The 144,179-nt window shown below is 44.5% G+C and overlaps 2 long non-coding RNA genes across 4 annotated transcripts; both read left to right on the top strand.

Moving 5' to 3' along the window:
• Window positions 1–36,478: 36,478 nt before the first annotated feature.
• Window positions 36,479–142,704, top strand: LOC135315982 (uncharacterized). 3 transcript variants are annotated; one of them, XR_010375466.1, is made up of 7 exons: window positions 97,475–97,717; window positions 121,094–121,165; window positions 121,802–122,060; window positions 122,712–122,862; window positions 136,620–136,732; window positions 137,256–138,296; window positions 142,592–142,704. It is a non-coding gene; the product is annotated as an uncharacterized LOC135315982 (long non-coding RNA). The 3 variants fall into 3 exon arrangements; XR_010375465.1 differs by lacking the exons at window positions 97,475–97,717; window positions 142,592–142,704 and adding an exon at window positions 36,479–36,805 and having other exon boundaries at window positions 137,256–138,072; XR_010375464.1 differs by lacking the exons at window positions 122,712–122,862; window positions 142,592–142,704 and having other exon boundaries at window positions 137,256–138,072.
• Window positions 37,872–63,220, top strand: LOC135315983 (uncharacterized). The gene is made up of 2 exons (XR_010375467.1): window positions 37,872–37,956; window positions 60,193–63,220. It is a non-coding gene; the product is annotated as an uncharacterized LOC135315983 (long non-coding RNA).
• Window positions 142,705–144,179: the final 1,475 nt, after the last annotated feature.

Here is a 144,179-nt window from a genome sequence, read left to right as displayed (position 1 = left end):
ATTTGAGATGCTGTACACTGTAAATTAGGCAGAACTGTTAATTTGATCACTTGAGTATATATAAAAATGTATGTAAGGCTTAGGTAATAAAACCAGTACTCTGTTATCTCCAAGGCATCCCTCTCAGGAACACTTTCTGTATTTTATTAAGTGCCTGTGTGAAGCTGGAGCTCAACCCCTTTCTAAATACGAGCCTTATGCCAAGTACCACCTTGGCACAGGGAACCCGAGTTTGGTTGCTGATCCTGTGGCACAACTCTGGCGTGGCTGTTGGCTTAATCTTTCTGTGCCTCACGTTCGTAACATGGGGTACAGGCATTTCATTTTTATAGCTGTGTGGTGAGAAGAAGCTGAGAAAACTGGAGAGCCACAGGTGCAGTGAAGAGTAATTTAAAGTGTTTCGGCAGAGTGGTGGGCTAGACCTTTTCTTGAGACTCATCCTGAAGGCGACTTTTACTCAACCAGTGCAGTGATGTGCTGGTGGAGGCTAATACATGTCCTGACTCAGCGTCCTGAGCCATGTGGAAAGGTTTGGGTTTTCGGGGTTGGATTTTGTGGGGGGTGGGTGTGTGTCAGTTCAGTGCTGAAACGAATTCCAGCAGCTTGCCTGCTTAACTCCCCTCTGTATTTTTTTTCTACTGAAACCAACACATCCCTAAAGTGCTTCATTTTAGCAAAGTCTGGTTTTTTTTTTAATGCCTGGAAAAACAAATAACTACATTTTTAAGCATGTAATTTCTAAGCAAAATGTTGGCAACTTTTAAGAATTCAGTGAAGCAAAACCTTTTTCCTTCTTACTGTTCATCAAGTATTGTGCAATTGTTGGGATTTTTTCTAACTTCTGATCTAGACTCTAGAAGCCAACAGTCACATGTGCCTCAGGGGAGGGAACAGACTCATCTTAGCAGGAAAGTGGAGGACATATTAAGCACACACATCAGGAAAGTTCTGTGCAAATCAAAGCCAGAAAGAGATTCTTCTGCAAATGATTGGATTGCACCTGAAGTGGGTAATTGGTGCACTCCCCATCCTAGTCCAGCCTAACTGGAAAATGGCAGGTTACAAAAAACAAAACCCTGAAAATTGACTCCTCTCATCTCCTCCTTTGCTCTATCCCTTCCTGCATGGTCTCTGCATTATTTTCTATGGTGGTTTCTTTTCTGTTTGCAGCTAAGTGTAATCTGCATAGTGGTGTGCTATATCAAGCTCTCCTTTCTCTTTATTATTGATTCAATTAAACCGTTACGTCAATTTCAAGAGAAACTGGATGGGGTGAAACCGTTTGAAATACTAGTCTTGCTACTTCTTTTTTTTTTTTTAATGAGGATGTTGCATGAAATCAGTATGTAAAGTCCGACAGTATCAGTGGGATGGTTCATACAAACTTACCATTTTTGAATGAGCCCACTAAATACTAGATTAATATGGAAAAGGGCTAGAAGTGTCCATTCGTAAGGAACAAATGAGTCTACAAGAAGGTTTGTTCCTCACCTGTCAGGTGCTCACAGGACCCTGAAAACCCAGAGGCCTGGCAGGAGACAGAGGTGATACTTAAAATTGACCCTGTTGAAGAGGACTGCATCTCTGACAAAACCCATCTCTCCCAGCACAGCAGCGCAGAGGTGCATGCTGTCCCTTGTGTTTGTCTCTGCTCTGCCTCCTTGGGCAGCCTTGGGGCAGTGCCAGGCCGGCACGAGATCACCTCACCCGCTTGCTCCAACCTCTTTGCGGAACCACACGTGCTGCACCTTGGTGGGAAGCCTGGAGGACGTTGGTGATTCTCCTTGGCGTGGCAGGGTGCTTTGAGGTATTCCAGAGTGACTCTGCTGCAGGCTGTCAGATGCTTTTCTTGATCTGTGTGGTAACGACAATGATGATGTATCTTCTATTCCGTTGCATCTCTTAGCGTAAATCTGGTGAATCACTATGATCTTATTTCCCTCAACCTTTTCGTTTGTTATGTTCAGGATGGAAACACAGACAACCAAGGCTGCTGAAGGGCAAAACTTGCCTAAGGCACTTTTGCTGGTACTTTTTCCTGTCAAGCCATTTTCTTGTTGTTCTGGAGGCTTTTCCTAGGTGCCTCCTTGGCCAAAGGGTTCAGCTGTGTCACTCATGCCAGGCTTTTGGCATTTAAACATCTAGTATTTAAATTAGGGGTCTTCTTACCTTCTCAGCTTCTCTCTCATTTTTCCACTGTTTTGTTTGCAATAGCAATGAACTATTCCAGCAGAAACGCTCTGCCAAATTCCTTGCTGATATAAAACAGAGTTGGAGAACTTTATAATGGCAAAGTTCTGCATCATTTGATCTTACCTGTCCGTGTAGAAACCAGAGACTTTAAAAAGTGAATTGGAAAATGAGGCCCAGGAGAGGATGATGAGTTGCTAAGCTCACACACGAAGTTGGTAGTATAGTGAGGAATAAAACTGATGCATATGTTTGTCCTCTCCAGCCTCCTGTGATGCTTACAAGATGATAATTGAACTCTGCAGTTTCTTTGGCTAAGGAAAGTCTCAAAGACTCTTCTAGGTAGAGAAGTGCCTCAGGGCTGCAGCAGAGATTGTTTTCCCCATTTTATGCAGACTCAGGAAGTGAAGGGCTTGATCTGTCCTTTCTCACTTTTGATCTTATTCTGAAACTTGGGTGGCTGATCAGTAGTGAGGCTAAAAGGAGAACCCAGGGACTCACTGACATGGCGCAGAGGAGCAGAGTGTATCCTTGCCATGCATTTCTCATTAGCCTAGCTGCAAATCTGCAGCGGGACAACAGTGTAGGAGGGTGGTTCCCTGTAAGTCTTTCAGTCCTGGCAATCCAGGATCTTGTTCCTGCCAGTGCCCTTCAATGGAGAAGCTCTCCAGAGCATCATAGGGAACTGATAGGATAAGGTTGCCAACTACCAGGGCTTGTATTCTCAAAACTTGCAGGTGCCATGTTTGCACATCTCCTCTGTATCCTTTCTGATTCAATTGTGGGCCGTTCAGGTGCTTCTCCTTTGTGTCTCCTTCTTCTAAGGTCAGTCCTTGTTTTCCAGAAAGCATTGCAGAATGTAGTCTACAAGTATGAATTACTTGCTTTTTGTATTTGCTGGGTTTTGTCCCTCCCCCCTTCCATCCATATTCAGCCATTTACAAAGTATTATTCATTAGAAACTTGAGCATCTCCATCCTGAGGAAAAAAAAAAACGCTTCTAGTGAGCCAGAATCTACTCATCCTATCCTGGTTTTCTGCCTTCTAAGAAAAATGTATATGGTCTAATCATAATTCCCAAGTGACCCATAAGCTGGGTCTAGCTGTGGTAATCAGAGCCTCGTACTGGAGGCTGGCTGTCAGAGGCAGTTGTTAGAACAATTGATGCAGCAGACATCTGTCTCAGCTGAACTCTGCTTGTACCTTTTGGAAGAAAGTGAGCATTCATTTGTATACATAACACGGGAACAGAAGAGAATCCACAATTCCGTTGCCATCTTTCTCTAACGAGCTATCATGATATTTCATTAAAATAACATGCACACTTTGAACTGTCACATCTCTGCAGAAGGCGCTGCTTTAGTAGCTGGAGGAAAAATTGCTTCATTGCACAGGATGCAATACTTCTGCAATTCATTGGTCTGTGGCTGAGTGGCATGTGGGGATAAATTCGTGAGGGACAAGATAATGTTTGCTTGTATAAGTAGGACTGTTTAAAATTTAAATATATAAAAAACCCATTTATCCCCTTGTCTTTCAGAGAGATAGTGATGCTTTTGGAAACAATTCATATTTCTAACTCTTCCACAAAGATTATGCTTCTGGCACTACAGAATTTCCAACAAATATCAAGCTCTTGAGTCAAGCATGCAGAGGCCATCATGAGGTTGAAAAGCACACAAACAAACTATTGTTAAACTTTGCTGATGCTGCTGGCATTGCCAAGGGGGCATCTTGTTGTTCTTTGCGCATATGATTTAAAGTAATGAGAAAATTCAGAAAGAGACAAATTAGGAGGCAGATCGTATGAAAGGACCAAGCCTTCCCCACCGCTGCTGAGCAGTATTCAGACATGCACACAATGGGGCCTGTCGCCGGGTGGGCAAATGAATTCTCAATACTTGATATCAGTAGTGAAGAAATATAAGGATGATGTTAGAGGAGCTGAGAGGAAAAAGAAAAAAAAGATAATTTTGAAAAAATTGAGGCCCACAGTTATATTTATGATTTAAATATTAGAGTCCCAATCGTATAAGCACAAATTATCTCTTTTTCTCAATAAATCATCATTACACTCAGCTCACGCATATGACAATGAATTGGAAAGTGCATCGTCCTGAGCAGCCGGGTAATTTTTTCTTCCTCCAAATATATTACACTTTTAAATGAGGTTACATTTTTATGAATGATGTGTGTATCAATAAAATGAATCACACTCACACATTTTTCTCAGGCCTTTATTAACACCTCCTTTATGGAGTGGCAGGGAGATGTGCCAGGGGAGGGTTAGGCTGGGCATTAGGAAAAGGTTCTTCCCGCAGAGGGTGGTGGAGCCCTGGAACAGGCTCCCCAGGGAGGCATCACGGCACCAGCCTGGGGATATTCCAGAAGCACTTGGACAAGGCCCTCAGAGACATGGTGTGAATTTGGGGTTGTCCTGTGCAGGGACAGGAGTTGGACTTGATGATCCTTGTGGGTCCCTTCCAACGCAGGCCATTCTATGATTCTGTGATTCTTTGCTCAGCTTGTGCAATATAAGGATATACCTTTGCCTATTCTTAGTGGAAAGTCTGGTATACAAAGAGTCTTTTGTACCCTATCAACAAAATAGTTCAGACATTGGTCCAAAGGCCTTCAGTATATCAGAAAATTAAGTGTATGAAGCATCAGATTTTTTTTGTAAGACAATTGAACTCGCTTCTGTAATAAAAACAGAAGGGTGAAAAAACTCTGGTAGAAACAAGTTATGCTGGTTCCACTTGTAAGTGGAGGTACACCAGATTAGCACTGCTCCCGTTGTGTGGGTGAATGACCTGTTATAAATATTAATGTATGAATACAGCAGCTGATGTGGAATCAAAGGTGACCAACTGAGATGCCGCCAAAGGTTTTGGGAACTGGAGCATGTTGGGTACCCCTTGGCCTTGTCATGATTGCTCGCAGTGGGTGGAGTTGGCAGGACCTTGCAGCAAGGTGGAGACGTGTAAGGTTGGAGTTCGGCTCCTCAGGCACTCGGAAGGGGCAGATGGCTGTGTGCTTCTTCCCAGGTGTTGGCATGAAAGTGTTAAATTGTTTTTTTTCAGTAGTAAAGTAATAGCGTTCTCTCCTTGGAGTTTGTTCCCATAATACAAATGTAACATTATTCTCTAGCCTTCAATTAATGCAGTGCATTGCTATTCAGCATCCTGCTGGCACAGCCTCAGTGAGCGGTGCTACTGTGTGCTCCCTCGTCTTAATTGCCAGGGCATCTGAGCACATCAAACCCAAGAACTTCCAGCATATGTCTGTAGCACTGGGAAGTGATTTTTATCTGTGTTTTTACTTGGGGGGGTGGGGGGAAGCAGGAATGGACATGATGAGAAATTTTCCGGGTCACCCACAACTGGCCTGTGGCATGGCCCAGGTCGCTGGGCCAGCATTTAACCTTTGTACCTGAGCCTTAAAATGGATATTCAAGCCCCGCAGACCAGGCTACCCTCTGTGTGCTGCCCATGGAGCTGAAGTTATCTCTTCATGAAGCAGTTGCCTTTGAATTTGTTTCAGCACCTTAACTGTGTTTTCTTTAAATCCAGGGCTCCTTAGGACCTACTGAGATGTTCTGTGTACTTGAAAATATATTGAATCTGAAGTTCCGTGCATGGCTCACATACCTTTTTGACTCCTTTTCCTTGTTTTTGTTTTCAGTGTTGTATTTTTCCAGTCTGACTGATCTCAGTCCCCTGTTCCAATCATAACATGCACGGTGTGAGTATTGGGCAGAGCAACCTGACTATTTCAAGCTTCAGTCTGGTTTCCTTTTTTTGTCTTTTTAAACCATGGTCCTGGAGACAGTTAGCCATGGTAACTCCCTTATCTGTGTTGAGAAATAAATACTAAGAATTTGTTATTTTTACTATTTATACACAAAAATGCAGAACAAATAAAACCTGCAGTATATGACTCACTTCATATTTTGAAGTCTCCACCACTTCTGTTGTGGAACCAAATCACCTGAGAAAATTAAAATCACCTGAGAAAATTAAAGCAAACTCTGCTCCTTTTCAAGTTCCACTGGCAACGTGCACAGGAGGGCTTTGGCTGTCTTCAGCTCGGGTTGGTTTATGTACCCTGAAGAGGCAAAAGTGAGTCCCCAGGGAGCCTGGGCTGGGGTGTAGGCTGGATGTGAGTGACAGAGGCACTGCAAAAGGAGCCTTAGACTGGACTTTGCTGTTTTGCATGTCTTGTTAATCAGACCCACAAAAGGGTGGTTTTGTTGTTGGTTTTTTTTTTTTTTTTTTTTTAAGAATAGGCTGAGAAATGCACCTGCTCTCAGTTAATTTAACAGAAACCTTTTCAAGATGGAATTCCTGGAGGTCTAAAAATCTTTGTTTAATTACTGCACCTTGATATCCTGAGACTAGTGCATAATTCAGTGATTCCTTGTAAAGCAAATCAATGTTTTAATTTCAATTTTCACATAAAAGAACCTACAAATTACTTCAGAAAAAGTTTTCTTTCCATTTACAGTTATATGTGATATATGGCTGCAAAAACGTTGCCAATTTTTACTGCTTGGGTGCCACTGATCTATTTTAAAGACGATATGCCATCAGTTCCTCATCTTGGTGCGTACTCTGAAGACCACTGGGATCAGCTACTGGGAAAGTGACTCAGTCTCAAGGAATATCTCATCTAAGATCTTCATTTATTTTCCAGTAACTGGGCTCCAGCTGTTGCTAAACTTGTCTGCCTTTTGTAAATGATTTTTCTAGCACGTCTTTGAGGCTGATTCATTCTGCCTTCCTCCACCTACCTAGCTAGGGTGATAGAAGGTTTTCTTGGGAAAGGTAATACCTTTTATTAGACCAACTGATATAATGGCTGAGAGAAGACACACAAGTTTTGGGCCACTACGCCATTTGTCTGTGCCTCACTATTTGATGAGTATGTTACTTCAGTTCATTAATATCAGCTTCTATGAGAAAAATGGAAAGCAGCACTTTTCATTGGTGACATTTGAATGGCTGGAGTTGGCAATACTGTATTTTAAATTTGGATAATATCCTGTTTCACTTTACTTGTGTGATTTTGTTTCTTTTCTTGGATTGGAGGAACGTAACTTGTAGGATTTAAATGAAAATGCTTTTTTATGTGGATTCTTTGAGTATATGCCAACATATGATTAAAATGCTCTTGTTTACAACATTCCTACTTACAACCTTATTTGCTAGAACAGTCATATAGAGCAAACACAAAAAGGAGCATGTGGACTCAGTACGAAAAAATTACTTTAAAATGTTTCTATTCACAGAAATATTTGTTTTTGAGTAGCTCTATTTCAGTCTCACTTCTTCTATTTTCTGTACATGATAATGTGTGCATTTATTTTCCAATAGGGCTCCTCCACGTGCTGTTCCATTGCTCACTGTCTCTCCTTCTATGTCTCTAGTTCACTAATAAGCTATTTTTGGTTGTTCTTTTCCTCTGCCTGAATTTCAAATCTTGCTAAGTTGTTGCAGCTTTGCCTTCTCCCTGCAGCGTGTGTTCGTGAGCAGAGATTTCTGGCTTGATTTTTTTTCTTTTTGAATAGTTCACGTTGTTTTGAATGGCAGAGCAGCTCTGAAGCTCACTCTGCGGCCATCCCTCTTCCGACAGGCAATGCTCCAAATTAGGGACTCTGGCATCTGGTTGTGACAATTTCTAGGCGTGATGTTGAAGGATAAATTAGGAGCATCTGTTACTCCAGAAATGGGCTGCACATATATATTCTGAACTGATTAGCCAAAGGGGGTTTAAGAAGTTGTGGAATTGCCTGGGATTTGAAAGGAAAGGCAGGCATCAGTGTCCACATACATATATGTGTGTGTGTATTTACAGACGTGCCCACCTTTGCAAATAGGTGACTTTAATAAAGAAGGTATTTTAAATTTTTTGTTGATCATGTGTATAAAGGGAGAAGTGAGCCCCAGAAGAGTAACTGTTGGCTTTTGTACTATTTTAGTAATTGTCTGCTGTTTAAAAAAGATTTCTGTATGGTAGTAGTAAGGACTTCACAGCGAACATGGATTTGATTCTCGGAGCAGTGCTGAAAGACCTGTTTCACAGGCTGAGGTGTGCAGTCCAGTTGAACGGGCTGCACCAGCCACTGCAGTTGCTGGTGGCAGAGCTCAGGAGCACAACCCAGGCACAGTCCAGAGCCCAGGCACTTGCTGTCGGTTTGCTCTGTCTGTATGTGACCTCAGCTTCTGAAAAGTTCCATTTCCGCTCGAGGCACTGCTATTTTATTTGAGCTTCTTCCTTCGGGAAAAGGATTGCATTTCTTTGCGGAGATTTCTGATGCGAATGAGAGCTCAGATGAGCTGCAGGAGGCTCAGCACTGCTCACAGCAGTTTTGTGTTAGAAACTCTGTGCAGAGAGAGGAAAATTTGCTGTCACTCTGTAGAAGCTTCTTTGGCAGTTCTGGAAAAATCTTTCCTCTTCCTGAGCATTCAAGTCCATTCTCCCAGGGCAGAAGTGCAAAGATGGAAATTCTTGTTTAAATCTCACACATTTCTTATGAGTACCTTGTCCCTGATATGTGCTATTTCATGCCCTTATGTGGAATCCGCTTGTCACTGATGCTGACAGATGCAGGATAAAGTGCACTTTCCTTTGGCTGTGCCAAGTGGATATGCAGCAGTGTGCTTAGCTGGAAAAGCTAACAGTGGATTCTGTGCAGAGCCAGGATTGTCTGAGGGAGAGCTTTTCTTTCTTAAAAGTACCTGTTTAAAGGGCGCGGGTGCAGTTGCCTTGATGTTCGGGCAGAGGTGTGATAGCGGCCAGCCGTATGGAGTGAGGTGGACGTGCTGCAGCCCACTCCTCCTGTCTACTTGGCACTTTCAAATCCAGAGTGATCGTTTAAATTATCTCTATTGTAAATTGAAGTACACATTTGTAGTTTCCCCATTCAATGGCCCTGAACTCAGGTCTGACATCAGGGCACACAGGTTTTAGCTGTAGCATCTAATCCTTGCTACTTTACATAGCAAGCATGTTACAAGATCTAAGATCAGTGGATGGAAATGAAGAGTCAGAAAAAAAGGTTTGTCACATCTCAATAAGGGCCATAACAAGCCAAGCAGCAAGAGCCAAATTTGAGCACCCGTTACAGATCATGTACCTTAGTATTCAGTTTGTTGTGAGAGTTACTGGTGTCGAAGTTCACAGCAATGGAAATTAGGTCAGTAGATGTTGCCTTTCCATTTCTAGATTTAAATAATTAGGAGATGTTAATTTAGTTCTGTAGTTTTCTAGTACTGGATGAAAACACAGGCACGGCACAGCAAATCACCACACTTGGGCTATTTCTTGCCTTTAAATAATAATTTTCTTGTTTGCCAGCAGCAGGGCTGTTTACAGCCTGAAGATTGCAGACAGATGGGTTCATTCAGTGTGAATTTCCAAGCAGTATTCAACCTTTACCTTATTTTGAAATGCCATGGGAAAAATAATCCCTGTTTCTGTGTGCTGCTTTTCATGTATGCAGTTGCAAATGCTGGGTGCCAAGAATGCGAAGGATCCAAACCTACAGTGACTAACTAGGTCACTCTTGAAATGTCGTCACGTATTTGTGCTTTTGCCTTTTTTTCCTTTGGTGAGGCTGCAGAAAGTAAGGGCTGAGCAAGAGGCAGCAAAACAACGGTTCACCTATATATTCTCTCTCCAGCTCTTCCTCATCCTCAGTAGTGTCTAGAAAATGGTAGACCCCAAAGAGGGATTTGTCAAGGATGAGCTAACGAGAAGCTCTCAGTTGCAAACCAGTCCTTTTTAATGAGCAGGTAATTGAACTGGGAAGCAGTAAGAAAGGCCAGATTCTAAATCCTAATTAATCATCGATAGTTTCTACATGAGAACTAGTCAGAGGCTTTTGGCTTGCATTTTGTAGTCGGAGTTTCTAGTTTCAGCTGCTAATGCTTCAACAAGCCTATGCAAAATTGCTAAGGTTTATGTTAGAGATATCTGCCTTTATGGTTCCTTGGTTGTAAGCTCTTAGTATACTTAGAAACATGTTACGAATATCTGCCTTCCTGCTTCCTTACACTGTCTTTTTAGTTGTACAAAACACTTGAGTACTTTCCTGGGCTGGAAGTTCCAGTGAGTTAACGGATGGCAGAATCCCTTGTACAGGACTCTGACAGATGAGAGCTGCCTACCTACTGCAGGGTATCACTCTTCCACCTGTTGGGAAACTAAGGCACATCCAGGCCCTGCTTTACATCCGTCACCCCGTTGCAAGGGCTTCTCTGGCAATGGTTTAGGCTAAAAGGCTCTGAAGGATGTGTGGTAGGAATTTAAAATGCAGTAAATGGACCTTATTGGCACAGAGTTGAGATCGGGGATGGTGTAGTAGGGAAGGTCTGTACTGCTTACTTACCATGTTCTGAAATTTTGAGAGTTTTGTTCCAACACGTATGGCAAAGAGATTCCAGGAGCCGAATCATCAGTATCTGAGGTCGCCTTGTCTTGGCAACAGCTGTCAGAGGTCAAAATTGGTGGTGAGAGGCATTGTTGTCATCTCTGCAGATGCTCTGCAACCGTATCTTCAGAGTTTGTGTCCGCAGTAATGACCTGCTGTTATACAGGCACAGCAGGTCTTACTGTGGCACTCCAACTGAGCCAAACAACCTTGAAATTCTGCAATGGATGATGAGATTTTGTGCTGGGGACTTGGTCACTGCTCTTGGCTATTGCTTTGGAGAAAAAACAGATTTTTGAAATTGATTTCAGCTTGGTCTATTCCACCCCCAATTAATCACATTTAATTATCTGCCCAGGGCACAGGGTATCCGTCAAACTCTGATAAATTCAATGAACATGCAGATTGTATCATCTTTTGTCATCAGTACCGTCTGTTCTTGGCATTCATGCTATGGGGCTAGACTGTAGATATGTTGATTAGCAGATACGCTGATCAGTCATGAAAATTCATTTCCAAAATGAATTTGGATTTGGAATGAATATGTTTTTTTTCCACCTCAGGCAAAAGGAGCCTGAATTCTTGATTACACATAATTATTTATACTCATATTTAGGCCATTTTATATACCCCCAAGGTGGTGTAAACTGGTATGAGTTTAAATATGAGGTTAGATCTGAAGCGTTTAGGCATTTCACTCACTTGTTGGGTATTTGGAGGAGAAGGCAGAATGGGAGTTGTCTTTCTTTGTATGTATAAGCTGATTTAGATGTCCTCTGCTATTTTATTTTCTCTTTGGAGGCCCAACTTCATCGTAGCCCAACTGGTTCTTCAAGCTTTTCCTGGAAAGTGCAATTTTCAGCAGTCGTGGTTAAGGAACATATTCTGAGGGGTGCCTGCTCTACCCATTTTCAAGTTAATGGGAACCCTGCCTGTTATTTCCTGAAAGACAGATGATGTCCTACACTTGAAATCCCAGTACGTGAGACTGCTTTGTGTCTCAGCTTGTGTTGCTGGGAATATCCCCCTTCCATATTTACTTCAGTGTCTAACAGGGAGGCACCTCTCTATTCTCCAGTTGTACTGTTATGTTGAAGGCAATAAGGGTCCTTGCGCTATGTACTTTCAAAAAATCCTTGCAACAGCAGGCACTTGGCATTCAAAGGAAATTTTTGCAATGTTTAGGAATGTCAGACTGCAGCATTTGCCAGTGTAGCTCCGCCAAAATTGTCGCCTGGTGTTTCCACAACAAAATGGCCTGCCCAGAGTTCAGTGTCTGCCATTGTAATAACTTGGGACTACTGATGGCGCAGTGTTCCTTCAGGTCTCAGTTTTTCCATGTAAACCCAGACAGCCCTTGGTTTCACTGTGCTAAAACCAGGCTGGTACTGTGACTTTCTCTCCATTAGTGGAACTTAAGCAAGAACAGTGTTTTTAAACTACATCTTGAAAAAAAAAAAACAACAAACAAAAATCCCCAAGCAGTCGGCTTTCCTATCTAGTCCAAATTTGTAAGATTTTACATACCATGCAAGAGATATTTTTCTAATGCTTGTCTGGGAACCTCTCTTCCAGAAAATCCTGTTGGAGTTTTCTTAAATCTGTCTCCAGCTGTCATTCACACTGAGTGGCAGCAGGGGCTGGATTTCCCTTCAGTCTCTAAGTGCATTTATTGTAAAGGCCAGTAAGTGGTTAAGGACATATTGGCAACCTGAAAACATGCTGAGGTCCCGGACTTGATAGTAAGCCCACTAGAGGTTGACCCAGCTGCTATCTCTGTCTTTTACTATTTTTTTAGGGTTACCCTACCTTAAGTCAGTCACTGCCTGTTCATGTACATGGTTCTCAAAGCACTCAAGCTCCAGTCCTGCGTTTAAGTCTGTGGGAGAGCGGTGAAACTTGTTTGGGCTCACTGGAGGCAGAAGGACCTGGCTGTGTGGTACACACTGGTGATAAGGACCTATTCTCCAATATTCTGTATTCTTCTTTCCTTTTTAACAGATTAGTGTTTATTTGACCTTCCCTTGGGTGTGTGTTGTCATCTTTTAATTGCAGTTTTTTGAGTATTCATACTCCTTTGCTTAGCTCCTAAGTTTTGCTAATAAGTTCCTGATGTATGCCAAGATAATGAAGATGATTAATGAAATTGTTACACTCCCAGATTCTTGTTCTAACTCGCTGTATTTAACTGGTTTCAAACTTGGATTCATCTGCACTGTTACCTGCAACACAGCCCTTGTGTTTTGGCCACAGAAGAAGAGAAATGGGAACATGCTTCGCTGTCTTCAGAGGCTGTCATGCAAGAATCCCACTGGAAAGTGAGCAGGCTAGCGGCAAGTAGCTGGTGAGTCAGTCCTGGGTTTTACTGAAGCCAACAGGGAGGTGACACAGGTACTAGGAGCTCACTTTCACATTTGGCTAAAGGCATGTTCCTTCTATGCCAGGCTGCAATTATCCCACATGCCATAAAACAGGACTGGCAAAGACGGTGAAAGAATACATACTAGTACAAAGTGGTTCCAGGGGAATTAATAGATCTCATAATCTCTGTTATACTGCTTGTTTTTCTAAGTACTTTTACTCTTCCTCCAAGACTAAAATACAACAGTTAAGCTCATTAAAAACACTTTAAGTTATAAACATCCACCATTTTTCATTTCCTTTGCAAACAGAACTGATCCGAAAAGCGAGTTTCCTTTCCCAGAGCCATAAATATTTCTCTGTGGAAGAAAGTTTGCTCTGATAAAAGCAGGTTTAGTAATGTGTGAGTGTGATTCTCTTCCCTCTGACAAGTATTTCACTTCTCTCTGATGTTTTCTTTTCCAAAGATCTGCCCTGTACAGGGAATTTCAGATGTGGAAAGAAAAGAGCTCCTCACAATGCCTTATGGAGGCGTTTGATATAATACCCACTACGTGCCTTGAAAAGCAATAAATAGTGCCGGGACATTGGTCAGCATTAGTATCACTGGATAATTCTTTTGAGAAATACTAGGGAGCACATCCAGTTTCCTTCAACTAGCTTTAATAAAAAAGTATGTCCGTGTAAAGCAGATTTATCTTTTTCTGGAAATTTACATGGATTGCAATGAGATTTTAAAATACTGCCTCTGTTAGTTGGCTGTATTTTCTCCTTGGGATCCTTATTCAGGAACGGTATGAAACAAAGCATGATGGTAGAGCTGGGAATCACCAGAGTTTCACTCCAGCGTTTCCTTTCTGAGCCTGTTACTTGCATTCTTTCATGCTTGTGTGGATCCTTCCTTGAGAAGAGCAAAAGACAGAACAAGGAGGAAAGGGGCACGCAGCAGCAAGTCCAGCCATGGGACTGGTAGTGTCCAACTGCTGACGGCTCTGGGAGATGCTTAGTGTAGGTGGCTGTAACACAGAATAACGTGTGTACCTCTGCCCACCCAGCCTTGTGGCTTTATGCAGCACGGAGGCAGTTGCTGAATCTCTTCCTTGCTCTCTCTGTCCCTTGGTTGATGCTTCTAGAAGAGTCCATATGCACTGGAAGTACAAATCTTGAAATCTCACTGTAAAGTTTGACATACTCCAGCCCATACAAACTCTTCTTCTGTACTATTCAATGACCCCACTTGTTACCTGCTTTGTAACAGACCTGGAGAAGAGTCCAGGCACTCACACTGAAGGAGATTTGTGTTTCATTCGAGCCTGCAGCTCCCAAATGCGCAGAGGTTCATTTGCCAGGGAGGATGTGTTGCGCCACTGCCTGATCCAGGGCTGTTCTGGGGCCAAACACACCCTTAGAAACACCTTGTGTATGAATGATAACAACAAAAACATGATTAGTTTCTTCAAACACGAGCAGAACTAACCTTTTCTGGAACAGAAAACATTCGCTGTAGAGCTAAAAGGTGCCTTTATTTTTAACTCTGGAATGTTTGGAGTTTGTGATTGAAAATGAAATAACCTCATTGTGGTTGACGGGCACATCTTGCACACACGCATCATCTTTCTACAAACAAATTGGTTGTTATGATAAGGAGAGAATTTAACAGCTACAGCCAAGACATCTTTCATGAAGTAGCTCTGAAGAGAAGTACGAACTCATGATGTTGATCTGAAGTGTGAAAAACCTGTGTCCAGTCCCCTGCTATTCCACAGGTTTCTTCTGTGACTTTTGGCAAATCAGTTATTCTCTTGATCTTGATCAAGGATTCTTGATGCCTCCCTTTAATATCTGTAAAATTGCTATGAAAGTGTTTTCCACCTTATTGCAATATTGTGGGGATCAATGCATCTAGAGTGCATTGCGTTGTGAAGTAGTGATTAGATGCTGTGGTAATTGGGGTCAGGCAAGACTGCAGGACCATGGAGGAGCTCCCCATGTGCGTGGTCTGAATTTTGCTCTTTTGTCTTGAGAGGGAGCAGGAATGTGGGCTCTCTCCCATCTGTATGCAGTAGGTTGAACCTCTGTTTCTAGGACGTACTATTTCTCAACGACTGAGTCTGCACACTAGGTCTACATGTAAGAGGGCATCCTCTTGCCTAATTGCAAAACTCTGCTTAAAAAACAATCAAGACAGCAGGCTGCTAAATCATCCTGCTGATTTTCTTGCAACATCCTTTTCTTCTCTGTTTCATCTGGGAAGTCACTGACACTCAGATCTAAGAATTAATGCCAGTGATTTGTGAATCATTTAGTTATGTAAAGGTTATCCATGTCTGTAAAACTAGCCTGCAATTCATTAGCTGGGCCAAATATATTTAATGATGCTTCATATCACTATGACATCACATCCTAGCCTAATCATGCTATTTTTAAAATTTTGATTATTTTTTTCCTAGCTAACATTGCTCTTTGTCCAAAATATGTTGTTGTTAGCTCACAGTGTTATCGGCTAGGATTCCCTAAAAATCTCCCATGTAGGTAGGGAGGACAAAAGGAGAAAGCTGTTTCTTGAAAAAGGTGGGGGGGGCGGCAGTTCAGTGGGTCTCCATACAGCTCATGTTTATGTTAAGTACTGCGGGCAGAACGAGATTCTGCTGAAAGCCTATAAATCCAGGCACTCACAGGTGTTCAGGTGCCTTATCTCCCCTTGAGGATTTAACCACAAACTGTTGATGGTCTCCTTAAATGCAAACTCTGATAGGTTAAATTTCAGCACTAACAGCAGGGGTTTCAACACATGAAGAAATATTCAATACCTATGGATTTCGCTTAAGAAATTAAAAAGCTGTTATGCTTCTTGGAGAAATGTAAAGCTTCTTGTTTCTTTGGCCAGAGTATGTTCAGACTGGGGAAAGGGTCCTTGATTTTGAGCTGACAGAGAGCTGTAAATGAAATTTGAATCCAAAAGATTTCTGGTAAAATCCATTGGCTAATCCTGTCCTTTAGGGCTGGATAGGATGGGTCCATCTGGTGAGGTTAGTGACTTTCCAAGTGCAGCTCCTGCCTCTATTAGATGGAATGTGTCTCCAGTTCTTCTAGGTTTCAGCTAGCAAAGAAGATCAGTTTGAAAGTCGAGCAGGAGCCTCAGTAAACCTTGTTTGGCAAATTCTGCTTAGAGCATGTGCTGAATCTCTCCAAATGCTCCTGCATAAAGCCATCGACTAATTCCCTTCTTCAGCCATATATAGTCTTTTTACCTCTGAATCTAATAATGTATTCACTTTCTTTCTCAGTAACAGCTTAAAGATTTAAGAGGCCAAGACCCACTTTCAGAAGATATTCTTCAGGCCAGATTCAGCCAGTACATACTCCCTGTGCCTACTGTTTGCTGTTGGCTGGATGTGACTTAGAGAGATGCCTAGTGATTCCTATCCGTAAGGCATCAATTTTTATTTTTTAAGTAAAAATTAGACTGTCTGGGCCTTAGGAACATAATTTTGATCGGCTTTCACTGAGATGTGTGCTTCTGAGAACTTAGGCCTCCTCTAGAAAAGGGACTTGAGTTATTTTCGGTGACGTGCCAGCATTGTGACTGTGTATGGTGTGTTTGAATGCATTTGAAATGCTCGGGTTGACCATGACCCTGGCTGATTGGCATGGGCAAATGCTAAATGTATTGTTGTTGGTTTTCAGCATGAGTAGTCTCCAGTGAGCGATCTGCCTCTCATTGCACTAGACACTGAATATGCAACCAAATGCAAAAATACGTCCTGGTGCAAAGGACAGGAGAGCTCAGGCATGCAGAGGAGAAAGGGTGGGGTGGCAGGGGTTGAAGTTAATGGCAAGACTCTTACAGTTATGAGGCAATCATGGCTAGGACTGATACATAATAGTGATACTGTTTAGGCCCACATTTGCTGTTTTCCAAATAGTAAGAAGGACTTCTTGCCATCCTTCCATGGTAATATTCTGAATCTTTAATAAAATCCTAAAAGGACTGAATTTATAGCTTTTGCCAGTTACATCCAGGAAATAATTGGTTCTGGTAAATAATAAATAATTTTACATTTGTAAGTTTGGTGGCCAGCCAGGTAGACACATACTTCCTCTTGCCTTACAGCCAATCCTGTGCTTGCCTTGTTCCTGAAAGGGCTTGGATCACAGACGCATTGCTGCATGCTTTCAGGAATAGCCTCATCTTTCAGGCTGTGGCAGGGTCTCTGAGGCAGAGCGCTCTGGCTGGCCCCTTTCTTTGCATCTAACTGCACGTAAGTGCAAAAGAGCTAATCCAAAGCATCTTGAAGCCAGCCTTTCCCCTGCTCTTGCAAATGTTTAAATTGTTCTGTTTGAATGCTGAAAATATTATCATACTGATTCAAGGGCGCCTAGGCTTTGCCTTCTGTCCCCTGTGGCAGCCAGCTCCAGCTCAGAAGTTTCCTTACTCCAGGGCATGATTCAACAGTCTTAGAGATTTGTGACCCTGTGTCCAAAGCCAGGAAACTGTACTTGAGCCAAAACCATTGGCATCACTGCTGAGAGTTAATAAATACATTCATTCCTGTAGTACATTTTTATTGGCATGAGTGAGGCTTAATACATACCACCTTGTTTTCTCTGTGCCTGAACAAGGAAAGTTGTGCAAGTTGGACTTACCAGTGATTAAGAGACCTAAGCAAGCTGGACTGATAAGATCGTAGATTTTATGACCACTGTGTCATTATATCATGTTATCTGAGCTCCTGTGTAGCACAGGCGATAGAGCTTCATCCTTTATCCTTCTTAAGCCAATACATGTTGTTAGAGTGAGACTTTTCTCTGGAGATTACCAGTCTTTACTCCCTGGATTTGAGGTCTTGTGGGCATGCTGCAGAATCACAAGCAGCTGGCCTTTATCAGGGCTTCTAGACAACTATTCCTGGTTCCAGAAGTGATGTTTCTGATACATCTGCAAAAAACATGCAGAAGTAAAAAAGGTAAAAATACCTTTGAATTGTCCTGAAGCCAGTCCCTTGGGGTGCACTCCTTGCACATGGAGTACCTCCTTCCAAGAGCACATCTCCAGCCCTGCAGCCGTGTCTCCCTCCATGTGTCTCCACTGCTTGCAGCTGCTGCTCTTTCTTAAATAAGTATGAGCTGGGGTGCCGGGGGCTCTTCTGATGGGCTGATGCTTTGGGGCATTTTGGGTGGTTCCATCAGTTTCATAGCTGGCTGGGCGCTGGCTGTGACCAGCACCGGGCAGAGGCACCACTGCAGCCCTAGCTATCGAACCTGCATGCATGCCCAGCGCAGCACTTGGGGTGAGTTAATGGTGTGCTCATGCATGGAGGATTTGGGTCCTCAAGCATAAATTCCTTGGTCATTCATGCATGAACTGATTGGGTGCTCATGCATAAAATACATCCCTCAAGTGTTATTTGCGTGCTCATGCATGAAGCATTTCAGTGCTCAAGCATGACCTAATATGGCATTCAAGTATATACGATTAGGCACTCATGTACAAACTAATTGGCTGCTCATGCATGTACCAGTTGGGCACCCATGGATAAACTAATCATGTCCTCATGCATGAATTAATTGTGCACTCATGAATAAATTAATTGGCTGCTCATGCACAAACAGATTAGGCACTTGTGTGTGTACTAATGGGCACTCATGCATTAATTTATTGGGTGCTCATCCATGAACTACTGCAGCATTCCTGCATAAACTAATTGGGTGCGCATGGGTGAACTAATCTGGCACTCATGTCTGACCTGATGGGGTGCTTGTGTGTATTATTTTGGCACTCATGCATGAGCTAATTGGGTGCTCTTGTGTAAATACCATAAACCCTGCAATTTATGCCCCATATTCCCATCCCTGTGCCTTCCAAAACCTTAAGCACTTTGGGTGGTTTGGAATTGAGTTTGAATTGCGCAATTTAAGCCTAGAGCTGAGTGGGGCAGTAATTACAAACAGATGGCACAAAAGAAGAGCTCCTTCTCTTGCAGAGATTAATGACCATCAGTTGTATATTCTGTACCATCCTAGAACATCTTCCCAGCTCACACAGTTGCTGTTCCTGTCCTTGCCCTTTGTAGATACCAAATTCCCTTTGTTGCAGATCACTCTGCTGTTTTCCTCAAGCCTCTTTATTTCCTTCATAGCCTATAGTTTTAGAGCTCATGTTCATCACTTTCTTTACAGAGAGTAACTTTAGTAAGTAAACTAAGCTATACCTGGTTTTTTCCTCTTGTGTCCTTGGGTCTTTCTCAGGTAGTGGGTGTGCCTCGGTGCTGGCTGAAAATGACTTCTTTTAATCATGAGACTGATGTTCAGCCGGTGAGGCCTCATCCCCCGAAGGAATGCTGATTTATAAAGGGAATTGGCACCTCTGAGAAAAGTCAGTCCAGTGCTCTTCTTTAGCGTGAAGCATCTGTCAACAATAAAAAAATAAAAAGTAGTAGAAATAGATGATGTCTTCACCAGTGCCCTACCTTAAGACCACTGCCACAGCTAGGAAGAAATTAAAATACTGGTTGCAATACAAGCTATCATGGTAAATACATACTGAATATGTCATGTAAGTACACATATGCAAAACACATGACTATGGCTCAGGCTGCCATCACCAGATGGCACTGTTACATACACACCCGTTCTTCCATCCTTTGTGGCATTGCTGTAGAGTGGGATGCTCTTGTGGGAGAGCTAGCAAGCAGCAAAAGAGTTGCTGTTCCCTTAATTCCCCTACGTAGAGTCAGTTCTTGTGATAGAGAGCTCCCTGGGGAACGGGCAGTCGTGCTTGAGGTTTTTTGCAGTCTCTTTGTGATAGTTTCTCTTCAAAGACTAAGAGTTGTCGTGTAACCAAAATCAAGTTATTCTAAAAAACCAACCAACCAACCCCCCTTCCCAGACCTGATGGCACCACTTTCTTTTCTGAAGAGAAACTAATCTGTGGATCAGCGGGTGTGAAGCAGAGCTGGTTTGTCCGCTTATTCATACAGGCATGTGTACACGCAGGTCGGTAACCTGCACAACCACAAAACTGTATTTCTGATGCTGGACACAAGTTTTTATTTCTGATTTCCAGAAACAAAAATTCAGATTTTGCTACCATATATGTATACAATTCCTGCTGACATCAGTAGGTAGGGTTTTGTGTAGAAAATGTTGTGGGTGGCATACATCCAATTTCATGTTTTATTGGTCTTAAACCAGCAGCACTGCCCTGTTGGTCACTATTGTGTATTTCCAAGTGGCAGATAGTGTGGTTTTGAGGCTTCAGGCAGGAGCCTGATTGGAAATAAGGCACACATAAGATACAACAGCTGTCTGTGGCCTCTTGTCCTGAGCTCGTGTGGGGCAATTTCAGCAGTCCAGACCTATAGAGTTTTTACAGCAACATAAAGGATGTAGTAGACTAGCTTCACCCAGGACATTTGACTCCAGAAACACGAGGGTCGAAAGTTTCAGACAGACTTATTGCTGCATTTCAGAAGTAGATGGGAAGATGGCAGCTGTGCTCTATGTGCAGCAACTGGGAGAGCCCTGACACAGGCCCTGGAGCCGGGTTTGGCTTCTTGGCGCTAGTGGGAGGCTTGATAAACTGCTGGCTGTGAGGGGCAAACTGCAAGGAGAGCCTGGCTGCCTTGGTTAGCACAGGGGATGGAGCCTCCACTGCCCTCTGTCTGAGATCTTCCCTTCCCTTTGGTTGCTCATGCTTGCCAGCTGCTTTAGGAAAGGCAGCATCCGTGTGTGCCTGGCGTCTTTTAGCAGCAGCACGTTCTTCTGCCAGTTTCAAGTGACATGTAATCATGGCCTCTTAGTCTGTGGGATTCTCCTTGTAAAAATAAAGAGCCTTGATTGTGTCCAAGGCAGAGCCTCATTATGGTTCATCTTTTGGATGGATCCTGCATCACAAGTGTCAGTACATGACTCGGGTGTGCAATGAAGCACATCGCTTTGCCCCAACACATTTTTACTCTTTTTTGGTTTGTTTTTTTTTTTTTTGGAAGGGAATTCTTGGGGTCCTTTCCAGGCTTTTGTAGTCACGCACTGTGAAACTTCAGGCAAGAAACAACACTGTTTCCCTTAGTTTATGCAGGTATAAAACAAACATGCAAGCAGGTTTATCCTATGAACTCCCACTGGAGCAGGACCCTGGCTTCTGTTTCCGACTCTGCTGTTGATCACTGCAACATCTTAACCTGCTGGACCTCGGTTTATATATTGGTAAAAGGGAGGTAAAAATATTTACTCCCGAGCAGGTGCATTTGGAATTAATAACTGGTTGTAAAGCACTTTTAGACTCATCAGTATGAGACAGGTTATCCTGGAAAGTGTTGCGATTCATTCTGGTCCTCTGATGCATTTCCCTAAACTCTGGTCTGGATTCTGCACTGGGGAAGGGGCTGTTGATGGAGCTACAGCAAGAAGGGGGGCGGATGGCTTCGCTTTGCCTCCTGTGTTAGAGGGTGCTACCTGCTTCTCCTGCAGCTGCATCACCCTCTGTGTCAGACCAGACCCTTCAAAGATTTATGGCATTGTATTGTGGGGCAAAGTCCAGCCCAGCCAGGTCTGAGCTCAACTGGGGCCCCCAGTTGCTACCCCAGTACAAATGCTAAAATGATCCACTGTGCTGCATCAGAGGGAATCTGTGTGCTCTGCAGGGCTGGAGCCTCAGTGTTCTACCAGACTGCTGCCAGCTAGCTGAAGAGGTAGTTGAGTGAGAAAATCAAGTGTTATTTTCATTTGGTAAATGGAAAACGTGGAGCAGCCCTTCCCACGTTTGTTGCTCCGCGTTCAGATTATTCATTTTCACACCATTAAAACGCGAATGTAATTCCTGCCCTTTAAACTAATTCATGTAAAAACTTTTCCTCCAACCACTGCGTAGTCTCTTAATGAAAGCTGGGACTGAGTAAGCCAACAAGGATGGAAATTAAAGCATTACCAAAGTGCTCTACTCAGTGCTGCATTCCTGAGGTGTCTTATCTGATCCTGTACAATTGCCACAGGCCTTTTGGGGCTGAATTCTGCTCCGCTCTCCGCCGAACTTAGGCAGCAGCTGCCTGAGCAGGGGTGGCAGCTTTCACCAGCGTAAGGCTGGTGCCAGTGAGGAGAGAATCAGACCTGCTGCCTCCTTCCTGGCAGGAATGAACTGCACCAGTTGAAGAGCAACCTTAATTGCTGCTGAATCAGTTAGGCCATCTTTAATCAAACCCACCCCTCCCCACCTTTGACATGTGATTTTTATCTTTTTCCCTGTCAAAAGTATTTAGTTATATTAATGGCTTTCCTGGTATGAGCCAACATGGTTTTTAATCTATTTGAATTTGGTAATTCTTTCTCTTACACTAGGAATAACCCCGTTGTATTTGCAAACCAGAACTACCCCGGTTTCACCCCAACTTTGCAGAGTAGAAAGAACGAGTTATCCACGCCAGCACCTGACTGTTCCTCCTGCTCTGCTGGCCTGCTGTCAGGGGCTGCCACTAAGTCTCCTCTGACTTACAGCAGCGTGACCCCTGAAAGCCTCGTCCTGGGGACCCGCTGGCTGTCCCCAAGATGATGTGTTGTGGCCAGAGGGAAATCAAAAGGCCAAGAACCAGCAGGAGGTCCCAGCTCCGTCTTCACTGCTGAGCAGTGGGACAGTGACTGTCCTTATTCGGAGTAAAGTATAAAGTTACAAGCTAGCCCAGGAAAAGTTATTACTCAGCACAAATAAACCTATAATAAAGTGTCCATCTGCACTTACAGATAGGAATTTAACATGAAGCTAAAGCAATTAAAATAACTGGAGCTGCCCTGGCTGGCTGAGGAGTGACGGCGATGCTGTGTGGGAGCAGACGCTCCCAGGACACTTGGGCACAAGTGAGAAGAGAAAACAGAACCCAGGAGTGAAAAAAGACACTGCATGCGGCTGGTCCTTGTGTGGATGCAGGGTTGTTTTGTGCTGCTTGCTTTTTCGCGCTTTATTGAGTTTCATTTTAAACATCTCTGTTGATGGGGCTTCTATGCTTTCCCTGGGGAACTCATTCTTTAGCCTACTCTAAATTTCCCTTCATCTTTATCTTAGATCTTCCCTTTTTAAAGCACACTAATGAAGTGAAATACTCCTTTCCCTTCTCTTTGTGTTTCTTATGATATTAAAATATATTCTTCCACACCTGGGTTGGCAAGGAGGGATTTAAATCCATTCTGCAGCACTGAAGAAACGCATAACTCGATGGAAAAGGGTTTGTAATAAACCCCCTGCAACTGCAGCCAGTTGTACACTCAGATACGGGCCTGCCTTTATAGGTCTCATCTTTGCTGTTTTGTTTCCTCTCATCCTTCAGTGTTTCATGTATCCTGTGCCATCACAGAACAACAGCAGGAAAATATGTATTCTCCAGGATTTTCAACCATCACAGGAACATTCGGAGCAGGAGTTTTCTGCCAGGACTGCATGTCATTAGAGCAGAGGCAGATAGGATTTCATAACCGACCAGCGCAGGGAACCTCCAGAAATGGGGCTTGGAAAACAACATGCCAGTGGATATTAACCTCTTCTAATCAACATCTGCTTCACTATTAGATGCTAAGTTTATTTTACTAGATGGCACACAAAAAGGGGTTTTTTCCCGATCTTTCAGGCTACATACACTGCAATTGATAGAAAACAATTTTCTTTTTTCTGTGACACCTTAAATAATAAATAGACAAAATGTTTTGTTTACAAGCTTTTTGATCTTTTAGTTTTTTTTTTTAATAAAAGTGAACTAAATATTGACCTGGATATTTTGAATTGAAAAATTAGAAGGGTTTAATTTTTCTGGATTTTCTCCCACTCTTGAAATGCTTTATACAAGCATTTGTTGAAAAGTTATGCATAATATTTCAGAATGGCCTGACTGGATTGAAAAAAAAAAAAAAAAAGGGCAATTTTAAGAACCTCAATTTTATTTTTTATTATTTGCATTGAGATAGAAGATCCAAGGGAATGTTGATTTTAACGTTGTATTTATGCATTTTTATTTCAAAACGTCTCAGAGTGGAAGGGAAACAATGTAGGGAATAAGAGAGAACAAAGGCTCAATGCAGAAACGAGCATGATGACAGTGCAGCGAGGCAGTTTATGACCAGAATTGTTCAAACAGCTGGAGATTGTATTACACTGTTTATCAAGTTTAAACCCATGTCAAAATGACATATATCGTGGAAGTTTTTGTGTGAGATTGTGAACTAGGTATTATGTGAAAAAGTCAGCCATATGTTATAATATTCTTCTGGGGACAAGAAATCTAGCTGAGACTAAAGGGAAGGGTGAGTTCAGTAAAGAAGTCATCTTCTCTTGAGACAGAGGTGACAGTGTGGGCTGCATACAAAATACTGTGTGGATTATAGAGCTCCACGAATCATATAATTTAGTTGACTTTCCCCCCCCACTTTTTATCTCTTTGTAGAATATTGCTTGGGTTTGAGGTCTTTGTTTCCCTAATTTTGTATTTTTTTTCTAATTTGGGGTGTGCGGTGGGGAGGAAATAAGTTCCTTTCCCTTTCCGTTTCCTTCAGTCTGTGACAATCCAGAAGGAGCGTACCTGTGGCTGGCTGCCTGGGAGTCACGTGCGTCGGTTCTGTTTTCCCTAACTCAGAGAGACTTATTCTTGTCATCACGTTTTGCTTGCGAACACTTCCAAAATTTGCAAGTCAGCAGAAGACTGGGGCACAGCAGAGACCTCCCCTGGCCTACTGGACAGATTGAATTTCACCCACTAAATATGTTTCAAACTGCGAGAATTCAAGCAGCTCACAATTTCTGTGGTCATTTGTGCTAATAAAGTTTGACAGCCTGAATGTTAATGGAAAGTAAACAGGAGAGGGGGTGCTAACAAGGTCATAATGAAGCTCACATTTAAATTGAATTGAAATGAATATATGAACACTCATGAGAAACAGTTTGTCTTTCTCCTCTAGGCTGTAGTGCAGCATGTGGTAGCAATGGGCAGTTTGTGAGTGGCAGATAAAAAGGAAGCTATAGCTATTCTGCAAGGACAAATTATAGCGAGTTTAATAAAGAAAACTGAAGCTAGAAGGGAGGGAAGCAGGGGAGGATGCTTCTTTCCAGGAGCCCACCCGTCATGGCAGCTCACTCTTGCCCTCTCTTTGCTGTGACTCCCAGCTAACCACACATGTCTCCAGTGTAATTCCTATTGATTTCAATGGCACAAGCCTGCAGGAAGCGCTGATCCGGGATCAAATTTTACCAGATGTGAATGCTCTCAAGTCCTCTTAAATCCAATTTTGAACTCAGGACTGCTTCCGTTCTTGCAGGCAGGGGCTCAGCCGAGATCAGGCCGGCTAGCAGATCCTTTAAAGAAGTCTTGCGCTATTGCCATGGACAATCTTTTAATTTATTCTATTTTAAATAATGGCTGAATACAGACAAATGAGTTATTTGCGTTCTCTCTCGCACGCGTGCATACAATGAATATGTCATAGCCGAGGAATTGGGCTGACTTATCCAAAGCTGTTGGCTTTTTCTTTCCAGGCGTGCTTTCCTAATTCCAGATGGATAAGAGAACAGTGGTGTGCAAGGAACCATCCCCCTCCTTCCCCTCCTCCCAACTTTGGCATAGTTGCGTTTATTGCCTGTGACTGAGGGAGTTTCAATATCCTTGCAAAGTTCTGTCTGAGGAAACCCAGCGAGCAGAGCATTATTGGTGCAAAACCCTCTGTAACCATCAGATGCTTTTCTGTGACTCAAAAACATTTCAGGCTCTTTTGTAATAAATGTAAATGGCAAACCAGAGGTCAGGGATGGTCTCAAGGGCAAAGGCTTGTGTCTAATCTTTATTTTCTCTTTATGAGCTGCTGTAACAACTTTGAAGGTATGAAAGAAATCAGCAGAAATGTGAGACAAGGCAATCTTATTAGGAAACTGGTACATAGCTTCTCAGACTTGTTCTTTGACCTCCTTTGAAACAACTATGGGGCCACGATCCTCAGACGGTGCAAAAGCATAAATGTAGCTGCGGATTTACTTTAGCAGGGATTTAGTGTTTCTGTTCAATGATAGCTTCCCTCCCCCCACCAGAAGATGCTTGCAGCAGAAGTTTTCAGCCATTTTAATCTTGGTTTTAATATAATGGTTCTCTCTACATATTTTTCACATGACTGTAGAGATGACAAATTGCTTGAGCTTAGCATTTCTGGATGTCTTCAGGAAATGGGGCCAGTTTAAAAGATAAAGGCTTTGGTTTTGCAGTGATCTTTAAAGTCAATCCTCATAAGTCTCCTTAGGAATCTGCATAGATGGGGGCAATTTTGGTTTGATTCTTGGTTCAATGGCATTGCGTTCTTACCTTTACAAAAACAGAGTTTTCACCATTTAAAGATCTCTTGATGCTGTTTGCAAGGGTTGGGATAATAGTGCCAGTTTGTTAGGCTGAAAGCTCAAGTTTTTTAATAATCTTATTTCACTAATGCCCTGTATACCTGCGTGACTTTTTGGCTTGACAACCGAAAAGTTAGAGGAAAAAAACCCCTGAATTCCTTTGTGTCTAACAAGATGTTCCATTTACTGCTTCACCCCACATAGGGTGTTTCATTTTGGGGCTGTTGTGCTTAAAGGCGGGGGGTGGGGGTGCGGGGTGGAAAGCAAGATTTGTGAAGCTGCCCAAGGCAGAGGAAATGCTGGCACTTGCTCTGGGCTGTGACTAACTGGATAAGATGCTCAGCAACAATCTGGGAGCCCCAGGTTTGACCCCCTTCTGTTTAAAAGAATCTCCCCCTACCAGGCTGGAAGTCCTTTCAAGGTGGAGGACTTGCTTAGGCTCTCCCCAGTGCTCCGCTTGGTGTAATATGCTGGGACATGACAAAAAAGGACTCTGCACTCTCGTGTAACGGCCAGTCAAGGGTGAATGCTGTCCTCAGTCCCCTCCGCTGGCCACAACTGGGCAGCAGATTCATCCTGCAGCCAGATACTGTTTCCCAGCAAACAAAAGGTTTCGCAGCAAGTTTGCTGTGTAGCAGAAAGAGATTTCATCCCTTTCTCTCTGAGGCACTGCATGCCTGCTGCAGTTGATGCTAAGTTTCCCAAACCATCCCATGCTGTTCAGCCACATTAAATATTGTGCTGAAGCTAATTAAGCTGACAGTTTGGGAATGTTTTTATTAACTTTGCTTGCTGAACTTCCTTCCCCCCCGGACCCTGGCTCTTGTAAGTAACTTTCAAAAACTCATTCAGAGCATTTTTCCTTTATTGTGTTCACATTGGTGTTAGCCTGTAGGTTGATACTAGAGATATTGCCTATATCTATATAAAGGAAGACTGGACGTCTAAATGCTTAATCTAGTTTAATCTAGAGGGATGTGACTAACAGGCCTTTACAACACTTCCTTAAGGATGGGAGATAATTGAGTCTCTGCCACATTTAATTCTCCTTTAGCTGAATATCCATGCAGCAGGCATTTCTGACAGTGCTCCAGACATCCCTCCCTGCCACAGAGAGTCAGGAGGGCTGGGGCAGGTCCTGCGCTCCTCAGCTTGGTCCAGTCCCTAAAAGCACCGAAACAGGAGAGCCCCGATGCATGGGCAGTGTGCAGTGCAAACCTGCAGCCAGGGCCAGTTGTTCGACACGATGGTTTCAGACTTGGAATTTTCATTTTTAGGGTTCTTCATATTTTATGTGTAAAAATTCATTGCAGAAAAAACCCACTTCTGTTGGGCTTTAGGCTGGAGGTCTAAGAATCAAATGCTCAGAAAAAAGTCTTGAGTTGTTCCATAAATACACCTCGGGGACCTTCACCTCCCTTCAGACTGGTTCCTATGCCAGGAAGAAAAATTGTTGCAGGCCTTAAATCTGATGAAATTCTTCTGTTGCTTCTGTGTGAGGAGGTGGTTGAAGTGACAGAATCTGGTCCGTCTGTAAAAGCTGTTTCAGTCGCTGATGAAGGGCCAATCCTCATGAAATCACTGAGAACTTTTTCCTTTGGGATGATAAATGGTTAAGTCCGTGAAAAAAATATCCCATACTTCAGAAACACCCTTTGAGCATCAGAGCAAATACAGGCGAGGAGGGCACAGTCCTGTGTGTGCTGCAAGTCCTCTGTGAGAGCAAAAGGGAGACAAACACGTTAGGAGACTGGTGAGGGATGGGAAGGGCATCTAAATATGGTGTAGTAAGTCCATTTATTTTCTTGTCACCCGAGATACATTAAGCACTGGCACCTATAGCTGACAGATAAACAAACTGTGCTCTCTTTCAGAAAATATGTGAACAGGGTTGCTCATAGTCAGTCTTACAGGCATTAAAAAAACCCCAAACCACCAAACAAAACCCAAGCAAAAAACAAACCCCAAAAAACAAACACAGATGTATATTGGAGAGGGATGGAAATGCTCTGAATTTTCCCAGCTGAAATCCAAGCTTTGAGAGGAGCCAGAGGAGGGACTCTCCCTGGATGTCATCAGTAGCAGCAGTATGTGGGCTGTGATCCTCTTATTTAAGGACTTGAGAAAGTTAGGAGGAGGACCTGGCATGCTCCTTACTTCATTCATAGGCTTTTCTGCCCCCTAAATGATACTAACTTCTTTTCTTCCCTACTCTGATCCCTCCTGGGCTTGATCCCTCTTGGGCTGCGGTATCAGAGAGAATGTTGATGACGTGAGCTGCCAGCCCTATTTTTCTACCTTTTATACTGGTATATAACTTTGAATTTGAGTGGGGAGCTGCTCTGTGAGCTTTGCTGCTTTGAGACTACGTGGCTGTTAAAGAAAAAATATTGAATATAAATTTAGATTTTGTTAATCTTGTATATGAAATAATGATTTTCTAAGTGACAAGAGTATACTAATTATGAATTACTTCATTAGGCAGCAGTTTTAAGGGAACCCAAAACACCACTCAAATATGTCTAGTAAAGAATGACCTAATTAGCAAACCCTGCTGCTGCATTGTCCCCATCACTGGGAAATGTTACGATCTTTCAAGTTGAAATGTTAACTTGAGCTGTTAACTGTGTGTGCTCCACAGACAGTTCATGGTGCCACATCTCAGCCCCTGTGAAGGATTGGTTCTGGCCAGCCAGATCGCTAGGGTAGAGAAGGTGGATTTGTCCTGTTGTTTCTGTCTCACGGTGAGGTGTGTCTAGGAGGGCCAACACGTGTTGGAAAAAGCAGGGCAGCTGGCTCTGGTGCTCTTCGGAGCGTGGCCTCGACCTCCGGCGCTGGCGTGCGTGGCTGTGCTGGGCTCCGCACCTTCCAGTCCTTTGCCAACATCTTGCGGCTGAAATCTACTTACTCATTTCTCCTCTAATGACATAATTAGCTTTCCACCTACTGCACTATGCCAGCAAAGCTCAGTTATCTCATTATTGGTTTTAATTGGTGTTGTGCTAATACTTAGAGGTCCCTGTCACAAGTTAGATCCTATTTTTTAACTTTTTTTTTTTTTTGCCTGAAATAGGGGCATCTGTGCAAGAAGAGCTATAAACACCTAGAAAATGATTTTGCTTCAAGCACATTTCTCTAGCTTGCTGTCGGTAAAATCCCAAATGGCAGATTTGTTTTGTCTGATCTGTTTGTTTGCAGTGAGAGAATCTGGTCTTGGCTGTGTTCTGATAAATCCAAAAGCTCCAGAAAAAGAAAGCTTCTGGAAGAAAAACAAAAGTACAATATGCACAATAACTCCTCGATAGTTCTCATCAGGGAACTTCCGTCTGTATTTTGAGATGCAAAATAAAATTCCCCGCACGCCGGTATTTTTTGTTTTATGTCAATGTTCACAAGTTCCAAACAGGTTCACTATCCCCATGTGCCAGATGCTGTATAAACAGTAGAGAAAGAGTTGGCCCCAGCAAGTTTACAATCTAAATAGAAAACAAACTGGGATTAAGCAAAACTTGGGAGGAGTTAAGGACTCCCATTTATGAGTGATTTTTTGTGAGGTATCCGAAGCTCCACATCTAGTTATAATTATAGAAATGATTAATTTTATTATTGTTTATCCTACAAAAATTATAGGATCAGTTCTCAGGATCTTATCATGAGTGCTGCATTAATTAGTGTTATGTGGAAAGTCCCAGCACCTAGAGTTAAGATGTTGCTTAAGACTCAGCTTTCATATAAAAAAAGCCACTAAGTTCCTTCTCTTTGTGGTTTTTGAAGGAGCTTGAAAACACAACTGAGATATTGAAAAAAGTCCCAATTTGTGAGTTTAAGAAGTCTGACTCATTACTTTTTAAATGTCTAGTGTTAGAAATATTGGTAAAATGCTCAGGAGATAAATCCAGACTAATACGAAGCTCACGAATCCTTGTTGCATAATAGGATTTTCATTGTTCTGCCTTAGAGTTTATTTTGTACAGAGTCATGCAGAAATGGGAGCCTCTTGTTTCAAACCTGTATGAAAGTGAAGTGCCAGCAAACAAAGCAGTATTTAATTTCAGCTGCTGTGGTTTCTCGAAGCCTTGGTGCCTTGCTCGTAGAGGACATGGGACTTCTCAGAGGCATATGCGTTGAGTTTTGGAATCTGCCAAGTACTGAGTCTGAGAACTGGGGAGCTCCTGAACATCGAGAGCTGATATCAGAGGGTCAGATTGTGCTGATCCTGCTGCTCCCGTATGGCTCATCCAGCGCTCAGCAGCCGGGTATGTCCCAGCGGGAGGTTCTGACCCCTGGTCTGGACGGGAAGCTGGCAGACAGCTCGCTGCAAGGTGTTGAGGGGAAAATAGATTAGTCTGAGGCAGAGCAAGTCTCAGAGCTGTCACGGTGCTTTAAAAAATAAAGCTTGAGGTAAACAAAGCAACACGCCTGTTTCCACGCAGTCTGTGGGACTGCTGCCGCCAGCCTTTCCGACGGGCTCAGGAATTCCACCTATTTCCTACCCCAGCTCCTCTCTGCCTCCCAATGTTGACCAAGACTCCCCACGTGGCCAGGCACACGGCGAGCATTAGCGCCCGCCAAGGAAACTGAGGCACCGGAGGAGAAAGCCGTGCCTGGGCTCTGTCCCACGGCAAGGCGGTGGCAGGCGGGACTCGGATACGGCTTGCAGTTTCTTACCGTAGTGCTTGATCACGATTCCTTGGTTTATGCACTGTTAGGACCATATGTTTTGTATTTCAAATCTTGATATTTCAAATTCATTAAACATCAGATCATTTAATACTTCTCCTGAGATAACTGGATGGGTTTTGTCTTTTTTTTTTTTTTGTGGCTGCTGCTGCTAAGACGGTGCCCTAGACAGGACTTCGCTGGCTGAGGAATTGGTAACAGCCACAGCTGCAAAAGGCAGAGAAAGTTTAGCAAATATACGACAAAGAAAAGGAAAGAAAAATGCCAAAGCTACAGGGGAGCACAGGTGTGATCACATCACTCCTTAGTTAGAGACTTCCAGGCATGATCATTTCCAACAGAAATCTTTTTTACTTAATTTTTTTAATGAATAAATAATTGGCACCCCTGACGTGGAGCACCCGTGTGACTGGCAGCAGGAATGCTGGGCTGCTGCCCTGCCTGCCCCTCTCAAAGTTATTGCAAGGAAATGAGGATTTTCTGCCCCCTACTCTGACTTTGCAATTCTTTTATTAATTGGATTTGGCTCAAGACAGATGAAATTGAATCTGGCCTGCCACTCATCTCCCCTTTAAGCTCTCCAAACAAAGCATACATGATATGTATCTAATTTTTTTGCACGTTTCTTGGTAAAAGGGTGGATTTCACCCTGTGTGGCACACTATGGTTAATAAAAAACAACCCCAAACCTAAGCCCACCCCCCAAGCTTTCTGGTGGTGTCCCCAGATCCAGGCCGTACCTGTTGCAGGAGAGCATGCCAGCCATGGCTCACTTCCTCGGGTGGAGGAGAAGCAATTTCTGCCAGAACTATAAAAATAGCATCCTCTTTAATCCCTGGCTCTGATTTCCACCATGAGTGACCATTAGCCATGAAAATACCAGTAAACTTTATTGGCAGTAAAAAATTATGTATCTTATTTGAAAACCAAAAAAGGCAAGAAAAAATGTTATGGGACCATTAAAAGGCTGACGAGGAATCCTCATTTCATGTTTGCTTTGGGAGTTTCAGCTGCTCTGATATGAATACTGCCTTACTGGATGCCTTGCGCTACTTTTTATAGAAGATGAAGCAATTGCTTCTGGAAGAGTTATTCCTAGAGTCTCTTAAAATATTGTAATTTGGGTAACGGCAGCAACTCAATAATCATTTTTACCTTAAAATGTTCATATTAATTTGGTGTTCATCTTAAAACAATAGGACTTTCTTGCGGGATGTAAGCGCTTAATTATTAATTGCAGGTGCTCCATAGTTAGCTAAGGTTATGTTTGAAGATAAATTTTATGTCTTTAAGACCATCCCTATAAATTAGATTGGCTTGAGAACTTGAGATCAATTGGTATGGTTTCTAAAGGGGAGGGCATCCATTTCCCATCCGAACTTCTTTCTCCTTCATTCCTTCCCCTTTTGTTTCCTAAGTGGCTTTTATAATTTTGAAAGCATAACACATAAACACTTTGAACACATGAAAAATAGACTTTTTCATTGGGAAAGATTTTCATTGAGAAATGGTCTTTTATCTAAAGTAAAAAATTCACTAAAATGCATTTTTCTTCAAAACTGGATGGTGTTTTTTTTTTGACTGTAGTTTATTTTTTTATTTAAAATGTTATCAACGTCTTTAGATATATTCCATTTTAGGCAAATATCATCAACATTTTTACATAATACGTAAATTGAAAAAGGAGCAAAGAAAAACTGAAAAATCCATCCATTTCATACACTGAAAAACTGTGACAGTTTTTGTTTTTTGCCCATCCTGATTGTAATACATCCTGAGGCAGAAGGGGAAAAACCAGAATATAAAATACATATCAGAGCTCTTCTCATTTTGTTAGTGTAGCTCCAAAAAGATGTAAAATACTTCTAAATTCTTCTTCTTAATAAGTTCATATGGAGGCATGGTTACTATGAAAATAAATGAATCGAGCTCACGTCTGCTTTATTGACGTAGCCGGATTCTTTCTTTGGTCTTGAAACTTTGCTCTGATCATGTGTCACCTGTCCATGTAACCAGATAGGTAATTTAATACTTTGTATTATGCTACGATGAATCATAACATGATTCAAAGATCTATTTTGTTAGTACACACTATGTTTAAAGGAGGGAAGGAGCAGAAGCTCAATTTAGTCTCTGTTTTCCACTCACTGACTACCAACTGATGCAAACTACGCTTACTTCCATTTGATTATTTCTTTTAGTACTGACCTGAGACCCGTGTGGGTGATTTTGATCTTTGGTGTTGTACCCGCTGACGTCGCAGTGATTTACATGAGGTATCTCTCCTTGGCTTCACTGGAGCTTAGTTGAGACTTGAACAATTCTTTTGCCTTTTTTCATCCTGGGGGCAAAGCCAGGGGTGGTGGGGGTGGGAGGTGGTTAGAGTTTGCAAGTGGGCCACCCATCCCATGTTGGGAGCCTTGTCAGGGAACAGAGTTGCAATCCTTGTCCTGAATACCTCTATTTTGTAGCAGCCCGCATCAATTTTCCTTTGAATTTCCTGTGTGATCACTTTGTCTGATGAGAAGACAACTGTCTAGACATCTATTTAAAAAAAAAAAAAAGTCCCTCTATCCTGCTGTCTGAGAGAGGCCAGAGCACAAGTACAGATGGGTAAATATAGGGCATATGAGATTGATTTGAAACCAATAACTGGGAAGGTAAGTACTCGCACTCGACTCTGAAAGAGCTGCAGTTCTACTGTAGAGTCCTACATAGCTTTTAGATCTCACTCCTGCTCACTGTTGACGGGACCAGAGCAGTCCATTTCTCCAAGAGCCTTAATGGATTTGTTTTTTTATAAACAGGCAGCAGTTCCAGGGAGGGGTGCAATTTTTTGTTGGTTTTATTTTGTTTTGTTCTCATAGGAAAATATCATCTTAGCATCCTACTATTCACTGCAATCAGCTTAAGGAAGAAAGTAGAGCATGTATTGAGCTGGCTCTTTGCCTGATTATTTACAGTGTGCCTGTGATAGGTGCAGTGCTTAGTGTTTTCCCCAGCAACTTTATTCTGTTTTCTTCTATCTTCACATTCCTTCTGCTGTCCTAGAGGGCAATAATACTAACTTTCATATCCATGTGTGCAAGGGCTTGTTTTGAACCTGGAACTTTTTAGCGTACAGCTGGATTTCCCATGTTTCTCTCATGCAACCCTTCAGTGACGAGAGTTTATCCTTTATTTCTCTGAATATTCTCCAGCTCAGCAACAGCAAATTGCTGTAAGTAACTTACAGGCAGCTTTTCCCTCTTTGTTTTGGACTGAATCAGAAAAGCCCCAATCTAATGCTCTGACAGAATATTAAGAGAACAGTCAAAAGTGCAATGCATGGCAGCAAATAAAAGACTTGTCCCCTCAGCTTCCACATCTCCTCTGTAGCTTCATCAACCTTGATATTGGGACCTACCAATTTTATAAGCTTTCCATAGCACATGAGGCCTTACATCAGGGCAAACCGATAACCCCACAGATCAGAGACTCGGAAATATCAACTGAATGCAATTTAGTGTTGCACACAGCGTCACCCATGTGCTACTTGCCAGACTCCTGCAGGAGATGACTATTTCTCACTCCGGTCCCAGTCTCTGCTGTGCTCTGCCATGGTGCCAGTGGTGCCAGTCTGGTGTGGGGCTGGTTGGCGCACAAAACTGGGGCTGCCTCACTGCTCCTGGCTGGTGGTAAAATTATTCTGTGACCACAGTACAAATTGGTGGCTCTTGCTAAAATTGCCTAAAGGACATCAGAAAAAAAAATCATTGTGTTGCTTTGGGCAGATACACGGCAGAACCATTGCCATGCAGAGCTCCGCTGTCTTCTGGCTTTCTTGCACTGCTCACAGCAGGGCAATGACTTGCACTGTGCTTAGCAGCTGTTATTTGAATTACGGTGGCGGCCAACTTCCCCCTCCAAAATGAAGCCTTTTTGTGCTAAAAAACATTGTGCAGATATGTTTTGAGGGAGTCTTAGATCCAAAGAAGCAGAAGTCTAAAGAGGGCTGGGGCAGGGCAGAGGCGGTGGTAAGTCTGCGTTACAGGTGGGAACTGCGCAGAGGGTACGCAGTCACCCACGCTCATGCGGGATGTCTGCAGCAATATTGGGAAATTAACCCATATCTCATGAATGTCCTGCTTGCTGGCACAGTCCAAACCACCCTTCCTCTTCGTTGTAATTTAGATTCCATAGTTTCCTGTAGCTCTCTTAAATGAATCTCAATAGGAGACTTTGCCCCTTGAGGAGGGGATTGTATAGGCATTTCAGCATGGAAATATTTTGTTCTTCATTATTTCACTGAAAGCTTGCTATTTTCTTCAAATGGATGCTTTTTTAAAAAAATCTGAACTTTGAATAAACATGTTATTGAGTATTTTAGGTAGCTAAGAGAAAGCCTGTTGACCTTTTTGACTATGGTAATTGTTTAGAATTGAGTAACTCCTTATGAAAATATCTGCTGTTGACTTATTAACCCTTTTGAGAAGCAGTTTTTGGAATTTTTCCATTTGGCTTCAATAGGTCTTGGATTCAGACCATGATAGTATGCTTTCCAACTGAAGTGGTTTCAGCCTTTTTAAAAACAGCCTACATTAGCAAAAGGATTTTTCACATCAAACGCGTAGTCAGAAGAGTGAAATCACTGCTTATCTATTGCCTTGCCTGGTTCCTCAAGGCAGCAGCTTTGAGAAAAATGAGTAAGATGGAATCAGAGTTTAGATTAACATAAAACATTTTGCTGGAATTGCAGGTATTTTTAAGATACTACAGGAAAAATAATATATATAAAAAAGGTTAGAATGAATAATTGTTTCCATTAAAGGGACTTTGGTGCTTCTATTAGGTAATTCTAAGCTCCTTTCCCATTAATGGTAATTTGCCAGAAAGGAAAGGTACATTACATAAATATTTCAAAGTAACCTGGGCAGCAATTTGAAGATATTAAGCTTTCAACTTGACAGCCTCAAGCACCTTGATTCATCTTAACATCCAGTAAGACCTTAAATGCAAACAAACACTTTACTTGAACAGGACTGACTTCATCAGAACCAAAATGAGCTTCATTCTACGGGACTGAATGAATATTAGTGACCAATCAATGTTTTCGCAAGAACATTAATTATCTCAACTGGAAGAAGAGTGTATAGGGATGGACATGTGAAGTAAACCAGAGTCATTTTTCTAAACAAATCCTGGATCTGCAGTGCACACACAAGCAAACCTGTATTTCATCTGCACTAATCTCAGAACAGCACTGTTTGGATTTGACTCTGCTTCCCCAGGAGCCAGTGCAGCGGCAGGGCTGCGCTGTGCGAGAGGAAGGGTAACGCCACGGATGTACAAGAAGCAGCTGAAATAGGTGTCACAAGTCATTAGGGCAAAGGGCTGCTTCTCTATGGCCTGAGCCAAAGCCTGCAAAAAGGGGATGAAAGCTTTTTTGGTCACTCCATTGGCCTTTGGATGAGCAGCAGTGAGCTGGGTATGCGGAAGGACTTGACACCCATAACCAGTGCATAGTTACTGAAGAAAGGTCAGCTACTGGCTGCAAGGAACCAAGCTTCCTTTAAAAACAGGGCTTGCAGTATTCACGATGCCACTTCTCCTGGAAAATGTACAGGATGGAAACTTCCTGGAGCCAGGGTTTTGTTGATTAGAAAAAACTTGTAACTATGGAATTCAGTTATTAATACATTTTAGCTCTGGGACTATGCTGAAATAATCTGTAGCAGATGAATGAAGTCGGAGGAGCTGTGGTCAGCCATTGGAGAAAGGCAAGCAGTCCCGGGGAGACAAATTTGGTAATGAGGCTCATTCTGGGGTCTGGGTTTGCCTGGGCTGAGTGACAGTTCGCTGCTCATTTGCTCTCTTCCCCACCCCTCGGCACTTCCTCTTAATGCTGCTGCTCAGAAAGGAAAAGCAAATTCAAGATGCAGCTCTGGGTTTAACAGATGCCAATCAGCAAGTCCCTCCCACTCCTGGCACCTTTCCTCCTGTCTGTGCCCCAGGTATACATTTAAAGTCAGCATCCCTGCCTTAGACTTCCGACTCTTATTTTAAAACTCCCAGTTACAAGAAGGCTCTGTCTGTCTTGGTTCCTCTGAAGTGTTGATGCGTTTCTCTCTCTCTGGTTGCAGGTGGTTTTTTTGGTTTTGTTTTTTTTCTGTTGTTGTTATTTTGTTTTAGTAGGGCAAAAAGAGAAGTGACTTCTCTTAGTTCTCTGTCAAGTGTGAGCCTGCTGGAGGAAAGGCACAGAGTTCCCAGTCACACTAAGGGTCGTTTGCCAGTCTCCATGAATCTAGAAAGTAGATTACAGCCAAGAATACAGGGATTTGATTCCTCGCTGGGTAAACTGGACAGACACTGGCATGGAGAAATATTGTCGTGTGTATCTTATACCTTGTAATTAGTTCAGTGCCTGTTTTTGAACTCCTCTTTGACATGCATGTCCTCAGAGGATTCATAAAACAGGGGTTGCAGTGATTTGTGGTCATTAAAGATTATTCTAATCATTGCAGTAATCCCTGGGACTGATGTATAAACTCTATATAAACAAATACCAAAAGACTGTCTGTGCTTTAAGAACTTACAATCTAAATAGAGAAAAAAGGCAAACAAAGGATTATCATCGCTAGGGTTGGGTGGAGCTAAGAACAAAACCCAAATCTCCTGCATTGCCTTTGCAACGTGTCCCTTCTTGTTCACTCAGATCATCTTGATTCCTTCCCCCCACCCCCCCAAGTAAACGGGACTTCATGCCAGAGGTCTGGCGCGATTCCAGGTTGGATAACTCTGGGTATGTTTACACTGTGCATTGGAGTAGGGTTTCCTGAGCGATCAGGGGTTACAGCCAGTTAAGTCCAGAGGGCACAAACCAGCGTTGCTGAGGCCTCCTAACTCATGCCCAGAAGCTGCCTGGCTGCCCTTGCTTTGCGACCACGCTGTTACAAGGGTAACGTAGCTGCTTCCAGGCTCAGTTTGGCTCGCCCCTAGCCAGCACGATGTAACGATTGCAGCACACTGCATAGGTGCTTTTATATCATATTTCCCACTTACCAGTCTATGTGGGAAGACTGTGCTTTAGGCTGTAGGTACCCACCAGTGTAAAACATGCCCTATATTTTTGGGAGTGCGTTCATATCCTCTATTTCCTAGGCTAAACTGTAATAAGATACTGTTGTTTGATGTTATTTGTTGTTCTGCTTCAGCTCAGGAGTGACTGCAGTCACTGGTGGGCATAGTGAGCCTTTGCGGAGGCTGAGTATCACTTTGAGTGTGTATGAGTCAAAGGGTTTTGGACGGGTATAAAATACTAAGTGTAGGCTGATACATTATACTGTGATTATTCTTGAAACACGCAAACCTTCTCTAGTCCATTGTTATGGGGAAAAAGAGCTGCAGCAAGCTGGTCACCTTTCTGAGATGTATCACTGGCAGGGGACTGATACCAGTGAATCTCACCCCAAGCAAAGGCTTGAGCATCCCTTGCTGAGTCAGTCAGTCATGTTGGCTCAGCTCCAGCACGGCTGTTAGAGGGAGTGCACGTAGCAAAGCTCCTGCAGAGAGCATGGGAAGAGGACGGAGAGGGGCGTTTGCCTTGTAAGCACAGGCTTTGTGGGACACAGGAGAAGGGTTTGTATTTCTGGCACTCCTTAATGTGTGGCGGGGCTAGACCTACCCTAGTCATCAATCAGTCTTTTAAATCTGTCTTTTGTAGGTCAGGTGCAAGAGCTGATAACTACCTAATTTGGTGATGTTGAGCTCACTGATTAGTGTTTGTAAAATGTTGTAGGAAGGCTAGGTGGTACTCTTGAGCTGGGTTTTGCCAATGCTTGCCCAAGAGGAAAAGTGCTGCAGAAATCAGTAGAGGCACTTGCTCTTCAGAGCCAGGTACTCTTCTGCATGCTGGGAGGTGGCAGAAGGTGCTCTGTTGGTCCTCAGGCTGCAGTCCAGATTCAATCAGGAAAACACTTAAGCACATGGTTAATTTGGAGCACGGGCTTATTAGTCTTACTGCTGTTCAGTATTTGTGTGTTTGCTTTGCTGAGTGGGGACAAACTGAATTGCATGAACTCTTGACCCAGAGCTGAGGGATCAGGTCCTTAATTCGTGATGTCTTCTCTGGATAAGGCATAAGTGCATTTGATGAAAGGGTTTTCTGTCTTAGGCTGAGCATCTTGTGCCATCAATAAAACCAGCATTTTTACACTGTCACTAAAGGGAGCTGCAGGAGAAGTGAGCGCCAGTGTGCACAGCAACACCTGCGTCGTCTGATGCTGGCTTCTGCAAAGGACAAAGCCGTCTCTAACCCTTGTACAGCAGAGCCCCATACACAGAATTTCCCTTCTGGGACCTTTCATGCCACTGAAACTGGTAGTGTTCACAGTCCTCTCAGTCATTCCTTGTAAAAGTAAGTTGAGTTTGTAAACAGTTAAACAGTCGAAAGCAGTTTAGTTTAGTAAATTTTACTGATCAATAAGTGGTTGGAGAGCAACTGACTGCTGATTGCTGGGTCATTTGGGCTGGAGAGCCTCTACGGATGATGAGATTCTGCAACGCACAACTCTTGCCTGTAAATGTTTGTAACAGCTGATGATCACATATAAACTCTCTATTAGCTGTTTATTAGAGATTAGCTTTTATTAAAGGTATGACCCTCAGCTGTACTAAGGAGAGAAGGAGGTTGGTGGGTGTGAGGTGAGATTTTGGCAGCCCATTTCAGAAGGACTTGGGGCCAGTGAAGCACAGCACTAGCCAGCCCAACTCTGGAAAGTGGAGTTGTGGCACTGAGCAGTTATCCTGGGCTGTTAAAGCGCCGCTAGCACGGGTATGTGGCTTGCAAGGCCTGAGCCTCTAGTCCTGTATGGTTTTTTCCTTCAGCATGTGAATGGATTGGACTGTGTAGCTATTTCTGAGATCTCTGTGCCCTCCTCTCCCACTCAGCGTAAACAGTGTTTGGTTTGCAGCAGCTGGATTTTTGAAGGGTATATAGCCATTTAGGATAAAAATAGGGACTGCTCTAAATCTTTAAATGCCAACGCACCCTTACAATCTGGCCCTAGATTACTGTTGAAAATGGAATTTAAGCTTCTATCTCCTTAAAGTGTCCTTAAAAGGTTTACTCCTGGACAAGTTTATGCTCAAATTTAGAAAGTTTGCCATTCATTGTTCATTTGACCATACTAGGTATTTCACCAAGAGGAGCTAATGTAGGGAACAATGGGAGATGATTTTGAGCAGAAACAGCAAATAATGTTGGTCAGAGGACAAACATATATGAAGTTGAACTGTGAATTTGAAGGAAGATGTTGTTTGTCACAGAGAAACAGAATGTTATAAAAATGAAAATATATAGCTGAGCTATACATTTTGCTTTTAATTCTCTTGGCTCAGGATGTTTAGGAGCTTTCTTTCCAGATACTGACGCTGTGTACATTATGCATTGGCACAGTAAGCTCATACGGGCCCTCTCACAGCTATTCCCAGACACCGCTGCACTGCTGTGGCATGGTGTGTACATTCCGAGAGGCGCGTCAGTCTAATGTCCTATAAAAACATCATAGATTACTGATAATAGGATTAAGGTATCTGAGCACTTAATTCTGCATTCATGTATTTTCAGGTAGTTCCTAAATAGAATAAAATTTGGGGGTAAGAAAGTACACTTGAAAGACTGAACTTCTCAACCCAGCATCAAGAGGGATAAACTGTATTTAAACAATATGTTTAAATAAAGTCTGAATTGATACTGCTTCATTCCAGATGAGACTTCGGGATCTGTAAGATATGTGGGCTTGCTGTACTATAAACTTTTTAGAAGAAATAGTCACCCTCTCTACTAAAACAGGTATCTGTAAGACCTTGACACATGATCGCGATCACGGCAAACAGTGGCATCCCTGGCCCTAGTTCCTTTTGGGCTCGGAAACAATTTGCCTTGCTGGTGTGTTGGTGCAGAGATCAATGAGTCAGCCTTGCAGGGCGCCTTCCCAGATCTGATACAGCATTTTGCAAGTCATATAACTGTTCTTTACCTCAGTTTCTCTCTCTGGGAGATGAGGACACCTGTTTCTCACTGAATATTAGTGTAAGAAATGCCATACAGGTGCAGTGTCGCATTCCTTTGTGCTCATTAGACTCTCCAGTATCCTTTTTGTCTCTCATTTCAACATATAGTTTTGTAAATCTCCATGCTCCACAATCTTCTATGAGTGCATTTTTTTCAGTTTATGTTCACAGCATGATATTACTATTTAATGATATCTGGGGTTGGTTTTTTTTTTTGGTCTTCCTTAAAAGACCTGGCAGAAGGACAAGCATATTCTTTTTCTCCTTGACTCCCCAGTATAGTTCCAAATACCCAGCATAAGAAAGCTTTTAAGTATATGCTTAAGACCTTCATTATTCAGGGTGACATGTAAACACAGTGTAATTTTAAGCATGTTTCTGAGTGCTTTTGTGAATAGAGATGCTTTCTCAAATCAGAACAATACTTCTGTACAGGCTACTGAGCAAAGCTTAATTTCTTTGGTCAGTGGGCATAAGGACACATTTTGGTTTGAACTGCTGGCTCAACTAATTCAGTTGGTAGAATTACTTATCAGTAACAGCCTGGTAGAAGGGATGCAGAGAGCTCCCCGAGTCCCGGATCTCAATTTACTTGAATGGTAATTTCTCTTTAGCTGTTACTTGTCTGCGAATTCAAAGCTCTGACTTGAGCATCACCACAGAGCGTGGCATTGGTAGGTCACTGCGCTGTGGTACACGGTCTGAGCAGCTGCAAATGCTCCATGAGATCTTATCTTTCTTTATCTCTCTGATCCCTTTTCTCTTGTTTTGTTCCATGGTGTCACACAGAAAGGCCATATATATGTGCGTGTGTGTGTGTGTGTGTATATATATACACACATATCCATTGGATTCTATTCTGTTGTCATGCTCAGGGTTGCTGAGCAGAACTTCAGAGTAAGAGGTAACCAGCTGCACTCTGAGGCTTTCAGCAAAGGAAACCAAAGTAATCTCCAATTGTGAGAGTGTTTAATTGCTCTCTGCACAGTTCACTGATTTCAAGGCCCATAGGGACCCCTGTGATTCTTTTGCCTGAACACCTGCGTATTACAGCCTGTGGCATTTCATCCACTGTTTTCTGCATTACAGCCATTAGCACGTGGCTGAACCAGAATGTATCTCTGAGAACAACATCCAGTCTCAATTTAAGCTTCTTTTATCAAAAAAGGACCTCATAGAGTTAGAAGGAAATTAATTTCTAATATTCCAGATACGTATTGGACCCTTGAAGTACTTCAGCTTGAAAGACTTCAGGTGAGGGACCAGCTACCATGTCCCACAGCATACATATACAATTGTTAATTAGTGTGAAGAGCTTCTGCATTATTTCCTGTCTCAGTAATTTTTGATTCGGTTTGTAGTCACTGAGCTTTTTAATGCCTCTTTCTACTTGACTGAGGCAGCAGATTAAGACACCGTGTAGCTTGTTCCATTCTGGGCCCCTCGATGGTAAAGCCTTCCAGCATCATGCCAGCCAGGAGACGACCAGTTTCAGGTCGTGGGGTGTAGAGCTACCTATGGCTTTTTGTGTGTGCGTGGGGTGGAGGGTGTGGCGTTCCAGTCCTGTTGTCAAACTTGCAGGCAGTATCCATGTAAACTTCTTTCCTGGTTCTTTCAGATCTGGTTTCATCGTCCTTCCTCTTGCATTTGGCATCGTTCCCAAAAGGCTTATTTGCTGTCTGCATCAGCTGAGAAACTTTTTTATAAAATCTTGGCTGTCCTTGCTGTTGAGTAAAGTTCAGCATTGCTGTTGCCTGCTTGGGAGTATTGTTTCTGTAATGAGGATCTCGGGTAATGCTGGCATTAATGTGGACTTTCATTTGACCACTTTTCCAAAGTTTTGCAAGCAAGACATTTCTTGCTTGCCTTTTTTTTCTTTTTTTGTGTAAGACTTCATATTCTTGCAATACTCATGTAAAAGTCTTAGTAATTTCCAGCATCTCAGGTTCCCGCCATAGGTTTCCTCAGTTTGGTCATATTTTCTGATAATGTGCTTTTTTCTAAAGAACCAAACCCAACCTTCCCTGGCAGCTGTGTTTTGCAGTTTTATTTCATTGCATTTTCTGCACCTCTTATAAATTTTTCGCTGTGTGTCTTAGCCCTAAATCAGGAGCCTAGGTAAATTATAAAAAAAACCCCTTTCCTGATTTTTGCTTCCATTTTGTCCTAGTTGCTTGCATTGGCAAGACCAGGTCTTGAGCCTGCCAAGTGCTGAGTGCTCCGGCTGGAGTCTGCGTGACCTGTGCGTGTTCCTGTGAAGCTTATTGAAGTCAATGGAAAGACTCGTCGGTTTTGTTGAGCACTGGATCAACATTTAATCTTTGGCAAACACTTTACTGCTAAATGTTTTAAGATACTTAAATTTAAAAAAAAAAAAGAGGGGTGTGGCAACTGGAGCCCCTAAACCAGACAAAAGATCTGCGGACATATGTGTGCGTGTCTGTGGGAACATCAGTGCTGTCTTTGGTGTTTGTAGTATCTCATGTGTGGTGGGTAGGAAGAATTAACAGCAAGTAGGAGATTGCTTTTAGTGAGATACTTGTGTGCTTGTTGTGATACCCAAGTTAGGAAATGTGAAAATCCTGAAACTACTGTGAACAGCAAACCCCTCATTTGATGGGGCAGCAGGAGCCTGGGAGACTGTGGACCCAAGGAGCTCCAGGGAGGACAGAGCCCACCCGGTGTGGGTGTACTGGCAGCAGCATGAGCTTCTGAAGGCAGAAGAGGGAGAACAGAGTCCATCTACCAGAGGTCCCCAGTCCAGGTGTCTAATTTAAGTGACCTTTTGTGGTAGCTGGAACAAGAGATCTGTGTCGTATATTTTTGTCTGTATGTGTTTACAAATACACCGATTCCCATTTGTAATTGTGAATTCATCGCTGCGCTTTCCTGGAATACATTTATTTTCTTCTGTGTTTGTGTCTGCTGTAAGAAAGACCTTGGCTTACTGTGACAAGCAAAAGTGTCATTACTTCTCCAGAAATATGAGACCTTTCAGGGTACCACAACCTGTGGCAGCGTTCTGAATGCCAGGATTTATATTGTTTCCCAACAAACTGAAGGACCACAGAAAGAAAGAGAGAGTGAGAAGTGTGCTAGGGGCAAATGGTTGAGAGGCAACTCAGAAACTTAAGAAAAAACTGTGTTTTCACAAGGAGAAGAACCAGCTCAGCGTCCTCCCTTCTACGGTACTATTAGGGCAAATCTTGAAACTTTGGTACTTCTGAGGTAAGTGCTTTTTGGTAGATAACAGCCGTGCACGCCCATCTTTCAGAGGACCACTTCAAGCCGAAGTAATTGCAATATAAGAGCTTGTGAAATCTTTGTTTTCCTGCTTTCCTTTGCAAGCTAAGCAACCTGCCACACCTCCAGATGTTGCAAATAGTACATGGACCTGTACTGAATGTGTAATATTATTCTGATCCTTTGATCTTGCAGCACACTGCAAACCTCCAAGTCTCAACAAGCCCTGCTGAAGCAGGGGAAATACTCATATTCCTACCTTTGCAGGTTTGGATACAGAGGCACAGAAGTTTGCCCGCCCTGTAGCCACGCAGCAGTCAACAGCAAGCTGAGGAATTCCAGTGACCTTGTGCATGGGGCCAGGATTTCAGAGTAAATCCTTTGACTCCCAGTAACAAAACTTTTTCACTTTGCTGCCTCTGTCCCTGCCATTGGAATTTAATTATGTCCTCCCAACCTCTCTCACCCCTTCCCTTTCTTCCATTTTAGAGCAATAGATGTTGTGAAACAGATTTGTTAAAGCGTCTAGTCTACCAGCTGCTGTGGTCCCAGCAGGAGTGCAGGGTAGGATGCTTGTGGTGCTCCCCTCCTTTCCTCTTCCTGCTGCATGCTGTAGCTGCTCTCCTTGGCAGGTACTTGGTCCTCCATTCATTTTTATGGAGGAAACAGGGAGTTGCTCACAACCAGAGCATGCACGTGAAACGTGGATTAAAAAGAGGATATGGTTTTTTATCTCTTCCTCCTTCCGAATTTCTGGAGTGCCATCCTTCCCCCAAGCTCATGTGGTGCCTGTGCAGCTGCACCTGCGGGTGGCTGGCGGGAGCACTGCTGTGCTGTACTTTGGGCTGGGACAGGGATAAGGGGCTTGTTGGGTGCTCGAAGGAGAATTTGTTGCAAATCTGTTCTGGCGTGATACTGTATTTCAGTATGTTGTGACTGGGTGTGTAACGACCCAGCAGGGTAACCTGAAAGCAGAGCCTTGCTAAAAAAGACTGCTCCTTCTCCTGCATGTGATTTTGCAGTGGTTGCAAGCATGAGGCAGATTTATGTGTGCACCATTGGCAGTGGGGGCAGAAAGCCTTGACAGGATTAGCACATGATTTTAGTAGTCCTCAGGAAATGTGAGCAAAGGCTGGTTGGGATTTTGCCCTCCCTGTGCAGAGGGTCTCTTGCACCAAGGGTCTTTTGACAAAACTCATCACATTTGCGCGTTTGTGAAGGTTTAAGGGAAGGATGGTAGCAGTGTTTGCTGCTGTTGGTGTCGCTGTCTTGGCAGCAGTGCAGGCCGGGTGCTGTGCCAGCAGCACCTGGGTTTACGCTGTCATATCAGACACTGCTGCCAGATGCCCTCGTTCATCTCGTGTGCTTGCGTGGCACCTTTACCACATGCTCTGAGCACCGCTCTGTCCTCCAGAAAAGAAGAAGGATTGCTCTTCCAAACCTTGAGCAAGGGCCCTTCCACAGGCTGGGTGTTCTTCTTTTTTATCTCTTAATTTTTTTCTCGTGGGACACACAGGTCATGGGAGAGAAGAGCCGCATGTCACCAGTCCCCATAACTAGGCAGCGATGCTGGTAGGTTGGCAGGAGTCACCGAGGAGTTTCAGAGCCCTCTCCATGAAATGAAGATACTCAGCAGATGATTTTCATAGGACTGGATGCAAAGGCTGTGCTGAATCTGTGTTGTATTAGATTGACCGGGTCGATTTTAATGTAATGACGATGGCAGTTTTGATCTGCAAATGAATGTATATTCACTGCACAGCTTGGAAATCCTGCTTCAGAAGACGCTGTAGAAGAACTTTGATATTATCAGATATGAGTCTATAGACTACAAGGACATAACTGTGGGAACTATAGATGCTGGAGACGTTTAAAGGAGGAAGCAAAGGACTCGGTAGTTAACTACTGCTTTTCATGGGGCAGGAGGGAAAGAGAGGGTAGTGTGCCATGGGAGGAGTCTTCATTTGAGTGAAACCTGAATTATATAGCTTAGTATAGGGAAGAGTATGTAGAAAATATATTTTAAGATATTCCCTCTCTTCCTCATCCTCTTGCCCTCAAATGTGCCAACTGCATTCTGTTTAGCAGAAACAGGGTTTGGTTTAGATTGGAAAAGAGCTTGAATTTTTGGAGATGGCCTCGTAGTTCAGTTCTGTGCTTTTATTATGATAGATTTAAGAAACCACTCAAAGTTCCATAGAGACACTTAGGATAAAATGGCCTGCCTCATTGCATGATCTACTAAAAATGCGCTTTCATCCTAAGATCATAATTGTACAGATTTCCAAAAAAAGGGTATAAAAGATAGGCCCTGAAAATATGCCATACATTTTTAAAGGCAGGGCCAAACAATTCCCTTCTGAATGTAACAAACAGAAATTATTTGTCTTTCACAAAGGCACCACTAGGTAGGAGAAAGCTTTTGACTGCAGAGGAGCCCGCTGAACGTGGGATGCGGGAGCAGGAGGAGGTGGGGTGGCAGACAGTGTTGCAGCAGCTGGTGGGAAAGGTGCAGAAGGGCAGAGAAACAGTAAAGGATAAATGGAAGCTTTTTGAAGTCTCTTGGAATGGTTTATTCTTGAAAGCACACAACCCACAAATGAGCTTTAAATAGTTACAGTCATATCTGACAAAATTAAATTAAAACAGGATTTTTAAGAAATTGACATATTTAAGTTGGCTAATGGCTTTTAAACCAGGAAGCTGAGCACATGGAGAAGGTCCGTGTAGCAGATTCATAGGCTGGGTATGTCTAGAGAACTGTTTTGGGGCCAAGAAACTACAATCTACCTTCATGAATTGTGATGGAAGCAGCTGAATGTGCATAGACCCTGTAAGGGAGGGTGTCCTCTGAGGTGATGCAGATGCCAAGGAGGAAGGCTTACTGGTGAGCTTACCTAGAGTGGCTTGGCTTGGCACATACTTTGTATGTTAGGATTTTAACATCGCATGTCTGGGAGAGCTCCATCCCTTGTCGGCACCTGCAGTGGCTGGTCCTCATTTACATCTTAAGACTTCTGTAGAGTTTGACGTTTGGCTGTGTAACTCACTGATGCTCAGGCTAGTGCTCAGGCAGTGTCTAAATACAGGGTGACTACTTAGTGACCGAGCTGTGTACAGGAGAAGTCTGTTCCACTGACGCCTGAAACAGGATAGTGGAAGAGGCCTGCAGAGAAACTGAGGGTCTTAGGGGTAAATCTCGGAGTGAGCTTGTCAGCCTTGAATCTTACTTTCAAACAATTTTGTAATCTCAATTTTACTTAAGAGCTGGCAACACTGAGAGATAGAAAAGTATCTCTAGGCTGAAGAGGATTGACTTTTGTTCCCATTGCCTGAGATATGGAGTGCCTTCAGCAAGTTTTTGGGTTTTGGGGATTGTTTGTTTTATTTTTTCATCAGCTGGGTATTAAATACTGTTCCCAGCTGTGCCACCAACATGCTTTTGTAAGAGCTGCTATACCGCTTTTGTCTCTGTGACTCCTGCCATGGTTTGTGTGTGGGTTTTGGTTGTAAATTCTTCAGGACAGGGATTCTCTCTTACTAGGGTGATTATCTGCAGCACGGGGTTAACTCTGCAGTGGAGCTAACTGTTCTCCAGTGAGCCGTACAGGGAATTGACAGTGGGGTAGCTCATACGTGATGATGCCACGTTGCTTCTATGTAGGATAACTAGCCCCTATTAAAATCACCCTCCAAAGTCAAAGCTTTTCTGTATGAGTGGTACTTTGAGGACAAGACTGACATTATTAGCTGAGTTAACTCAGTGGTGGAAACAAGTCCTAAGTAACTGTGCAGCCCCTCACACATTGCATCTCTGATCTTATCTGAGGCCACTAGACATTTCTGAAGCGAACAGAGTGTCAATTTGAAGCCGTCCCCAGTGTTCAGATCCCCTAAAGAGTGATGTTCTCATCTGAACAAACCGTTCAACTCTCGCAGTCTTCTACAGCAGGATGTAAAGAACTTTACCATCTCCTCTGATTTGAACTGAAGTAGTATTTGTATGTTCTGGTACGGGTTTTGGGGTAGGAGCAGGATAAATCGCTCTAATTGTGCCATTCAGTAGACACAGCTTTGTTTATTTTTAAAGCTGGCATAGAAATGCAGGATAAGCTTAGCTGACCACAAGCCATTAAGCGTTATGACTTGAATTGAATACTGAACAGTATTGTTAAAGCATAAAGGGAAACTCTGGAATAAATTAACAGGTCATATAATATCTCACATTTCCCAGAAATGCAACAGGAGCCACTCATCTCTTTTCAACTGCTTTCCCAGCTAAGGGTGAGATATTTCTGCTCTAACTCAAGGCGTCCAGAAATCAGACATTTATCTTTGAGCTGGTCACAGCTGGAGCCGTGCTCCCTTTGCAGTTGACAAGGAGAAATGGGAACCTCCAGAGGGCGATTCGGCTTATCCTAAGACAGACGTCTAAGATGGATCAAATGAATTGCTCTCAGAAGGTGCCTATTTCTCTCCACTGAAGGAGTTCCTGTAACCACCTTCTCCTCCCAGGCACGGGTGATAATCGCATCACTGACTTAAATGCTGGTGCTGGTGTCCAGCACTGTACTGCTGTGACTGGAGCAGGAAGGTGCTGATCACCATTTTCTTGCACCATTGGGATATTTGGGGGGGAAGAGCATATTTGGTGCTTATGGACTACTCTTTGCCGTTGGCAGATGGCAGGGCTTATGCTCCACGTGGCAGATCTGATTAATCCAAAATCCATTTTGTTAGTTTTCCTTGAGTGAGAAATTCTGCACTTTAAGAGAATTCATATCGTACCCCGATGGGAATGGACGCAGGTACATTACTGTGAGAGGGCACACTCGTGCATCTTTTCTCTCTAAACAGGCTTCAGCAGCTATGAGGAAAAAATAGCTGCTGTCTTTGCCTGCAAGGGTGATTGTGGGACCTGGCTCCACATTGATTAAAGATGTGCAAAAGCTTGGGGGCTGCCAGAGCTGGCACGGACTGAGCTCAGCCCAGGATACAAATCCATCTGAAAAGTGGAGTCAGCAGCCCATGCAGGCTCTTAGGCAGTCCTGCCTACTCTGTGCAATATACGCTCTTCAAAATGGGTAATGTCACTGCACGGGAGTGTCAAAGCCGTCTTCTATAGCTGGGCTTGACGCAATGGACATGTCTTCTTGAAGTTGTATGTTTCTGTGAGCTGGCTTACAGAGGGGTTTTACACTTGTGTTCTGGAGCAATTGCGTCACATTTGTATTTCAACTGACTGTTTCTAGGAGGCAGCAGGCAAACTGCATTGAGACTGGAACCTTTTTCTGACTGGACACCGTCTGCTACAAATTCGCATTCATATGCGTAATCCCAGAAACTTTGATTGGAAGACTGGAGTCTCCAATCCAAGAACCAGACAATTCTCTGGATTGGAGTAGGAACTTCCAGGATTAGACCCTAAAAATATATGTTGTTATACCAAATAATACATATTACTGCTTAAAATAGCATAGTTATAAAGCAGTGGCTGGCATCCAAAGCTTGACATCCATATTTCTGTTGCCAGGATATTCTCCCACTAAAAGTGAATTAAAAACATAAAACATAAAAATCAATGTCTATTTAGACTGTTCATTATTATTGCTTGGTTAAGTATAAACAATTTGTCAACACATAACAGACACTTGGAGAGGATGTTTCCTTGCAGTAACACAAATCTGAAATTCTCCTGTTTCCTAACCTGGCACTCGCAACCTTGGATCCAACTGCACGACTCAGAAGTTTTGAAACTAGCCTTCTGAGCTGGGCTTTGGGTAAAGTTTCTCAGCAGTATATAATTATTCCCATTATACCTGTCGTCAATGATTCATTGACCGCTGAGGCATACATACGAGCTATTTTTCTCTGTATGACTTTTCGGGGGGATGATTCACCGGTTATAAGTGTACATTATCATATGACTAAAGAAGAAAAAAAAAAAAGACAAATGGAGTGAAGTGCCACTGAGATTTTCCATATTAAAACAAAAAAGAGTTTGGTCAATAAAATAGTGATGCATCTCCCACGTAAGGCCAGCAAACATCTGTAAAGCTTCAAAACAGCCGGAGTCCATTCAGTTTTACTTTGGTTTTACACTTCTACAATTCCATATGCTGAAATCAGTGGAGTAAAACAAAGTAAATACAGCTGGAAAAAGACAGGGGTATATTAGTTTTTCTTCTGAATGGCTTGACTTTTCTTTGCTCAGATGTTGGTCCATCCTTGTTACTCACTAACCCAGGATCACAGATGCCAGGGGAGAGCTCTTTCCTGGCCGTGCAACAGGGAGAGCAGGACGGGTTGTTCAGCGTAGCCATGGCGGCAGGGATGCTCACAGCGCATCTGTTCTGCTGGGTTTGGCTACAGGAGAGGGGAGAGATCCTGGTCATCGACTCCAGTCAAGTGACATCACTCCTGGGAAATGGTGGGGCAGCTCTTGGAAAGTCATCAGTGACAGTGGTTGGTGAAAACCCCAAGCACTCACCGGACTACCTTGACTTCAGTAGCTTTGAATTAGTTTTGTAACGCACAGGTTGACATGAAGATGGGTTGTAAGTGCCATTTACAGTGCTGACTGAAAGATAGAAAGAAAAAACCTCTTCCACTGCAAAATCTGGTCAGCAGAGTGAGATGGTCTGTTGAGCAACAAGGAAAATAGATTTATGTGTCACTGTTAGCTTCTGCGAACAAGCCAAATTGCTTTGGCACAAAACACATGATATTTATTCACAAAAATGTGGAATTAATTGCTATTATCCACATTTTTTAATGGGAACATATTTTATTTTTTGGTTACAATAGTCCTGAGCCTCAGTCATTGTCAGGAGCAGGACTGCCCTGCCATGTGAAGGGCCTGACAGGAAATGGTGGTGGGTCCGGTGGGGCAGGGAGGGAGCGCAGTGAAAACATCCATCCTACGGCAGCCTTTGAATGAAGGGAGTTCTCTTACATCTTTGTGGAAGTCACATTTATGTCCTGATACAAAGGTCTGCTTACATTAGATTGTTACTAAGAAAATAGCCTCCCAGGCATTTTACTTATTTCACTGGCTGTTACATTTAGTTGATTTTCTTCTTCTCTGGCTTTTCTTTTAGAAGCAAAGTAGGTGAATTCTCACCTCTCCTCCTCTATGTCTGTATCTCTTTTCATGACTGACCTGACCCATCTTGAAACTGAACCATGGTTTTCCTTTGTCTTAGATCCAAATTTTTCTACCTAGAGCACCCAGGCTCTTGCCAAACATTGTCCTCTAGCCATCTGAGGCTTTGTAGTCGTCTCCTTCCCCTCCTGCGCTGTGACCCAAACTGCAGTTTGCACCAGGGCACTCTTCTCTTATTGGAGCCACCAAAACATCCTCCTCCTATGCCTCTGCTTGTACTTGACTTTCCCCTTTGCTTGGACCACAGGAAAGCCTGCTCTACTGTGGGCTGCTTTGGGATGGAACAGCATTCATTTACCATAGGAATTGCGAGTACCAGTTCCTCCAGCCTGTGGTGGAAGAGCTGGGAAGGAGAAAAGGGGCATGAAAAGGAGTGAACGCTAACTGAATTTGGGAAGGAGAGCCTGAGCTGAGGCAGCTCGGTTACTCAGTTTGGAAGGCACTTCCTCCAGGTTAGCAGGACACATTTCTGCTGCCACCTGAGGTGGGACTTGTGTTTTTACAGTGTTTTCCCACATTGTTTGTACACCACCAGTGTGAATTGTAGTTATCCCTTGACAGACTGTCCCGTAGTAATTAACTGCTGGAGATGTCGAGCTGGGCTCAGCGTGCCATATCCATGCGTGCTGTGCTGCCTGGCGTACATCTGCCTGTTTATGTTGATACATGATGTCTATAGTCAGCAGCAGCACTGAACTCTTCCCTGTTTCCATATTCTTATTGTACATTTTAGGACATAACTTACCTACACTTTGCACTTGTCACAATTTTGCTGTATCTGGTTTATCTGCTCCCTCCATTTCCCTGGTTAATGAAGAATTGACTCTGTCCTCATAGTGCTTTCACACATGTGCAGAAGAAAGAGATTTTTATCTACAGAGACAGAGATCACAGATATATGCATTATGCGTGGGGTGAGCAGGTCATTCTGATGCAATTCCATGGAAACAAGCAATTACATTTATAGGCACAGTTGAGTAAGGTAATTTGGAGCACAGCTGGCCAGTAGCAGGGATTTTCTACTCTCTAATCATTGCTGTGGACCTACAGGCTGGAGAAGAGCCCAAGTTGAAAGGGTCACTTGCAGGCCAAAAAAAGAATATCTGTTGGCTGGGAACACCAGACTCAACAGTTTCAAAAACATGTTTTTCTTCAACTTGTTGAAACACAAGATTACACTTAGTCATCACTTACATGGTTGGACTCTTATGATCTCACAACTACAAACCTTTTCCTTTCTTCCTCCTCCCCCTCTTTACTTTCTTTTTTTTGTTTTGTTTTGTGTTTTTTTTTTACTTTTGGGGTTTTTTTTTTCTTCCCTCAAGAACCATTTATTTTAAAAATGTTTTATTCCTGGCTGGGGATTTCCACTCAGTTTTCTGTGGTCGATATCCCAAGGCCTAGAGGGTTCTCAAAGTAGGTTGGAGAGATCTTGGTCAATGCAGCTGGAAAGAAGTCATGACTATTCCTTTGCATTAAATAGGTGGGTCAGATTTCCAGCTGGTGTAAATTATCCTGGCCCATAGGTCTGTTCAGATGGTGTTTGCAACTTCTTTTGGAGACGTGGAGGAGTAAAGCTTCGCTAACAGAGATGCTGAGGGAAGTGTTCAGTACTTGTGAGGACGTGTTCACGTTGCCAGAGCAGCCTCTTGATCTTGTCTCTGGGTCGGCTCTGTTGGAAAGGATGCTGCTACAGTGCCTTGTCCATTCAAGTGAGTGCTGCATGAAAGTTTATAAAAAAGTCTCGATTTGTCTGTCTCTGCTTTCCAAACCCTTTTTTCCCCATCTCCTAGAGCTTTGACTCTTGCCTACATTACCACTAAACTTTCTTGGTACTGCAGCAATTCACTGAGTCTGACTAAAGCTGTCCTACATACCTAAACTGCTGCCTTTGTTTCTGGAGGATTTCCATTAGTTTATTGCAGTGATCCACTTTTCCTCATCCCGTTCCAAGCAGAAACTCTGTCAGCTTCTCTCTACTTCCCTGGTGAAATACTGCTACACAAGTCACTGCTTCACCCTCTCACCCCAAACTCATTATTTCAACCCATCTTCATTATACAATGTTATTATTTCATTTACTATAGTGTCTGGAAGGCTTAAAATGCAGACACACAAAACAGAGTAAAACAATTTGTTCTGCCCCAGTGATCTTCTTGGTTGCAAGAGACTACTTTAGCAACCTCTAGCTTCATTTACTCACCAATTAAACCAAATCCTTGTCATTTAATAGCACTATATAAATACTTGCTTGGAATAAGTTTTGCTATCTGATGTTATACTGTGTTGTACAACTTCAGTTGATACAGCTAAAATGCGGCCAAGCTTTGAATCATTTTTCTTGTGACATGTCCTGTGCTAGGATAGTCAAATTGCTATTGTACAATGATGACTAATTCCTTACCTAAAGTCCATCAGTAAAATCTTGGCTTTGTATTGTACTCTTTTGAAGTGTAAAATATCATTATTTCATCTCCATAATATTGTTCGTCTTTTGTCTCTGCTCAATCCTACTGCACAATTATTTACTGTCATTTGTGGTATCATTTTTTGTGTATACTTATCAAGATATCCTGGGTTTGGCTGGCATAGAGTTAATTTTCTTCCTACTAGCTTGTACTGCTGTGTTTTGGACTTAGTATAAGAATAATGTTGATAACACACTGATGTTTTAGTTGTTGCTAAGTGGTGCTTGTACTAGTCAAGGACTTTTCAGCTTCCCACACTCTGCGGGGGGCACAAGGAGCTGGGAGGGGGCACAGCTGGGACAGCTGACCCCAACTGGCCAAAGGGATATTCCATACCATATGACATCATGCTCAGTATATAAACTGTAGGTAGTTGGCTGGGAGGCAGCGATCGCTGCTCAGGGACAGGCTGGGTGTCGGTTGGTGGGTGGTGAGCGGTTGCATCACTTGTTTTTTCCTGGGTTTTGTTTCTCTCTTTCTTTGTTCTCATTATTATTATTATTGAATTATTACACTCTTCTTATCTCTACCCATGAACTTTCTTTTGCCTTTCCAATTCTCTCCCCCATCCCACTGGAGGGGGTGTGAGCGAGCGGCTGTGTTGTGTTTAGCTGCCTGTCAGGTTAAACCACAACACAAGAGCTAAGTATTGCAATTGAATTTGAGCTGTCAGCCTACAGCTTAACTGGTGGATATGTCCTCATCACATTGCTGGTATAACCTTGAGGAAGAAGTTTTACTGATCTCTGGTGGAGAAAATTCTGTCTTTTAGGATGTCCCTGCTCTCGAGCTCCATGAACTTCTAACTAATTTCTGTTTAGTCTCAGGTACTGCTCTGTCTTGATGAAATTGTAATCTGAAGGTTTATGTTTTGGATAAGAACAGAGACCAGCAAGTAGCTCATGGGCACTCTTGGAATTGCTCAACGGAGGCACCTGAAGATGCACATAAAAGCACACATCCCCAGTCTTAGCACCATGCATTGCTTTGTTCCTCTAGTCCTTGGTGCGTATGCCTGGTTCTGCTCCTGTCCCTGTCTTGGCCTACAAGTTAGAGGTTGGGCATTCCTGGACAGGGGATAGGCTGTGACTTCATCACCTTGTACAAGGACTGTGTCTTCCCCTTGTTCAGCCAGAGTCATGGGCCTGAGATTTTAGCTAGAACAATCCCTGCGCAGGAGTTATTCCTACTGTGAACTTGTGGGGAAGGGCAGAGTTTGATTCTGCCCTCCTTCAGCCATTGACGAGGGAAGGGTAGGAAGGGGAGGAGGCGGCCAGCAGCTGGCTCAGAGGTGCAGTGGTTGTCTGCCTGCTGTGATTCACACCTATTTATGCTCAGTGAAGCGCCTAAGTAAATAGCTGTAATGGTCATTCTTTCACTAAGCTATTTTGTCTGCCCCCTTGATAGTCCTCTGGTAGGCTTTATAAGTATCCAGTTTTAAAAGTTGCCAGAGTGACAGCTTCTGCATAACAGCAGTGGAAAGGACCACAGAGGATGTGTTAACTGTACCCAGCACTTCTCCCAAAGTTGGAACCATGCACGCATCAAATGAGACCACTGCAGCAGGGAACGTGTCCCCTCCCCTCTTGGTATAACTACGCCTGGTTACACCTGTGACTTGGAGTGAGGAGAACCATTGCCCTTACAAGAATACCACTGTATTCCTGAGGCATTTTGTAGGTTTGGTTTCTCTTCCAGTATTCTTCCTTCAGTGTGAGTTTTTCTGTGCCTTTTGTTTCAGGTCAGCTCAGAAGCAAACTGGATTCTCTATTTTCAGCTTGTACTTTGGCTGGAGTAAGCCTTGTATTTGGTTTTGGCATTTCATGAGACAGGCTGTCTTTACATTTGCTTTTCTCATTTATAATTCAGCGTACTGCAGTGCTGCTTCACCTCTATCTAGTATTGGAGAAGCCTTTTGTTGCCGTTGTCTCTCTGGCCTGTCCTGTGCTCTGTGATGTTGATGTACAAGATGCTCATTAAAGAGGTGCATTAGAAAAGCCAACCCGCACCTCTGAAGTTGTGTACTCAGTCAGCCTTTTTGCACTTTGCACCACAACAGGTGAATCCGTTAGGCTGCTGTGTTTCATTTCACTGGGATTAATTAGAGTGAGAAGTTTTATGGCAGTGAAGTGGAAGAGCAAAATCTTTGCTCTTTCAAACTCCCCAGTCTCATGGTCTGCAGGGAGAGGTCTATCAGGAGAGACAGTGCCTCATCTAACTTTTTTGTATGCATCAATTAAAACTTTTAAATTGGGGTCTGAAACTTCAGGGGTTATTCAGTAAACAGAACCTGTGCTGGATGAAAACCCTAGGCTAGAAAACCCTAGACCCCACTTAACAAGACGGGTACCCCAGGTTCCTCCTGGAAAGGATAGCTTATCTCATTAAAGCCATAACTTGTACAGCATCAGCCTGGGCAGGAAAGTCAGTAAAAGGAGGGTAATTTATTAGTAATATCTAATGTATAGAAAAGAGCTAAAACACTGTAGCTGTTTCACCAAGGCTTTGGTATGGACTGCGTACTTGGTACTGGTATGAAACGATAGTGTTCAGATCAGAGAAGATGGTGAGGGTGACAGGGATGGGATAACGACATCTAAGAAAGTAATTTAGGAAACGAAACAAAACAAAGAAATTGATAAAGCAAACTTCAGAAGCACACGGCAATGGTTACAGTGCCTGCAGAAACCATCACAAGCCTAGTTGCTGTGATGTATGGGCTTGTGAGGAGGACCTTGTTCAGTGCTGCCTTACTCTTCCGCGCCCCTTGATCCCTTAATCTTTTAATGCCTCTATTCTTCATCTACAAAGCAAGGATCCAGTATCACCTTTAGGAGGATGTGGGTTGTCTTAAATTATGAATGTCTATAAAGCACTTTGGAATCTTTAGATGGCTCTTGTTTCAGCGGTACAAGGTATTATCCACACTATCGTTGCTGCGTCTGTTCGGGAAGTGCACGATGGTTTTTATTTGCAGCTGTGGTCCCAGCTGAATGCTGCAGTTGGATGCTGGGGGATAGGTGTTCCATTAAAGCTGCATGTGGAGAGCTTGGCTGCCTCTAAATATGAGAGCTGCAGGAGTAATGAGGAAGAAGGGTGCACGATGGAGATAGATAAATGCTAGCTGCAGCTTTTGCTTTATTCTTTCCTTTTTCTTTGTCATGAATCTGGCCAACTAGAAATAAGAATTTATGCCTGTATCTATTAGAGAAGCATGGCTGGAATGTAAGATTTATTGGCACCAATATGAAGGAGCAATTTCAGAAAGAGCTCTAGAAATAAATTCATGTGTTGGGGTTTAACTTATTCTGAACTCTTCCTCTACAAGAACTAATGAGCAGAACTGTGCCAATTTATCATTAACCTTTGCCCTTCTGTGCCACCTTTAGCAAAGATTCTTAAACCCTCTTTAAGGTTGGCACTTGGTGCCAATACAGCCGTGGGGTGGGAATTTCAATAGTCTGTTTACAGCTGGACTGGAGAAATGGAGTGATTGAGTCTAAGCCTTGCAAAGTCAATGAGAGGTTCAATAGGACCTAGGCATGAGGGACGGCTCTGCTCTAGCTGCATGGCTAGGGCTGAGTTCCTACAAAATGCCGTGCTGTGGAAAGGAGGAGCTGAGGGGTTCCAGGAGAACTCAGGCTGATGCTCAGGAGTGAAGCAGGGAATATCAGTGTGTTTCATTATCAGAGCTAGATGCAGCTCCCCATGCAGTGGAAGCACACAAAAGTACACTGTGGTGAGCTGCAGGAGTTTCCATATCATGCAGGGCAGAGTGTAACCTGGCCTTCGTGACAGCTTCCTGTACTGGGTGAAGACCAGAGCTCAGGTGATCTGTTCGTGGTCCAGGAGTACCACATGGACAATACCTTTGCAAGTAGCATCTGCGTTGTGGAATCATCCCACGGGATCAGACGCGACTGTGCTGTGTATGGGAAGGGGCCAAGCAGTCTCATCATGTGTCTGTATTTCACCCAGCTGGGACCATCCTTGAGCCTGGATCAAGAAGGCAAGGTCTGTGAACACCCTTCTTCCCATGCTTTGCTCACACCAGTTCTGTGAATACCCTTAGGGACTGGGTTATCAAGACAGGATGGTGGAGGCAAAATGATCCAAAATGAGGGGAGGAGCAGCAGGAATTAGCATGATTTTCAGAGGCAACTCTACATGTCTTGTGCTGTAAATTCCCATTCCAATGCGTGGCTTGAGCTTTCTGAGCATGTTATCAAAATCCAATCTGTAGTGATGAGCAATGATTTAACAGAGTTGTGAACGGAGGTGATTTTTCACCTCCTTTGCTTTTCTTGATCCTCTGGATTTAGCAAAAAGCCTGGCAAATTATGTCCAAAGTTTCTTCCTCCCCACAGAGTTGAGTTGCAGCCAGCAGGGCTCAATTCTTTGTGTGTGGAAGAACCACAAGCCTTCGAGGACGGATACCTTCTTCCTTTAAACCTCCAGGATGCCCAGGAAGTCACAACTTGGAAGTCATTATGAATGGATCATTAGATAAACCATGTTTATGTGTGAGATAGTCGGCTTGGCACTGGCTTCTAATTCATGCACAGCTGAGGCTTAACACCGCTCCAAGAGATCAGTGTGTAATGATGCTTTTCCACTTCGTTCCAAGGAATGTTTCTTCTGCCCCTCCTGTTCCCCTGCCTCTTTTAGCTCTGGTTAACTGCAATGGAGAAAGTTCACCCATGGAGCTTATTCTGCTTTCTTGCAGTTTTGCGATTGGTTGCCCAAGGAAAGGCAACTCGGTCTGGTTTTCAAAGCATTTTTGTAGGACTGAACTGAGTACAAAGCTTAATGGGATATGCACAGTGTTACACAGAACGAAGCTCTCGTGCTGTGCGCTGAAGATTTACAATTATTTTAATTTAACCCAAATGAAAATATTATGAGCCAAGTTATTTTGCAGACGTCTTTTCTGGATGGCTATTTGATTCCTTACACTTCATATGGAAGATTTAAGTTGAGGTTTGGCTGCTATATTCATGTGTCCAAATGTATTTTGGGGTTTGGTTTTTCAAAACAGGCCTCCTCAGCTTTTGCAGGTGCAGTTTTTTGTCCTTGTAACTATGCCTTCGAAGTGACATTTGGAGAGGGTAAAGCTGGCCTCACCTCAGTGTGCAGAACGGCACGACACAGTGGGCACCCAGAAACATGGGGTGGCTTTGAAACACTCCTGCAAGCCTCTTTTCAGGGATGGGAAGAATCAGGCCAGCTGTGTTCCCTGGATGAAGGCTTCAGTATCAGGCATTGCAGTTGCTTTATTCTGAAGTGGCAAGTGTGGTGACATGGGCCTGACCTGTGAGGAGGAAATTTGTCCCTGCAATGCCTCACCCTTGGCAGCTGAGGACCCTGAGGCTGGTGGTGTGAAGGTCTACCCTATCGCAGGGTGCTCTGGTAAAGAAAGGCTATTAATGTGAAGCTCTTTTTTGCCATTCATAGAGAGAATTAGTTGCTGCTTGGTCCCACCAGAGTGCCTTTGTGAGAGCTAACTGAAATGACCTCTAGAAAGCAAATCCTGAGGCTGTTCAGTGCAGGCAACATGAAGAAAGGGCTGTGTCCTTGCTAACTCTGCACCTGCATTCAGCTTCTGCACAGGGTGGCCATAAAGTCAGTTGCGATCCTGGGCTTGTGTTATAAGATTTTTTTCTAAGATACTGGCAAGGAAGAAATGCCCAGTAGAGACTTTTTGTGTACTTCATTTGCATTTGATGTTTGTTGGGCCTCATGGAATGTCTGGGGGATAGTTTTAACTGACACTTCTGCAGAGAGGGAAGATTTCTAGTAGACAAATGGAGACGCTTGTCCTCCCTTCATTTCTGACATTAATTGGAAGTTTGGAGTAAGTTGCTAAGTTGTAAGGATTCATCCAGGCACATTTTTGGTTGGACGTGCCTCGTTTTCTGGCCCACTCATGCAAGTGGTCAGAATTAGCACCAGAGACTAAAAGATCTAGGGGGGATATCGCCCCAATGCCCTGAGGCTTGGAGCTGGACTGGCCGGAGTCTAACTCTTACTTACCTGAAGGGGAGCCTGAAGTAGGGAACCTGGCACAACAGTGACAGAGCTGTGGCTGGCCTGGTACAATCGTCAAAGCCGTATGGCTGCTATAGCAGGGCAGTGGGAGAGGATGGACGGACCCAGGATGGACAGAGAAATTAAAAGTTTGTTAGGTAACTTCCAGAACTGTTATTGCTTCTAGCTGCTCACACTTTGCTCCTCTCCATCACAGATCTCCAGAGGCCTGGGCATGCCAACAGCCTGACCCACATCACTCCTGCCCCTGCTGCCCTCAACAGAGGGGTGCAGTGGGTCCGACAGGAATGGGAACTCAGGAGCAGTGTGTGGGCATCAGCTCCCAGGAGCCACCCTTAAGCCTTTTCAACTACCTCACCTTAATGGAGGAGGCTCTTTATCAACTCCAATAGCATTTAAATTGTGTTTAACAGACTCAGCTGCTAAAGCCCCTCCTGGAAATGTTCTCTCTTCATATTTTAAATTCTATCATCCTTATGTGGAAATTAACAACTATGTGGAGATGGTCTAATTGCATAGTGCTTCGGTTGAGCTAGAATCAACATTTCCTTAACTTCTTATTAAGCCTATCATGAAGGTGCATATATTTTGGAGGTCACATTGTTAGCATGATGTGCTTGGCTTCATGTCCTAAGGAAGTGCTCAAAAGATACTAACACACGCTGAATTGAAGGAAAGAATGAAGATGCTGCTATGAAGCCCAAGAATTTTAAGTCTGTTAAAATTTAACTATAAAACCTTGGTTGCTGAACCATCTGCTTTTAATCTTCCTATTGCTATGCAGTCTTTTGGGGACGTGGGCTTGGCAGCAGATTTCCAGATCGCTAAATTAATCTTGTCAGCTTCAGGAAGCACCAGAAAACCCTTGGGAGGTGGATTCTGTGCTCAGTTACACCTGTGTGAACTCACCTCCCTTGGCTAGCACGGTGATGCTACATTTTCTCTGTAGAACTGTGCAGTGAAATATCTAGACACATTGATCTGCAAACTAAAATCTAGCTGGATTACTTGTCCAAAGCCTCTTATGGGTAAATGGCTGTGGAATATTTGAAACAATCTGCATTATCATCAGGCAGTCTCAAATATCCATGTGGATATTGAATAAAAATGCTTAGCAACATCTCAATAACGAGTCTTTTACGGCAATACATTTTTTGGATGAGCCACTGGCTTATGTGTGGATGAGACATCCTCACTGCAGCCCTGTTCTGTCAGCAAGGGCTGTCAATAGGTACGTGGCCTGATCAAAACAGCCATAGCAAAGACTGCAAGCACAGAGTCTCTCTCTAAAAAAACTCAAAGAGTTAAACCTGCTTCAAGTTCCTCATATTTGGATGGCAGGCAGAGCTGGAAGCTGGCTTTAGACACCTGTTGACTTCAGAAAATAACCATGTAGAAACTATAATTTCTTAATGGCCATGTCCAACAGCATGACAACTGCTTAACAAATAATGCAAGAGAGATGGCTGTTGCTACTGGAGGCTTTGCTGGTACTTCACTGTAGCAGAAGGTGCCACCTCTGCATTTTTGGCCTTCTCATTTAAAGGCTACAGCTCAGTGGATACCACTGAGCAGTGTGAAGGCGTGGTGGTGAAGGTCTGGGGAGCCCTCGTGCCTGAGCTGGGCTGGGGGCCGCAGCGGGCACTCCTGGCACTGCAGCGGCTCTGCAGCTGCCTCTGCCCCCGAGGAGCTGCCTGGCAGCTCTTGCAACAGCTGAAGGATTTTATTAGAAAGCTGTGTTTCTGAAGCCCTGCTCTGCATCTGTACTTTGTTTAGCTGCAGAGTGTCTCCCCAGAACATTTTCAGGCTCCACGTGTCTCTCTAGATGTAAAAGACCTGCACAACTCCCTCGTGCTGGGAATCTCCTGACACTTGCTGAATAAGCCACTCCTGTGGGGCTGGATCCCTTTGGAGCTTTGCCCTGGAGTAGTTGCGGTGGAGCCCCAGCAGCACAAAGGGGGAAGCAGAATTTCCATGTTGTTTTTCTTTTTCAATTCTCAGGGAAAAGCCTTTAGAAAAATTCTGTCAGTCTCAGTTGTGAAGTCTGACGTACAGCCTAAAAATAGCATTTTGGTGTGAGCTGAGAGTGTCTACAATGAATTGACTGGAGGAACAGAAGTTGGCAAATCCACACTGCTCAACATTTCCAAAACTAATTTTCCACCTCAAGTCTCCCCTTCCTTTTCCCTGTGCTGTTTAAACAGGAATGTAAAAAGAAACTGTTAAGGAAACCCACATATGTAATTGTTAGGGGAGGAAGAAAGTTTTGTGGCTGAGAAACAGGAGAAGAGCCAGATGATCTTGTTACTTCTCCTGCCACAGACTTACGTGACCTTGGCAAGCCGACATTTCCCAGATCATTGACTAATATTGGCTGTTCGTTCCTTGGACACTCAGTGTGGGACAGTTCGGACGGGTGTTTTCAGAAGTGTTGAGCAGCCAGATTTCCACTGGGTTGCTCAAAATAAGAAGATAAATTTTTCAGCTCTGCTCCTGAACTTTCCGTTCCTCTATCTAAAGTGATGAAAGTTGCCTCCTCTGAGAAGGGAGTGATGGTAGCTGGGACTGCAGTTGGGCACTGGCCATGGAGCTGTGATCTTTCATACCAGCCAGCATCTGTCCTTGTTGTCCCAGATTTCCTCATCTGCAGGATATTCCATCCTGAAGAGTCAACAGTGAGTTCCTGTATTGAAAAAAAACCCTGTGCCCAGAGGAGTGGGGGAATAGTAAGGCTCCTGAACTGTACAGTCCCCCCATTATACTCCTATTTCTTGAGAGAGTTATATTTCTGAAGTGCAATTTGCTGTGTTTTGTGTCTAATTTCTACGTGAGTAGATGGAGTCCAGTGCAGGACGATGAGGGATCTCTGCTGGGTAAAGACAAGCGACGAAGCCACCATTCCCTAGAAGGGAAAAGAAGAGGTTGTTTGTATCCTGCACCTTCCCAAATCACAAGGGAAGACTTTGAAGTACAAAAATAGTTGCTGTATTATACACATATTGTAGGATGTTTACCACTGGAGACTAATGCCTAAACAATGAATTTCCAAGCCACTCCAAATGTGATCCAGCTTTATCCTAAACAGTCAAGAAAAAAATCCTGATTACAACAAATGAAACTCTGCTATTTGTTTTCTTTTCACAGTTGGAGATTCTGTACACACAGAGAAGTTGCTTGGGGTCTGAAAGTGTTTATCCTGCCAAAAATAAATGTTCTAAAAATGATCGCTTAGCATTCTCTGCATCTCTGCATATTTATTTACCATGAAGAATCTGCTTACAGAGCTTATATTGTATTTTTTTACTTTTCAACTTTAGTGAAAAAAAAATTGAGCGTACTTCTTTACCAACACCCATTTATATTCAAAGTCATAAAACTGTTTTGTAACTATTTTTGTGTGGGCTGTGGTTAATGTCCAGACCAAAGGTGATACTAAGAGCCAGATTTTCCAAGCAGCCTTCTAAATGCAGCACGGTCTTTGGAACGGCTTCTGTTTGTATGTGCGAGAGCTTTTAAACTTGCAGGTTTTCATGAATACAGATGTTTTTGTATCCAGTATTAGCAAATTTAGAAATAATAATATTAGACTGTTGAACAAAATTCACATTACAAGAGCAGTGCTTGTATCAGAACAGCCTTTTTCCAGGAAACTGCAGGAGGAGGAGGCTGCTGAGGGAGACTTCAAATTCTGAATGTTCTCAGCCCCACCCGTGATTTCTCCTTCCCTACGAATACTGGTTTATTTGTGGATTTGCATATTTACAGAGAATCTTTGCGGTTGTATTTGAATGTTTTCAGAATTAATGAACTGAGCTTCCTGTGAAGTTTTATCACCACTTTACAGAGAGGGAAACTGGAAAAGAGAATTGACTTACCTGAGGTCATATAAGATGTCTGGGGAGCTTTGGAAGACACACAGCTCTTCTTCCTTGGGAGATGCCAGCTTTTTACCTGTGATCATCTTAGCTCCCTCTGGCTGCGGCATCTTTGGGAGAATGCAGCAGGCTATAGACCCTATTGCTCTGGGCTTAATGACAGTCTCTTGAGGAAGTTTCTGCAATTCTTCCACTCCATCTCTCCATATGTTAAAAGTTTGTCCCTCCATTCCCTTTCAGACCTGTAGAAATCACTCAATGAATTGCTAATGTGCAGTGGGAGGAAAAAGCCTCTAGAAGCCTTGCAAGTGCAAGATCACAGAGTGCTTAGAAAAGCAGAAGCACGGTCTCCCCTTCGGCAAGGGGCTTGGAAACCTGGCTGTCTGCCCGAGGCTTATTTGGTGTTGGGAATCCTTTCCCATCTAACTCAGCTGAGCAGGAAGAGCAGAGGACAGGAGCTTCCTAACCGGGGGCAGAGGAGCACCTTGCTGGTACTGTGCCCTGGAAGAGAGACGTGAGCAGCCCAGCTGCTCCCTTCTGCCATGCAGGCAGGCGATGGTCTCTCAGTGTGAGCTAGCCTTGTGCACGCCTGCGGGGACCCGCATCTGCGCTCAGTTGACCAGTTTGAACGCTGGAGTGTTCCGCTCAGTCAGTGGGAGATGGTTTTGCCATAAAGTGTAATACTTTTGCTTAATCTTTGGAAAGAACCGCTGTGAGTCCTGTGTGGACTGTGTAGGTTATAGACGCGTGAATCAGCTCTTACAGGGTTACACATTACTGCAGGTACCAGCTATTCCTCACTGTTTCCCGGTGTGCAGGCTCTTACCCCTCTATCTCTGCAGACCAGGCTACCCTGAATCACAGTACAGGTACTGTGGGGTCACACCATGCATTTAGCATTTGTTTTGGTGCCGGTAACCTGCTCGCGGAGCTGAGGAGCAGTCATGCTGCCCAGGTGTGAGATGGGGCTGTCTGCTGAGGAGTCCCTGTGGGTGGGTAGCACATGCTTCCCCCGGGCAGCAGGAGCTTTCTGCTGATGCTGCCTTCTGCAGAAGTTCATCACTGGAGCTGCTACTGTGGATTTTTCTTGAAGTAATTTAAAAACAGTTGGATAACTTTCAATCTACTTTCTGTAAAGCTCTAAGAACTCTACTTTCGTCTCTCTCCTCATTGCAGAAGAATATAGATTGCATCCCTTAGTAAGAGAGAGTGATGGGGATATTTCTTCTCTTGCCAGCTTGGTGCAAGGCCATGGGATTTCAGAAGCCATCCAACTGCTGCTACCAGAGCCAGGATACGCAGTGAAGAACCTGATTTCTCCTCTGTCCAGTCTGTACAGATGCTGCCATTCAGAGGGATGCAAATCAGAGTGCTTTGAGCCACTGGCTATATGGCCTATTGTTAGTTATCGTCTTTAATTGTGATGCCTTAGGCTGCTCCAGCATTACCTTGTTGTGTTACAGTGGAGGGCACAAGGACAGTGAGAGGCAACTGGGGAGACAGACGGGGAAGGAATACTGCTTTTGCAGTAGGGCTCATATGAGCAGGTTTGCTAAGACAGCCTGAATGCTTGGTACCAGTGGTTGAGAAGAGCAGGTTGTCTGAAGCAGCACCACAGAGACTTAAGTGCTGCTTAAAATGGTGCTTAAAATGTGCACGAGAAGTAAGCATCAACAATGTTAGAATAAAAAAGTACATAGCGACGTTCCCAAAAATTGCAGCTGTACTGTCCTGCTGCGGCTTGTCTGCCACGCAGCCGGACAGAGCCTCTTAAGCCCTTTTCAGGTAAAAGCACTATTGGTGTCAGTCAGTGATGAGCTGTCAGGAGGGTGGAGGCACTGGGGCCCTGAGCAGGTCTTAGCACAGGCCTGACTTTGCACAGCCGAGGATGTCCCATGGTTTGTGGTGACAATATCCATAGTTACTACTACCAGTGTGTGCCCAAGTGCGTTGTGGACACAGGTGCTCAGCGGTGTTGCATTTTGCCTTCCTGAGTGCTCCAGCACATTCACACACCTCTGAGGACACCGTAACTCATGCTGTACCAAGCTTTAAGGACACTTTGACTTTGAAAGAGTTTGGCATCTTCCCAGCTGAGCAGGTTCATCTCTATAGCTGTGACTCTCTAGCATGAAGACAAGGGACTCCCTTTACAGACAGAATATGTGCAGGGCTGGTTAGTGGCAGATAAATACATAAGTTCGGGTTTTTAGCTTGTCCATCTCAATAGGTGTATATTATTAAGCCAGTGTCATTGCACCCACTGTTCAATATAGAGAACATGATGATCAACCATAAAGGTGAGGAGAAGCTGTCTGTGCTTGCAGTGAATAGCAACCTAGCAGCTAAACTCTTTATGTGCCTTTGTCAGATGTCCCTGTCCCCATGGAAGGATGTAGTGCAGTAAAGTGCTTTTGTTATCATGGCACTGACTGAGTGGAGCACATCTAAATAGAAGTCACTTGTCACTTAACATGACTGACAGTTGCTATGTCATAGCTCACTCAGATACCTGATATTGGGGTGCTTAGCAATTCCTCTGACCCAGTTGTTTTCCAGGCTCTCTGGAGGCTACTGGTCCACGTGTTACACGGTGCTTGGCGTGAGCTGTGAGTCCATTAAGGGTGCCCTCATCTGTTGTCACTCAACTTGTCTTCTGACAGCTTGTGTTTGAATCCGATGACTCGGTGGAAATGGTCTCACATGCAACAGCCATTTCACCTCCTAAAGCAGGGATGTTCGTTGCAGTTTGGATGCCATTACAGTTCCATGACCTCAGGAGACGGCTCTGCATTCACACTGCCAGGCTGGGAGTAATTGGCATTAGGCAAAAATTGCTATTGTGTCAAGGATTTGGCCTGGCTCCCTACATGATGGGAAATAGGCACAGAGCCCAGGCAGCATAATGCAGTTGGTTTCTTGCTGATTTTACCTGCCAAATCTGGGGCTGAATAAGTAGTTATGGCTGATGTCATTCTTTTTTAGGTTCTTATTTGTTTTTACAGGCATCTGACTAGCTAGATTAGTGAGAGCTAAACTCATCCTACATAATTCTATGCAAATACCTGACTATTTTATCATTTCAGGTTCAGGGAGTAAAGTGCATCCTGACCTGCTTGTCTTATAAAATGCCTGTGGTCTAATTGAAGAGCTCATAACTTTTTTAAATAACTAGTTGAGATTTTTCTGTTTCCACTGCAAAGCAGCTTTTCCCAGCTTTTTTCACCATTCAGCTAAAATGAATAACACAAGTGTATCCAGAACTTGCTTTTAATGTGGTCCTGGCACCACCAAGTACTAGGTTCAGTCATGAAGGCAGGGCAAACTAATCCATATCCCATTTTGTAATAAAAGAAGGATTTCCCAGTGCTGGAAATAAAATAAATTTCCCACATATCGATATACTTCTGACCTCATGTGCATCCTGTGTGACATCTTGCCATTTCTTAGGATAAGAAGTACTGTGTGCTCCAGCCACAAAAGTCAAATTCAACAGCAGTTGTACCCTTCCTCAGCCTGCAGCCCTTGCAGCAAAACACAGCTTTCTTCCCATCGTCCTCAGAAGCAGAGCTCAGCTGTGCCCTCCTCCAGCACAGCTGAATTGTGCTTAAACTCTGACAAGCAAAAAGGCTGGTTATTTTGGCCTGGAAAGCTCTGTTTCAAGGCCAGGCTGCCTGTATGGGACCGTTTCCCTGCTGGCCCCCTGCCTTCCAACTAAAACAGCAGCACTGGGCCTGCATGCTCCTTTGGGTTGCAGTGGCACCGGGGTGGCAGGCAGAGCTGAACGAGATCAGATCGGTCCCTTTGGTGCTCGGGTTTGTAGCCCTTGAGCCCAGATCCTGAAAGGAGATCCTTGAAGAGAGACCTCTGAGCTCATGCAGATCAGTTTGCAGAACTGAGCCTCGAGAACCTCAGTAATTAATAACAACTTGGCAAGACTGTCCTGGATTTCAATAGGAGTTTTGCACTAGAGCAGGATGAGAATACAGCATTAAAATAAGGCAGACAGTTCACAGCAGGCTGAGGACAGAGGCCAAGACCAACAGGATAAAACTCTGCTTTTACAAAAACTGCCCTAAACCTTTTTGTCCACACACAGGGCCTTAATTCAAGGCTTGTTGAAGTCAATGGGGAAAAAAACCTCATTAATTTCAATGGGTTTGAATCAGTTTGAACCCTAGTTCTGGCCAGAGGACAAGTGTTCATAAGCTGGCCATGAATGAGTTTAAGCTGGAAACTAGAGGATGGTCTCCAAATACAGAACAGGGAGGTTCTGGAGCCACCTTCAGCAAAAGGGGAGGTGGCCAAAATGTCTTAATAATGATTAAGGTGGAGCTCGATTGAGCTAAAAAGGAGACTATGTAATGTGGTGGGTGTGTGATAGCAGAGGAGAGGTCTCTGGTCCCTTCCCACCCAGCAGCCCCGCACTAGCCAGGCAGTGGGGCACTGGGCTGTCACATTCCTTCTTTTCCTGTAACTGCCGTGCAGAAAACCCTATTTTAGGCAACTCCTATTTTATGCTTCCAGCCTAGCTTCATTTCAAGGAGATGATATATGTCCAAATTATTGAGTATTGGGGATATTTTGTGACAAATGCTACTGACAGGTTCCACACAAACACCAAACTGTCTGATATTTCATCTAACGTGGATTTCTTGTTATCGTACTGACAACATATGACTTCCAGTCATGCTACTCTATTTTGTTACAGAGCACATCTTTAAAATATCTTTTCCTTCAGCCCCTTGCATTTTAGCTGAGCTCTCATTCCCTCCCCAACACGTACTATTACAAGTTCCTGAAAGCCACAGTGACTTGAGTTTCTGATGGTTGAACTTCAATGTTTGGTGTTTCTCAGATTTTGTGACTGCCTTGTAAACGGCTTTGATGTGGTTGGGCCGGCATCCTCACTGCTTTCCCAGATTGTCATCTTCTTCCTCGAAGTTTCTGCTTCTTTGCTGTGTTTTACTTTGCTTTTTAAAGTAGGGGTATGTCTGTGTCCTACCACAAAGCTGGGTGAGGATTCACTGTGGGGTTTTCGAGGGCCACAGCATGCACGATTGGCAAACCCTCGGCCTCCATCCCTGCAAAGAGCGATGCTCAGCTCTGGCGCCTGAAGTGGGCACAGTTTACAGCCAGTGCATTATTTGGGAAGGTCTAAAAGTATAGAAAATGCATCTCCTGAATGTCAGTGCGGTTAGTAGGGCACACCTAATTAAATAGTTTAATGAGGTGCATATCGTTGGATGTTATAGTGAGGCTGTAACTCCTCTGCTCAGAGTTCCCTGCCGTTGTGTAGTGCTGTCATTGGCTGGCTAGTGTACAAAGTACAGTATTGGGCCTTTAATTAACATTATATTAAATAAAATATATGTGATTCAAATAGCATGCAGTCCTCACTACTGAAATTAATGAGACTTTAAATGAATTAAACCTACTTTATTGGCTATTGAAGTTAGCCCACTTTAATGGAAGAATGATAAATTGCTTGCTGTAAACATGCGGTAGTACTAAACATAGCTTTGATCCAGTTTTGATTTCTCTTAGAATCCCTTACAAAACAGAATTACTTTGTACTGTCAGATATTTAGCTTATTTTCTTTTATCTGATATTGCAAAATATAACTAGTGAATTTCCAGTATCTCTCCTTACAAAAAATAACCCAAATTTAAGACAGTGATAGCTTTTCACAGATAGTAATATTTTTTGGGAAAAAAAGCAAAAACCAAACAAATCACAAGTCAAAAAGTAAACTTGTCTTCAGTGGATAGAAATTAGAAAATTATTTCAACGTTAAAAACAAATTATGTTCTTTCTTGCTTGTCTTTTCTGAATCTGTAGTGGAGTGTTGCCAGCAGTTAATGAACTTTTTAAACAAGATTGTTAAAATAAAAGTTCTGACACAGTATTTAGCAAAATCAATAACCCTGCTAAAAATGCTGTTAATTTGCGCAAATAAGATTTTGATGCTAATAACATGGTAAAAAAATAAACCTTATCTCACCTAATTTAATCATCCCTCATGTCAGATTGAGAGCCACATTGTGATCGAATATAGACCAGCATAAACCTGGAAGAATCAAACCCAGTGGAGTTACTCAGGGTTTGCACGGAAGTCAATCAGAGCAGGATCTGGCCCTCATTTTTTCTGCAAAAACAAATGAGAAAAGTGAGTGCTCTGAAGCACGTTCATGATACAGATTTGTTTTTCTTAACAACTGTGAAACGAACTGGCTTAGAGCTTGTGCCAAATTTGGCTGAACTGCTGCCAAGTCTAGTGCGCTGATTTGTATGGCAACATTGGCAAATGAAGCAAAGGTTTACGTTGACTGCTACGTTACACACTTATACAAGACCGGGGAAGTGGTTCCAATTACCTCCTGTTCTGCTCTGTGACCACAGCCAGTCTGAGGGAACAGTCATCTTTTAATGAGATTGTAATGAAACGCTTGGGCTGAGATTTAAAAGCCGTTTACGGGGCATACGGTGTGTTATGGCCTTTTATCAATGCTACTGTGAGCACAACATGTCAGAGACCATTTTGGTGGTGGGAATTAAGCTATTTGTTTTATGGGTAAGTATAGTCACAGCTATTTCCTGCACATTCCAGGGACGGAGAAGTCGCCTTGCCAATTTGCTCTTGACATATTTACAGACGGAGAAGCCACCTTTGGACTAGTTTTTGCAAACATTGTGTTCCATTATGAAAACGTTCCCAAGGCTGAGGGTGAAAAGTCTGGCTCAGAATATCTCCAGCCCCAGACAGTGCGGGCCAGTGTCTGATCTCAGCCATGCTGGGGAACATCTGAAGTAATTCCATTAACTTTTCGGCATGTGTTCTGGACAAGCAGTGGAGCAGCTGAGGTTAGAGCCTGACCTTCAGTCTTCAATAGGTCCAAAGTAGGCTAAATTGCTGGATTTTTATTTTCTCTATTTTCTAAGCAGGAAATAGCCCCACCAAGTCCTTTTATGGGCTCTGCTTTCTCAACAGTGAGAGTCTGGAAACTGTAAGGACATCCACTAGTATCCAAATTCCACAATTAATGATGCATTCCCAGAGTGGAGAGGGATTGCTGCGGTTGCCAACAAGGGCTGGCGATTCTGCATGTCAAAAGCAGTATTGCGGAGCAGGCAATCTCCGAAGGCAGCTCCAGCACTGTTAGGGCCATGAATAATGAACAAAATGGATGCTCAGTTCTGGGATCAGCCAAGCTTTTAAGTCCATTCTTAAGTCCTGGGACTAAAGCTCATGCTAATGTGCTGTACTGAGCAGAGCTGGCCTGGTTGATTTAGGTAAAATCATGCTTAGCAAAAAAGCAAATGAATGAAAACTGGACAGAGAGTTATGTTTTAATAGGGCCCTGGAAGGTGATGGGAAAATTCCCACTGCCCTTTGATGAGCCCTAAATGAGGCTATCACTCCTGCTTGGGCCTGTGTCCGGTAGAAGAGATGAGAAGGCAAGTAACCAGTCTGGGAAAATAGTTACACTGGTATCACAGCCCGGCCACTTCAGTGCTTCAATAGTGGTTTTTTCAGTTTGCTACCAAAAAGTGTTTGCATTTGAGCCAAGACAGTGTCTCTGCTAAATGCCACTCCAGAGTAAAATTTTTATGACCAAGTTCTAACCTCATAGGAAAAGGCGGTGCCAAACTCCTCACATGGGCCTAAATGCAGACCACATTCCTTTACTGAAGAAGGAGATGGCTGCTTTTTATTGCACGTAGTCATGAGCAGGCAGTGCATATGTTGCAAGGATGTGGGGTTTAGGTTGCATTTTGCAACAGGTAGATTTCCTGGCACTGGAGGTTGACAGCCTAGTTTGCAAAATTACCGAGGTGTATTCTGCTTGCTCTTACATGTCTGCTGCCGTTGTTGAAAAATGATAGGTATCACGACAGCAGCAGCTGGCCTGTTGTCTTTGTTTTGTGTATGCGTATCGTTGGGTGTAAGTGCCTGTTCTCTAGTAGAGCAAGCCTTAATTGTAAGCCTTGTTAGTAGCAAATAAGATACAGTAAAATGATGGCACTCTCTAATAATAGAAAATATGTCTAAAAGAGATCCTGGCTGGTCATCTAGTCTGTGTCTGCCCGGTGTGCTGGTCACAGTGCTGACTGCAGCAGGCTGGGCCGGCGGGAAGGTCTGCTGCAGAACTCCTGTGGGTTTGCTGCTGACCAACCAGCAGCGGAATGCACCAGCCACAGGGTTATTTTGTGTGTTTGATGGGTAGGTGATGTCCGCAGTCTTCCACAGCAGGGAGTTAACCCTGTTTGTGATAAGCTTTGCTAAAGCACATCTACTACTGAAATCATTGGACGTTTGCTACTGGCTTTGTGACAAGCCAAAATGGGTCTGGAATTAGGTTGTCCTGGAAAAGGAAGGTTTTAAAACAAACCTCCACCAAAACTCATGGAAATCGTGGACTTTGTTGTGGTTTGGATGAAGCCTTCTCACAGGATAACACTGGCAAGTATGTCCTCAGTGTGCGAGGGCTAGGTGCCTTGTGCGGGTTTTGTTGTCTTCCGTCAGTTGTGGTCAGGGGTGGGATTCTGGAGTGTCTTTTATCCACGTTGGAAATGCACAAACAATACGGGTACTGCTTGGAGGCAGAGCAGCTGCCTGGTGGGGCCTCGCTCCGGGACAGAGCCCACCTGGCTCCCCAGGAGGAGGAACGGGCGGCAGCGCTGGTGAACGCAGCCCAACCTGCCCTGTCAAACGGCATCTTGCCTGCAGCCCTCTGCCACCCCTTTGAAGCCAAAAAGAAATGAAGGGGGTATCGCCAACCATGGGAATGGCTTGTAGTGTAGGTGGTCAGAACTGGCTTCCTTCTAAAGTGCCAGGCGGGAGTGTTGCATTCCCGCAGAGACATAGGACCTGGCAATGCACAGACAATGAAGCACAGACATGGGTATGAGGAATTTGAATCTGGAACAAATGGACTTTATTCTTCAAGGGCTAAATGTGTCAGCCCTCTAAAAGGAGGTTTTTAGTAACAGACATCTGGATCTCAATGGATCTGTGCTGTCACCTGATGGAGCAAAATATTTGAAGTGCAGTAAAATACATAATCATTGGATAAGAAACATGGGGGTGGATTCATGGCATTTTGTAATTTCAATAAATCGCAATCTGCGTATCGTTATCACATAGGCATATTGCACAGGGATTCCTCAGAGATCTTGAACCTCTTGTTGCTACAGCTTTCAGATGACTTTCTCAAACACTGGAGTATCATCTTGCTGGTTTCCTGAAGTTGAAAAGTATTGATTGTATTTCTGTTCATGTGTGTTAAATATATAAAAAGCAGCAAGGCTGGAGATGTGACTCAGGTCATGAGTCAAAGAAACAGTGGGATTTTTAATTAATTCTGCTCGTTTTCTTTAAGGCTGACAATACATCTGAGAATTTGACATTTATTTACGAACACGTTCCAGATTTGCCCACTGCATATAAAAACCTAGGACAAGCCTAGGGAAGGGTGGGGTGGCGTGCTGAGATACTGTATCTGGCTTGCCCTCCTGCCTGCAAGTGAAATTCTTTCCATCTGAGTCCTCGGGAGGTGGTGCTGGGTGAAGCGGAGCCCTTGGCAGAAGATTGTCTTGTCCCTACTCCTGCGCCTGAGTCAACCAAGAAGGTTTGCTTTGTTTTCATCCACTTCTGCCTCCCCTCCGGCACCCCATCTGCCTCTGAGGGTGGTGCCTCCCATCTTGTCACCAATGTGGGGAACTTGTCGTCTTGCCTGCCTGCTTTTTCTTTCCACTTGTGCTGTTGGAACAGGCTCCTGGGATGAAACAGGGCTCCTTTCCTTCCCAGGTGGCCGTCTTCGCTGCCTAGACTCACAGTGTGTCCTAACACAATTCCTTTGCTTCCCAAACGTATCCATGTGATGTTCTTGGGGAACAGAAGGGGAGGCGGTCCCTGCTCACAGCCCTCCTGGGGCTCCCACTGCCCAGGCTCGGTGTGCTACATCGTGTAGGTACAACAGTTGCATCTCAGGGCAAAGCATCTAACTAAAGTGTTGCTGATGCATAAGCACAAAGCAGGAATGACTCTCTTCTCCCCGGGGCTGCGCTGAGTCTGCGAGCTAACAGAAGCAGCAAGCAGTAAATGCATCCATGTGGTTACTGAAGTGAGAGGCTTTGAGTCTGAATTCACACGGTGATCAGGTCTAGTGAGTAAGTAGGCAGTGTTTAAAGATGGCAATCACTTTGATGGCCTTATCTGTTCCTTGAAGCCAAGGAACCGCTCCCTGCCCTGTACACACACGTGATAAGCTCCATCAGATTCTGCGTATCTTCTCTGTAAAAATAAGGGTTGAGTTGACTCAGCTGGGATTGGAGCCTGTGACTCCGAGTGTGGGTGTGCTGCGTTTTTCCCACATGCATGCTGAGTGGCTAGCGTTGGCACAGAGTGGCAGGGCTGGCATCCGTGCGAGGGGCTGCCCAGCACACACAGGCTGGGCCTTGCTCATTCAAATGCCAGAAGAGGCGGCATCCCCGCCTCCCGGCTGCTCCTACCCTCCTCTGGCAGTGCAAAAACTGGTGCTAGGCCCACAGGGATCTCCATTCAGACCCAAAGGTGGTCAGTAACTCAGGAGGGTGTTTCTTCAGGATGGCTTCAGTTATCATACATGGCTTTCAGGTGCCCGCTGCTGCTGTGGTAGGACTTTACCCTCGAGCTGTGGGGTCACCATAACTGGCTTGGGGTAATTCTGCATTGAGCCATTGCTCGTGGGGTTCCTGTGGGTGGTACGTGGGGAAGAGATGCAGAGCTGGGATGCAGTCAGGCAGCCAGGAGCAATAAAGCAGAGCAAAATTATTTACAAAGCAACTGAATATTTCCCCTCCCTCCCCCTCACATTTTTAACAAGCTTCTTTTACCACTAAGAATTTCATCCTAGAGAAAATTGGCAAATGTCTGAGAGGCAGACGTACACCTCCACCACACTGGGGAAGGAGCTAGGAGAGGGCTTGCTCTGAAAGGAAGGCCAGCAAGAATTTGCCTTGTCATCTGAATTTATTAAGTCTTTCTAACCTATTAGTTAATGCAGCAACAGTGCTTTTCAGTAGCTACAGCTTGGCAGGCATTTAGGTATTTCTAAGATATTTTATTTGCCAGTAAAAAATTCACCTAGGATAGCAGAATGCTTGTATGTGAATGGGGAGAGTGGGGATTATTGGCCAGGGAACGGCCCATGGAGTGATCCATCAGCCTGTGCAGGCTGCTTCAAATCAGTAAACATGTCATGCTAAACTTGCCGTGGCAGTGCCTGATCATATGTTAAATGATTTAATAACAATGTACTAGAAGTCCTAATAGCAGTAGATAGCTTTTCCTGACCCAAAGAATGTGCATTCCACCTTGAGGCAAAAAAAACAAGAGATAGAAAGGAAAGAGAGAGAGAAAAAAAAAGGGTTTGTGTTCATAAATGCTGATTTGAAGCCAAAGGATTTCATGTCAAAAGTCTCTTAGACCTCTACAGTAATTGCAAGCAACACATACAAGATCTAAGCTCAAATAGCTCCAAGTGTTGAAATTCAACCCATTTTGGGTCAAGAAGCCAGTGGGGAAATGCTGCCTTTGTCAAAAGACAGTTGAAGCTAGTTTAGAGCAGATACAAAAAATGACTCGAAGCTACAAAGTGAAGCTGTCAGAAGTGTGTTTCACTTACCAGGCTAAAATGCAATTAGGGTCTGATTCAGCTCTTATAAAAAATGCTGGAGGCGCTTCCATCGATTTCCGTGGGTGCTGAGTCACCAGCGGCTGCTGAGTCACCGGCCCCGAGTGCCAGTCAGGACTGTCAGAGCCCTAGTTTGAAGGCAGCTCTGATTCAGCTGGGAATATGAGCTTATTTTTATGCACAATATAATACTGGTTTGTGTCGTTACCTTGCCTGCAGCAGCACTGTGCATAACAATCGCCTGACAACTGATAAAGTGGATGTTTCTTAAAAATACCTTCTGAAATGACAACAGCTTTTTGTCTCTAAAATATGTACGAATTTTACGATATTTCCTCCTTGGCTTCCTCTCCCACCTTCTGTTGCAAAAATGGAAAAAGAAAGTAAGGGAAAAAAAGCGGTTTCTTAAGAACTAGAAGTGAACTTACTGCCAGTTGCTTTCTAACAGTGTGTAATGTGGACATTTTAGGAATCTGAAAATGGTCATCTTTTACGTGTAATAAAACAAAAAGAAAATAATTGTGCATAGGAAAGACATTCTAACCAGTCCCTAGAGTATACAAGAAAATTGTCAGGGAAGTTCAGAGGGGAGGAAAAGATGATTCCAGCTGAGCTGTTCACTACATGCAGACTCATTTGTTGCAGAACCTCTCGAGAGGGCGGGAGCTGCTGCGGAGACCTCAGTTTCAGCAGCGCAGGAGCACGGTAAACCAGGATGCGAAGCTCTTCTGTGTGCTGGTGTGATTTAAAATAATGGTGGGGTGTGCTAAGCGCTGTTTTGGAGTAGCTGGGTGCCCTGGAAGGGCTGTTTGTGAGACCATCAACAGCAGTTGCTGCCTCTGGAGAGTGAGAAATGCTAATGCAGGTGGCACTGAAATAACCAGAGGCTGACATGCCCCTGTGTGGTATGTGCTGTGGCCATTCCCGGGTGGTCAAGGTGGTGTGAAACGCTAAGAAATCAGAATCGGTTTGGCCAGGGTTAGGTGATAGCACAGGGGAAACAACAGTGCAGAGCAATATCTCAAGTTTTGTTTGTTTTAATGAATTAAAGCTCCTGACTCTTCCATAAGTCAGGGTTTTGCCGTGTTTCCTCCTTATCCCTGTTAAAGCTTTCAGGGTATCTTTCAGCCAGTTGGTGGCTGAGGTGCTGCGAGGAGGGTGAAGGTGGGTTCCCAGAGGTGGAGGGTGCTGGGAGACCTCTTACAGTCTCCTTCCCTCATCCCCTGAGCTGCGCTGCCTCCCCTGTGGCTGCTCTCTGAGGATCTGTAAGAGCTAGTGAGGCTTTGACAGTCCTTATCTCCCCTCCTGTGCAAACATCACAGGGTACAAGTTCGTGGTTTGTCCCCACCAAGCTCGGAGGGTGGCTAAAGCAGGCGGCCTCTGCCCCAGGCAGACAGAGCATATTTCTTTTCTTCTCTACCTCCCAGTAAATGCACAAAGTTCACAGCACTTTTAAGGCCTTTCCTTTACCTGTTGAGCTTCACCAGAGAGGAGCTGGAGATCTCACAGTGGGGCGGGTTAGGGACAGGCTCACAGTAATTTCCAGTGTCTGGTCGGAAGCTCCTAACCACAGAGCTGCTCCGGAGGACCAGCCCCTGCATGGTTGGTCGTAGAGGAGGTGCCAAGCAAAACAAATAGTACTTGAGGTTAGAAAGCTCAAAGTGTGTTAGTATCACAAAACCCAATCTTTGCATCTGCTTCTGCCATTCCAAAATCATGACAGAGGGCAGCAAGTCTCAGGAGGTCATGGAGATAAGTAGGACCGAGCTGACGCAATGCCACGTCTGGTGGAGGAGCTGTTACCCAAGGGCCAGCACCAAGGGGACACGCTTTCCTTTCCCTTACGTTTGTGCTGCTCCAGACAAGTTGCTCAACAACCTACTTACAATTAAAGAATTTTAATAGAAAACCAATGGTCCAGGACCCGGAGTAGCCTGTGTCACCCCAATACTGGATGTTGATAGTGGATGGGTGGTAGTGCGCTGTGAGTCACGCAGCCTTGGCGCCCCTACCGCAACGTGAGAGGAGTCTCTGCTCAGAGACCTCGCTGCTTACGGTAAGAGACGTGCAAGGTAGGTATGCAGACAGGAGGAAGTGGAAGGCAACGCTGGCAATTGCAAGATCAAGCAATTACTTGGGCTGACAATAAGCTCAGTTTGAATTGCAAAAATGTGTCTGATCTTCACTTATAAGGGCATGAACTACGCATGGCAGGACTGGCCAGCAAGGGACTGGCTCTTGGATGGCAGCCGGCAGGCTGGGGCCGAGCTGCAAGTTCTGTCTCATTTGAAGAGATGAAAGGGGGCAGAAAAACATGTTTACAGTCTCTGCTCTGGTACTTATGGGTACTTGACTGTATTTTTAGATGCTGTGATACTTGTAGGTGTAAATGGCAGGTTTTATACAAAATGCATGAAGTTTGGAGCCTTTTCCAAATGAGGACATCAGCCCAGGTGCAAACTATCAGTGCCATCGCAGCTGGGAACGTGGAGCAGTTGGTAGTAGCAGTTTTTGATCTATAACTCCTCAATGTGTCCATTTCCACCTGTAGCACGTCTGCAGCTCATCCCTGGCATGCCCCGGGGTTCTGGTATTCACAAGTACCTACACTGATCTCACCTGGAAATCGCACCTTAACATCTGATGTGTTTTATCTCCATTCAGCTGATGCCTATCTTGTAATAAAATTTCCCATGGCTTATCAGCGCTTGACAATTAGATGCTTAACATCCCACTTAATGCAAAACAGATTACATCCTGGGAATTAACAAAACAATAAAATGCCTTAAGGGATAATGGAAGATTTTATATAGACATGTATATGTTTTTATATATATATGTTTATACGTACACACACGCGCATACATAGTTGTGAAATCTGGAGATGCTGATCGCTGCTTGATTGGGTTTCATGGCTCATTCCTGTGCCTGTTCATAGAACAATATTTGTGCGACCATTTTTTGGTAGAAATTGTGTCGCCTGCTGCAAGTGCCCTGCGTTGACCTTCTCAAAGTGTGACGAGAGGCCGGGGGCTGGCAGGGGGTCCCCAGCCCGGGGGTCCCAATCCCGGGGGTCCCTAGCCAGGGGCTCAGTTCTCCCCGCAGGGCCCAGCCGGCAACTTTGCTCCCTCTTGTGGCAAACCGGAGCCCCACTTTGGTCTGTCCCGGAGCACGGGTGGCTGATCCCACCCACAAGTGTCCGTGGAAGTGGTCACTGAGGGAGGACGTGGGAGAGCAGCGGCATCGCCAGCCCCACTTGCTTTTGGGAATCCCTCCCCAGGCCAGGGTGTGAGTCTGGTCCTGCGAGCTGATCCCGGGCCAGCCACAGTTAGGGCCTCTGCCCACCAAGTTTAAATACAGCTGGTCATCCGGAGCTTTATCGCAGTGCGTGATTGTTTTAACCCCAGTTCTTGCATGTTGCTGAGGCTGGAGCTGTCAGGAACAGTGTTGCTGGACTGGAGAAAGCTGGGGGGTCGTCTCCTTGCCGCTGCTGGGATCCCCACAGAGCAGAGCGCTTTGCCTGTGTTTCCCAGTCCTGCCGTCAGCACCCTCATCACTCGGACTTCCATGGGAGGTACGCAGTCCAGCTTTGTGGGCTTGCAGGACCTGACCTCTGGAACTTATAAAATTAGAGGAGGGAATAAAAGGACTGAAGGGTCACAGCAGTTAGTGAAGATTTAAAAAAAAAATGTACTCAGAAATACGTCTTTTAAAATATTGAGAGAGAAGAAGTTGTTCACTTCATTGGTGAGGAGGGCTGAGCTGCCCTGCGGCCGCCAGCCAGAGCGAGAGCTGGGGACCTGCTCAGTGCCTTCATCTGCTTGTGCATGCCGTGGACACCCTCACGGAGAATGGGGCCAAATCCTGGGCTTGGTGATTCAAGTGTGATGCCCACGACTCCATGTCTCTGGGTGACCCGCGTGGGCCCGTCCCAGCCAGCTCACACCCTGCGTGGTGCTGTGCCCACCCCAGCACACACACGGGACAGAGCGGAGGCTTACGCTTCCCATGAGGAATGCTTGGGATGCCCTGACTCTGTGCTGTTTGGTAAATGCTGATCTTCTGGCTGCCGGCCCTCAAAGAAGAAGAAATTTCTGTTGCAGTCTGGTCATCCATCCAATAACTGACCAAATGCAATAGCTCAGATCTTAACACACAGAGTGTTTATTCATTTAGCTGGTGATTTCTGTTACAGTGGTGCTCTGCGGAGCCCAGCAGAGAGAGCAGTGCTGCGATACAGTGCACCGCACACACGCGGAGAAAAAGCTATTCGTGTAAGTGCCAGGCATAGTACTGTTACCTCTCTTCTAAAATATGAGAATATCTCTGTCTGATAGTGTCTTACAAAAGGTTGATGCCATTAACATGTTTTATGGAGGGGAAACTGAGGAATTGAGTTTTTATCCACCATCATCCAGCAGGCCAGGGGTGAAAAACAGGTCCTGTGCCACATCCCAGATTATTAACTTGTCCTGTCCTCTACCACAGATGAACCTCTGTCAAGTCATTGAGTCTTCACCAATGTTCCCAAGGCCACTGCAGGGTGCGGGCTGGGTGGTGTGCTGGGAGGAGGTGTGGAGCCCAGACCCACGCCTGGCCTTACCTCTGTGAGCCACAAGCACTGCTGGCACACAGGCAGCCTCCCACGTGCTCCGTGCTGCTGGAGAAAGCTCAAGTCCTGGTGTGCTCTAGCTTTGTGCTGCGTTTCATTTGCAGTTTTTAAAGCAGTAAGTGACTCTTAAAGCCAAACAAATGCCTGGCATTTGGCTCTGCCTCTGTTTTCCTGTGGCCAGGCTGACCTTTATGAACACTAGAGTCACAACTATGACCGGCAGCTCACTTGGGCTCTCCCTTCTGGGAGCTGGGGAGGTTTTGTAATTGCTAGAAGAGCCAAAAACTCTTTCTTCAGACCTTGATTTTCCCTTAGCAACCAACTTTCCTCCTTGATTTCTCTTCTCTTCACCTTTCCCTTCCATGTAACACCCAGCTGATACTTGAAACAAACCTTTTATCGATGCAGATGCAATCAGCGAAAATGCCGAGCAGTTGCAGAGTTCAGCCCAACTCTATGAAATCACTCATAAATGTGCATAACTTCACTAAAGCTGTTCTTGTGCTCAGTCTTAAGCATGTGCTTAATTCTTTTGCAAATCCTTGGCCCTCTCATGGTCACTATTGGGTCATGCTGATTACCCAAGTAATGGCAGGATGAGGAAGAGGCTCTTGCTGGGATCTCTGTGAAAGCATTTTTTCTGAGCATTTGGTCAGTGGTCTGCTCTGATGGCAGATGAGTGCAATTTGTGGTTGTCCAATGAAGGAATAGAGCATGAAATCCCCTATTAAGGTCCTCTTAGATATGTCTGCAAAATGCTGACTAGCGAGGAAAGAGCCTGTGGCACGGCTGCTGCGTGTTGTGCTAACCTCATCACTCACAGTCGCTTGTCTGTCTTTCTCTGGCTGATTTCTCTAACTTGTTCTGGGCCTTACCAAGTTTCCACCTTGCTCAAATGTTAAAAAAAAAACAACAAACAGAACAACCCCCTCCCCCCCAAAAAATCCCCAAAGATAGAGTCATAAAGTCATGAGATAGGTTTTTAAATAGAAGTCTTTAATTGGGATTTGCTGTCTGTGCTTTGGGGTGTGCTCACGATACTTACACTTTGCCTTGAAACCATGAGCACTAGACAGCATGTTCCTTTGCATCGGATACAGGATGCTTACCTAATGGCTTGACTTGAGGAATGAAAATAGAATTATGTACTCTATTATTGCTATGTAGTAAAGTCCTACAGAAACTGTGGTTAAGGTCTGATTTGCTAAATGGCTGAGAAACACATAGATACTGTAAGATATGTTTTAAAACTGTGAATTGCCACATACTGCTCACTTCAGTTGCATGTTCTTTATGGCATGGCTGTTCCTTGCTGTGTCCTGTATAGCCCCTGGCACTCTGTGGTGTGGTTCTCAGCACCTGCTGAAGGCAAATAATGATAATTAGTCCTAATAGCTGCTCTGTTTCACACCTCTTCTAGCTAGCCAAGACAGATCACAGGGGATATCACCAAACCAAATAATGCCAAATGGCTTAGCACAATTTCAGTACATAGCAAGAGGGTTTGCCTGTATGATCCCTGACAGACATGCTGAGGTTCTGTACCTTTGCCTGCCCAGTATTATACATTTCCATTCCCAGCTTACGACCTGCACTGGTTCTGAGTCTTGCTTGTGCAGAGGGCTCTGACATACAGGCAAGTTACTGCAGTGTAACAAGCTCCTGCATGTCAAGTTCTTCACCACAATTGCCTTGTTCATGCTCTTGCCTCAGTAAAGGCGATGCAGCTATCCCCTTTTTTGTGAAGGGGAAAAGTACCTTGGCTTACTTTGTATTTGCCAAGGGGGGAGAGTGAGCGCAAAGGTAGTTATTACAGAATAGCTGCTACCTGTTAAATTGAGTTATTATTCTTGTTCCTAAAGTTACTTTATATGTTGGGGTCATACTCATCATTTAAGATACGAACTTGGTACCAAGCAGGCAAACACTTTCATGGATCTCCTCGTTACCTTCAAACCATAAGGAACAGTCTCCATTGGATGAGTGTAATAGATGTGCCTGGGGCTGTTCAAGCTAGGGCAAGATATCACAGGCAGAAGAGAATCAACGTAGGAATATTAACAATACGTTATTTTGCTGGTGCAGTTTTCCCATATGATTACAAGTGATGAGTGCTCTGTGGGAGTGAGGAGAAAAAAGATTGGGCCCATACCGATAGGCCATACTCAGTAGTTCGCAGTCATACGCCATCCTTTACTGATAATTTGTTTGCTTTTATGCCACTGTATTCTATCCTGAAGGCTAACCACATATCATATATATTTAAAAGAACAGTAGCATATAACTGGTATAGATCTTAGAGTTACTTTCCCAAAACATTATGGTATTCCTGCTGAGAATATGAAGATAAAGGCTTTAATCCTTGGGAACAAAAGAGTGTGAGTAATTCCATTTCATTGCATGACCTGGAATCTCCACCCATATAAATACATCAAAGAGTAGCTATGATTTCACTCTTTGACACCCATGGGCTGAGGTTCTCACCCTGGGAAGCAAACAGCTCCTGTGGTTGGGCTGGACAGTGCCCATGAGGCTGGGTAACGTGGATGTTTTCAGCGTTCTTTGATCTTCTTACTGGACTAAAATTATTCACATCTCCCCAGTGTTGCTGAAAACTTATCCAAGCACTCAAGGCAATTATTTTTAAATGTATGTGTGTTTTGGGCCAAGTCCATGAATCCTGACTCATGACTGACTCAGCCCTTACTTAAGCAAAACTCCACTTGATTTCATTACAAATGGAGGCAGGGCTTTGTGATTTAGCCCCCTGCCAATGGGAGCTGGCTGCAAGAGCTCAGCACCAGCTCTTGGAGCTGATGCCCTTCTACAGCTCCCAGCGGACTGCCAGTGCACTGAAGCCCTCTGCACCTCTCTGAATCTTGCATGGCAGTGTCTCTGTCTGCTAGGCAAACAGACCCATCCTGCTTGACTGCACTGCTCAAGCCACCATGTGGGTGACAGAGAACCACGCTAGCCCAGCACTTTGTTGACTAATAGCTCTCAGAGCTAATCCTATCAACTGACTGTAGGAAATTCTGTGACCCATGTTAATCAGGAGATCAGACTGGATGGTTGTGATAGTCTGACCATCTGGCCAAAACAAGTTGCGCTGCAGATTGGCTGTAACCTATCAGAGTATTTTATTTTGTTATAAATTAATTTCAAACATGGCCAGCTCACCATTACAAGTTAGAGTCCAGGATAGTTCAGGTAATGAAAGAAACTAGATAATATGAGTACTAGGAAGAGCAGTATAAAATACCCGGGCAGGTCTGTATGACAGAAATCTAGATGGTGCTAATAAACCCTGATGGATCTGAGCTACTCTCTGTGCCACGATTCCCAGCACTCCTGGCTCCGGGCGAGGGCAGTGCCTTGGTGCAGCGCTGGACCTGACCTGGCTCCCTGCGCTCATGACTGCAGGAGTCAGCTCAGGTCTCGCCAGCCTTATTAGCTCTGGCTCAGTGCCGGCAATTCCTATTCAGGCTGGCTCCACGCAACGTGCCTGGATGTCTGTGCGCTGCACATCCCGGCATGGGAGTGGTGTCCTGGTGTCGGGAATGTGGGACGGAGACGCTCCGGCTGCCTGCTGAGAGCAGCACAGTCACATTCACACAAACGGAGAGGCTCTGCTGAAGCAAGCTGTCCTGCCTGGAGGCAACCCAAGTGTCTCTGTCCTGGCATGGCTAATCCAGAAGCCACCCAAGGGAGACTGAGAGTGAGAAAATAGTAATAAACTGTCTTGAAGTGTCCCTGCTGTCCACCACTCCCTATTAAAAACCGATCATTTTCTGCTTAGCAAGTGTCACTGCCAATATGTGGCTAAAGTAACAAAAAAACTTTAACAGAAATGTTATTTATTTACGTGTCATTTAAGATAATGCCATCATGTTTTGCATGACTGCACCTTGACAAATGGCCTGATCGGTTTTATTCCTAACTACAGCTAGAAATAACAGAGCTGCTGTGCGTTTTCGTATCGTCATTTGCAGGATTGGGCTCAGCGTATTGGCCTGTCAGAGGTTGCTGCACCCTTTGTTGCCCGTAACCATTTCTTTCATCAAAGTAAACAGGTTTGATCTCCAGTTTGAGTAACTTGCTGTTCTGTGTTTTGTAATGCTGCATTAATAGGCTTTGAAGAGATATATTTTCTGCCAACGTAAACACTTTCTTGAATGTAACAGAAATGAGTCCTTGCTTGCATTAGTTTGCTGTGAACATTATGAAGGCTATAAAATAATTATAAGTAGATGGCCTCGTCTGAATCTCCTTTAGACTACTCCAAGGCTTCCGCAGTAATGACTAAATGAGGGTATCCTCTCAGCACGCAGATTTTTTTTTTCTTTTTCTTTTTTCTTCTTTTTTCTTGATCTTTTTTGAAAAGAGAAGTGGAGCTGCCTGGCCCAGTGATGTTCCCTGTCCCTCCATCTCCCCATCCACCGCAGACTTCCTGGGAGGACACATGAAAAGTGACAGCAGAACTCAGTGTTCTGCACAGCACTTTACCTGCGTGATATTTGCAAAGGAGTTTTGCGTCTATTAGATATTATTGAGGGGTCAGTGAATTGCACAAAGGGGTTTGTCCTTTGTCCCTGGCCATCTTTGTTGGAAATCACAGCTCTCACTTTTACTGCCACAGTACCTGCTTTGCTGTATAGATCTAAAACCCCAAAATTATTCCTAATGACTCCACAGGTGTTAGGTCAGCCCTTTATTTTCTTCAAGGCCATCTAAGGCCCAGGAAGCAAATATATTTAAATATAGACAAATCCATGAAGAAACGTTGTAAATATCTTGTGTTCAGCACATTCACATCAAATACAACTTTTGCGCTCTGTAGTTGTAAAAGATACAGAAATTAGTATAGTCACCAAGATCTAAGTCAAGACTATGGAAAGCTGGTGAATAAGGAGATTCTTCAATGTTAGCTCTTTTTTTTTTTTCACATTCTTATTACTTGAATTCAAATCTGCCCCACACTGAAGAGCCTGGAAACAAGATCTTCTGGTCTTTCCTAGTTGTAATGAGCACACACCCAGGCAGAGTACATGAGGAGAATTAAAGGAAGGAGATTTGCAAAACCTCTTAAAACAGCAAGCTTCTTAATTTTGCTTTAGAATTCAAAGGAGCCATCAGCCAAAAATATTTGAGGACTCAAGCAGCTAAGCCCTAGCAGAGTGCATGGCTGGCTTGGTTTGCTCAGGCTTATCTGAATTTTGTCCTGTAAAAGCGTGAATTATTGACTCTCCCCTTTTCTCTGCTTTACAGTCCTCAGGTACCTGGAGGGCATCCCAGAAAAACAGGAGGTTGAGCCAGCCCTCTCAAACGGTCGTGTTTTCTAAGTGCATTCTGAATCTGACTGGCTAAGCCCAAGTTTGAATATTTAAAGGTTTTCAAAATTCCCATGTAACACCCCCCACCCCAAAAGAAAAACCAGCTAAGCAGCAGCTCTCCCCTGTAAACCTGGACCGTGCCCGGGCAGCAGCAGCCATCTCCTCTGTGGTACTGGGAGCCAGAAGCCGCTGCAAAGACACACTATTATTCCAGCCTAGTGGTTTCCAGAAGCTGGGCTTTTATTGCTGTGGGTGAAATTTGTACTGTGCATGGAGAGAACCAACAAGTCTCACAGTGCAGCAGGACTGAATAATGCAGAGGCCTTTACTAGTCCTGTTGCATAGGAATGATTCCCACGTCCTTCAGGCAAAGCAGAGTGGATCAGTTTTGAAGAGCCTCTGCAGCAGTACTGCAGCAAATTAGGAAAAATATTGCTTAGTATAAAAGCCTTTTTTTTTTCAGTTGGTCATCTGGTTCTTTCCATGCCTGAAACTGTGTATCCGTTCTTGCAGCTGTTGGAGTTAACATGCAACACTTCCTGGGGGGAGCACCCTGGGCTTGCACCCGCCTGGACCTGCCACCCTGGCAGCCACCTTCCTTCCCATCAGCTGCAGCATCTCCACTTGCTCCAGCAGGGTCCAGCCAGGCTGCACTGTGCCCACCAACCCTCGCTTCTACCTGTCCAGGGCTCGGGGGGCTGCCACAAAGCTGAGTTTTGCAGCATGCTGGACTTGCAGTGCTTTTCATGGGGCCTTTTGCTCTCCAGCCCTGCACCGTTTGCTCCTTTGTGCAGGACAGGGTTTAACACTCTCCCTTGTAAAACCTTGAATTAAAAAGCAGTGTATTAGAAGGCTTAGATGGGATTAAGGAGCACAAACCTCTTACGCATAGAGCTAACACTAAGTAAGCTTTTCTCAATTACCAATATGTGATGTATTAAGATGAAAGCTCCCCTATCACTCTCCATCTCAGCTGGGTTGTTTCAAGGGATATAATGGAAGTTAGGTTTATTGACTTCCTCTAGGGCTTGGGTGGTTTATGCCTTTTTGGTCTTCTGACATTCCAGCCATAATTTCTAATAGCCTTTGCCACCTTCCCAAGACAAAAGCAGAACTGGTGTAGACAGGTGAAGTTTCAGTTGCTTCACCAGATCTGTGCCAAACTACAGCGACTGCAGATCTGGAGGCAGCCTTTGTTGGCAGGCAAAAGCAGAGGACCTTGGCTAATCCTAGCCCTGTCACTGACCTACTATGGGACTTTATCTGCAGCTCTGCTATCCTCTCAACCCTATCTTCACATATTTAGAAGGCAAGACCTCTGGATAAGGATTCCTTTATTATTCTTTTATGCAGAAGTTAGTCTAAGGGGTTGCAGTCATGTGCCGCTCAAATAATTGACCCATAATATCACTTCCATTGCACAATTCAATGTGTGAAAAGCTTTCCTGTCCCGTGCAGAGGCAACCTGGAGATGAGGGGGAAGCACCTCTGTCTTCTGTTTCCTTCACTGACTTGCCCTTCCCCACATACTCCCGTTTAGAAGATATTTATTAGGTGGGGGAAAGTACAGTAAAATGTAGATCTCTAGTATCTGGAGCTGCGTTGCTCCGCGAAGCAGCACCTTCTTTTCCCGCACACACAGGGTTCTTATTACATCTTTAAAAAATCACAACAAAGAAAAGGAGCTGACACAATGAATTTTGATCTGGAAAATGAAATCTGACATAACCAGTAGTTACATTTTTCTTATTCCCTGGTAGTTTGCCTAAAGGCAGCTTTTAAATAATTCCTGCTTTTCACCTCCTGAGAAATAATCTGTTTGCTTCTGAATTAATTAGGCAGCATCATAAAAACCCTCTAGAGACTTTGAAAGCTGCTGATCTAACTTTTTAAAATATATAGTGGGCCTGATCCTTAGGCCAGCCAGTGGGAATTCTGCTCTGAACTTTGATGGGAACAGAAGCAGGCATTTTATGCATGATGCTACTGAAAAAATAGGGTTCCCAGTAAATAGTAATAGACGTTGCCTTTTCTGTCTGCTTTACTGGCATCTGTGTCTATATTAAGTTTTGCAGTGTTGAGGGGGTACGTCCTTACTTATTTCATCTTCCTTTGGACAGTGTTAGTTTTTCCATTGTTTGTTGCCTTGACGAGCAGATCTGTGCAGGGTAGTTAAGTGCTCTCTCTCCACTTGTGATGTCCAGTGCACGACTCATATGCAGGAGCTGGGTGATTGTGCAAGGCCAGGGAAAGTAGTGGAGCTCTTCTGGGCACAATAGATCATTTCAAGCTTGGATTTGAGATGCCAGCTGCTCTGGCACTTGCTAACTTAAATCAGCATCAATTTACTAAAGTAGTTTTTTAACAATAACTTAGTTTCCTGTTAATCTGAAAGATTAAAATACTCAACTTAGTTTTGGTCTCATTGATATGAATTTTTTTTTTAACTGAAAAGCACCCAACAAATGGACTTTCATTGACCAAATCGAAAATGTCTGTACCAGTTTGTTTACAGGGTGATGTAAAAACCCTTTTTTTTTTTTTTTGACAAAGTAGAAGAAGTGGATAGAAGAAACAGATAAGTTTCCAGGCTCATGAGTTTTTAATGAATTTGGGCTTTATGGCCTGGATGGTCTCTCTCTGTTCTACGTTTCTTTGTTCTTGCATTCCTTACTTTGCCTGTTGCCAGTGGCAATATCACCAATACAAGTCAGGACAAGGATTAGATCAAAAGATGCATGAGGAACCAAAGATGGCTCTGAGTGAGATTTGGAGCTCAGATTAGAAGATCTAAACACCTGTATGTCTTTCAGGTGTAGGTTTGTGTACTGCTGGCATTATGCTGAGGGGTTTGCTCACATAGCTCAAGGAGTATTTGTGGTCAGCATAGCATCTGGTAAACTTGTCTCATGAAACCGTACTGCTCTTCTGAGTGACAAAGGCTAGAAACACGTGAATTTGCAGTATGGACCAGAGAAGAAAGACTTGTTTCAGGGGTCACCATTTCAAACCTCATTATTCTGCAGGGGTTTCTGCTAGCTTTTAGGAACATCAAAATAATATCCTACTAACATTTCTGTTGTTTAAAACTTGAAATCAAATTCTTTCCTAAACAGATACTCTGGACCCGTTCCTGTCCTCTTTGTGTTGCCTGATCTCTGAGTGCCGCTATGACTTCCACTGTTCTTTCCCCAGGTCAGCACCTGGGCTTGGGTTCACTCAGCTGCTGGGCTGCTCTGGCAGTGCTACTCTGGGAAATAAAACAAGAGAAGAATTTGCCACAAGAAAGCCCAGACTATGCGTGAGAGCAGGAAGGTAGATCCAACTTTGTAATTATCAGTCTGAGTATCTCCACTCTCCCTTGCAAAACAGGAGATTTGATGCCTTCTCTGTAAAGGTCTTGGGTGTTTGGAAGGTTCCTGGAGAGTCCAGCAATCTGGGAGGTGTGGGCTCAGGAGCCAACTCCAAAACCAAGTCAGCTTATCTCCAGCAAGATCTGTGTGGAAAGGAATTAAAAGCCCTAGGCCCAGGGAGCTGTTATCTGACATGTTCTTTTTTCAGCTGATGTCAGAGATTTTACTTGTTGGGTTATTTTAGACCGTCTCATATACGTTTTATACACTGGAGCTTTCTAGAGCACAAATAACATTTTCTAAGATGGAGAGGTCGGTTACTTGTGTTCCTGACATCAGCTTGGTCTTCCATGTCAGTGTGCCCTAGGAGGTTTTAAAAGTCAATGTGTTCTCCCTGCTCTGTATGGAGCCTGAATTTCCAGTCAGGAAAAAACGTTGTTGTGGGCAACATCCAAAGAGTTACAGCTTTATTTACAGTTTAGTTACCACCTACAGCAACGTAGCTCATCACTAGCAGTGCCTTGGACATATTTCTACTTTTTAACTTAGTGGAGCTGTTTACAGTGTTGTGAACAGAAGTAAAGGGCCGGGGAGGAACTATGGCCCCACTAAAATCAATGGCAAAACTCCCATGGACTTCAGTGGACCAGCATTTCACAGTAGTATGTGAAGAGCAAGTATTTTATTGTCACCTGATGTCTACTTGTTCAGCCGCTTTTCTCAAAGCATATTCAGTCCATGGGCAGCCTCATGGGCTCTGGCAGTACCTGAGGTACCTTTTCTGTGCTGGTAACCTAAATTGCAGGTTAGGCTTTCCGTCACATCTGTCACTTTCTTTTTTATCTTCAGACCACTGCTTTTTCTCTCTGGCTCTTGGAAATTATTTTGCCTCCTTCTCTGTAGTACCTCTAGATCTGAATCCATGTAATGTAGGGAAGAGGAAGCAGAAAGGATGTTTATGGACTTTCCCATGGCTACAAAAGAGGATCAGGAGTTGAATTGGGTGGGGTTGGGTCAGTAGGCCAGCATTCATGTTGGGCCACTAGGTCAGTGTGAATTCCCTAGATTAACAAACCATTCCATTTGTAGAAGAAATGGATGAATCCTTCTGTTTCCTCCCCCGAGCCTTCTTTGCCCTCCACCCAGTTAACTTAAGTTGTGAAATTCTGGGCAGATTGTATGTACATACACCCACCAAGCCTACTATGTAAAGATGCACACATACGCGTACACAAACACCCTGCACAAGCATGCATTTCACATGGTATACAGGTTTGGTAATATTATTTCCAGCAATTAATCTCCCTGTTTCTGAGTTTGTACAGATTCCTGCCTAATCTCCAGAAAGATTATTTCTTTCTATATCCTGAGTGCCAGTGATATGCAAAGGCCAAATTGTACTGCACAGTGCCCTTTGGGAAGAGAATCCTGCTTAAAAGCCTTCCAGACCTTGGCTGTCACAGAATACTATATTTGGAAGGATGGGAAAGCAACACGAGAGGCACATGGAGTGAAAGCTGTGAGCATCAGCAGTTTACTACAAGTAAACAGTTTCACTTCTCTAGCTGTGGTGTTCACAGGTCTTGTAAACAGGATCTGCCAATAGTGAGATAGTAAAGCAGCAGGCCTAAACCTATCCTCTTCCTTTGCAGTTTCAGTTATAAACTGTCAACGCTCGTGTCAGCTGTTCTGTTTCATCCCTCTATGATCCACCACTGCAATGTTTAAGTCCCCCAGTGCAATGTTTAACTTGCCCCTGCAGAGTCCTTCGCTTTGCTGGAAGCAAAACATCACCCACCTTGCTCCCTACTCTTGCAGGGATTTACAAAAGAAGGACTTAGTTAACCGTATGGGACCAGGCAGCACTCCAAATCGCTCCAACCCTGTCCTCTGCATTTTGGAGTATAGGATATTGCTGTCCATTTTTTCATCCTGATCATCAAGAGGCAGACAGTGCTGGCAGCAGTTTCTGCTGTCCTGTTTAGAAGAGAGCTGTGTGATCTGGAAACTGATGGTGCAGTCTTGTCTGATAGCATCTGCTTTCCCTGAATAATTGTGGACATTCCCACCTCTCCACTCATCCCTCCAAGCACCTTGGAGTCATAAATCGCAATGCTAGAGCAAATGGAGTCATGCTTAGGGAATGATCTCCCAGTTCAAGGTGAATCCTGATACCTGACGTATGAGAAGACCAGGCACATGCTAAAAATTCCTTGCTAATTTGGGCTGCTAGTTCATCAAAAACATCCTCTCAAACACGCACAGGATGTATTAAGTTATGGTATAGTAAGCGATCAGCTTGTCATACTGACATTTCTGCTCCTTGCCAGGAAGACCTGGACTTCATTATCTCTCTCAAGAAATCAGATCTGTTGGTCTCACCCTGCAATAAATTTGTGTAACTGGAAACCTCTCCGCAGGCATACAAACATATGAGGACAACTGAGCATTGCTGTTCTCTGAAGAATGATATATAAATATATACTGGACTGACTAACAACGTCTCTTCCCTGTTACGGTCCAATGAAGTCTTAGCTTCCAGATCTTTATTTTGCAGTTTGAGCCTTGGTCCAGTAGCACTTAGGCATAGGCACGTAGCATGTTATGAGGTAGGGCTTAGCTTTTGGGGCTATCAAATGAGGCGATTCAATTGCATGTAAGTTACTCTATGGTGTTACCTTCCCACTTGCCGTTCTACTTAGAAAAGCTCGGAAATGCCACCCGTCCTGCTGCTGCAGGGGAGGTTGGCAGGGGTGGCCCCAGCGGTGTCAGGGCACAGCCCCGGTGCATGCTGTCACCTTGTCGACTTACAGGCCAGAAGGAAGGAGTACTTACAGATGAAACTTCCTCTGTGTGGTGATCCTGCCAGCAATGTAGTAGGTGGCCAGAAAATCTGGAATCTCCAAGCCACTATCCCTGTATGACCTCTTCTGTTAAGTATAATTTTGTTTCTTCTCAAAAATAAAATAAAAAAGAAGTCACTGCCATGTTTAAGAAGACAACTCAACAGAAAGCCAATCTTCCTTTAGAAAGTCCTGAAATGAAACATTTTACGTTTTATTCTAGTTTTTAAAAACACTGTCCATTTTACTAGCTATTATCAAGGTGGCGATTGAATGGTTTTAATAAATGAAAATCTAGTTTTCAATAAACAAAAGCTTTCTATTATATATGAAATAAAAATTGCCCTTTCGTAATAAGGAAATGCTGAGACAGCTGTTTAAAAAAGTCATGGCAGAAGCACAGAGGGCTGCGTTTTGCCCCGTCAGTGTAGTATTTGAACCAAGAGAGAAACTGAGTATAGGCTGGAGCAGGCACAGCCATTACAAAAGCACCAGTTTCCCAACGAATATTATTATTATATTATTGAGAATCACCCGACCCAGTAAATGCAGGTGATGGTAAAACCCTTCATGCTCTTGAAATCATCTCCTCAAGTTCTTGAGGGCTGGGAGTGCCTTTTGTCTGTGTTCGTGGAGCCCAGAGTAGCACGGTAGCTCTGAGTCCACCGCTGTGGCTTCTTGGTGTGGTGTCAGTAGAACTGAAGAACAGTGTTACGCCATGCGGCGTATGGCTGGAAGCCATTTTGGTAGGGCTGGAAAGGAGCATCCAGGCTGATCTCCGGCTCATATTATCATGGGCCAATGATTTCTTGCAGATGATGAAACTAGTAGTGAGGACTCTTGTGGTGTAATAACTTTCCATATTAGCTTTCAAATGCAATGCAGCATGTAATAGTTTATCAGGCACTCCTTGACTTCCTTATGAGGCTAATTTTCAGGATACTTTCTCAATTTCAACATTTCTTATTGGTATTCATAAGGAAAATCAGTATAAATAGTCTACTGTGTTTTGCAGAGATCGTGCCAGTCCGTATTCTGTTTTAACTGGTTTCATACCAAGGCATTAGCCAATATGATTGTCTCTTGTTTGCAATCTTGGCTCATTAAGGTGGTAATTTGATAAAGTAGGTTGTTGTCTTTACCTTGGGGGATCTCTTCTGGCTTGACGTATTGATACTGTGGACAGACCTGTCAATATGCTCCTCTTTGTTCTCGGCAAGTGCTGCGGCACAACCCGCACTGTGATTTATGGTCCCCACCTCACGCAGCCTGCCAGCCCCAGCACAGTGTGTACGCTTGGCAGAGGCATCCAGGGTGTGTCTTAGGAAGAAGCTGGGGATGGGGCATGGGGCATGGGGAATGGGGAAAAGACTGGGGGAGGCTTCTGAGGAGACCCCCCATGGCCATGCCTCTCCCTGATTCCTCTCAGGTGCTGGTAGCAGCTCAGGGAGGAGTTTAATCAGCTCCTCAGAAAGAGCCCGTTTCTTCAGTAAGTCAGATGCTGCAATGGATTGAGGAGGTCACAGAGGTCCATGAGCATGTCTGGAATAAGTTTCACTCAGGGAGAAGTCAAGACAACACACAGAGAGTGGAGAGGGATTATTTCATGCTGGCAGAAGGGTAGGGGCTTGGCCAGCACCAACCTGCCGCTTCAAGGCTCAGTTTGTCATTCAGGTGCCTTGAAGGGACCCAAGGGGTGGAAAGAGCCTCATGCCAGCAGCCCTGTGCAGGGCTTGTGTCCCCTGCAGGGACAAGGCAGGTATCAGAGACATCCTAAAGTAAGCGGATGGTGATGGTAAAGCTGGGTCCTGTGCATGCAGCAGTGGCGCAAAGCAGGGTTCTTTTGGGAGCACCTGCAGGGCAGGTATCTGCAGGGAAGCTCCTGTCCCATCACGTTCTCTTGCCTGTTTGAGAAACCTGCATATAATCCTGCTCAGCACCGAGAACAGTCATTTGTGCACAGAGCTGGCTTGGAGATCAATTAGTGGCATACAGTGTAGGTTATATATTACCAGTAAGAGTATTTTTGGAGACAGAGTGCTGATAAAGAGCTATTTTTGGGGGCAGAAACAGAAATAGTCCCTGTGAGCATTGAACGTTTGGCATTATCACAGTGTACCAGAGCAGGTATGGAGCCTGGCCACCTGTGGGAAAAGGCAGAAATACACCAAGGCAGCCCCTTCTCTGAGATCTCCCGTTACAGAAACTTGGTGCCGAAATGTTGCCTGTTCCTCCCTGATGATAAAAGGACAATTTAAATAATTATTAATAATCTGAGTTTCAATGTGACTACTAAATAATTTTTAGTTAGACATTATGTAAATTTTAAGTAATTTTTTCACTGGTCATGCATAATAGAATAACTATGGTGTTTAATTTTTCACCCTCAGAGTTTAATTAAGATCATTCAGGAGGCTTGGGCTGATACTCCATCCTATAAATCACAGTCCAAACCACTGAAAAATAACTGCCTAGCCTTCAGATTAGATAATGATATTTTGGGGGTGGAAATCTTGCTGACAGATAGTCACCCAAGTTGTCCTAATCAGGAGGGCCATTTGGTCTTCTGAGCATTGAAATGATATACACTGGTTATTAATACATGCAATTCAATGTGTGCTTTTCGGGGTTTAATTTTAGGGATGGACTCATTCCATCGTCTATATTCCTGCATAACTCATTGTGGAATAAATAGAGTGTTGTTCTACATTAGCCTAAGCGGCTTTTAAAGCCGATGTGACTAAACTGTCCAAAGGGATAAAGTGGATAGTATCAAGTCACATTTTATTGCAGAATAAATGTGTCCGGGTGTGGCGTTTTTTAGGAACAGCCATTGTGCTTTGAATGCACAGCCTCTTAGTTCGAATCACTTCTCAGGCTTAGACAACCCTGTGTTTCCCAGTCTCAGCCGAAGCACTGCAAGATACATAGACCAATGTTGATTATGGTTATTATAATTGCAGCCTCTGCAGAGACATCAGAGCTCCTCCAGAATGTCCTGAGTGCAACACCAAGGAATTGCTTTCTAGTACATATGCAGTTTTCATAGTGTGGAGCAAAATGAGCAGCATGCTGATATCATGGGAAAAAATTGCTGGGAAACTGTGTCCTATATGGCAGCTCCTGGGATGCATAGTTTTCTCTCTGGTTTCTCTGGGTGTCTTCCATGTGACTGGGCTGTGCACACCTACGGCTTTGCCCCACAAGTTAGTGCAAGTCGGAGGATGTGTCAGTACACAGGATGGACCCTGACTCATGGGGAAAGCATGTATGGAAAACGTTGCCATACTCCTACAAATGCTTGTTTTTCTTTTCTGTGTGATTTTTTTTTCCATTTTAAATAAATCAGGAGTTTAGCAATAAAAGCTAATGCTGAAAGGAAATGGTGCAGGTGAGCCCTGTAGAATTTAGTGCTGTATTTATGAACAGAAACTCTTTTCAGGAGAGTCAACTGTGTTGGAAAAAAAATAAGGTGGAGAGCAGTTTCTCTGTTGCCCAGAAGGGGAAAAGTAAAATGGCCATCTTGCTAAATCTTCATTGCTGTACTTGTTACTCCAGAGTTATGAAATAACAAGAAGATACTACTCTGGAGTACCTATTCCTAAATCCTACCATTTTATGCCAGAACAAAGAGTGCCTTTGTTCTACTTCAGCTGTATTCTGTGGAGCAATTCAGTAACAACTATTGTTCTTTAAATTCACACCCTGTATTACTCCTAATTAATCATCGAAAATAGGCAAATTCTAATTTTCCTTTTAGTTTCATTGCTGTAAATCCAGAATAACCCTTCTGAAATAAGCCAGTAGTTTTCAGCCATACCTATGAAATGTGTCATTTCAACCGAATGACTCTGGATTTTACCACGCAAACCTGGCCCACGGTGTGTGAAAAGAGACCATTTGAGTTAATCAGACCAAACCACTCCCTCGACTGAATCGTCTTCTGCAGCACCACAGTAATGCAACAGGCAGCAATTCTCACTGCGGTGTCAGGAAGAACAGAACATCAAGGGAATAATTAACATCTAATTTAGCAGTTAGACCAGGATCTAGGTGGGTTCCTGCATTAAGTAATTGCTTCCAGAGGCTGGGGAGGTTGGGGCTGCTCGATCTGCTCTGCTTCACGAAGCCAGGCACCCATCTCCCTCCAGCTCCTCTGCTGCCAGGGGAAAGCAGCTCCATTAATGGTGCTTTTGAGGGTTGTGTCCACAAATGTCATCAGGAGCCCATCTCTTCTTTTGACATTGAAGGAAAGGCAGATATATAAGCACACCCCTACACTCAGGCATTTTGCTCAGACATAGGCAGTGTAAATGGCTTTGGGCACATCTTAATTTTCCTTGAAGCTAAGGATCTAAGTATAATCCTCAAAAATTTATCAAAGGCTTGTGGTTTGTGTTGGAGAAAATGGCTGATTTGTAGACACATCTCTTCCAGAGAAATGTGATTTGCTCTGCCATATTCTTGGTGACTAATTCCTGCACTCTGCAAGTTTGGGTATCAATGCACTGGGGCACATCGTCATGGAGCACTGGGGCCTTCTCTGCCCCATGGCCGCCTTCAGTGCTCCCATCACCAGCCATCGCCTTGCAGGATCTGAGGCGGTCAGGATTTTACATCCCCACCCTGTAGCTGGTTGAGGTGGTTGAACAATGGGAAGAATAAATTCTGCATCCTTCTTTTTGGAAAAGGTCTATGTTGAAGTTCCATAATCTTTCCTGCTCCCAAAGGCAGGGAGAGGCGGGGGCTCAAGCTCCCTGCTGCACTCACGGGTGCCTTCATAGCCACCTCCTGTCCCCAGGTCCCCCTTGTGCTTCTTTTCATGGCTCAGACCCCAACAGCTTGGACATTCCCTGGCGTTTGGCTCCTCCCCAAGGAGACTGCGTCGCTTCAACACTTCTCTTTTTTTTTAAATCCTAGATGCAGGTTCTGGCTTTGACAATTTACAGCTATTTGAAACATCTTTTTGATTTCTGCAGCCTCTTGCTGTGGCCCCTCTTCGCTCGGCATGGCAGGTGAAGGGCCTCAGCTGGCAGGGAGGAGGGAGGCAGTGAGTCCTCGCTGGCAGGCAACTGCCCTGCTTGCAGGCAACTGCTTCTGAGATTTTAACTTCTGTCGTTGACTTTCCAGCCCCTTTGTTCAGCCTTTTAAATTTTCCTTTATTGTTTTAGCCTGTCTGCAAATATATTTGTTTTTTTTTCCCAAAAGCCTTTGCTTGCTCAATTAGCAAGAGAGCTCTATGTGGAGAGTGCCGTTGCTCTATTTCTACTATGGCTGAGTACTTCTGGAGCATTTGGCTCCTCCCCAGAGAGGATTTACCCTTGCTATCCTCACAACGGGTATTGCTGGACCTCTTACTGCACATATTGCAATGTGGTGCCTTGCAGAAAAGGAGCTTTTGTGGCACAGGGTTCTAAATGTGTGGCCGCAGGCCAGGCTGATCCATGCTGTCCCAGGCTACAATTTTAGCTGAAATTTTTGCTCCCTGCCCTATTGGGTCAATAACGTGTTTTCCCCACACATGGGCTCTTTCACCATCCGGATTTTTTTATTTGCTTTTGTCTTACTTAATGGTTTTGCCGCTTTGTTTGGAGCAGAGGTTATGAGGATACAAGTCGAACATCTCTCATGTTGGGAGAGAAAGGCGAGTGCTGGCTGGTGTAATGCTGGAAATACCTTCGGAGGTTTGTGTCTCACCCACCCGGATCAGGTCTGAGGCCTGACCTGACATACTCCACCCTCTGCTGGGACCTGGACACGGCCCACACAGCACAGGAGGAGTTTGTAGAAACAAGCCTTGATCTGGAAGGCACCTCCCTGTCAGTCCCCAGGGCAGATCTGGAGGCTGTCCCCAGCCTGCCCTGCAGCCACCCCCAGCTCCAGCCACTGCAGGACAGGCTCCTGCGGAGGGCTGCCCTCCTGCCGCCGGTGGGAGACCTTGCAGAAGAGGCTGCAGGAGCCTCTGCCGTTACATCTGCATTCAGTCTTTGCCCAGACACAGGATGAAGAATTTCTCCTCTCAGGAGGTTTGTGGCACTTTGTGTTGCTATTTTCCCTGTTTTCACAGTCTGTTTTAATTTTGGGTTTGCCCTTACAAGCCAGGGGCTAAAGCCTAGTAGAAGACTGTTTACAGTGCTGCTTACAAAATCTTCATAGAGTTCAGGGGCTATTTCTGCAAGCCATTCCTGAACAGTTCTTTGCTTCTTATTGGCCCCAAACTATTCCCTTATATACTCTGCATGCTACAGCATGAGAGCTCGACTATACCAAGGGAGCTGCCACCATCTTGAGGTCTTTAGCCACCATGTACAAATGAATGTCATGACTTCCTGAGTGCCCCATGAGCACAGGTAAATATTAGGACAGCTTCTGGAGCCTTGCAGCTTGGCTGACCTGCTCTGGCCTAAAATTGGGGCAGAACTTGCTTCATTTTCTTGCATAGGACACTCACTGTTTGGGGATGTGGCATTAGGATCAAGTTCCCAAGACCCTCACAAGATGCTGCGATCTGCTTTGAAGACCCTGCCCTGTGTGAGTGGGAAGGCTCGTGAGCTTGCTGCTGCCACAGGGGTGACATTTGGCCTTGCTGGAACCAGGTGGTTGTTGGAGCTGGTTATTTGCTTTGTGTCATTGATCACATCTGTATGGCACGTACCACTGCCTTGCAAAACAGCCCTTTCATGTGTCAAACTGACTCACAGTGTGACCTGATATAGATGCAAGGGGATATTTAAGGAACAACTGAAATTCACAGAGAACGATGCTACTTTTTTATTTTTCCCTTGGAGCAAAAGGCCCTTGTCAGCTGACGGGGACAGGGCACAGTGCCCTGCGGGGCCCACGGGGTCGCTGGTGATGGCTGCGGACATGGGAGCTGTGCCGTTAGCTGCTGCAACGCTCCACCCTGCTGCCTCTGTCTTGCCAAGGTGAACCTGTCTGGATCACACCAGTGTAATTTGATGAAGAGGGTGAGGGAATAGGGCTGGCTTTCCCTGCTTTGCTGCACCCCACTGTGTGATCTCAGGGAGGTCAGCGTGAGCCACACTACAGTGGCACTGAGGCCCAAAGTTTGCTTGTGAATGTGCATCCTTCAAACTCCAGGTAATTTGTCAGTAGGAATTGGGTATCTAAAATGGATCTAACCATGCATCTCTTTCCCCCAACTGCTTTTTGCTGGTTAGCTTGCATATAAGGTTTGCCTTTTACCCTATGAACAGCCCCTAGCACAAAGTGAGGTCTTTGCAATTCCATTGGGGTCTTTAGGCACTTGTTTAGTGTTAATGCTGGGACTGTGGAACAGAGAAAACCAACCTCCTGGCTGGCACATGGCCTGCTACGATTACACAGATGGAGTTGCTGGGAGGGTGGGCTTTATCCCATCAACACCTTCCTATCACTGCTGAAGTGATGCTACCTTTACATGTCAACACTGAAAGCATATCTCTGCTGCACGCAGTCCATCTACTGGCAACGAATGCCACAGTGGAAGATGCCCTTTAATTAATGTACTTCATAACAAGTCATCTGAAAATGGATCTGTGCTTGGAGCCAGGCACTCCGGCATGTGCTGTAGCTGCTTGTGTGAGGAAGGGCTCCTTGTGTGCATTGTTTGCACAGCTGGGTCTTGAGCATTTGGTGGTAAAATTGGTTTCTGAATGCCCATCAACTGTGTATCGGATGCTTTGGTGAAGACAACTCTGCCTTGCTCACCAAGGTCACTTCCGAGCCGAAATGAGCTGCAGAGTGACATGGGCTGTGCTTGGGTGCGATCTGACACACCCTTGCATGAGGCAGCTGTCTGGGAACATGTATGACAGACACGCGCTGGTATGTGGGTGCTGTGATGGACATGGCAGGCCATGTGAAGGTTGCACCCCTGGCTGCATCCCTGTGCATGGCAGGAATACCAACAACAGCAGCAAACTTAACTGAAGGGGATAGAGAGACCTGAAATGAGTCTGGAGTTGGCCCTGAATTAGAATAAATGTATAGTCCTGCCTTCCCTTCCCTCTCCAGAAATCCTTCCCGTGACCCAGCACTGAAGGGTGCAAGGACTGCAGGTTTGGGTCTCCCCGTGCCTTTCCTTTGCACTTACCCTGGCAGTGATGAGAGGGTGAGATGGACCAGAGTGCATTTCCTATTCCTGGTGAATCATGAAAGAGAGAAGGGAAAAATGATCTTGTGCTCAAATCTTGGTGTTAAAATGAATTTACGAGTGTCTCAGAAAACTGAAAACAGCCTTGCCTGGAGCGGTGAGCAATGTGTTTTGCTCGGCACAGGTTTTAGTGTTTCTGTTAGCGTCCAGGAAAACTGGCCCCATGCACCTTGGGCAGAGCCAAGGCGAGGTACTTGGCAGCTGGATTTGTTAGTGTGTTGCCTTTGAGTCCTGCCTGAGGTTGGGCTGAAGAAGACAGATGATCCATCATTTAATGCTTGTTTGTCTGGCCCTGTTGACTACAACAAAGTGCTTTTGTTTTACCAGGGAAGACCAAGCATGTCATGCACAGGCCCATCCTGTGAACTTTAAGGATCTGGGCATAGATGGTAGATGGGAATCCAGCCCAGCCCTTCACAAGCTGCAGGAGCCATTGCTGTGCCACTGCAGAGGATATGTTGCCTCTTTCTAACCTTTAACAAATACAGGAACTAAGTCTCCTGTAGAGGTGTGGTAACTCTCTGTGACTCTTGTATACAAAACCAGAACAGCACAAAACCCGCTTGTGACTCCCAGCCATGCAGCGTGGCTTAGTTGAGCACTCACTGACGTGAGGCCGTTGCCTTCCCTTTAAGCAAGTGCATGGATGTCTTTGTCCATTAGAGCTGAACCAGCACATGAGACTTGCTGTTGGGCACTAGAACAGTGAGAACAGTGACTTTCAGACTAAGAGATGTGCAGAAAAACTGGGCGGAAGCAGTGCCTGTTTTTCATTGATCAATAATACCTTTTTATCAGTGTTTCTGGGAAAAAAAAAATCCAAAACTCTGCTAAAGGAAATTATATTTTAGTTTGAACCAAATATTTCATATTATCTTGAAATACTCTTTTCAGTTCTTGAAACCAAATTTCTCCTGAAAGTTTCAGTTCTTGAAAACCAAATTTCAGCAATTTGGTTTGGTAGCAGAAAGCCTGTCAAAGAGTAAGCCAAAAAGTTGGAATTTTCAAAGGAAAGTAGAGACAAGCAACTGCTGCACATGTTCAGGGCAGACTTAGCTCCTGCTTATTTCTCTGAACATCTCAGTGGTGAGGGTTAATAGGGGTGAGGATGTGTCAGCCCTATGCCAGGTAGTGGATTCCAGCCTCCAGAGGCACCAGCTTTTGCGATTTCACCACAAATTTTGTTACAGTTGTTTTTCAAAGCTCTGGTTCCTCATATCCTGTAATTATGTGAGAGTTTCAGCATTCTTTAAAACTGAAGGTAAATTGTCAACTTTTGTGATTGTATAGAATAGCTTGAAAACAACCAAAAAGTTTTAAAAGAAAGAAGGGCAAATAGAGGAAAACCAAAATTACGTTTCTTTGAAATCTCAATATTTGTAAGGCAAACTCATGATTTTGTGGCTGAGGACAGGACTGGTAAGTGCTTGGTGTTGGCACCGCTGTGTTTATTTTCTGTGCTTGGATTTCTGCATGGCTTTATACATGTTATGAAAAATGCAGTATTTTATGTTATTTTTTAAAAGGAAGCAGATCGCTTTGTTGGATGATCTCCAAACCAGACTGTAACATACAATGAAAATTCTATAGTGCACTGTAACAGACTACAAAAGGCTACGATGTTACTTTACCAGCACAAAAAACAAGCACATTATGGAGGAAGAGAATTATAAGGTATATCACTTGTATTTATGGCCAAAAGAGAAAGAAAAAATATACACTCTGTGTGTACGCTGCATATTGAAATTACAGAACAAAATTTAATTAGATCTTTATAAATAAAATCCACATATGCTGATTTATGATATATTTATTTCTCAGCCTTTGAAAGGATGGCTGCCTTCACTTTGAAAACCGGTCATTTGCAGACATCGGGTCTGTAATTCACAAACTGGCACAACCAGAAGTTTGTGGATTTGAGTCTGGCAAATGCCAGTCCCAGTGTATCTGTTTCAGAGGCACATGCTGGGATTCCCAGTGAAGGCAGCAGGGGAAGCATGCTGCAAATGGCATCTGTAACAAGTTTTTTTTTTCAAATGTGTAATTATAAAGATGAAGTTGCTTGTTTTGTTCATTAAAAAACAACACTAATGTATTACATGATTGTAACAAAAGAGAAAATGTATGATCTTTGTAGGCTTCATCTAAATGTCCCCTTCCCTAGAGGGAATGCTTCATGCTATATTTGCAAAAATATGTGATTAATACCCAAGTTGCAAGTAAGAACTAAAAGCAATTGGAACACAGGTCTTTCTCGTGTGAGCAGAGAGAGCTCCCAACTGGATCAAGACCTAATTAAACATGCATATGAAAGGCTAGATTGAGATGCCTTTACTCACACTAACGAAGTGTCAGTGTTCCTGAATCCCACTGCTATACCATGGACTTCCACTTCTTTGCCCCAGTACTGAGAGCAAGTTAGACCCCTGGTTTCCTCTCCACCTCTGAGCAGGTTTGGAGGCTGGTGACTAAATGTCTCCTGAGAACAGGAATTCAAGCGCGATTTCTTGATGTGGTTTGAGCCACATTATAGTTTGCTGCTGCTGGAAGAGGGAGATCCTGTTCTTCCATCTGCCTCCCAGCTCCTGGCCGCATATTCCTGCCGGTGAGCTCTGTCACTCAAACCAGTGGATGGGCCGCAGGGTTCTGATATGAAGTCCTCTGCCTCCAGCTGCCACAGAGAGGTCAGCAGGGATTAAATACATAAGGACTCACCACCAGCTAAGCAAGAGTGTTACCTGGAAGGTCTTGATCGAAGCCCTGGAGGAAGGCAGTGGCTCAGGGTGAACCTGAGTGTCAGGCTCTCCTTTCACCCCTCTAAAACTGCAGCAAATTCAAAAGAACGTGTCTGTTCCAGTTGTAGAAATAGGAGCTTAGCTGGAGACAAAACAAGAGCTGCTAGCTATTAGCCACTTCTGACTGGAGGTAAAATTGGATTTTAAACTTTAAAGTAGAATCCATAAAGGACTAAGGTGTGTGTCAGGACGCTCGCTGGAAGGTGTGTTCTGCTGCTGACCAAAAGGAACCTCCAACAACTGATTTTGACTTCAGAGAAAGAAATTCATGGTTGTAACCACTTCAGCCTCTGCTACGGCAGGTATAAAAGGCTGTGATGGGTCAGTAGTTTAGTTGTTTAGTTTTACCTCCAATCCTAAAGACAGGTTTATTTCATCTCTTATGGAGATTGGTTTGTGTGTTGTTCTATGGAGCCTTCACATCACGGGGCCCAGCTTTCCTCTCTGAGTAAATAGGTAGAGATTGAATGAGGCAGCTCTCCCAGAGTAGGGCTGTCACTAGATGATGGCTCTGTCTCCGTGATACTGAAAACAGACATCAAGGCACTTTTCACTAACACATTCCATCAATGCTAGAGACTTGTCATGCAGGGAGCAAACACCGAGTGAGGCAAAGGAAGCATTTACAATTTGCTGCCGTGAAAGGAGACAAGATAAATCAATAGGAACTAAATTAGCACAGCCAGTGGCCCTCACACCTACTTTGGAAGCTCTATTAAAATCCATGGCCTAGAATTTGCAGGAGGGATTATATGCATGAGGGGTGAGTCAAGATTTTAGAGTCAGCTAATGTAAGTGACACCCACTTCTCAAACTGCCTGAAAACACTTACTGCCAGAATCTGCTGCCAAAGACAAGAGTTCTAGTAAGTATTTGCTGGCTGTCATTGGCCTCAGATAAATACGCTGGGAGGGGAATAGTGGAGGAGTCAATCAAAAGATAACACTGAGTAAAGCTCAGTTGTATAACACAACAAGAAGTCAAATTTAACCAGAGCTGAACATATGTCTGAGTACCGGGGGCATAGTTAGAAGCGTGGTAGTCCAATAGGAATCCAAAGAGAGTCATATTTGAGAATACCACACAGGAACAAGATCTGACAAATACCTCGTGTGATTGAGTTGGTTGTGTTATTGTGCTGCTCTTGGGTGACCTTTTTAATTCAACTGCAATGATATCTGTCCTAGGCTTTTGCAGAACTTTGTAGATTTATGACAGCATCCCACTGACAAACTGAGACACAAGAAGACTTGCTAAAAGTCGAGGTAATTATTCTTGCAGAAATCTGTTTATTGGCGCAGTGAATGCGGCGTTTCCAGGAAGCATCCGGTGTGTGTGTATTCTGTGCTGTCGATCCGCACGTGCACAGTAATCTCAGATGCTCAGATTATTGTAGAAGCACAGAGCAGGCTCAAATCTCCAGGGCCACATGTGAGTTGTGGAGCTGATCCCTGTGTATGTGACGAATCAAGGATTGCCAGAAGTCCAGCAATTGCAACTCACGGCCTCGCTGCTGGACATCTAGGAATCGTGGGCAAATGTATAAAGTCCTCTACTTCTGCCAGGCACAACTTGTGTGAGAAAAAAATAAGTATCCAGGAAAACCTGAGCCCATGGCAGCTCTGTGCAAAGAAAACGTCATTGTCAGAATGCTCAGTCCTGGCTCGCAGACTCTTATTATTTCTCAGCACCTTCAGGAGAATTTCCTTTTTTTCTGGTACTGACAGTAGCATGCTGGTAAAGCCCTCGGGACTTGCAGAGGAAGGAGGGCTGGATCAGGGCTGGCTGCACAGCACTGGATTTTTCAACTCTGCCTCTTTCCAGAGCTTCCCAAGGAAATGGGTACATGCAGGCCCTGACTCTGCACTATGAAAAGGGTAGAAACCTCAGAGTCACTTACCCAGCGCCTGCCAGAGGAACTGCAGGGATAAACTAGTCTGGTCCTGCACCAGTCTGGCAGCCTTCGCAGAAGAACATGGGCTTCATGCAAGAGCAGAAAGGCACCAGTCGGTAGTTACAAGACAACTGAAAGTTGTCAAAGTAGTTATAGAACAGGCGGTTCTGCCAGTCTTGGTGGTATTCTTCAGCTTCATTTACATTTCTGAAGTGTATTGAGCCCTTCACCTGGGAGATGCTATAGAAACACGAGGCATTAATAGCATGGAATATACGATAAAAACTAAACAATGTAAAACACATGCAATATAAACAGGAAGAGAATTCTGCGCATGCTTTCTGCAATTGCTTGGGTCTTAAGTGTGCATTAAATTGCAGCAACTAAAGGCCATGGAGCACGATGCTAAACTTGAATTCCACTACAAAACTGTCAGGGTAGAGATCTGACCAACATTGTAAAATATGAGAAGTGATTTTAGGAGCCTCTGTTTTGATGAGAGGGATTTTGGAATTGCTTTTCAAAGGTCGGCTGCACAGCGTTTTCAGAATATCCGGCGCCAGGATTGCTCTTCTCTTTTGTAAACCCCCTGATGTTTCTTGTGCATTGGCACTGCACCTCGCTGGGGGAGACTTTGTTTCACAATGGGATATTTGGGCACTGTGGTAATGGGAACTAGGAAAAACTCAGAAGGACTTTCATGCTGAATCACAGCTTATCTTCTGCAGAGCAGAAAGGGTTCCAGATCTTTTCTTCTTTTTACCTTTAAGAGATTTATGGCAAACATCTTTTAGAAAGATCACAGGGAAAGAAATGTCCATCCTCCCTATCTTTTCTGCCTTTCCTACAACAAACAACTGGCCACTCATAAGTGGTCAGGTTAGCTGTTGTGGCTTCGGTGTTGTGTGCATGCTGGAAATGAGCTACGCTGTCAATGCCAACTAGATCCTTGGGCACCACCCTAATGTACCATGTGCCACCCATATAGACCTTGTTTTTGCAGAGCAAGAACTAAGATCTGAAAGATGGGCTTGCAAGGTTACTCTAGCTGGTTGCCGGTGGGAAAGCTTGGCATTGCCCAGTCGTTGTCCATGGGGCGGCTATTTTAACCAGACTGTCCCTCTCATGCATTTTGGGGGACCTTGGAGCTGTATGGGAGGTGAAGATAAGGAGGGCTGCTTGGGCAAAGCCTTAATGGTTGTGCTTAAAAATGATTGTTAGATACTTTTAATGTGGAACAGATTTTCTGTTCTGCTCCTGTGCAGTTTAATGGGGCGAGGAGAGCCTGTGGTGCTGGCACTCTGCCTCGGATACGTGGAAAGGGGCTTCACTCAATGGCTCAAGGTCCTGCAGGCCTGGACCTTCTTGCTACTCAAGCACACTTCTACACCACATTTAGTTCGGTGATAGTGTCTGCAATTCTCCATTGGACCAGACACTGCATAAACCGAGAACAGCTGATTTCCCATCCCGACAGAAAAATGCTTTTGGGAGGGAGAGGTGGCGGATAGTGGGTGGCCATATCACTACTGAGGAGCACTGCAGAGGAGTTCCCTGGAGAAAGGTGGGCAGAAGGTACGGGAATGTCCAGGTGAGATGCTGGCGGACGGCAGCTGTTGTGAGAAGAGCCCAGGTGCCTGGCCCTGAGCCCGGCCTTGGGGAGCACGGGGGCAGGTGTCCATGGGCTGGAGAGCAAGGAGCTCTGCTGGCTGTGCCAGCACGGGAAGCTCTGCCACGCTCAGCCTCTGCCTGCACCTCTCAGGTGCTGAGCATAGCCCAGAGATGGACAAGGACTTCACTGCATGCTTAAAGAAATTCATGTGATGCTCTTGCAGAGGGAAGAGTGGTCTGAGGAACATCAGCCTCATGGCTTGATTCATCAAGGACAAAAACCATCGGAAAGGGAGGGGCCTTCATTATGTCTAGGAGACACTTACTTAGGAAATTTTGGATTCCCAGGGGTATTTTGCTGGCTTTTCAACGGGATCCAGAATAGGCTTACAGGAATTTAGCCAGAAACAAGCTGAGAAGGGGCGGTGAGGCAGATCTCACAGAGCTCCCGTCCCTGCAGGCGGCTCTGCCTGCACGCCTGCAGCGTGTGGAAGCACAAGTGCAGCTCTGTCCTGCCGTGTCTGGGCTGGTGCGCTTCGGACATGGCACAGCTCCAGTGCCCAGAGATTCTCCTTGGCGTTTGAGCTAGGTCATTTCTGCAGCTCCCCTGCATCCCCAGTTGTTATTAATGGCACACCTGGTGCCAAAAAGGATCTTTTCCATTCTTAATCTGTGATTAACAAGGTTGTTAAAGTCATTCTCAGCTCTGCTGAAACCAAACAGAATTTTATGTGACATATTGGGCAAAGGCTGTTTGAAGTAGTCTTTAATCTTAGTTCTAGGATTAAATCATATGTAAACAGTCACATCTTATCAGCTTAGCTACAAAGTAATTTATTTGTTAGTCTAATTTTAGTAACTTGTAGGTAATTCAATATTATTTGAAAGAGGTTATATAGGAGTGATGAGATCTAATTTTCCACCAGTGGAGCAAGTAACAGAGCCCCCTGATCCCACAAAAGGCTCTTGCCTGTTATGGATAGCTTCACTGATTTTAGAAAAGCTCTTCCAAATGTGTGAAAAAGCCGAGTGACTAGATGTGGGGCTTTGCAGGACCAAGGCCTGCCATTGTGTTTTTTTGGCAGTGTTGTTTGACATTGCAGTACATTTTTTGTAAGTGCGAGTGTTGCATCTATTTTTACTGTGTTGTGCAGTTAGACAGAGCTGTAACTGTTGAACATTTTGCTGGAAGTTACTGTATCCCAATGGAAGAGATAAGCTGTATTTTCCATATAACTACAGGAGGATACAACTGTGGTATTCCAGTCTCTGTGGCAAAGAGTTCTAGTGCCATTGCTGTCTGTCAGCACTTTCATGCAGTTAGACTGTATTATCTTTTATCAGCCGTATTTTTTTGCATGGGCATTCAAGGAAAATATGAATATTAGATTAGATTAGCCTTTACTATAGGACTTTATTTTTCCTACTGGAAGAATTATTCTATGCTGGAAATCTGAAAGATGTTCCCATCTGAAATCTGATGTGCAGGATGTGAAACTATTTTCCTTTGCATGAAGGCATTTCAAGTGAGTGAACATGGATATAGTTTTATTGCTGCTTGGCACTAACAGCTGAAGTAGGTTACAGGAGAAAAGGGGCTGAAAGTTGATAGGCAGTGATCGTACATGAAATTGAACTCTGTCCAGGAATATTTTACAAATCGAGACTCTCCTCACCTTACAGCACCTGGGATTCCCAGGTGATTTTGATGGGAGTGGGGAACTCTTGACAGCCTCCTGTGAAGGAGCATGGCTCTGTTTCCTATTCCTGCTTCTAGCTGGAGTTTGTAGAGTCTACTTCCAAATGTCCTGACTGTGCGTGCCTTAACTCCTATTTAATAAGCAAGCCTTATTGTGTCATGGGGGAATTTCACCCATAAGTGCCGATCTTTTGTTTTTCTATTGGGAAATTCAGCCTGAATAAATGCCAAAGAAAGCTTAAAATTTTCCCCTGATTTTCTGCCCAGCGTCTTGCATGCTTGAGTACTGGTCATACCCAGATCAGTATTAACTCACACTGGTAACTGGAATTCCCCCCTCAAGGGATCAAAATTGTGCGATCTAAAGTAGGAATGCCTTAATTTGGGTAAAATTGATCTAATCCAGGATTCTGCAACATTTATAGCAGCTAGGCCAAGTTCTTGACCATATACATCCTAGTCCTTTACAGAGGCAATGTTTACAGAAAATACCCCCCCCCCCTTTTTTTGCACTTCAGCTAGCTAAAGACATTTATTATCTGCCTGACTTGCATGTCTGTATTTGGGCAGGATTTGAGTTTAAAACAGTTTAAAGAATACTCTGAAATCATAACCTGCGAGGCTTTGACTTGGTACACGTGGTTGGCAAATCTGGATACCAGGGCAGGAAAGGCCAATATGAGAAGAATAATGTGATTCAATTGACTGTGAAATTCTTCTAGGAACAGGTGTAATTGTGATCGTAAACATTTGTGAGATATTTTACTACCAGCTTTAAGCCCTGCAGAGGGGAATATTTAGGAGTAGGAGAATAAATGTGAAAATAACTTCAAAGGCTGAATTAAAAGATCAGGAACACGAATCTCTAGTCCAGCCAACAAGCAGCTGAGCAGAGAGGGGCCTGCAGCTTTCTTTGATCCATCGTTTTCCTCCAGGTCAGTGCATCTGTGACTCCAGGAGACCCTTAGGTGGTCACCTGGTGGTCACCCCAGCCAGAGCCCTCTCCAGCATGACCTTGCATTTTTCCATTAGTCCCATTTCTTTAATGGGGTAACGCAAACTGTGTAACGAATTGATCACCAGCCCCAGGAGGGGAAAAAGTGAAGAGCAAAATTTTGCAGCTGTGGCACTGTCTCTGCCAGAGAAAGTGGCATTGGGTTGGAGTAGCTCTTTGTGGAGGGAGGCACTGAGAAAATAGGTGAAAAAGGTCATATTTCCTCATGCCTTCTGGAAGGCACAAAGCTTTCCTTTAATGAATGCACAGGAAATGTAAAAGCAGGCAAGGGTCTGAGAACTGCGCAAGGAAGTTTGATATGGGTTGAAAGTCCTTCCTGTGCTTAAGGCCAGCGTCAGAAGCAAAATGCCATTTATGTTCCACTGGAGCTCAGGTTTGCACAATTCCTTGCAAAGGCCTCTTTGCTGGGTGAATTTTTCCCACTGCTGTTAAGGAAACACAACTCATTGGTCATTTCAAGGAGGGAAAATGAGAAGCTATAAAGACAAACATGTAGGAAGTGCTATAGAGTGATAAGGAAGCCAGGATGGTAAATCAAAGCCTAAGGTAGAAGGATATGAAGGGGCACATACATGTAAATCTTTCTAAACGGGGCAAGGAGCTGATGGGGCCTTTAGAGGGATGTGAATGGAGAGTAAGTGGCTGGAGCTGCTGAGAAGCTGAATGAATTCCTTGACTTGATAAGCAAGGGAGAGCAGCTAAAGGTCACGTACTGTAAGGAGGACAGGGAAACACAGTGGTTTTCTATGTGGGGAGAAAGAGAAGGCATATTATTTAAAAGTTTTATGTGTGTAACCCAAGCAGACAGTGGGGAAATTAAAACTATTAAAATTGACAAGTCACCAATTTTAGATTAACTGCAACCTACAATTCCTGGACTTGGTTTCTGGCCTTGGTGTTTGAGAGGTCCCTGAGAGACTGGTGGTGTCTGAGGAAGGAGACACAGAAAGCATTGTCTCCTTATTAAAAAAAAAAAGGGGGGGGCGGAGAATAAAACAACAATAAAAAAAAAGAAATTAGGCAACTTGTAGAGAAGATAAAGTAGATAGTACTAAAGGACAAGCAGCAGGCAGTGTTTGAGAGCCATTTGGTAGGCAGTGAAGTGGCCCTCAGTACCCAAAGGTCTCACATTTCTGAAATCTCTACTTTAACTAGGCTGAATGTGCATTAAAAGTGCGCTGTGCTCGTACAGCACCAGCTACCACAAAGGTCTAGTTTTGGAGAGAGCTTTGAGGTGTTGCTGCAGTACAAACCATAGCACAGAGTAATGCAGTGCCTGGGGCTGCACAGATCACTGAGAGCAACTTGCACACCAACGTCTCCCTCATTCCCCAGTTCCAGAGAAAATGGCAAACACGTTCCAGTCTTAATGTTGTGATTTTTTAAAGTGCCCTGTGAGTTTAAGTGCCAATAACCTACAGTGTTTTACAGCTGCTCTGTGCTACTTCTCGCCAGCCATAGCAGTGGCAATTGACAAGCCTGGTCAAATTGGTGCTTCGGCTGCCCTGATCTCTTAGGGCCGCCCTGATATATGGGGTGTAGTCAGGATGCAGCTCCGTGCTCAGGTGTCGTTGTCATGGCAGAACCATTGCACCATGGGTTCGATTGAATTACAGGGTCTGAGTCTTCAGACGGACACACTTTCTCCCACATCAGCATGAGCGGTGAGATCTCATCCTGTAGGTGCTGTGCTGATGGCAGAGGACCTTTGTCAGGTTATTTTAGCTAAGCCAGTGTTTTCCAACCTTATTTTTAATTTATGGAACTCTAAACATTTCACATTGCAGGTTTGAACCCTTTTACAGCAAACTTAAGCCTATTTACTATCTCCTTGCTCATGTAAATTCTTAGAAGCTTTTCACAGACCTATAGAAAGAGTCTGTGTGCCTGGAGGGACCATGGCTCAAACCCCCTGGTTTCATGAAGCTATTGCTACTCAGAGCCTTTTATTTTCATAAGCTGTGTGAAGATGGAGAGAAGCAAAGAGAGAAGGATGCAATATGCAAGCTTTTCTCACCTTCAAGAAATTAGGCATACTTTTTTATTTAGAGGAGAATTTATTGCAACAGAGTTCCCAAGACTTGTGTCCCACTAAAGAGCGGAGGCACAAGGCTCCTCTTGTGAGGTGTCAAGTTTCCCAGGAGACAGACTGAGCCACTGAGAAATGTTGCAAGTTTTTGGAAAAGAGATTTATATATAAATGTGTTACGGGAATAAATACCTCTGCTCATACACATGGTAATTCTTCTGTCTTACTTTGTTTGCTATCTTTCTTTCTTTATTGTTTTCAGAGATTTAAAGGAATTTAATTAAAAAGGCAGTTTAACTACCCTCTTCTTTCCAGATAACAAACACTAAAATAAAATGAAGTGAAATATTGGAAAGCCTTCTTTATACCCCTTTTAAAATGAAACACAAAAGCCAAATGAGATCATAGGGTTTATCAGGCAAGATATTTCCAGAAAAGATGAGGCAGTGCTCCTGCCACTGTACAAGGAACAGCTGAACCTTCATCTGGAAAGTCACGGTCAGTTCTCTTGTTTGGGAAGGATAAATCCAAAGCGGAACTCAGAAGGTGACTGGGACAATGGGTGACACTAACAAGGAGTAACCGTAGCAGTGTGGGTCGTTCAGCATAGCAGAGCCGAAGTGAGGGCACTGCTTTCTGTAGGTGCAATAGAAGGAAGAATATTATATAAATGAAAGGAAAGCTTTGGTCGACAGAATTATTATAAACTGTCATGGAGTTACACTTAAGCTGGAACGAGGAGGGCTCTGCACCTCAGAGCAACAGGGTTCTGCACGACCTTGCATCAGGACAGCAGGGCCAGGGGCGCATTGCGTAACCCATGTACAAAAGGAAATGCATGTGATGCTGTGAAAGTGGAGTCTGGCTGCAGTGATCATCTCCAGTCCTGTATGCTCCCAGAATGCCATTGATTTCTTCCATTAGCCTGGTATTCCACAGGGAACTGTCTACCTGTGATCTTCCAGAGAGCCAAAAGTAGGCTTTATTATTTAGGTTTTAGCTCAGCTATAATACATCATTTAGAGAAGATCCTGCTGTGTTAAGATGCATTCAGTAACGTGGCAACATCCAGGGTATATATATTAGACTGCACTCTGCTCTGTCTTTGTTAGCTTCCAAGTCAGCAGGTAAATGATCAGAGTGGCCCAGGACCTGCTGGTGGTGATGCTCATCTTGTGATGAGTCTTTCCTGGGTTTACATCTTTTGCAAACCTGGTGCTGCTGCATTGCTTACCAGTGCCCGGCACACTGGTATCGATGCATCTCTACAGAAATGAGCAGACACTGCTTTGCTCCTGACTGTGTGTATCCATGCTCTCGGCCTCTCTGCCATTTCCATCTGTGGAAGGTTTCAGCTGCTTGGGCTCCTGTCCTCAGCTTGTGACTCCCCCTGCCCTGGCATGCCCTTCCTTTCCCAAAATGCATTTTGAGGCTTCAGCTATAGTAATGTGGGTGTGGGTGGCTGGGAGCGCGAACACCACGGTCTCTAAGTGGGGAACCCTGGCTCAGTGTGCTGGGATGGAGTTCTCTCCAAAGCTGGCCTGGTGATGGGATCTAGGAGCTGCAACAAAGCGTGTTTAATGGCCAGTAGTGACAGGTTTATAAAATGACAAGGCGACCATTGCCTCCAATAGCGATCATAGTCTGACTTTCCTCCTGGTGGCTGTTGTAGCAATAATCACGTGTCTGCAGCTTTCTCCAGGGTATGTTGCCATGCCTTCCTCTTGCATCAGCTGCATACCTGACTCTCTGGGCTCTCCCATCACTGTGGGGGCACTTACAGCACCACCTGGGTTTGTGGTAGCCGCAGTTCATCCCACTTATTACCAGGGGGAGTCTGGAAATGGGGATGCAGGAAGGGAAGGGACCTGTAAGGCTGCTTTCATCCTGCCATTCACTCTGCTTATTGGTACCAAGAGCTGTCAAGTGTGGTAGAGACGGGCTTTGCCAAGTGTGGGTGCTGCCTGGCATGCAGGGTCTTTCTGCTGGTCCCTCCCTGGCCAGAAGGCAGCGAGCAGAGCCGAGACAGAGCAGCACCCGGGTGTCAGATGTCTGTCTTAGCCTCTGACCGGCAAGAAGGTCTCCATCTAAATCAACAAGAGCTCTCTGGACTTCGAACCATGGTGGGGTAGATATTTTTAGAAGCCAATCAATCAGTGGTGACTGTTCAAGTTCAGACAAGTCAAACACAGCCTGCAAAGTTACACAGAAGCACTGTGTGTCGTGGAAAGGTTGGTGAGCCTGCTTATTTGACAAGCTGTGCCAAATCCATGAGCTACCAGAGCTGAGTTCTTTTTAGAGAGATAGCTATAAGAAGTAGAAGTGTAAACAGACTGTGGATTGTAAAACACACACTTTTTAAATTGAAGCAATAAATTACAGTTTGGGCTTCCACAGAAACCTTCTTTTAAGGTGTTAAAAGTGTTTTCCAAACCTGAACACAGCCCTAGATTGAGGGTTTTTTGTCTTAGCCTTTTTGCAGGTGAGGAAATCAAGGCACAGAAGCATTTAGGGGCTACCAAGGTACCTCTGTCTGTCTGAAGAGCCCAGCTTGTCTCCAGGGAAGTGTATTGGAAGAAGAAAATAAACACCCATGCCCTGGCATTCCCCTTCACAGTCTGATTAGCTAAAATAGGTCAGCCTCAGGGCTCTGAATGGCAGTGGCAGAAGGGTGACTTTTTGATGGCTCTGCTACAAGGTAAGTACTATCTGAAGCCCTTGTAGATCCTTCCTCAAAGAACATGAGCTGGAGTTTGCTAACACTGAGCACAGAGAAGAGCTAATTCTTGCAGGAGCCTCCAGATGCTCTTCTAGTGCATAGGAATGAAATAAAATAATAATAATGAATCATCTCACTCCATGAAAAATGCCGGCACAGACTGGACTTAGACCAGACTGAACCTCTAAAACCAGATACCAACAAGTCAGTAGCCAGATTAGAAAATGTTGGTGTTCTGATTTCCAGAACCTCAGTTTATCCATCTTGAAAATGGGCCTGATGTTTGCCATTGTTAATTGTTCAGAAAAGAACCTGTGGCTCCTGCCCCATCTGCTTTGATGCTACTTTCCCTTCCCTCTGTCACTGCAAGGCATCTGCTCCAGAGCTCCTCGCTGGAGTCTTTGCACAGCTGCAACAAACATAGTCCACGATCTGATTCTCAAATTGGGTTTAACTCATATGTTCAATGCCAGCTGGAGGGGCCTGATGAGTTTTTGCTGATGCATCAGAAATATATTTTTAGGCAGGTTTCTCTATAATTATCACATTATAGCTACTGCTGGATTGCTCAGAGTATAGTAAACAATTGCTATACTTGTTAGAGGTCATGAATACAGAAAAACATTCCTCTGTGTGAGGTCTGCTGTTAAATAATAACTTGTCGTTTCATGGTGTAGGGGGAGCGAATGCCCTCGAAGGGACGTGCTGACATTGTTCAAGCCAGTGATCCAGTTCCTGTAATTTACACCACTTTCTTAAAGCTGCTTCTCTGAACAGGAACAATGGATGAGCCGAGGGACAGTTGTCACCCCGCAGAAGCTCCCATCATCTTGCATCTTGATTGTCTCGCTGTTTCCTCTGTTGCCCATTTTGTGGTAACACTTTGGGACCCTCATGGCCAGAGATTTAGGCCTCGGGGTGATGGGCAGGTGAGTGAGGAAAGCTGTTAACTTAACAACTGTGCAGGGTCCAGCTCCAGCCAGGCAGGGGAAGAGAGTGGCAAGAGAAGGTGATCGGACACACTGAGATTATTAATGAGTAATTTCATCATCATCAGGTCTAATGAACAGCATTCACCCTTGTGGCGTCTCTGCTGTCTGATGTGGAGGGAGCACTTGCTGCTGCCTTTTCCTTGGGGGATACTAATGGTGTCTGTATCCTCCTTCTGTCACCTCGGTGCACCTCTGGGAGCTTCAGAGCTCTGAGAAATCCTCCTTTCTGTCTCGTTGAAATTGTCTGACATGTTCAAGAACTACTCACACGCAAACACACACACACACTGTGATCACACATAAAGCTTTGTTTCCTTAGGAAATCCATGCTTTACAATAATCACCTCGCTGTTTGCCCAGACCTAATGTGCAGTTGTGGTTTTCATGGGGCAGAAGAAATGCAAGGATACAGCTGTGGCACAAATCAGTTAACAAAATGGGCAAATTAATGATCCCAGGGCCCCAGGGTCTGCCAAAGCAGAAACCAGGAAATCTGACTGGGCTGCAAAAGCTGGGGTGGAACAGTGAGCACTGGCCTGGGCAGGTGACAGATGTGTCATTTCTGACATCTCTCAGACCCTCCCTGTGGTGGTGGGGATCTGCCCCTTATTATGTGGTCAAAAGAAAATGATGTCTTGGCAAAAACGTGGCAAGTGTAAGAGTTCAGTCCAGAAGGAGCTCGACAAGGACGTGTAGGAGCTGACTGCAGCATTTCACAGCCTTTCTAGAACCACTAGCTGGAGGGAAATAAGGGGATGATGTCTTCAACATTGCTGTATGTGACAGCTCACCGATGCTGGTGATCTTTGGTCAACACCACTAAAAGGGTGGCCAGGCTGCCTGTGGTTGGGCAAAGACAGTCAAAACTGTTTTTTAACTTTTGTCTGACTTATGTGGGGGGTATCCCTAGGGAACAAGTATTGCTCCCCAGGGGACCTGGCAGCAAGGTGCCTGGGCGTTACTTCCCAGAGCCATGAGATGAACCCAGATGCCTTGAGACCGTGGAGCTGGTGGCTGGGATGCTATGGCACGCAACAGTTTAGGGTTGGGCTAGTTGCAAGTCGAGGAAAAGCGCTTGTGTGACGTGGGCCTCAAGGTTTGCAAAGGACTGCAGAAGTGGAGGAACATTTTTTGCAGAAGTCCTGAGCAAGCAGTGGAAGCGCTGAAATGCCTCTAATGAACCATAGCGGTGTATGAAGGCATGTTGCTGAGGTAAATTAGGATTTCACGATGACCAATTAAGCCCAACATCTGTGACAATCTGGTCAATATTTGCAGGCTGGGAGACTGACAAAAGTCACAGCTGCTGCCACTGGAGTGACAGAGCCTCCGTTGCTGGTGTTTGCTCCCTGTGCATAGCTCAGCATCCTTCTCTGCAGCTGCTGTGATTCATGGGGTTGGCAGCAGACAGCACACGATCCACAAACCTGGAGAGAAAGAACATTTTAGGTGCACAGTGGAGCACAGACTTCTCTTTAATGATGGTTTATGTAGATTGGAGGGAGATATGGCTGAGGATGGACACTTGTTGCCTCTGGCAAGATGGCACTGAAGCAAAACTTTTGACAGAGCATTCGGTTTTGGGAGCTCAGTACTTCTGAATTGGCAGCTTGCATCAGAGCCAAGTATCTGCCCCCACTTCTGACCTCAGCAGCCACCCTGGCATCGGGGGGAAGGAGCCAGTCTTGGATACAGATCTGATACTTCCCAGGCGTGCTGTGACCACTGGGCCCTCCACCCCTCCAGACAGCACAGTAACATTCTCCATATTCATGTAGAAGAGGCGGATTGAAGGAGGGAATGGCAGTCTCCATACTCAGCCCCCTTGCTTTTTTTGGTTTGTGTTGCATGCTCCATGTTGTTTTAATGTAGTTCCTAGTATTTAATGCGTTTTTATTGCTTTCTCTAATAACACCAACTGAGCACTAAGAGCCAAATTAAACAAGCCATGCCAATAAGCCAAACATTTCACTTCAACCAGCAAAGCGGATGCCTCTTACCCCTACTCAAGCTTAGATATGTAAATCAAGGCCCTCACTGCTCATCAGGGAAAACGAAGCAGAAGCAGATGGCTGCTGTGGTGCAGGTAGGGCAGAGCTGGGGGGTGCCCCTGGTCTGGGTGCAGAGGCTTCCATGTGCGCCCTCCCCGCATGTGCTGGCCTCATCACCCTCGGTCTCGAGGTGGAAGTCAGGCAAGGTGAAAGGCTGATTGTTCTCCAGGTTGTAATGTGGCATCTTGTCTCATGGCCTCTATCAAGCTGGGTCTTGTTTTTCTGTGGCAGTAAGCACCTCTAAACCCCTTTGACTTCAGTGTTCGTGTTCTGCGTCACTGAAAGCCTTTCCATGCAATTAAAAAACAACCCCAAACCTCCTCCCCTGGTGCTGATCAGTGGTGTGGTGTTGACGTAAGTGTACTGGAGTTTCACTTACAGCAGCTGGGTAGCTGGCACTTTTATAGGGCTTTTTTAATTATTTATTTATTCTCTCTGTCTTTTGCACAATATTCCTGAAGTTTTTCCCTCTGTTTGCTTTTCCCCAACAAGCCCCACCCTTCATCTCTGTCCTCTCAACACTGCTTCCTGTTGTTCTCTGTGATCTCCCTTGTTCCATCTTTCTTCTCTTCTCTGGTTTCCTCCCTTTCATTTTAGCCCTTTTTTGTTCAGTCTGGCTCAGCCCATCCTCCCAAAGGGGAAGCGTATCTGTTTCATTCCCCTGTCTCTGTTTCCCTCCCAGCCCCACAGCTGTTCCCTCTCTTTCCCGTTCCTACAGGCCCCTCTCCTGCTCACAGCACTGTCCGCTGCCTTCTTTTTTTCCTCTCCATGTCCAGCCCCTTTCCTCCATCACTGGAGGTCAACAACAGAGACAACAGAAAATGAACCAGGAGGGGAATGTTACAGCCAAGAATGATTGTGCCTGCGAGATGCCAAGTATTGTCTCACCAGCATTCGTCTGGACTGCTTTCATCTGGCTGGACGAGTTGCACCCAGCAGCCCAGGCACTGACATACAGTTTTCGATGTTTTGTCCCATACAATCTGTCATTCCACCAGAGAAATTTTAGCCTTTTGCTCTGCCCAAGCCTGAAAGCCATAAGCTCTGCAGTGGGGATGTGGTGGGGTGGGAATGTACGCTTCATTTCTAACTTCCTTTTCCCCCACCATGTGCTGCACTTTACCAGCTAAGCACCAGGCATCGGTAGCTGCAGATCTCCGTGCTTTGGCCCATGGAATTACGTATTTTCTAGTTGTGCTCAGTCAAAAGTAAGCACGAGCTACAATTTCAGCTGGGACAGAAAATAATCTAACATGCTGGCTCGTGTGCGATTATAGAAGATACATTCTGCCACTAATTTGTTCTGCCGCTGTTTCGCCCTCCTAAGTGGAGCACAGTGGGGGAACAAGTGAACACCGAGTGCAGCTCATCTGCGCTACAGGTCTGGCTGTTCGCCTGGGGTGACTTAACCATGTAGCTTAAAGGTGTGAAGAGCTTTTCACACTAGAGGGAACTGGGCTGCATTTGGGCTGCACTGTGTGCATCTGCCTCAGAAACCATCTGACCCCCCGCCTTGGGCATCTTTTTACAGATTTAGGGAATGATCAAATTGGGAAGGAGAACCTGCACAGGCTGATCTGTCAGCAAGTAAGCAAAATCCTGGTATAGCCCGCAGCCACCCTGTGTGCAGCCCAGGCAGTGGACCAGGACCCCAGAGCTGGTGTTTTGCTCTCTCCCCAGCTGCGATTGCATCTCCTACCCCTTTCCTCTCACCCCCCCGTAATCCTTGATTTAGACTTTGCCTTCTGCAGCAACAAAGAAAATGTCTTCAAAAACCTCCTTACGCTGATGCAGCGGGAGGCTGTGATAGATACAGTCACGGCTGGGGAATGAGTGCGGAGCAGTGCCGAGCTGTCTGTGCCATTATTGTTCTCTGCTGCAAACTGGAAGCAACTGAGAGAAGGACAACGCAGTCGGTCCTTCTGTAACGACCCCCCCGGGACTTGAACGAACCTTTGGCATTGCAGCATATGCACAATAGTCAAGAATTACAATTCGTTGCATAAAGATAACCTGAATCTCTCATCTGAATTTAGTCTCAATATCTAGTACTTTCATAGTGATTACTCAACAGTGATTAACATTTAAACTATGTTTTAAAAAAACAAGAAAAAAGTGAAAAGAGGGGAATATGGGAACTTCCAGGGCAAATGCAGGGTGTGCTGAAAGAGAAAACAATGCAGTGATTGCCCCCGGGCCAGCCTTGGTAAGTCTGTCCCTCATGGGGATAGTTAAACAACTCTTAAAGGGCTTTTCTCATTAGGGTTTGTTACAGCGAAGTCAGAGAGCATTTCCTCTGTGAGCAGTGATCTCCTCTCACAGGTTCCCTCTCTCTGTACTTGGTTCAGAGCAGCAGCCTGGTACTTCCACGTGTAGCAAATGCCACAGATGTCGACTTTGAAATGACCATCAGCATTTTTAGGGGCAAGTACATACTGAAGTGAGAAGAAGAAAAACTCAAGGACTTCTATTAGCTTGCATTACCCCTCGCTAATGTAGATGACTGAATTGAAGAAAAAAGTTGAGTTACACCATGCAAACAATTAATTTCTGAATATATCATAACAGCCCTCTGGCAAGCGCCATAGCCCATAAAAATGCCCACTCTGTGTATAGTATTTAATTGTTTTAGCTTTTGATAAATCATCTGTTACAGCCTGTTGAACATTTTAAAGCGTTTCTTGCTAATGGATTTTCAGAACGCGGTTTAAGGGATGTTGTTATTAATAAATGTAACTGCACTGAATAGCAATTTGATAAAGATGAAAGAGGTATTTATGAATTCCACTTCCCTTTCAGCTGTTGCTAGGAATTTTCACTCCTTCAGAATATATTGAATTTAGTCTTGATTTCTTTTTCTTAAAACTGGGCTATTATATTTTGATTCTAGAAAGAGAGTATTAGAGGAGTTAGACCAGTTGTGAAGTCCCCTGTGGTGTGAAGACCCAGTTCTTCTCAGTGTATCAGAGAGGTTTCCTTGCTGTGAGAGAAAGCAAGCCCGGGTATCCCATATAGACATCCTTAGCGCTAGTGGCAAAGTATAAAGGCAGTTTGGGCTTGGGGTAGGGTTTTGTGTGCTTTTTTTTAAGAAGATGATTAATGGATTTTAATATTGATGGAAACATGACAAGAAAATAATTTGTCCATGCTAGATAGCAGGTTTTTGCTAATGGGCTGTTCTCCATTACATTATTATTGCAATGACTGAAGTACTTTGTTGTGTATAAATTAATTAGAGACTTGCATTTCAGTACTGAACAGTGTGTGATTGGCTCCAGTGAAAAAGGAAATGTGGAATGTCTAAAGGCTGGTATCTACCACAAAAATGGCTCTGTAAACACTTGTGGCACACAATAATGGGAAGTACTGTGAGTTATGTTGGGACTGCATCATAAAATTATCATAGTGCTAAACAAGGGCAATTGTGAGGAGGAATGTTAGCAGAAAGAATGGAAAACATGTTCTTTTCTAAGAAGAGAGCTTTGCTTTATTAGGATTTGATCCATGCAGCGACTGACGTCTTTAGCACAGGAGACAGGTATTAATCAGGGGAAAGAATTTGTTTGCACAACTAGCAGAAAGCTGGTTCTTTTGACAAATAAGAAAAATCCATTTTCTTTTTCTGGATTGAGCTTCTATATAAGATGCATCACATCCACATGCAGAAATAGAAAGCACCAAAAGGCAGTGTGAAGCTGGAGAGGGCTGAAAGACAAGGGATCTGCTCCTGCCTCTCTTGGTTGCCTGCTATGTGACGCTGTACAGCTACTTCTCTTTTCTGTGGCTCTTCCTTACCTCCCACCCTCTGTCTATTTTCTTTGTTAGCTCTTTTCAAGAGCAGAGAACTTCTCATGCCTTGTGTTAGTACTGCGTGTAGCTTCTCCAGATGCTATGGCAATATCAAACCTAATAGCTAGTCTGCCGCCCAGCTCATTCTCAACTCATTCTTTTGCCAAGATGTACAGCCTTGTGAATAGGCAGCTAAGAGATTTATATATAAAGCAGTAATATGGATCTGCCTCTGATCTGAAGTATAAATCAGGAGTAGCTTCAATGAAATTCAGCAGGGATAGAATGGGTATTTGTTATAGAGGAACGGAGACATTCTGTACAAAATACACAAACAGTACTTTTAATAAAGTTTGTAATTCAAGACAATAAAATGGTGTGAGATCTTGGCTGCCCGCACCTTGCACTAGACTCCTCTCTTGGGATGACTGTATTACATCATAATCATTCAGTTTTTCTGGACTAATTTCCTTGCATAGTAGGCTATAAATAATCATTATTGGTATTGCAAGAAGGCTGTGGGTTCCTGAACAACCATGACCACATTCTTAATTTGTCAGTTACTGATACAATGCATCTATTTTTCTAAGTATTTTAACGATGTTTTATATGTAAAGGAAAGAATACAAAATTACTTTTTTTTTCCTTTCTAGATTCATGGGATCCCACCTGTGGCTGTCTCTGTGTTTGTAAATCCTGGGTCTGGACTAACATGATATTCAGGGGTAAGTGTTTTGTGTACACAGTTTAGCAATATAAGACCCTAACTCCTACCTACTCACTGCAGACAATACCAATATGTTAGCAGCATCCCATAGGCACATCTTATTACTGAAGAAAGATTCTCAGCAATGAAAATGCAGTTTTATCCTTCTCAAAGTGCCCCTTGCTGAAGTCGGCCAAGCATCCAGAAGCACTTACTCTATTATGAGTGGTGCACCATTAGTATTCTGCTACCTTGCTAAGTGTGCAAGGCAGACACCTCTTTCTTGAGGGTTTCTATTTCTATAACCTCCAAGTGTCACTACTGCTATTTCTCTTGGCCCAGCTGTGCCCTCATGGACATCCAGGGCCTGGCAGCTCTAATTTCATCGAAGTCAATGGACCTAAAAGATAATGTACTGATGTAGGAGGGAGACAAACCAGGCCTGTGGAAGAGTCCCACTGATTTCAGTGAACAGGGCTGCAGTTGCTGTCACATAGGTCTTGAGAGCAGGGTGCTTTAAAAACTTTGTTCTCAGGTGCCTAATTAAGTCACCGTGCTGCAGGAAGGGAGTGCAATTGCCTGATGTGGGATGCTGAAAGCTGATGGGTGGCCCAAAACATAGTCATTTCCGAAGTGAACTTATTTCCTCTTGCAGATCCAGTCCGAAGAGCTCCTGATGCAGTTCTGCTCTCCTCCTCTGCCTCTCCCAAGGGAAGGCAGGTCTTGACCACACACACTGACAATACAGGACCTCTGCCTTGAACTTTGTGCCTCAGACTTCAGCTTTGTGAGCCCTTAGATGGCCCTTCTGCAGCTGCATCAGGCCACACACAGTCCCAAGTCTCTGCTGGGAGGTGACAGGCACAGACCTGGCACTGGATCCGTGAATATTTCTCCTCTGCAAAGTCAAACAGGTGAGCATAATCCACTGGTAGCCTAAGTGCTTTTGTTTGGCTTGGCGCTAGCCTTGAGCAGGGAGGAAGTGCGCATGCGGCTGGCGCTGGTCTCGGGAGGCAGCGATCACCTGCAACCCCTCCTAAGCTCTTTCACACAGCATAAGACTTGTGCTGAAATGCTGGCTCTCCAGTAGCCAGAAGGGTTGTGGTGTCAGCGCAGAATAGGCATGCAAGGGTGTATTTCTGTTTTGGTGTCATTGACAGGCGATGTCGTAAAGTCTGGGATTGCCAAAGAGACCCACCACAAACAGAATACGACATTGTGGAACATCAGTGTCTCACTCTCCTGAGCAATCCCAGCTGGAAAGGCCTTCCAAGACAAATGGAAATGTGGCCCCTGGGCTTGTTATTACGATTACAAAAAAGCCTCAGGCATCCAGGCTCTGGCCTATTTGACCAGTTGCTATGTGCTTCTGAGGATGCTCTGCTGCTTTTGCACTAGAAAGCAAAAGCAGTTTTGTGCCTAACAAGCTATAGATTTTTCTCTTTTTATTTTTGTTAGTCTCCTCTACTGCCTTCCCCTGCAAAGGGGGAGCAAAGGTGTGGTGCAGCCTGTGGGTTTTAATTGGACACCATCCCTTTAATGTGGACTTGTGTTTTTCTTTCGAGGCCAAAAATAAATGCTAGTGAAGGAATAAACAGACGTGAAAAGAAGGCTTGGACTTGGAAGACAAGACTGCTTTGTGTTTCCCAAAGCAAAGAGCCTGTTCACAAGGAGGTTACTCTTGTAAAAAAACACGAGTCCTGTGACACTGCCAAGGTCAGTAGGTGCCCAGCAGAGCAGTGGGCATTCAAGGCAGACACGCTCTGGGAGAGGGGCACTGTTTTCTTCCACTCTGAAGTATTTTTGAGGAGAGGAGAGGAGAGGAGAGGAGAGGAGAGGAGAGGAGAGGAGAGGAGAGGAGAGGAGAGGAGAGGAGAGGAGAGGAGAGGAGAGGAGAGGAGAGGAGAGAGGAGAGGAGGGGAGGGGAGGGGAGGGGAGGGGAGGGGAGAGGAGAGGAATTTGCTTTGCCCTGCCATTTAATCTCTTTCTACAGGGTTTGAACATGCACCACTTTGCCAGTGGAAGATAGCTTTCATCTATCTAGGATGGCAATTTGGCCTTAGTGCTGTGGTAGTGTCAGTCTCGCCCTGTTCTGGGAAACGAGGGCAGTACTGCTGCCATTCTGCAGCTGAAGAAGCAGCTAAAGTAACAATGCATGTCCCAGGCAGGGTCCCAGAGGGATTCTCAAGGGAGTGGGGAAAATCAGTGAGCGAGTAGGTGGCCCACTGCTGAGGCTCAAATCCCACTTTCAATACAGATACCCTAAGTGACAGTAAGGCTTGGATTTTTAAAGGTGACTGATACATTTTTCCAAAGTGTTTTGAGGGCAGGGCCTTGTACAGCCAGTCTCAGCTAGGCCTTTGCTGCCCGCCTTGGCTGTGTGTCTGGGACAGGTCAATCTGCAGTCTGGATGTGCTTTGCTTTCTTCAAGAACTCGACAGAATTCAAAGCAAATAGCTTGGCACAGACACCTAGTTTTCAAGTGTGCAAGGTTAGACTGCTGCAGTGATCTCAGTGGGGTTAGGAAGCGTTGTACTTCACTTCAGGTGCTTAACAAATTCTTCATACAATGCAGTGTCTTCTGAAATGCGATCTTTAGGCTCTTTATGTCCCAGCTGTCCGTAAAATGAAAATGCTAGTTAATACAGAGAAGTGTTACGGTGATATGGAGTCTCACACGCACAGAAAGGCAAGTGGAGTTCTTTCACTGTCTCTAAAGCACTGAGCTGTGAGTCATCCAGAGCCTCTGAAGACTCTGGTTAAGAAACAGGAGCTTTTAAATGTACCTCATTAGGGCTGAATCTCCAGCACTGTCTGTAGTCACACACCAAACATTCATCTCAAAAAGGGCAAATGTTGAGAAATTAAGGGAACTAATTAGTGGAATTGACTGCACTGAAGAGCTGAGGAGTTGAATGTGATGGAAACTGGATTCCGAAACTAGCTGGAACATGCAGGAGGATGGACCCTGAAGGGAAACACACCAAAACTGGTGGGATAAATAACCAGCCCCAAACACATGGGGGGAGTTAACTGAGAGCAAGCAAGGAATGGGCAAAAGATCTGATCAGCAAGAGGGTATTCAGTTCACATGCAGCCAGGGATTGAAATCAGATGTCTGGAGGGGAACCACTGCAGGGAACGACCACCTGCTTTGCTCTTTGATGGCACGGGGCTGACTAAGCAGCTTACGCAGCAGGTCCTGAACAGCCGTCATGCCAGTGACATGTTCAGTCCAGCAGTTCTGGACCTGCTTTATGAGCTATTCTGTCATCTTTGCCACAAGGGCAGCATCAGAGAAGAGTGGCGGGGCAGAAGACTGGAGGCAATATTTGCCTCCGCCATCCAATTTTATTTTGCTGAGGTCAGGAAGTGTAGGGGTAGAATGAGAAATGTCAAAAGTAAAGTTGTGAATTAGACTTTGAAAAGGAAATAGAATAGATGGCAGAAGGTTTCAGCTAGGTAAATACAAAAGAGAAAGAGGACAAATGTGGTCATTATGTAGTGAGAATGGGGTTGATATTAGACCAGTCTACATATGGCCTAAAAATGAATTAAAAACACTTTGCCTGCATTTTCAGTAGAGATTATCATATTGAACAGCAGGGCAAAGACAGGATTTCCAGTAGGAACATACATAAGGGAATGAAAATTATCACATGTAAGACGGAAGGAAAAGCTTAACGAATTCAGTGTGCTCAGATCAAGGTGCACTGGCAGATTTCCATCCCAGAATTTGGAAAGAACTGGCACATTAAAGGAGCTGAGCTTAACCTCATATTTCTCTTTGATGACTGACTTTTTTTCCTAGACAAATGAAATACAGGTGATTTACTCTATCCAGACTTGAGTCAAGAATCTGATATTATACCACATGGGAAATTACTAGTTGAAGTTAAGAAGATGGGGATTAGTGTGGTTGGCGAATGCAGAACTGCTAAAGCAAATGACAAGGAGCTCTGTGGAAAGGAGAAATGCAGGACAGAGGCAGTTAATAAGAGGAACTCCTCAAGGGTCAGTCTTGAGCCCAGTCTTACTTGTGCTGTAAATGACTCTCCGCAGCAGCAGGAATGTAGTAAAGAAGTCTACTGAGGACACAGGCTTTGTTAACACAGAGGAGGATCAGAACATCAATCAGCAATAACTGAATGGCAGAATTTGTCTGAAATAGAATAGACAAAGTATAAAGACATACAGTTAGAAATTAATAACTAGACTATCACATTATTCACTTGAGAATGACAAAAGCAGGGTGGTAGAAAAAAACGTAGAGAATTACTTGCTCCGAGGGATAACTGAGCCACCGATCTGATATGGAGAGGCAAATACAGTCCTAGAAGATACAGGTTCACTCATGTTCAAGGAAGATTAGCAGGTACAGAGGAGGGTATTGAGGATGATCAGAGGGTTTTGAACAAGAGGAGACTAGAAGAGCTTCATTTGTTGAGTTTCTCAAAACAAAGACTAGAGTAGATAGGATTGTTTTCAGTAAATACATCTGATAGGTAAAGATCGGAGAAAAAAGAGAATTGTTTAAACTAAATTATGATGCTGGCACAAGAACAAATGATACTAAGGCTGGAAATTTAAAATGAAGTGCTGGAAGAGCTGCCAAAAAGCCTGATATGATGTAATTGACTGTAATAGTGGAAGACCGGATCAGTAATCCAGAGCCTTGTCTTCCCAGATAACTTCTTTACGGCTAGGGAGTCAGCCATGGTGATGGTTACATGCAGGGAATTGAAAGGAATGGCCTGGACCAACACCACAAATGTGTTCCCAGAGATGGAGCTGTGTGGTAAACAACTGAGACTCACATTGTCCCTACCAAGTAGTAATCTTGTTTTTATGAAGGAAAAAATTGTGTCCTATGAAGTGCCAGCTGTATTACAGAAACAGTGCCACTACAACATTTTACTGTGGCCTGGAGCTCTTTTTACCCTAAAACATCACTGTCTTTCACCTCCCAAGCCTGACCCTAGATAGTTGAAACAATGTCTTCAGGAACTGCTGTCCTCGTGCTGGCAGTGTTACTGCCTCTGTGCGGTTTCCGTCTCTCACCTGGGAGCTGGAAGCAGGCGATGTGCCCAGCTCCTGGGCCCTTTCCTCTTCCAATCAGTCAAAATGCCCGCCCAAGGGATAACGCCGTACATCTTCAAACAGAAACATGCAGTAGACATGGTTTTGGCAAACTGGGCACTGGCCTCTGACAAGTTCATCCTTCGTGAAAGCTGTAGCCATATACATGCCACAGTAATGCCCCTGTGGCAGCAGGAGTTCCCCCAACCTTGGGCACTCTACTGGGTGATCCCACGGGCCCCTCGGGAGGGCTGGGAGCGACAGCTGGTGCCTGTGGCCAGGGCCAGAGGCTCACAGGGCTGCTCTGCTCTTGCCACAGGCCGGGAGCCCGGGGTGGGTGCCCTGTGCTGCTTCTGTGAGTGTGAGAAAACATAACTGGACAGTCATCAGGTTTGGGAAAGGGGGGGAAAAAAGGAGGCTGATGCTGAAACTTTTATTTCAACAGCTAAACTGAGGTCCTTCCCTCCTCCACTTATGGGAACTGGCAAACTCAGCTCTTTAATGGTACAAGCTCATCTCAGCCTTGCCTATAAATAGATAAATGAGATTCCTCCTGTCCCAGTGAGTAATTCTGACATCCTCCCGTTGCCTTGCAGAGAGCTGAGTCACAGGCACTCTGCACTCCAGTCCCTGCATTACTTACATGGTCTCAAAGGAAATTTTAACACATCCAATGAATCATCAGGGATTGGATCATGTTTAAAGTTATTCCACTGGCATTTCCCTTCTATTGTAGCAAGTCTGCCAACACCTAAAACTTTAGCTAATCTGGACTCAAAATGCATTGAGGAAATAGCATGTTGACATATACAGCTACTAATAAAAATAATAAAAAAGGTCCTTTTAAATCTGCATCAATAAACAAGTGACCCTTAGTGGATTCCTTTAGTGCTTCGGACCTGCTAATTTTGTCAGACTGCTTCCTTGTTTTGAAGGTGCTTATTTAAAGGAACTCAAAGTTTGAAATGTTTTAATATTCAGTCGTTAGGCCCCTAATTTAATCTCCTGCAGGTTTCCTGCCAAAATATTATTTGCACTGAGATGAAGCTTGCAGCCCCATGCTCATTCTCTCACAGACACACACATTCCTGCTCTTACCCATGGTAAAAATAAAATGCAAATCAGAGACAAAAACAAGAGCAGTGTTAAGTACAGACCACAGGGCAGTAATATGCTGCTGTACAAGGCATTGAGCGCCAGTCTGAAGCAATAGCTCCTGATAGGGCATTTTCACTTGTTACCTTTCCTTCTCCCAGATGGTACAGTGTGGTCTGATGGGCTTAGAGGCAACACAGCATTTGAAATCAGAGTATGTCTTTCTCGCTCCCTCAGAAAAACATCTGGAACAGTGGAAAATTCTCCAGCAGAATTTGGGAGCTGTGAAACAAATATAAAAATATTTCTCACTGTTGGTTTTCTGGCTTGCCTTTCGTATCTTAGAATTGGTTGGGACATTTCACTCATTATTACCAGACTCTCAGTTTCAATGAGCGAGAGATGCTAAGCTTTGCTGGTTTGCGCCTGTGGTTTAATATTCTTAGCCCTAAACCTGGCTTATTCTTTTGATAACCCTAGGAAATCTGTGTCTTATTTAAATAACAGTTTTCTAGTACCATTTCATCAAGTAATTCTCTGCCTGTACATTGATTGCTAACAAGCGGTTGTTCAACACATTCCAGCATGAGCTGCAGTCGCTCCATGCAATACTTTGTCTTCTGCGCTGAGGCTCACTGGGTTATTTATCAGCTGAGCACAGCCTTGGTTGCCAGTTTTCTGCCAGCTGTTAACTATGTAATAGTATTGGGGAAAAAAAAATCAGTTCTGGCTCTGCCAGCGGAATTGGATATAATTCATCTACCTGTTGACAAATGATGATTTGTTTAACAGCATAAACTATAAACTTTTCATAGCTGACAGTTTTCACCCTCCTCTGCAGCTGGAAAAACCTGAGGAATTCCCAGAAGTTAGTTACTTTTGTCCTTTTCAAGTTTTCTTATAGTAATGCCTTGTACTGTTGGCGCTGTGCAGGAAAAGACATCCTTAATGGGCAAATCAGTGGTGTCAGCATGATGGAGGACTAGGGCAGCTGCATTAATTGGTGCCACTCAGCTTCTTGGTTGGCCTCCTTCCTGCAGCGAAAACCCCACCGGATGGTCAGGCCATAGAGATGCTCAAGGGCAAGTCAGAGCCCTGAAAACAGGCCAGCATTTCTGTAAAGCATTAATCACCCTGTGCGGGGCCAGGGGTGGGACTGGGGAGAGGGTGCACACTCTCTCGGCATGCACATGTTTTCTATCTAAGCTTTGGTTCAGCTGGATCTTTCCCACTAGCGCATCCTTCTTTAACACCTTGTACTCATTTATTGCGAGTCTGTTCAGCAGCGCAAATCAATTAAGTACTGCAGAAACCCACTGAAGCAGCCAGAGGTTCCTATCGCTGGTTCAGCCAGGGTGGGAGGCATGCAGAGGTTAAGCTTGTACTTTTTGCCACACAGCGAGTGAGGGTGGAGCGTGAAGCAGCCCCCCCCGCCGCCACCACCCCCCCAGCTCACCCCCCCCGCGTAGGTTTCAGCCTTCCCCAGCACCCTCAGTGTGGCTCCACCACGCCAAGCCCTCCCTGCCCACAGCTGGAGCTTTGGTGGCTCTGGGGAACTTCTCTGGCATCAAATAATCACATGCCCAGAAAGCGCCAGCCTTGCTGCAGTGCACTGGTGGCCTGCCTTGCCCTGCTGAGGCTGGCCGAAACAGTCTTGCTAATGGGGCTGTTCCTCCAGGGCTCGGCTGGGCCAGTCCAGAGGTGACCAGCTCTGTGCCATAACGAGAACAGGATAGAGTCAGGGCCTCCGAGCTCACCTACAGGTATGCTGCGGAATCCTCCATCAGGAGCTTGCCTGCTCCTCCCAAGAAAAGTCACTACTCAGTGGTATGGCTAGGCACTGGCCAGAGGGCAGGCAGGGGTTTAAGAAGTAAAAGTCAAAAAAAAAAAGTGATCAAGAAGAGAGTCAGAAAAATTGAGAGGCTTTACAATAATTGCTCAGCTGGCCGCATTCCAGCTGCAGCGCCAGGCTTAGCGTGCAGTGTGAGGGCTCACTGTAACATCTCCAGGCTGCCTGCCCTGCGGGTAGGCTGGCTGTGGGGATACACCACCGCCCTCTGGGTCAAGCTGGGTTAGAGCCACTTATATACATCATGAACTTCAGAAATAGGAGCTGATAATTCAAGCCACATGACATAGATGATCCGCAACATAAAGGAAAATAAAGCCTAACCAATTAATTCCTGGTCATGCCTTTAAAATGTGCTTGGCCAAACTGTACTTCATGAGTGTCTCTCAAGAGGGCCAGATTCTGTAGGACATGTCCTCAGCTTGCAGAAAGAGGCCATTAATCATTGCTGTGCCTCGGTCTCTGGCTATTTTAATCTCTGCTGAAATACACATACAGTTCCCACTCCTAAAAATGGTATTTGACTCCAATGCATGTGATTTCCTTTGGCTTCCTCTCCCCAATTAAGAGCAAGCTGTAACTACTTGGAAGTGCACATGCTGGAATCTATAGCTTTGCTCTCATCTGTCATGGAACAAAACACTTGCTACTTTTCTACATGTAGCATAAGATCCATGCCACCAGACCTAAATATCAGAATATATTGCAACCTATAACGCAGTTTGAATGTGTGGCGGCTGTTGTGCCTACAGGCTGGTGGCCAAAACCTGTCCTATGTAATGGAGCACTGAAAATGTCATTGGCCCCTACTGTACCATTAGTCCTTTTCTGTTCCACTTTTTATTATGTAATGAATAAAAATTCCTCTTGTATATGCTGGCACTAATTAGAGGATGTCAGTATGTTGTGGGAGAAGTGAATGAATCATCAAAAGTGGATGAACTAGGAGTATATTTGTAAACTGTAGGCTGTAGAAACCAAAAAGTCTTTCTTTAATTTTTCCTTTAAAAATGCTGAACAAAAGTCACAGGAAGTTTAAGGAGAAAACAAATTGCTCATCCACAGATTCAGGAGCGAAGTGAATCCTTGTACTTCTCAGCTTCTCTCATGAGGCACGTGAGCCGCCTGAGGAGCCTGGGGGTGTGCAGAGGACACTTCATTGCCTTTCCTGAATTTCAGGCTAATAAGTGCATTGTGCCCATCTCCATGGGCTTACCGGTACCCTAATTATAAATCAGATTGCTACAATTCTGAATTTCTCTGCATTCTTTGTATATGAACATGCTGCTATTGAGCTTAAAGAACCAGCCTGAGCTGGCATACAGAGACCTTAAGTGAAGTTTACAGGAATAGGAACATAAAAAATAGAGAAAGTCTTGCAGGTACATTAGTCTTGAAGGAGCCCTTCAGTGTTTGTCACGCTGTGTCAGGTCACGGGCACCATGACAAATAGTCAAGAGGACTACCAACAATTGTAATGTGGGATTTAACTCATTACACCTGACAGCATTATTTATCTGGAATCCCACCAATCTTTTTTCTTGTATCCCTAATAGTCAGGAAAGAGCATGTACTTTTTTTTCTTGGGTTTTTTTTTAACGCCGCATATAAAGCAGCATCAGCCTCAGTAACAAGAGAACGTTCTGTCTTCCTGGCTTTCAGGTTAGGAAGACAAATCCTGCTACAATGACGTAACAAAGTTTTCAAACTTGATGTTGCAGGGAAAGGCAGGCACACAAGCCAGCTATCCTAACTCAGCTGATGAGGTTCTGTACTTGAGACTCAGGGAAGTCTGTTCACTTTGGTGGGCATTTGTTTTGGTTTTCCTCTTTAAAAAGTACCAAAAGTATCAACCCTTGAACCCCAGGCAACACCAACTGGGCAGCAGAACAGGGTCCAGCTCATGCGAAGGCTGGCTCAGCTGTCCCACTGGAGAGGTTGCTGTTTCTTTCCCACCAACTCCTGTGAATGTTCTCTTAGTTAAACATGGCCAATTCTGGTCCAATTAAAAAGACAAAGCCCAACAACGACCTGCTAAAGCTAAAGGTTCCTTGAAAGCTTGGATTTCTTCCATCTTGCTGAAAATTAAATCTTTACATTTTGACAAAATTTTGCCTAAATAACCATGTTTCCTCTGTGACACAGCTAGTCATCAGAAACTACAGCGAAGGGCTGCAGTTCAGAAACAGAAAGGGCTTCAGTAAAAAAAGCACCAAATTTGCCTGCACTGGTTTAATTCTGTTCATGTGGCTGACATACAATTTCTGTTTGACTGAATGTACCACATTAAACTATTCTGGACAGGAGTTGTGAAAGCAGCTGATAATATTACAGGGCAGTTCAGAAAGTGTCCCCTACAGCAAAAGACTCCTTGTACCTGGAACACCAGTGCTTGAAAGACATTAATAGAATTGCTTGTACTTGAAGAGCAATTTGATTTTTTCTTTTCCCTGTTGGGATCTCACCCTGCAACCTTTACTCTTTGCTGCTTTGGGTCTATTCTTTGTGGGCTGTTGTAACACTATTACCAATCTAGATGGTGCATATGAATAGCAGCTCAAGTTTAGTTCATCCACTGTTACCCATTTTTCAGGGAAAGAATTATGTGCATGCAAGTACCAGGGTGTTTTATTTCAGTAGGGTCTATTTTAATGGCCATACTACTTAGCATAGACTAGGGATGTAACTTCAAGGAAGTCTGGTGCAGAGCTTAAGTGCAGTAGAAGCTGATGGCATCACCTGAGCCCAAGTCTAAAAAAAAAAAACCATGATTGCCTGCATGTACTTTTCAAAACACCTTTATTTTAGGCATTTCTGCATTTTTCCAAGCCAAATCAGAGGTGCTAAATGACACTGAACTTAAAAAGAAAAGCCAGCCAAATTTGTCCTCAAAATCTAAGTGGCTTAGCCTGGGCACAGAGAAACAGACTCATGGGTCTGCTGAGAATGTCCTAAAGCATTAAAGAGGCACCAGCAGGGTTGGATCCCACCTGCAGGATATGCAGGAGAGAGCCTGCATATAAGACCCTGGCCACGTACCAAGCGTCCCTACAGACCTCTGCTGCACCTACACTCCCCTCTTGCCAGGCAGTACGGCAACTAGAGGGGATGTGTATGACCTGTGTGGCTGGGAGAGCTGTTTTAGGAACAGATAGGATAAAAATAGCACCAAACCACTGCGCTCTCCTATGCACCACATGCAGTCACATATATGAAGGGTTTCGTCCACAGAGGCCGTACAAGATGCATAAGTGGGCAATTGCAGCTTGCCATAAGGAACAAGACACAAGGTTAAAAAGCACTGGAACAGCTTGTCAGACATTTATATAGGCACAGTTCCCATAGCACGTAAGAAAAAGATCCATTCATCAGAGCCCTGGCTTCAGGATGAATTGCAGGAGTTGCTCTGTGAGCATCCTCTGTTAGAGGTTCAGACTCATCCCTCTGACTTTAAAATCCATGAGTGGGTTCTGTTCATAGTGGCAGAGCTGAGATAGGAAGAAGCTGGGGAGGCATATTCCAGTATTTCAGAGCAAAAGTGTGTTTATTTTAACACATAAATATACTTATCTTGAGTAAGGTGGTGATACTAAAGCTAAAAACTGTACCATAGAAACACAGCCAAAAAAGTTACAAACCCTCATTCCTGGTCTTCTGGTTTTCAGCACAAATATTCCACTGCAGTAGGTCGTTGCTTTGCAGCCTGTTAGCAGTTGAGGTGATTCTGTCCAGTTGTTTTGGTAGATATCAGAACAGATTAAACTAATTCCATCCACACACCTTGCCAAGGAAACATTCAAGTCCTTCCATCTCGTTTCAGTATTAGATAAAAACGTGAGAGTTGCTAGATGACGAAATCCTCGTGGAGAGGAGCAGAGGGTCTGGGGCTTCGTATGATAGGGCAGTCTCAGAAATCAAAGGTGACAAAGCAACAAGTCCTGAAACACAGAGTTCCAAAAGTGGTATGTTCCTGGAATCAGCCCACAGGGAAGGATGCTCCTGGGACAGTCCTGTGGGGCCTTGAGCAGCCCAAGTTTCTTTGTTCCCAGGTGGTTGAACAGTGCCCATCCTTAACTGATAATAAGGTGCCTTTCTTGTGCCCATTGTCTTGTCTTATCTAGTCACACAGTCGTTGGGACAAGGATTGTCTTTTAGGGCTTGCTTACACAGAACAGCTGATGATTCTGCAATAGCTAAGGCAGGATGACTTCATGTGAACTCGCTCATTCCATGGCAGCTGGTACAGCTCCTGACTCATACCATACCTTAACTGGCGTAGCATCAGTGTGCCTTACAAAGTTAAGCAAGACCTGGGACTCAGTTCAGGGTTCTAGTCACTTCTTGTTTACAAAGAATTCAGCTTTACGAAAGCAGCTGAAATGCTCCTGAGAATAACAAATAACAAATGAGTAAATCTTGCTCCAGAGTCATCTAACCCAATCAAAAAACAGGTAAGTGATGTGTAAAGCAAGGCTATGTAGTCACTGTAAAAAAAAACCAAACATGCATTTCTAATCTATTGGCATAGGCATATAAAGCAGAATTAATTGATAAACATATCAATTGATAAACATTATAAAAGCCTTAAACAAAGCCTTTTCAAAAAGGTAATGAGTAATGCAACCAGCGAGAAAGGGACTGTTGCTATTGTGGGGCCAGATTAATTTGACTATCCATACCCCTAGGTAGAGTTATTAAAGGATAAAAGCTTTGAACGTTGTTGCAGAGTTCAATGAAAATAAAAACTTTTACTCAATGTATAGAAGCTCTCAAAAATGCAAATGAAGTGTTAGAATGCATAAAGATGGTGAATAATTGAATATTATTGTTCTGTTTAACAAATTGCTTCTTTGCATGCAATTACTGCAACCTGGTCTGATCTGAAAAATGAGAGTAGAAATAAAGCTCAGAGAAAGGTGCAATGGATGAGCAGAGACCTGCAATGACTTAGAGCAGTTAGCTGAAAGAGGAGTAAAACAGGAATTGGCGGGGGAGGAGGAATGGTTTGGGTACGGGCTTTCTCTAGGGTGGGGTTGTGCATCTCTGGTTGCATTTCACTCCGGTGGAGGGAAATGCAAGACAGGCACAACGGGAGGGAAGGCACTTGGGTTTGTTTCATTTCCCCCTCCTTGTGCTCCAGTTCTTTTGCTCTGAGCTTCACACAAAGCACACGCTCCACCACACTTTACAAAAACACATCCCTTCAGCTCCACTCTCAACAGAAACACTTTCCCCAGCTTGAAACGCTGCTCCGACTTGCAAGCAAGCCTTCCCAACAGCAGGCCCGCCCTTCCATGCTTGCCCTGCCCCAAGCGCTAGTGCTTTCCTTCCAGGCCTCCCCGTGCCGGAGGTCACAGTTGACCATTGCAAGAACAATAAGGATTTTTAGGGGCATTATGACTGGGTTAGTAAAACACAGCTGCCCCTGAAAGTCCCTCATTTTTCTTGCTGCCGCTCAGTCCGTCCCTAGGAGGGCAGAGGCCTTTCTCTCCAGCATGGCTGTGCCACCTCATGCTGGCACAAATGACTTTGCCAGTATGCCCAGTAACCGCCCCAGTGCCGGTGCCCAGCCATGACACGGCCAGCGGAAGGTGTGGAACTGCTTTGTCATCCCTGCAGGCTCCCTCCTAAGCAAACGCTGCGCTGCGTTTCAGCGTGATGCCAGATGGCTCGTCTGTCACTTGGCAGAAATGCCATCAAACAAAGCTTGGCACAGCTAGCTGCAAGCAGCCCTCAAATACCCCAAACCATTGGGGCAAAAGGAAATAACACCTCCTGCAAATACACACGGTATTGCCAATCAGACGAGCACTGGCACTTTGTCCAGGAATAGCAGAGACCCCAGGCCTGACCAGCTTGTGCAGGCAGCACTGATCATCTTGCACTCCTGCATCGCAGCTCGGCATCCCCAGGGTGCTTAAAGCTGCCCAGCTGCAGCACCCAGCAGGAGCAGGTCACACCCACATACCCAACTGCAGAAGCAGTTGCTTTTAATTTATTAATAAGGCTCAGATTTTAATTAGGGAATTACTACCAATTTCTCAAGAACTTTCAGCTTAAGTAATATCTGAAAAAGATCTATAGCATCTCTACTAAAAAGGTGCCAAGTAGTTGGCTGGGTATTTTCAACCCTCATTCACAAGTCCTCCTGGAAATCCCAGCCCAGCCCAGTGTGACCTCAGGGCAAGGAGCAACATGTTCCTTTTAATTCATAAGTAATTTGAATTTTGATGGAGGTGGACTCAACAGAAACCATAGGCAGATTCCCACAATTCTGCTCTGTTGTTTCCCCATGAGCTCTCTGTAGGATGCTGGGACAGGCCCCATCCCTGTGGTGGGCTTGCAACTGTCCCTGCAAGCCGTCACCCTTGAGAGGGACTGTGTGACATGCTCAAGGGCTTCCAGGGCATTTGTGGCAGAGCAGGGAACTCCTAGGGACTCTCAAGGCTTTTCTTGGGTTTTTTGGGGGGGCTTTTTGGTAGTTTTTTCGTTTGATTCCTCCCACCCCCTCCCTTGCAGTAAGGACATAGCATCCCTTAGCAAAGGACCCTCTTCCCCATTCCCAGTTACAGACTAGGAAGAACAGGGGTGGTTGAGCATCTCTGAAAACCTGTGAGGTGCGATGCGAGCGGCAGCACAGCGATCTCGCAGAGCGGAGCTCCCCCTCTCCCTCCCTGGGCCCAAGTGCTTGCTGGCCTCAACCGGTGTGTTTAACATTCAGCTCCAAAACAAAGAGGCTGAGCTGCCACATTCAACCACACAGAGCAGCAGCTTGTTTGGAGTTGCTGCAGTTCAAACATGCCATCTCCAGGGACACGCAGGGCAGGCTAGTGTGGCTGCTCTGCACGCAATGGAAATGTCGAGGCTTGGGGCAGTCACAAAGATCCCAGCCATATGCAACACAAGACAAATAGCCTCACCCATCCTAACAAGGGATGACACTCCGTAGTAGCAGGCAACCTGGCATGCAAAAAGACCCTGAGACCCCCTCATTGCTGTACAAAGCCACACCATATTTTCATTTAGAATTTCTTCTAAGGCTTGCAAGTCAAATGAAAGCAAACCCTATGCCCTGATTTGGTAATAAAACATGAGCCATGATTATGATCTAAATATTATTTGCAACTTCAAAAAAAATTACAACAGCAGTATAATAATAATTAAAAAAAAAAAAAGCAGGAGCCCTTTGAATGCTAATGACGTTGGTGTCCTAAATGAAGCATAAAAGCCAGATCCTGCAAGAAGCAAAGCATGAGTGCAAGCTGTCCCACACTGAAAGCAGCACTCATGGCTGCTTCATTCATTTAAGGAATCAATTCCTTTGTAATAAGCATCAAGTAGTTTTTAGGACTAATATTAAAATGAGATCCGTGCTGTTATTATTTTCAAAAGTTTGTTTGTTTTTTTTTAAATCTTGGATTGACAATGAACAACTCTCTGTAACTGGAAGGAGCCCTAGGCAAGGACCTACAGCACTTACTGTCCTACCGACATGGAAGAAAATCAGATGAGCCCCTGCCCCAGGGGGACGACGACAGCCCCAGCAGCCAGAGCACACCCCAGGTACAGAAAAGCAGGTAATCGGAGTCGTTGCAGATTTCAGCCTGGGCAGGCTATCTCACCCCCAATTTTATTTTACTCGCATCCAGTCGTTGGCAGATTCCAGCGAGGATGGATGTGTGCTGCTCCAGGGAACCCCCTTCGTGGAGGCTTAATGCGTTCTTTCTTGGACTGCAAAGCCAAGCACGAGGCCGTGTGTGTGCTAGAAGAGGGGAATACTGCCCAAGCTGCTCTCAGCTCCCTGCCGCCCCGCTTCCACTTCCAGATAACACGCAATCAGGTTTTAATCATCAGAGCACAGGTCTGTAGGTTACACTGATGTTATCTGAGTGATGTGGGACTGAAGTCTTTTTGGTGTGTTGGCTTTGAAACGCAGAAAATGCAAGACAGCACAAAACCAAACTGAAGGTAAATAATTATTGCAGTTTCTAGAATTCTTCCAGCTTTAGTCATTGAAGGGAATTGTTAGAAACGGACAAAGGGCTGTTTCCCTTAATTTTTTTAAGTGTGAATTTTGTCTTGACAGTTTCCTTTCAGAAACAAAAATTGAAAACAAATTGTCCTATACACAAAACAAAGGGACAGATCCTCAGCTGGAATGGACTGGTATAACCAAATGAGTAACACCCACTCACAGGAGAGACTTTTAACAACAGCCGCTGATCCTGCTCTGCCCAGAAGAGAGAGATCTTCGGCCCTGGGTTTTAGATGGCAGCAGCGTTGACTCTAGGTAGCTTGAAAAAGATGAAGGGCTGCCTTCAGAGAAGCTGAAAAGGCACCAGGGCTCCAAGGACTCTGCACTGTATGCTTCCCAAACCTGGAACTGACTCCAAGTGCATGAGCCAGTGGACACAACAGCAACAAAATAACTGATACCAGCATGGCCCTGAAATTAATGAGCTGCTTTGGAGAACTGCTGGCAAAGCAGGCTTCCAGAAACCACTTACATGTGGGGTTTACTTTCTGGAGAGAGGCTTGTCTCAGATTTTTCTCTCAAAAACCAAGACAGGGCTGATCACTGTCTTGAAAATGACATGAGAGATCCCCAAGAAAATATTAACTGTACAGTACAGGAGAACGAATGCATGACTAATTGTGATCCATCCCAGCCAGTCCTGCCCCCGAGAGAGACTGCAGCACAGCACAATTGCACCCGGCGTTTGGGAAATGCCGTTAGCCGTGAACAAGTTACTAAGAGCAGCAGTTATTGGCTTTGGGTCCTGCCAGCACAAACTATGACTCTCATTGGGCTGTCCTTTGTGCAGACCCAAGCACGCTCCAGAAGCACCCATGTAAGCCAGGTTCATTAGTCTCCTTCACCCAAAAAGAAAACAACAAAAATACACACACTAGGAAAATTCCGGAAGCCTCTCACTTTGCCAAGAACAGACGACATCGCCGCTGCTGCTGTCGCCAGCAGAGAGAGCGGCCCAGCTCCCTGTCCTCGGGATCCAGCGGAGGCCCCTGGAGGACCCAATGCACAGGAGGGTGCACTGCGCTGGGACCGAAAGTGAACAAACGCCTGCGCACCAGTGGATGAGCACCCATCCCCTGGGGCTGACAAGGGGTGAGTTCGGCCACGTGCGTTTTACATTTCACTTCCTTTGCAATCCTCAGTTTGGAGCGTCACTTCTCCTCCCTCCCACCCCCAACATCAGCAGAGGAGCTGGAAAGCCAGAGTTATTTTTAGGGGATGGTACATTTAGGCCCTGTTAATCTTGACCGGGTCCATTTGAAAATGACAAGGTTGGATAATCAAACACATTACGCAGACTTTCCATGGATGCCGCTTTGAAAACGAGCCTTCCACCATTCAGCAACGTAGAGGCCAATAGTTCGAATAGTAATGTTTGATGCTGTGCTGACTTGCCTCATTGTGGTGACCTCGCTAGCATTTATATGCAGAGGCCTCAGAGAACAAGGAAATTAAAGCAGCTAACTGACTTTAAGTGTATAAAATAAAACAATTAGTCATCAAAAAGAGGCTGCTGTGTTACACCCACCTTGAGTGGCAAGAGACCATTATCTGGCTGAGGCTGGCAAAGAAAAGGGTGGCAGTGCTGCCTGGTGAAATCGCATGGCCCAAGAGCATGTGAGCAACACCCAGTGCAACTCAAAAGGGAGCTGCTGGTGTGACGACTAATGTTTTAAGTGGGTTGGCACAAGGAAAGGGGCAGGAAGGGAGAACGCTAGGAGAAAATCACCAGGGGAGGAGCTCTGGCTAGAAGAGGCTATGTGACTGCTAGTAAATTAACCAGAGCATGGTTCACCAGCCCTGTCTGGCCACAGCTGTCCTATTTAAGTCTCTTAGCCACCAAACGAAGGGGGTCCACAACCAAACAACCTATTGATAACGGCCCCTGGCCCGTACTGACTTTCAAACCATATCCAGGACTGGCTGGAAGAGTCCCAGGCCAAAGCTTTGCCCAGGACCGTGCTCCGCACACAGCCATCGGCTGTTGGGTTTACTAGTGCAGCCGTACCCCAGGCGTGTGGCCCCCGGCATAGGGCATGGCAGAGAAACCCGAGCAGGCTGGTAGGTGTATAGATAGCAAGCAGCAGTGCAGAGATGCCTGCTGGGTCCCAGAGGAGTGCAATATCGCAGAGCTATGCCTGGACTGATGACCGACAGGAAAAGCAGCCGTGCTGCTGGCATCACCCTGCCAGTACTGCTCCAATTCTGAATCTACCTAAATTTTGACCAGCGAGTTAAGAGAGAAGCTGCCAGCCAGAGGCTGCTCAGCTTGGCCTTTGCTGGAACAGAATCTGGTCTGGCTGGCATTGAGGGAAGCAGAGAGTTACAGGAGAGCACGAGGAAATTGCCAAGCAAAAGGGATTTTTCAATCATTTCACTTTAAACAAAACTACAGCATTACCAGAAAGTAAATGGCCACACCTTGCTACTTACACAGTTCTGCTAACAAGACCAGCTTTTCCATAGCTATTCAAATATAATGAGACCTGGGTGCCTAACTAACTCTTTTAAGCTCATTTCCAAACTCCAGCCAAAAATCACTTTCTGATTCACCACTTTCTCAGGCACACCAGTATTGAGGGAACGCCTGCAGGCTGGTACTGTGCTGCACAAAGTACATAAGCACATGTTTAATTACTCTGTGGACCAGGGATGTGATTAATCATGCTTAAAGTTAAGCATGTGCTTAAGCATGCTGCTGACCTGGAGCTTTAAATGGCTCTGTCAGGTATTCTGGTGCTCCCCGTTTTCCAGTTTTTGAGGCTCAATAAGTGGAAGAATATAAAAAATATTCTGTGGTCATACACTCCAAAGAATTCACCCAAAGTCTGGTTCCTGACTTTCTTTTAAATTAGTTTTTGTACCTATTCTCTCCACATTCCCACCAATACTGACTACGGGTATTACAATAGTATGTATATTATCAGAATTTATTAGCATTAAAACATGAGATAATCATTACAATTCACAAGCTTTGAAAAAGATTTGAGCATAGTGTTTACTTTGCCTGAATAGGGCTCCAGGTAAGAACTTACATTCATGTCATTTGCACATTTTGGGGATTAGTTCCCTTATGTCTGAGCAGTGTACAAAGTCCTAAAAGAAATATGAAGCATATCATTGCCCCTATTGCCCCTGCTAGCAGTGGTCTCATCACATGGAAGAACTCAAGCATAAAATATGCATCAGCTATGGGTGGTCACGTAAATTCACATTTCATTAGCTACAGCATACATGATCCTGGGGATCTTTTTCACTGTGCTTTTCCACCTTTCCAGCAAAGGCTTATTCCTAGTTCATCATAATTGCAGGAAGGTGAAATTGTATCCATGTCAGGCAGAGGAGACTCAGACCTGGAAGCTCAATTTTTTATTTTTTTTTTTTAATACACAACTGCCTCTTTTATGACTAAGGAAATCCCTGCTCAGGGAGGTTGGATGGACCAGACCAGAGCTGCTTCTCAAGGCAGGCGTGTGGCCCACGTGCACTGCCAGCTGGGGCATCACAAACGTGGGGAACACCCATGCTCCAAGCTCACCCAGTAAAATCATGCAATATTGACAAGCCAAGAGGGTTCAATTAGAGCAAAGCATGTGCAAATCGATTTTCAACAATCAACTAAGAGCACACAGGATTTGATTACAAGACAGGAGGCATGTGGCTCTCTGAAGGAAGCCTTCTTTGAGGAAGAAAACATGCAATAATTGATAAAACGTTTTGGCTGCTCCTTCTAACTGATCCCATCACATGTTGTTTATTGCCAGTACATTCATGAAAAGCACCTATTTTGGCCCCCAGGGCATGCCAGAGAAGAGAAGAGTCACCAGAGAGACAGCTGGTCGAGCCCAGGTGCCTTTACTCTTCTCACAGCACTAATACAGTGACCTTGAGCTTTTAAACTATGTTGTTCTCGACTTGAAATATTGGTCTCTTGTTATAAGTTTACAGCTTTTGTTTGGGTTTTTTTTGGTACAAAACGTAGTAAAATCTTCCACAGAAGTGAAGTCTATATTAGGAAACGTAGCCTTAGTGCTGTAGGTTTGGGAGAATTTACACAACTTTTTCTCTCATTTCAGCATTATTTCATAGTGATAACTTTGAAATGTTTTTTCTAAAGGGACCAGATTGCCAGACACAGGTTCAGTAACCACTGGGAATGCGCACTAGTTTTGGGGCCAACGCTGTATATCCAGAAGCTCCTTACAGCAGTAACAGTCACAGGACCACTGCCCTCATTTGCTGAATGGCGTTAACTAAACCAGACAGGATACTGCACTTGCCAGCTAGATTGGAAGAAAGTCACAGCATGTTCAGAAAAGCTGAATTGTGTGGGCATGCACTAGTGCCTGACCACCACAGTGACTGGTGACAGGAGCAGCTTCATACCTGCAAGTTTTAGATGCCTGATAACAGCCATTAAGCACATTGAAGAGTTAAGTGGAACATGTGGTTAAAAGCCTTGACATTTGCATAAATTCCATTAGGTGGGGAACCATCCTCTTAGCATCTGTGCCTAAAAGTGGACCGTACAAACTTCCTCTACTCAGGCCAAGACCAGTACTTCAGAGGGTGTTACCTCCCACCTTCAAGTGTTGAACACTGACCCTGGGCCATCTCCCCCTCCCCTCTGCTGCAAGAGAGCCTAGACCAAGGTCCCATCTTTTTTTTTTTTTTTTTTCCTTTTAAAACAGATTAAGTTAACTGAACTCCATCCTAGGTGAATTAGGAACCTTTTTGCCAGATACTTTTAATGAGATACTTAATGAGGGAGAGGTGTTATCAAAGCTCTACCAGTGTCCAGGTTTATCACTGCTCTTCAATACTGCATGGGGTGCACATGAAATGCTTAGGAAAGGGGGAAATTCTATCCCTTTAAAAATACCATTAATGACCAAGAGGCCTTGCTCCCACCCCTGCTGTGATTAGTAAGATTTTGGTTGGTCAGAGCTGGACTCAGAGTACTTTCTGTGGGCAACAGGTATTTTTCCTTCAGCCCTGACAGACCACGGACATTACAGACTAAGCAGCAGGCACGAGGATTGGCTGGCAAGAATACGCTGTGTGGAAACCCAGTGCCTTTTCTGCCTGCTCCCTGCTGCCTGGTGCTCTTTTTCATTTGACTTCAAGTCAGCCACTATAATCAAGGTACTGGGTTTTGCTTTTATTTTCAGCTCTTTTCCTTCCTGGCTGTCAGGAATAGCACAGCAGTGCTGCTTACACTCAAAGCCATGCCTGGAATAGTGAAGTTGTAGCAAATTTAATTAAAAAAAAATTATTTGGCCATATCTTTAGTTGCTGTGGAAATCATTCTGGTGGGAGATTGTTCCTAGAAGTTGTATTGGGATGTACAACGCTTCTTTCACCTGGACTAAAGTGTTTCCTTCCAGGTGTGGATTTACACAAGGGGGAAAGGAGAGAAGTGCTCAGTCACCATGTCCGTCCCGTTCATCTCCAGCGCACTGCACAGGCCACGTGCAAGAGGCACAGGGAGCCCTCGTGCAAATCCTCCCTCCTCGGTGAGGTCCTGGCTGCACGAGCAGGGTCTCTAAAAAGCACTGCTTATGTTTGTGGCCCATCAGGTCTGGACTTCACGGGGAATAAATCAGTGCAACTCACGCCCATTTACACCAACTTGCAGCACAGCCCACTGTGCTTTGCAACAGCCTCATTATATGTATTTTAAGCACTTAAACCTGTGCTTGCTGCCTGCATAATTCTGATCATAATTCAGCATTAATGTAACACTGGTAGCTAGCTAGCTATAAAACAGATCCATTTGGAAAATGCACTTCAAAGTTAGAAAAGGTTTGAAAGTTACAGCATTTCTAAGCGTTTATGAACATACTGCTCTAAAATGACAGAAGTGCTTATGGCTGTTCATCCAAAAGCATTACCAGTCACCAAAATTAGAGTACGGGACGAATCCTGAGCTGGTACGGATCAGGACATCTCCACTGGCTTACCGGAGGCGTTTTATTTAGCAATGGGCACACCTGCTGTTTCTTGAGAGCGCTGTAAATTCATTCTGTGATGCAGACAATCTACAAGCCCAATTTATATTTTAAGATTAAGCCTCTATCAGATCTTTTGAAATGAAACTACAGTTTGTGTTCTTTTTGAAGGCAGTAACAACTTAAAAGTATAAAGACATCCAAAACTTTATGTAACTAGTATTACATAACACCTTAAACTGGCTCATAAGCATTTTCCTTACTCTGGATTTATTACATTTTTATTTGGGGCATGCGAAACAACTCGCTCTACAAGTGCAGTTGCTCACATGGGGCTGGGCTGGGAGGGAAAGAGTTCGCTCCAGTGGAAGTTCTAAAGTGAGAAGCTTATTACTACGTTTGCGAAGATGTCTGCAAAGGAACACTGTCAGAAAAAATGTTTCGTTGTGTCTCACTGCCCTTAATGGCCATTGATACAGAAATTAAACAAAGTCCTGGAAGGAGGCTAGAGATAGTATTAGTTTTAAGGGCTGAATGCATGCAGAACCTCTGACTGCATATAGCATTAATGTCATAAAAGTGTGTGAATGTTCTCATTCAGGCTATAATTTATTCCCCAAGGAGATGCAAAACTAGCTCAAATATGCTACATGCGAACCAAATTCTTCCAATGAAGCGAGTGCAGTATGTGAATCCTGGAGCTAAATTTAGGCTGAGATTTGGAGTAACGCAATTCTAATCTCAGTGTAGCACTTTGAGTCGCAGCTAACAAACATTGTGAAATGATTCAGTGAAGTTCTGGTCCTTTGTTACAATCTATTTTGAATGAAGTTCTGGAAGCTCTTTACTAACTCAGATTTAAGAAATTCAGCTTAAGTTACTAAGTTGAATTTCGTTGTTCAGTGCAATTGTTCAAAAAAATTAATAAAAGTTGTTTTTAAAATGTACATTCAAGCTGATTTTTTGGGTGCATACGATAGCTCACGTGAAACAGACACTTGGGATATTGAAAGCACTATGTAGA

Source organism: Phalacrocorax carbo, chromosome 16, assembly GCF_963921805.1.
Source record: "Phalacrocorax carbo chromosome 16, bPhaCar2.1, whole genome shotgun sequence".
NCBI classification, from domain to species: domain Eukaryota; kingdom Metazoa; phylum Chordata; class Aves; order Suliformes; family Phalacrocoracidae; genus Phalacrocorax; species Phalacrocorax carbo.
The sequence above is the reverse complement of the archived record's forward strand: the minus strand, read 5'-3'. Positions and strand labels throughout refer to the sequence as shown.